At 42.5% G+C, this 144,179-nt stretch overlaps 2 protein-coding genes and 2 long non-coding RNA genes across 5 annotated transcripts; 2 read left to right on the forward strand and 2 right to left on the reverse strand.

Moving 5' to 3' along the window:
• Positions 1-24,537: 24,537 nt before the first annotated feature.
• Positions 24,538-31,123, forward strand: LOC311133715 (cytochrome c1, heme protein, mitochondrial-like). The gene is made up of 7 exons (XM_084167254.1): positions 24,538-24,714; positions 25,808-25,998; positions 27,099-27,225; positions 27,457-27,614; positions 27,859-28,019; positions 28,347-28,447; positions 30,564-31,123. Exons 1-7 carry the CDS (start codon positions 24,634-24,636, stop codon positions 30,666-30,668), a joined length of 924 nt encoding a protein of 307 aa, XP_084023380.1. The 5' UTR covers positions 24,538-24,633; the 3' UTR covers positions 30,669-31,123.
• Positions 31,124-54,733: 23,610 nt separating this feature from the next.
• On the reverse strand, positions 54,734-57,086 carry LOC311133691. Its single transcript, XR_014613619.1, has 3 exons — positions 56,195-57,086; positions 55,609-55,704; positions 54,734-55,468 (listed from the first exon to the last, which is right to left on the reverse strand). It is a non-coding gene; the product is annotated as an uncharacterized lncRNA (long non-coding RNA).
• A 2,049-nt stretch (positions 57,087-59,135) lies between these two features.
• On the reverse strand, positions 59,136-61,048 carry LOC311133718. Its single transcript, XR_014613620.1, has 2 exons — positions 60,853-61,048; positions 59,136-60,279 (listed from the first exon to the last, which is right to left on the reverse strand). It is a non-coding gene; the product is annotated as an uncharacterized lncRNA (long non-coding RNA).
• LOC311133717 (endoplasmic reticulum-Golgi intermediate compartment protein 3-like) lies at positions 61,024-75,818 on the forward strand. Of its 2 annotated transcripts, XM_084167256.1 has the most exons (14): positions 61,320-61,451; positions 61,706-61,776; positions 62,849-62,936; positions 63,343-63,462; positions 63,641-63,734; positions 64,063-64,228; positions 64,587-64,644; positions 65,942-65,956; positions 66,990-67,021; positions 67,109-67,205; positions 71,222-71,286; positions 71,477-71,613; positions 72,936-72,991; positions 73,240-75,818. In XM_084167256.1, exons 1-14 carry the CDS (start codon positions 61,364-61,366, stop codon positions 73,317-73,319), a joined length of 1,167 nt encoding a protein of 388 aa, XP_084023382.1. In that variant the 5' UTR covers positions 61,320-61,363; the 3' UTR covers positions 73,320-75,818. The 2 variants fall into 2 exon arrangements, with proteins under 2 accessions (XP_084023383.1, XP_084023382.1); XM_084167257.1 differs by lacking the exon at positions 65,942-65,956 and having other exon boundaries at positions 61,024-61,451.
• Positions 75,819-144,179: the final 68,361 nt, after the last annotated feature.

The raw sequence follows: 144,179 nt of genomic DNA on the forward strand, positions 1-144,179 counted from the left end.
GGACACACCCAAGAAACACCCACATCAAGCCACACCTAGGGCTGTGGCGGTCATGACATTTTGTCAAATCAAATCAAATTGTATTTGTCACATGCGCCGAATACAACAGGTGTAGACCTTACCGTGAAATGCTTCCTTACAAGCTCTTAACCAACAATGCAGTTCAAGTGTAGTCGCAAAAACCATCAAGCGCAATAATGTAACTGGCTCTCATGAGGACCGCCACAGGAAAGGAAGACCCAGAGTTACCTCTGCTGCAGAGGATAAGTTCATTAGATTTACCAGCCTCAGAAATTGCGAGAGTTCAAGTAACAGACACATCAACATCAACTGTTCAGAGGAGACTGCGTGAATCAGGCCTTCATGGTCGAATTGCTGCAAAGAAAGCACTACTAAAGGACAACAATAATAAGGAGAGACTTGCTTGGGCCAAGAAACACGAGCAATGGACATTAGACCAGTGGGAATCTGTCCTTTGGTCTGATGAGTCCAAACTGGATATTTTTGGTTCCAACCACATTGTCTTTGTGAGACGCAGAGCAGGTGAACGGATGATCTCCGCATGTGTGGTTCCTACCGTGAAGCATGGAGGAGGAGGTGTGATGGTGTGGGGGTGCTTTGCTGGTGACACTGTCATTGATTTATTCAGAATTTAAGGCACACTTAAACATCATGGCTACCACAGCATTCAGCAGCGACACGCCATCCCATCTGGTTTGCGCTTAATCAGACTATAATTTGTTTTTCAACAGGACAATGTCCCAAAACGCACCTCCGGGCTTTGTAAGGGCTATTTGGCCAAGAAGGAGAGTGATGGAGTGCTGCATCAGATGACCTGGCCTCCACAATCACCCGACCTCAACCCAATTGAGATGGTTTGGGATGAGTTGGACCGCAGAGTGAAGGAAAAGCAGCCAACAAGTGCTCAGCATATGTGGGAACTCCTTCAAGACTGTTGGAAAAGCATTCCAGGTGACTACCTCATGAAGCTGGTTGAGAGAATGCCAAGAGTGTGCAAAGCTGTCATCAAGGCAAAGGTTGGCTACTTTGAAGAATCTCAAATATAAAATATATTTGGATTTTTTTAACACTTTTTTGGTTACTAAATGATTCCATATGTGTTATTTCATAGTTTTGATGTCTTCACTATTATTCTACAATGTAAAAAATAGTAAAAACAAAGAATAACCCTTGAATGAGTAGGTGTGTCCAAACTTTTGACTGTACTGTGTGAATTACAATTATACACTTCAACAGTGTTTACCAATCCTGGTCCTGGGACATCAATGGTTACACATTGTAACTATGAAATAGACTAGAAACATGATTTAACTAGTTAAAGGCTTATTTGTAATTCATATAAACAGAAACAGATTTTAAAAAACAGTACACTACACTTCCTATGCATCATGGGCGGCAGGTAGCTTAGTGGTTAAGAGCGTTGTGCCAGTAACCGAAAGGTCGCTGGTTCTAATCCCTGAGCTGACTAGGTGTGTCCTTAAGCAAGGCACTTAACCCTAATTGCTCCTGTAAGTCGCTCTGGATAAGAGCCTCTGCTAAATGACTAAATCATGTAAATACTCTCAAACCGGTTCATCTCAATATCTACTTTCCTTCATCAGCACTGATCTGACACAGGATAGGTGTAGTATTTCATCAAATGAGAGACTTCATTTCAACCAGTAGAGAATGTGAAACGCTTTATTGAAAGAAGTTCATTATCCAAGTGTTATAAATACATAATACATGCATTATAAATATTGTAGTATTATAAATACAAGTTAAATCTGTACTTCAATGCACATCTGGTGTCCATTATAAAAACAGAGGAAGAAATAGAAGGTGGGGAGAGAGATGTGAGAGTGTGAAAGGGAAAGAGGTAAGAACAGAGGAGCTGGGAAGACAGCATATGATTAATGAATTACAGTGCTACTAAACATAATAGTGTCTCTAGCTTTGTCTCCTAACCAGCCTTGGGCCCCCAGTTGGGCCGAATGGTGATGACGGGACTGGGGGTTGGCATCATCTCTCACATCAAAACATACCTGCAGACGAGAGACAGATGGAGAGAGAGATAGCATGATTAAAGCCTTGTGTTCTTAATCATCAGGAGGTGAAATGCAAAACTGACCTTGGATCATTAACTCTGGGACTACTACATCTCTATCTGTATTTCAATGTAAAGCATCTCTTTAATAATACTTCCTGTTGACCCGACCAAGTGACCTCTCACCTCTGATCATGCTGTGCCCTCTATGTAGACAGTTCAGATGCGGGAGGGGTTCACCGACAGGGGAGAGCGATAAAGTGAAGGAGAGAGACTGTTATTGAGAAAATCAGGTAGTTAAAGAGACAGTGTTCAACAGGAATCTGTGTGTGTGGCCTCACCTGGTGTCCACACTAAGTGGCTGCAGAGTAGTTTATACTGAAAAACATGCCCAGACACACGAGGACAAACAATACAGTGTAGTTATATAAATAATGAAGTGTCTTACTATTCTCCATGGTTGGTCCTCATGCCTATTCTTTGAAGGTGGAAGGAGCCACAGTAATACACCTGAGCCTGCTTACTGCACAACACAACCCATCAATCAGATTGATACACAAGTGTGTATGTATGGGTTATAGGGAGTCTAATTGTAAAACATTTTTTCAATATGGGTGACTCTTAAAAGAGCCTGTTTTGTTTTTGTACAGACATCACCCTTACCTGAACAGCCCCCTCCCCTGAGAAGTAGAAATCAAAGGGAGAGAAACTGGGAATTGAATAACTGCAGTTGACATAGCTAAGTAAATGGAAGAATACTCTTATTGCAATGTGGATGGCTCTTAAAAGAGCCTTTGGTTGTTTATAGTGTAGTCTATGGTGTTGCCAGTGAATAGCACCCTCTTCGAAGAAGTAGGAGGTGAAGATCTCCCACACATGGATTGCCTCCTGTGCTGCGTTGTTGGCCCCCATCCTTGAAACATCCTGCAGAGTAGCAGACCTCTCCTCTGGCACACGGCGGCAAGCTGCAGATCCCCTCCTGGTCCTTGTGTCCATCCTCATGAAGTTATGCAGGACACAGGTAGCTTTCACACGCCTGAATTCCCCAATGAGGCAGTCCCAGATGGCCCTGGTCACCCAACTGTGCAGTGCCCTACACGGTAACTGTAGGCAATCGTTTTGAAGGAATCTCCAGTTGCAAGGTATCTGTTGGAATATGGAAGATAATGTCATTATTAGACTTTTACATCACCAGGTCATTGTGGATTACTGAAGTATAATATCTCTTACAACAAATCATGATAACATTGGATAGATAGATGCATGTGCACACACATGTGCATGTGTAGCATGTGACAACAGCAGTATCATATCATGCGAGCCACTCTGGGCGGACGGAGCGGCACGTGGCAATTTACCGCATACTAATGTGTCCAGGGCATGAGTCACAAAGGACTCCAACTGGTCTCGAGCGGAGATGGCAAAGAGCGCTCCAAGATTCAATAATGATGATGATAATGGTTTATTTAGTTTCATGTTAACTATGGCAGCTAAACGCTGAATTACAGTAACACAAAATATATATGTGTTTTCTATGATCCCAGTGGTACTGTGTAACGTTAGCTTCCTGAATTATTTGGATCTAGCTAGTGGTCGACCACAAAACAATAAATAGTTTTGCGAAACTAATCATGGTTCTATATCAATCTATATGGCAACTGCACCGCCCTTAACCACAAGGCTCTCCAGAGGGTGGTGCGGTCTGCACAACGCATTACCGGGGGCAAACTACCCAGGACACCTACAGCACCCGATGTCACAGGAAGGCCAAAAAGATCATCAAGGACGTCAACCACCCGAGCCACTGCCTGTTCACCCCGCTATCATCCAGAAGGCGAGGTCAGTACAGGTGCATCAAAGCTGGGACAGAGAGACTGAAAAACAGCTTCTATCTCAGGGCCATCAGACTGTTAAACAGCCATCACTAGCACATTAGAGCCTGCTGCCTATAGACATAGACTAAAAATCACTGGCCACTTTAAGAAATGGAACACTGGCCACTTCAATAATGATATCTGCATTACTCATCTCATATGTATACACTGTATTCTATACTATTCAACTGTATCTTAGTCCATGCCACTCTAACATCGCTCGTCCATATATGTATATATTCTTAATTCATTCCTTACTTAGATTTGTGTGTATTGGGTATATGTTGTGAAAGAAGCACAAGCATTTCGCTACACCCGCAATAACATCTGCTAAACACATGTATGTGACCAAATAAAATTTTAATTTGATTTGGTTGACCCTATTCAGTCAATGGGTCAATCAGCTGCTGTCTACTTTCATTGAAAAGCAAATCTATAAAAAAAAAGAAAATAAACTCTTAGAATAATGTAAAGAAATTAATCTATAGGTTTAATGATTTGTGTTTCCAGCTGATCCCATTCCTCACTTGAACCCCATGTAAAGCGATGTGCTCTACAATACAGGTCTTCTGGTTGATCTCCCTGCCAGTAGACTCTGTCTCTCCATCATCAGCCTCTCCACCACTGTGCGCCAAATACTCAAACTAGTCACAGCCAGAAACGTATGTGTGACACAACAGTTATCACTCATAATAACGTATTATTTGTTGAACAACAAATCCATCCATTCTGGTTAACAATACATTTTAACTTTCCACTTATGACTGTAAGTATAATGTAAAACAACATTCTATAGGTTAAATTATGAATGTTTCCAGCTGATCCCATTCCTTACTTGAACCCCATGTAAAGCAATGTGCTCTACAACTGCAAACTGCGGATGAGAATCATCTCCCAGTCTACAGAAGAAGAGAGAACAGGTACATTTTACTAACATGGGCCCAGTATCTCAATACCGATAGAACTTAAGCTTTTACAAGTGTTTTACATTTATCGTCATATACTAATGGAATCATCTCTGATTATGTGAATAACTTTTTTTAAATTCTCAGTGACTTCAAACATCTGTAAACTCTGCATTTCTATTCAACTTTGCATGTCTTCCTCCATTAGAGGAGCAAGGAAGTTGAGCTCAAGTGAGGATGAAGAGGCTGATGACAGGAGAGCAAGACGGCAGGGGAAAAGTAGCTTTATAGCCGGCTCCATTTATTAAAGCCAGCTTCTACCTACCTCCAGAGTAGTTCTACCTTTTGCCCTCCTCAATGACCTACCCCGTACAGCAAAGAGAGAGACTGTTACCCAAGACTGAAAGCCACTCTACCCAAGAGACCCCTTACCTCCTACAGTCCTGATAGAGCCTTCGTCCTGCATCCCCCCTACCTCTTACAGTCCAGACATGGTCTCTGCACTGAATCCCCCCGAGAGAGCCCTGGCCCTGCATCCCCCCGAGAGAGCCCCGGCTCTGCATCCCTCCGAGAGAGCCCTGGCCCTGCATCCCCCCGAGAGAGCCCTGGCCCTGCATCCCTCCGAGAGAGCCCTGGCCCTGCATCCCCCTGAGAGAGCCCCGGCTCTGCATCCCTCCGAGAGAGCCCCTACCTCTTATGCTAGAGAAAATCAGGAGCCAGAATGTAATGGTACGTTTTAGAAGTGAGGATAGTACAATTATGTAGAGCAGTGGGGAAAAGACATCAAAATGTAAATCTGAAGGCTGGCACCCTGAGCTTGAGCTGGTGTGGCTGGACAGTAAACTGTTCAAGGGTGTATAGACTTTCACTAGGCACTTTTTACCAATTGATTCTTAAAGAACATAAGTTATAAATGCTTGTTGAGCTTAGTCGATCTGTTCTTCCCCATCAGTGTCACGAGTGTCAGTGTAATGCGGTGGATCGAAGTCAGGCGCAGGACACAGAACTCTATGAAACGTACTTTACTGAATAAGTAAAGAAATCAATACAAGATACCTCCACACAGGGAGGAACAAACCTGCTCACCAACGACACACGAAACGAAAAACAAACACGCACAAAACACATTGGGAGCCACCGGGTTAAATAGGGAAGGAGTAATCACATAATGGGAAACAGGCGTGTAACAATCAGACAACAGGTAGAACATAGAAACATAGAACATAGATCGGCAGTAGCTAGTATTCCGGTGACGACGAACGCCGAAGCCTGCCCGAGCAAGGAGGAGGGGCAGCCTCGGCAGAATCCGTGACAATCAGAACCAAACATAGGCCTGTTTAAATTAAAACAAACACTGCATAGCCTCAAAACATGGTTACAACTATAATTGTTATATAATGGATGGCCAGTCCTTGCGTCCATAGCTCTGTCTATGAATTTGGGAGTTACATTTCTCCAGCCCCATCCCTCAACCTTTTACCATAACTGTGTTGGGTTGCCGCTTTGTTATTATTTGATCTGCAGATTGCCCTTTATGGATGAGTTGTAGGGCGGCAGGTAGCTTAGTGGTTAAGAGCGTTGTGCCAGTAACAGAAAGGTCGCTGGTTCTAATCCCCTGGCCGACTAGGTGAAAAATCTGTCGATGTACCCTTGAGCAAGGTACTTAACCCTAATTGCTCATGTAAGTCGCTCTGGATAAGAGCGTCTGCTAAATGAGTAAAATGTATATTTTTATTTTTTATTTTTATTTAACCTTTATTTAACTAGGCAAGTCAGTTAAGAACAAATTCTTATTTACAATGACGGCCTACCAAAAGGCAAAAGGCCTCCTGCGGGGACGGGGGCTGGGATTAAAAATAAAAATATAGGACAAAACACACATCATGACAAGAGAGACACCACAACACTACATAAAGCGAGACCTAAGACAACAACATAGCATGGCAGCAACACATGACAACACAGCATGGTAGCAACACCACATGACAACAACATGGTAGCAACACAAAATGGCAGCAGCACAACATGGTAGCAGCACAACACATGGTACAAACATTATTGGGCACAGACAACAGCACAAAGGCAAGAAGGTAGAGACAACAATACATCACGTGAAGCAGCCACAACTGTCAGTAAGAGTGTCCATGATTGAGTCTTTGAATGAAGAGATGGAGATAAAACTGTCCAGTTTGAGTGTTTTTTGCAGCTCGTTCCAGTCGCTAGCTGCAGCGAAGTGAAAAGAGGAGCATCCCAGGGATGTGTGTGCTTTGTGGACCTTTAACAGAATGTGACTGGCAGAACGGGTGTTGAATGTGGAGGAGGGCTGCAGTAGGTATCTCAGATAGGGGGAGTGAGGCCTAAGATGGTTTTATAAATAAGCATCAACCAGTGGGTCTTGTGACGAGTATACAGATATGACCAGTTTACAGAGGAGTATAGAGTTCATTGATGTGTCCTATAAGGAGCATTGGTGGCAAATCTGATGGCCGAATGGTAAAGAACATCTAGCTGCTTGAGAGCACCCTTACCTGCCGATCTATAAATTACGTCTCCGTAATCGAGCATGGGTAGAAGGGTCATCTGAATCAGGGTTAGTTTGGCAGCTGGGGTGAAAGATGAGCGATTATGATAGAGGAAACCAAGTCTAGATGTAACCTTAGCCTTCAGCTTTGATATGTGCTGAGAGGGCGACAATGTACCGTCTAGCCATACTCCCAAGTACTTGTATGAGGTGACTGCCTCAAGTTCTAAACCCTCAGAGGTAGTAATCACACCGGTGGGGAGAGGGGCATTCTTCTTACCAAACCACATGACCTTTGTTTTGGAGGTATTCAGAACAAGGTTAAGGGCAGAGAAAGCTTGTTGGATACTAAGAAAGCTTTGTTGTAGAGCATTTAACACAAAATCTGGGGAGTGGCCAGCTGAGTATAAGACTGTATCATCTGCATATAAATGGATGAGAGCTTCCTACTGCCTGAGCTATATTGTTGATGTAAATTGAGAAGAGCGTGGGGCCTAGGATCGAGCCTTGGGGTACTCCCTTGGTGACAGGCAGTGGCTGAGACAGCAGATGTTCTGACTTTATACACTGCACTCTTTGAGAGAGGTGGTTAGCAAACCAGGCCAAAGACCCCATCAGAGACACCAATAGTCCTTAGCCGGGCCACAAGAATGGAATGGTTTACTGTATCAAAAGCTTTGGCCAAGTCAATAAAAATAGCAGCACAACATTGCTTAGAATGAAGGGCAGTGGTGACATCATTTAGGACCTTTAAGGTTGCAGTGACACATCCATAACCTGAGCGGAAACCAAATTGCATACCAGAGAGAATACTATAGACATCAAGAAAGCCAGTCAGTTGATTATTGACAAGTTTTTCCAACACTTTTGATAAACAGGGCAAAATAGAAATTGGCCTATAACAGTTAGGATCACCTTTATCTCCCCCTTTAAATAAAGGACACACTGTGTCTGCCTTCCAAGCAATGGGAACCTCCCCAGAGAGGAGAGACAGGTTAAAAAGGTCAGAGATAGGCTTGGCGGTGATAGGGGATGCAACCTTAAAGAAGAAAGGATCTAAACCATCTGACCCAGATGTTTTTTTGGGGTCAAGTTTAAGGAGCTCCTTTAGCACCTCAGATTCAGTGACTGCCTGAAGGGAGAAACCTTGTAGCCGGGCAGGGGAAAAAGAGGGAGGAGCATCGGGGCTAGTCGCATTAGAAGGGGTGGCAGATGAGGAAATGTTGGACGGAATCCTGACCTAATGTGGTGATTAAAGAGCTCAGCCATGTGCTCCTTGTCAGTAACAACCACATCATCAACATTAAGGAGGAGGGTTTATTCTCCAGGTCTTTAACCGTTTTTCAGAACTTCTTGGGGTTAGACCCACAGAGAGAGAACTGCTCCTTAAAGTAACTAACTTTGGCCTTCCGGATAGCCTGAGTGCACTTATTTCTCATTTGCCTGAACAAGAGCAAGTCAGCCTGAGTATGAGTGTGCTGAGCCTTTCGCTAAATGGAATTCTTGAGGTGGAGTAACTCTGCCAGATCACGGTCGAACCAGGGGCTGAACCTGTTTTTAATCCTCATTTTCTTTATGGGGCCGTGTTTGTTAACAATACCACTGAAAATATATAAAAAGACGGTCCAAGCTTCTTCGACAGAGGAGATCAAGCTGATTCTATACCAACCAGGTCATGAAGGAAGACATGCTCATTAAAGTTTTTTTAGCAAGCGTCTATGACAAATAAGGACAGGTCTTTTCACTGAGCAGCCATTACGAACACAGGCTGTAAAACAGTGATCACTAAGGATTATTTGTGAGGATAACATCAAGGAGAGTAGCCTTTTCTGGGTGTTTGGAGTCATACCTTGTGGGATTGGTAATAATCTAAGATTTAGGGAGTCCATTGCTTTAGGATTTGGTCAGGTGGTTTAAGCATGTCCTAGTTTAGGTCACCTAGCAGGACAAATTCAGACTTAGTGTAAGGGTCCAGGGGAGAGCTTAGGGCAGGTAGGGTACAGGCCGGTGCTGATGATGGACGATAACGCCCAGCAACAGTAAACAAAGAGCTATTTGAAAGTTTAATGCTTAAAACCAGCAAATCAAATTGTTTGGGGAAAGACTTGGTGGAGACTGAAGGTGTTCCTTGGTAAAGATTGCCACTCCACCACCGTTGGAAGATCTGTCTTGCCGAAAAAGGTTATAACCAGAAAGGTTAACATCAGTGTTCAAAACACTCTTTCTTAACCATGTCTCAGTAATGACCAACACATCTGGATTGGAGCTGTGAACCCACACTTTCAATTGATCCATTTTAGGTAATAAGCTTCTAGTGTTAACGAGCAGAAAACCCAGGCTTTTACGAGAGCAGAAATCAGTGAAACAGATATCAGAGCACAAGTCAGAATTGGGGCTAGCAACAGTAGATGGGCCAGGGTGTACATGCACATTTCCAGATATCATCAGCAGTAATACAATCAGGGCACGGCAGAGGACAGGGAGAGCTCTGTAGGGTTGATTTTTTATGACATTTGAATGTGCATCAAATGGCAACAAGATCATATTGTACTGCAATTTCATCAGGTAACATGAACACAAATCCGGCAAGAGGTGGTTAGAATAGGATGGGAGGCCAAGAGTCTGTGTAACCAATATAGAGTTTTTTGCAAATATTTTACAAATAGCATTAGGCCAACATGTATTTACACCCATAATCTTGTGATACACTGTTGTTAACATCTGTACTGTGGGAAATAATGACCCTTCTGATGATCCTGAGAGAACAGAACAAGGACATATTTTCCCAGCTTCAAAACATTAACAGAGCACTGGGGCAGACACTGGGGCAGCAAAGAGTTTTGTGACCCATTAGGCAACCTCTGCATACTGGAGGACCTGGAGGCTGAACTCAGGAAAAATGGAGACCTAAAAAGAAAATGGGTACGTCTTATTGTTTGTAGAAGTTACTGAAACTACTCTATCTGAAAAATGTTATAAACACTGCAGCATGTCTTGAATGGAAGAAGTTGAGATTTACATTTTAGTCATTTAGCAGACACTCTTATCCAGAGCGACTTACAGTTAGTGATTACATTTTTTTTTTTTTTTTTTTTTTTTTATTATTATTTTTTTTTTTTATACTGGCCCCCCATGGGAATTGAACCCACAACCCTGGCGTTGCAAACGCCATGCTCTATCAACTGAGCTACATCCCTGCCAGCCATTCCCTCCCCTACCCTAGACGACGCTGGGCCAATTGTGCGCCGCCCATTAGTCTCCCGGTCGCGGCCGGCTGCGACAGAGCCTGGATTCGAACCAGGATCTCTAGTGGCACAGTTAGCACTGCGATGCAGTGCCTTAGACCACTGCGCCACTCAGGAGTACTATTGGACAGGTACTCCTGAGATTTGATGTAGAAATGACTAGTCTGGTTTCTAAGCCAGATAAGACATCAGAATTAACTTAAAGTGGCAATCAGCCTTTGAAACAATAACAAAGCGTGTATTTTGGGTTCTGATGGGGTACAACAGTTGTACTAAGCTCATGAGTCATGTATAAGTTATATTCTTCAAGAATCAATGGGTACATATCATTAAATGGATGTAGCAACTGCAGATTTCCCCTTTAATGCACGGCAGGTTCTTTATCAATTGTCAACTGCATCCATTCACGAGGTGCTGTGGTACAACACTTCATAAAACACCTTTTGTGTCAACAGATACATTTTCTTGGAATGTCTGGAGGCATTTCTTTAAAAGAAACTGTCTGGAGGGTCATGGGAAACTGCTGTCCAATTCCCTGGCAAAAATTGTCAATTGGACAGGTGCCAAAGGCAAGCAAGCCCTGAAAAGCATGGTGCTGAAAGAAGTCATTTTAGGTAGGTTTTTAATACATATTTACAAGTACATTTAAACGAAAATGTTATCCAATATAATTACAGATTTGAGCAGCAAAGCTGCAAGAAATCCTATTGTATTGTTGCCATTTGTCATGACTCTTCCTGGGTGAGGATCAAAGGCCTCACATCAGCTTGGCAAATGGCCGACAACAACCAGACCCTCTTACTGCCATAAATTAGAGAGGAGGAGAATCTATCTCTGGCACTCTAGTATGGTGAAAGGAATGCCTTTGTTTCAGATAATTTTTCCGCCCAAAAACGTCAACATCCAACAATGAACATTGGGACAATATATTTCAACATCCAAACGTTGGGAATGATGAGCAATGGAATATGGAAAATGAATGTCTATTTTATGATGTCATTAGAAATGGTATAAAGGCATTATAACGAAAACATTGTGACTTGAAGAGCTTTTACACTGTGTATATCAGGCTTACATCCTTCACCTTGTGTAGAAAATATCAAGGAGGAAGACAATGTTTTCGTGAAGATAGGAATGTGATTTTAGCTTTCTAACAAAATCATACGAATTATCAGATCAGACTAGACGGACCTCAAGCTGCAGCTTTTGTCCATATTGATCCCGACCCTGAAAATCAACACGAGGTGAAGACGACAAAGTTGCCTCCACTAACAATCAATGTTACGGCTGAGTAGCTGTACTAAGTACTGTATATAAGAAGGTGAATTTAAGTGGGACCATCCTGTTACTCTCTTCAAGCCATCGTCTACTGCACTGCTCTCATCACCCCACAGGGGATCATCGACACGACTGATTAGCCGTCCTCAGAAGACCACTTCCAGAACGAGTGAAAGTAAACATACAACTAAGAAGAAGGACATTGTGACCTCTTGTGGACAATCTGAGCCTTACATCTAAAAGGCCATCCGAAAGAGAAGGCCCAATCGACCCCTTCACACGAAGGCCTGGGTCCAACAGAGATACAAGACGAAGACCTCCAACACGTAAATAGATGCATTACTTTTCTTCCCAAACGGGCGGAAGTTCGGGGAAAGGTATTAGGATTACTGTGAGCATAGGTCCATGTGTATCCAAGTGTTTTCTCTCTCTCTCTCTCTCTCTCTCTCTCTCTCTCTCTCTCTCTCTCTCTCTCTCTCTCTCTCTCTCTCTCTCTCTCTCTCTCTCTCTCTCTCTCTCTCTCTCTCTCTCTCTTTCTCTCTCTCTCTCTCTCTCTCTCTCTCTCTCTCTCTCTCTCTCTCTCTCTCTTAACTCGCCATCTTTTGTAACAAGTGTCATATTGTGTTAGTCCGCTAGAGACCCGTTTTCATTGTATTACGTTTCTAATCCCTACCTATACCGTGTACGTGTTTGCATCTTGTGTTATCATTTTTAATTAGTTAGTAAATAAATAATTAAATCAATTTGTGTGGTATGGAATGATCAGTAAGACCTGTGTTCGTGCAGACTTACAGAGTGTACGACTTTCAGAATGAGATTGATATGAGGTAAATGATTAATAAATGACTGTTAAACGATAAGAGATATCTAGATATCTTTAGAGTTTATTTGGGAAACAGTAACTCGTTAAACAACTTTTCCCGTGGTGCCCCAAATTCCTAATGAGTTAATTGTTACATGATTAATTTAATCTAGTAACAATTAAACATAGTAGGTAATTATTCGATAAATAATAGTCATCACAATAATGAAAGTCACGACACGTTCATTAGGGGTTCAAGCAGCAAGGCTGCGAGAAACCCTGTTGTATTGTTGCCGTTGGTTATTGTGGGTTCAAGCAGCGAAGCTGGTGAAACCCTATTGTATTTCTTCTGAACCCTAATTGCTCCTTTAAGTCTGCTAAATGACTAAAAAGTTAAAATAACAGGCGATTGAAATTGCAAACTTTGAAAGGTCACGTCCCTCACCCTCTATGACCTAGAGCAGGGATTGGCAACTTTGATGGGGGTGGGGGCCACAAAAAATCTGAACTCATCCGGGCCACAGTTGCATACACACATAGCAAGCAAAACATTTTAGTGCCCCCCCCCCTATTTACAGCAGCGAGAAATGTACATTTTACAGTCAATTTCATGCAATTCTACACATTTTGCCATGGGGTGTAGAGAAAATGTTGCAATTTTATAACTAATTTCCTGCAATTCTACACATTTTGCCATAGGCTGGAGTGAAATGTTTTTAATATGATATTTGAGTGAGACCGACTAACAAAATCAATGGGAGCCCACCGTCCGGTAATTAGACTAGGATAACAAGTTTAGATAGCGGGCCGCTAAACTGATTTAGCAATCAAAAAATGTCGGAACGAGTGTGGGTGTTCGATACCAGCGGTGACGCGAGAGTGTCCTGCCTGCCGCCTCCAGACCCAAAAGAACGCTGACGACATCATGCGGTGAAATGTCCACTCGTGCCACCAGAGTGACACTGGCGCTGTCGTCCTCCGCTCTCTCGGATCGCCGCTCCACCCAGCTCCATCAGCTCGTGTTCCGAGTCGGGCGGGGTTGGAACGGGCAGACCCCCTCCAGGACGTCCTCTGGCCGCCAGCAGATTGTCCAAGCGGATGGCCATGTCCACCAGTTGATTGAAGGACAACATAGTGTCCCGGCAGGCTAGCTCCCTTCGGACGTCCTCCCACAGATGGTACCGGAAGTGGTTGATGAGGGCCCGCTCGTTCCACCCGGACCCAGCTGCTAGTATCCGGAACTCCAGGGCCACGACTCCAGGCATGCGCTCCTCTCCCGCTGACTCCATAGCGGGTGGGTGATTCTGTGATGGGTGATTTGAAGGAGTCAGGCGCAGGAGGATAAATCACAGAATAGAGAGTTTATTCCGGAATACAGAGTTACACAGAATATCCTCTTACAGTCCAGTGCGCAAAACAGACACACTGGAACAAAACAGGCACACGGGGAAAAATATACCACGGAAATATAAATTACACGGAGCTCAACCGAGATACTCTCCTCACATTAAACAATCACCCACAAGGACAAGGGGGCAGAGGGAACACTTATACAAGTACTAATGAGGGGATATGAACCAGGTGTATGTAATAGACAAGACAAAACAAATGGAATGATGAGAAGAGTGGCTAGAAGGCCGGTGACGACAAACACCGAAGCCTGCACGAACAAGGAGAGGAGGCAGCTTCGGAGGAAGTCGTGACATCATCAAACTCATGGTTTCATTATTATGAGCCATCCTCCCCTCAGCAGCCTCCTGTGATGGGTTAAGAGAAGGAAGGTTTATGTATGTTTCGGAGTCTATGTGCTGACAGCAGATTAAAAGCACGGGCTAGCACGGATAGAACCATAGGCCTGATATTTGTACTTATAACAAGTTTTTGACTTATTCCAGTAACTAAATAACACAAGCCTTCATATATCTCAGGCATGTTACTCACATGAACCTGACAACTGAACACCTTTGCAATTAATTGGAAGTAGCCTAATTCAGACTATTTAGCCCGTCAGCAGGACGGTTGCTGCTAGTGTATATCTATCTATATATATATATATATATATATATATATATATATATATATATATATATATAAAGCTCATGGGGGTCCCATGGGTGCTCTGACAGTTCATGGGTACCCCATGGCATCTCATGGGGTGCCATGGTGGTCCCATGAGTTTACATGGGATTCCCATGGTGACTCATGAGTGTCCCATGAACTCCCATTGAAATCCTATGGACATTTATCATAAGGGAATTTTTGAGTCACTTTCATTGTAAATAAGAATTGAATATGTTTCTAAACACGTCTACAATGTGAAATGTCAGAATAATAGTAAAGAGAATGATTTATTTCAGCATTTATTTATTTAATAACATTCCCAGTGGGTCATAAGTTTACATACACTCAATTACTATTTGGTAGCATTGCCTTTAAATTGTTTAACTTGGGTCAAACGTTTCGGGTAGCCTTCCACAAGCTTCCCACAATAAGTTGGGTGAATTTTGGCCCATTCCTCCTGACAGAGCTGGTGTAACTGAGTCAGGTTTGTAGGCCTCCTTGCTCGCATACGTTTTTTCAGTTCTGCCCACAACTTTTCTATAGGATTGAGGTCAGGGGTTTGTGATGGACACTCCAATACCTTGACTTTGTTGTCCTTAAGCCATTTTGCCTTAACGTTGGATGTATGCTTGGGGTCATTGTCCATTTGGAAGACCCATTTGCGACCAAGCTTTAACTTCCTGACTGATGTCTTGAGATGTTGCTTCAATATATCCATATAATTTTCCTTCCTCATGATGCCATCTATTTTGTGACGTGCACCAGTCCCTCCTGCAGCAAAGCAACCCCACAGCATGATGCCGCCACCCCCGTGCTTCACGGTTGGGATGGTGTTCTTCGGCTTGCAAGTTACCCCCTTTTTCCTCCAAACATAACGATGGTCATTATTGCCAAACAATTCTACTTTTGTTTCATCAGACCAGAGGACATTTCTCCAAAAAGTACGATCTTTGTCCCCATGTGCTTTTGCAAACCGTAGTCTGTCTTTTTTATGGCGGTTTTGGAGCAGTGGCTTCTTCCTTGCTGAGTGGCCTTTCAGGTTCTGTCAATATAGGACTCGTTTTACTGTGGATATAGATACTTTTGTACCTGTTTCCTCCAGCATCTTCACAATGTCCTTTGCTGTTATTCTGGGATTGATTTTCACTTTTCGCACCAAAGTATGTTCATCTCTAGGAGACAGAACGCGTCTCCTTCCTGAGCGGTATGATGGCTGCGTGGTCCCATGGTGTTTATACTTGCATACTATTGTTTGTACAGATAAACATGGTACCTTCAGGCATTTGGAAATTGCTCCCGATGAACCAGACTTGTGGAGGTCTACCATTTTTTTTCTGAGGTCTTGGCTGATTTCTTGTGATTTTCCCATGATGTCAAGCAAAGAGGCACTGAGTTTGAAGGTAGGCCTTGAGATACATCCACAGGTACACCTCCAGTTGACTCAAATTATGTCAATTTGCCTATTAGAAGCTTCTAAAGCCATGACATCATTTTCTGGAATTTTCCAAGCTGTTTAAAGGCACAGTCAACTTAGTGTATGTAAACTTCTGACCCACTGGAATTGTGATACAGTGAATTATAAATTAAATAATCTGTCTGTAAACAATTGTTGGAAAGATTATAATAAATAAATAAATTGGTCATTTAGCAGACACTCTTATCCAGAGCGACTTACAGGAGCAATTAGGGTTAAGTGCCTTGCTCAAGGGCACATCGACAGATTTTTCACCTAGTCGGCTTGGGGATTAGAACCAGCGACCTTTCGGTTACTGGTACAACGCTCTTAACCACTAAGCTACCTGCCGCCCTAGATTACTTGTGTCATGCACAAAGTAGATGTCCTAACCGACTTGCCAAAAGTATAGTTTGTTAAGAAGAAATGTGGAGTGGTTGAAAAACAAGTTTTAATGACTCCAACCTAAGTGTATGTAAACTTCCGACTTCAAATTTATATAAGGTCCCACAGTTGACAGTGCATGTCAGAGCAAAAACCAAGCCATTAGGTCGAAGGAATTGTCCGTAGAGCTCTGAGACAGGATTGTGTCGAGGCACAGATCTGGGGAAGGGTACCAAAAAATGTCTGCAGCATTGAAGGTCCCCAAGAACACAATTGCCTTCATCATTCTTAAATGGAAGAAGTTTGGAACCACCAAGACTCTTCCTAGAGCTGGCCGCCTGGCCAAATTGAGCAATTGGGGGAGAAGGGCCTTGGTCAGGTAGGTGACCAAGAACCTGATGATCACTCTGACAGAGCTCCAGACTTTCTCTGTGGAGATGGGAGAACCTTCCAGAAGGACAACCATCTCTGCATCACTCCACCAATCAGATCTTTATGGTAGAGTGGCCAGACGGAAGCCACTCCTGAGTAAAAGGCACATAACAGCCCACTTGGAGTTTGCCAAAAGGCACCTAAATGACTCTCAGGCCATGAGAAACAAGATTCTCTGGTCTGAATGCTTTTCCGAGTCGTAATGGGAGGACCACACAACATATCATCGCATTACTCCAAGTTTACTTCGATGTGATGGTTATTATATCAATATTTGCGCATATTGGCGTTTCCTTCACCATTTCTAGCATCATTTATTTTACAGACACAAAAAGATCACACCGTGTCGAACAAACAAATTGTCTGTCTGCATTTATAAAATTGTACCACCATTTCATGTTTCCATCAGCCCGGTCGTGACTTTTTTCATGCTTCAGGTAATTTATCTGCATGAAATGGTTGGATGGAAGCGTAGTTATAGCTATGAATTTTTGTGACGTTGCCAATTCTTGTTCCCTAGTTTATTTAGATATTTGATCCTCAAACCTGAACTCGAGATATGCCATTTCGAATATGAGGCAATATACATGTCATCACACTCCCTCATCTGATTGGTCGATTAGGCGGGCCTTCTGACTTTGCGGCTGTGGTAACTAGTGACGACCGATCCAGCTAACCAAAAGACAGTACAGTATGAAGATAGTCTAAAAATGCTAAAATTAAAACGTGTCAGTTTGTCACTTTAACGAGGTTGGAGTTATAACATGTTAATCGACTTAAGTAATCGGCTCGAATATAGGTTCTGCATTTTAAATTTTGAGAAAATTAGCAACTAAGGAATAATTTCTCTCATTGACTTCTCAAACCCCAAACCCCGTTCCATACCCACAAAAAGCTAATTTCGCTAAAATTTTGTGCACACATTTGTTTACATCCCTGTTAGTGAGCATTTCTCCTTTGCCAAGATAATCCATCCACCTGACAGGTGTGGCATATCAAGAAGCTGATTAAACAGCAAAATCATTACACAGGTGCACCTTGTGCTGGGGACAATAAAAGGCCACTCTAAAATGTGCAGTTTTGTCACACAACACAATGCCACAGATGTCTCATGTTTTGAGGGAGCGTGCAATTGGCATGCTGACTGCAGGAATGTCCACCAGAGCTGTTGCCAGAGAATTGAATGTTCATTTTTCTACCATAAGCCACCTCCAACATCATTTTAGAGAATTTTGCAGTGCGCCCAAGCGGCCTCACAACCGCAGACCACGTGTATGGCGTCGTGTGGGCGAGCAGTTTGCTGATGTCAACGTGCCCCATGGTGGCGGTGGGGTTATGGTATGGGCAGGCATAAGCTACGGACAACAAACACAATTGCATTTTATCGATGGCAATTTGAATAAACAGAGACATTTACATTTACATTTACGTCATTTAGCAGACGCTCTTATCCAGAGCGACTTACAAATTGGTGCATTCACCTTATAGCCAGTGGGATAACCACTTAAAATATGTATTTTTATTTATTTGTTAATATGTATTTTTATTTTTGGGGGGGGGTGGGGTAAGGGGGGGTAGAAGGATTACTTTATCCTATCCCAGGTATTCCTTAAAGAGTTGGGGTTTCAAGTGTCTCTGCTGTCCTGGCGACGTGAGGGAGCTTGTTCCACCATTGGGGTGCCAGAGCAGCGAACAGTTTTGACTGGGCTGAGCGGGAACTGTGCTTGTTGTAGAGCATGAACCTACAGGATCGGGTCACCGCCTTGATGTTAGCGGAGAATGACACGGTGTTGTCCAGGGTCACGCCAAGGCTCTTCGCACTCTGGGAGGAGGACACAACGGAGTTGTCAACCATGATGGTGAGATCATGGAACAGGCAGTCCTTCCCCAGGAGCAAGAGCAACTCCGTCTTGCCGAGGTTCAGCTTGAGGTGGTGATCCGTCATCCACACTGATATGTCTGCCAGACATGCAGAGATGCGATTCGCCACCAGGTTATCAGAAGGGGGAAAGGAGAAGATTAGTTGTGTGTCGTCTGCGTAGCAATGATAGGAGAGGCCATGTGAGGATATGACAGAGCCAAGTCACTTGGTGTATAGCGAGAATAGGAGAGGGCCTAGAACTGAGCCCTGGGGGACACCAGTGGTGAGAGCACGTGGTGCGGAGACAGATTCTCGCCACGCCACTTGGTAGGAGCGACCGGTCAGGTAGGACGCAATCCAAGAGTGAGCCGCGCCGGAGATGCCCAGCTCGGAGAGGGTGGAGAGGAGGATCTGATGGTTCACAGTATCAAAGGCAGCAGACAGGTCTAGAAGGACAAGAGCAGAGGAGAGAGAGTTGGCTTTAGCAGTGCGGAGAGCCTCCGTGACACAGAGAAGAGCAGTCTCAGTTGAATGACCAGTCTTGAAACCTGACTGGTTTGGATCAAGAAGGTCATTCTGAGAGAGATAGCAAGAGAGTTGGCTAAAGACGGCACACTCAAGAGTTTTGGAGAGAAAAGAAAGAAGGGATACTGGTCTGTAGTTGTTGACATCAGAGGGATCGAGTGTTGGTTTTTTGAGAAGGGGTGCAACTCTCGCTCTCTTGAAGACGGAAGGGACATAGCCAGCGGTCAAGGATGAGTTGATGAGCGAGGTGAGGTAAGGGAGAAGGTCACCGGAGATGGTCTGGAGAAGAGAGGAGGGGATAGGGTCAAGCGGGCAGGTTGTTGGGCGGCCGGCCATCACAAGTCCCAAGAATTTATCTGGAGAGAGAGGGGAGAAAGAAGTCAAAGCATAGGGTAGGGCAGTGTGAGCAGGACCAGCAGTGCCATTAGCTCCTGAGTGGTGCAGTGGTCTAAGGCACTGCATCGCAGTGCTAACTGTGCCACTAGAGATCCTGGTTCGAATCCAGGCTCTGTCGCAGCCGGCCGCGACTGGGAGACTCATGGGCGGCGCACAATTGGTCCAGGGTAGGGGAGGGAATAGCCGGCAGGGATGTAGCTCAGTTGATAGAGCATGGTGTTTGCAACGCCAGGGTTGTGGGTTCGATTCCCACGGGGGGGCAGTATAAAAAATATATATATGTATTCACTAACTGTAAGTCGCTCTGGATAAGAGCGTCTGCCAAATGACTTAAATGTAATTTGACTTAACAAACGAGGATTGGATGTCGTCAACCTTCTTTTCAAAATGGTTGACGAAGTCATCCACAGAGAGAGAGAGAGAGAGGATTCAGCAGGGAGGAGAAGGTGGCAAAGAGCTTCCTAGAGGCAGAGGCTTGAAATTTAGAGTGGTAGAAAGTGGCTTTAGCAGCAGAAACAGATGAAGAAAATGTAGAGAGGAGGGAGTGAAAAGATGCCAGGTCCGCAGGGAGTCTAGTTTTCCTCCATTTCCGCTCGGCTGCCCGGAGCCCTGTTCTGTGAGCTCGCAATGAGTCATCAAGCCACGGAGCAGGAGGGGAGGACCGAGCCGGCCGGGAGGATAGGGGACATAGAGAGTCAAAGGATGCAGAAAGGGAGGAGAGGAGGGTTGAGGAGGCAGAATCAGGAGATTGGAGGGAGAAGGATTGAGCAGAGGGAAGAGATGATAGGATGGAAGAGGAGAGAGTAGCGGGAGAGAGAGAGAGTGAAGGTTGCGACCGCGCATTACCATCTGAGTAGGGGCAGAGTGAGTAGTGTTGGAGGAGAGCGAGAGAGAAAAGGATACAAAGTAGTGGTCGGAGACATGGAGGGGAGTTGCAGTGAGATTAGTAGAAGAACAGCATCTAGTAAAGATGAGGTCAAGCGTATTGCCTGCCTTGTGAGTAGGGGGGGACGGTGAGAGGGTGAGGTCAAAAGAGGAAAGGAGTGGAAAGAAGGAGGCAGAGAGAAATGAGTCAGAGGTAGACGTAGAGAGGTTGAAGTCACCCAGAACTGTGAGGGGTGAGCCATCCTCAGGAAAGGAACTTATCAAGGCGTCAAGCTCATTGATGAACTCTCCAAGGGAATCTGGAGGGCGATAAATGACAAGGATGTTAAGCTTGAATGGGCTAGTGACTGTGACAGCATGGAATTCAAATGAGGAGATAGACAGATGGGTCAGGGGAAAAATAGAGAATGTCCACTTGGGAGAGATGAGGATTCCTGTGCCACCACCCCACTGATCAGATGCTCTCGGGTATGCGAGAACACATGGTCAGACGAGGAGAGAGCAGTAGGAGTAGCAGTGTTTTCAGTGGTAATCCATGTTTCCGTCAGCGCCAAGAAGTCGAGGGACTGGAGGGTAGCATAGGCTGAGATGAACTCTGCCTTGTCGGCAGCAGAACGGCAGTTCCAGAGGCTGCCTGAGACCTGGAACTCCACGTGGGTGGTGCGTGCAGGGACCACCAGGTTAGAGAGGCAGCAGCCACGCGGTGTGAGGCGTTTGTATAGCCTGTGCGGAGAGGAGAGAACAGGGATAGACAGAGGCATAGTTGACAGGCTACAGAAAATGGCTACAATAATGCAAAGGAGATCGGAATGAAATGAACTAAACATCTGGGAAAGGAGAGAGCAGGGCCTCCCTCACTTACATTTCACTGAAACACCCAAATATAACTCTCCCAACTTCCACCTCAGAAACTATAATTGTTGTAAACTACAGCGGTTCAATGTTTTCTAGGAATAGACTAACTTAGTTTATTCAGCTAGCTAACTTGGTACAGTATTCTTCCGTGAAAATCGTCCAGGGCACCTAGTCATATGACGCCACAGCCAACTAGCATGCCGGACTCCAACAACACGGTTTAGCACCAATACTCGGCCACAACAAACCACCAGTGTGTCAACACGCCAAGCAGATCATTCGTGTCCGTGTCTAACGTTGTGGGTTAGTCCCGACAGCTTGAGCGAGTCCGTCGTCAACTTATTCAGCCAGTTAGTTAGCTAGAATAGTTAGCATACTAGCTAGCCATTGCTTTCAGACAACGAAGAAACCCCTCCTCCCACGGCACAAACACACAGAGAGAGCCAAGCTAACGTTAACTAGTCACCCATGTCCCGAATTCCCTTGAACGACTCTGGCTACCAGTATGTAAAAACAAAACACAAATGTAGGTTATAACTTACCCCTAGCAGCTACTGTTAGCTAGCCAAGTGCAAAGCTAGCCACTGAATTGACTCAGCCAGTTTGCGTCTGTTCGCTAGGTCGTTCCAGCTATTGTTTAGTAGCCATCCAGGTAGCAACAAGCTAGCTAAATTTCAAGCACAGTAGCCACTTACTACCTAACGTTAACGCTTCAGACAATGAGGTTAGAAAAACAGCTGAATGGTAGGCATTATTGTATGTAATTATTGTAGGCAGCTAGCTGGCGTAATTACAGGTACTCTCAGGCGTGAAACAACTATCCACAGTTGCTAATAGTTACCAGTAGCTACCCGCTAGCTTGTCCAGGTAGTGGGTTAGCTAGCTTCGTGCTTCACCGGGCTCAGCCGAATACAATACTAACCTACAATAATTACATACAACAACCCACGATAACTACCTACAATACCTAACTACAATCTAAATACATAGTTTAAGCTTTACTGGACAAAGCCCAAACAATGTATATAAGCCATATAAGCCAAGCTTAGACAAAATACAGATGAACAACAACCCTGAGTTGATAGTTCAACAGTTCAACAGGCTGATTGCAGCTCACCCATTGAGCACGTTTGAAATGCTCTGGATCGAAGTGTATGACAGCATGTTCCAGTTCCCGCCAATATCCAGCAACTTCGCACAGCCATTGAAGAGGAGTGGGACAACATTCCACAGGCCACAATCAACAGCCTGATGAAATCTATGTGAAGGAGATGTGTCGCACTGCAAATGGTGCTCACACCAGATACTGACTGGTTTTCTGATCCAAGACGCTACCATTTTTAAAAAGGTATCTGTGACCAAAAGATGCAAATCTGTATTCCCAGTCATGTGAAATCCGTAGATTAGGGCCTAATTTATTTATTTATATTAATTTATTTTCTTATATGAACTGTAACTTAGTAAAGTCTTTGAAGTTGTTGCATGTTGCGTTTATATTTTTGTTCAGTATAGTTATCGTACAAAGAATCATTTAAAGTATTTCTAAAAGATATTATGTGATTTACTTTTTTTTTTTTTTTTATCAAGTCTAAATGGTCAAGAATGGTTTTTGTGTGTGTACTCCTATCATTTATTGCATCATATACACTTTTCTGTACGTTGTGTCGCACTAAAAGGGGGGTTCATTCTACTCAGGAGCACTACTACTTTTGAAATCCACATTGTTTACACCCAGAGGAGTGTTGCTGCTAATTTTGCATCCCTTAAAGAATGGCCATTCAGCTTAAATACAATCAGCTATTTTTTCATATTGGACATACATATTGCACCGTACACCATTTTTTGTACATTGTGTCGCACTAAAAGGGGGGTTCATTCTACTCAGGAGCACTTTTAGTTTCCAAATCCACAGAGTGTCGCTGTTGATTTTGCAGCTGGGTCTGGTCTACTTAGTTCATTGACTTTCATTGAACCATAAATAAATTGGGGGGGGGGGGGGGGGGGGGGGGGGGGGGGGGGGGGGGGGACTGTGAGTGGGGTGTCTTGCTTCCTCTTCCAACTCTGATCCCATATCTCAGTCCCTTTTCATTTGTCCCAACTTTTCTTTCTACAAAAAAAGTCATTTTGTCAGCAGGATGCATAATTTAATTCACACAAGAGTGTAGACCCAATGACAATTGCCGAATGTCATTACATTTTTTGGTGTATTGTAACAGATTTCCATTCAACACATGGCACAAGTGCACTGTTTGGATGCTGGAATTATTTTGGAGTGGATGAACATTTACTATTAGGCCCATAAAGAAAAATGTAGGCCTACATAGGAGGTCCGGTGGAAAAATAGAGAAAAAAAATAGAATGTCATTGTATAATTTGCACTCTGAGTTTCCGACTTGGAATTCCGAGTTGGATGGCCGTTCAAAATATTTTTCCTAGTCGGAGCTTGTTTTTTCCAAGTTCCTAGTTGTCTTGAAAACGCTGAGGTAGGAGATGTCAGAGTTCCCCAAAGGTGGAACAAGCTCCCCCACGACGCCAGGACAGCGGAGTCACTGACCACCTTCAGGAGACACTTGAAACCCTACCTCTTTAAGGAATACCTGGAATAGTATAACAGTAATCCTTCTACCCCCCTCCCCCACCCCCCAATAATAATAAAAAATGGGGGGTGGTTGTCTCACTGGCTATCCTAAATTGAATGCACCAATTTGTAAGTCGCTCTGGATAAGAGCGTCTGCTAAATGACTTAAATGGAAATGGAAATGTCATGAAGACGGCATCAACAGAATCAGGGTTTCCACTCGTTACCATAGCCACAAAGTCAAAATTGGCTATATCGTAAAAATACATAGAAACAAGAATTTGATTTTTGGTCTTAATTTGAGGTTAGGGTTAGGCATAAGGTTAGCAGTGTGATTAAGGTTAGGTTTAAAATCACATGTTAAGAAGATACATTGTAGAAATGGGCGGGGTTTATGACTTTGTGGCTGGGGTAACTAATTACATCCCCGAATCAGGTGCAGGCGGAATCAACACGTTGTCTGACGTAATAGTGGCTAGCTTCATATAGGTCCGCGTTCCGCAAGCTTTCGAGGCAGGGAAGGGCAAGAAAATGGCGGCGCTACGAATGGTCGTGCTATCGGGGACTGGAAAAGCCCTCCTATGCACGCCAAAAACGATCAAGGCACCTCGGGTATGATATGTTTATGATCTCAATGCTGTATTGGGAGTATGTTCGCTTCTGCCTATTTTTTGTAGGAAAGAGAACACTCTCAAAGCCACCCTGACCGCTAGCTAGCTAGGAATGTAGCTATAAGGCAAGGTCACTCGTGTAATGCTAACGTTACCAAATGTGAGCTAGCTTGCTACATTAGGCACTATCCAGCGTGTGGTCCTTGCTATTTTGAAGCGATGGATGGTTGAAAATAGTATTGTGTGTTTGTTAGCCTTGTAATGTATACCGTCGCCAGTTGATTGGGGATAATGCCATGTCAGGTTCCGTTAACAGGGTAACGTTAGCTAGTTAGCTGGATATCTGCTTTTCTTGCCCTGTCTCGTCAGTTTGATAACAACAGTAACGTTAGCCACGTAGGAAGCTTGCTGGAAAGCAAAACCCAGGTAGCCAGCTAACCAGCAATGAGATTGTAACAGAGCCAGAGATGTAGTTTGAATTGACATAGCTAGCTAACTAGACGTAACTTCGCTATTTGGCTAGATTTGTATTTATAAAAACGATTGATTTGAGACTGGCTAGTAGATACACTACTATCTATAGGTGAGGCTCTTAACTGGGAAACGTCCTCCTAATTAACGTTACATGACAACACATGTTTATGTCGAGGTTAATGTGTGGATATCATTAACGTTATTCTTATAAAGGGTATTTGTTGCCAGCCAGTATATCAAATTGATATCGCTCTGACTTCATTCCTAGCATGCACCTGTTCATCAATCACTGCTATCTAGCTAGTTATGCATCTATGTTGCTATTTGCCTAACCTGTCTTGTGATGCTAGAAGTCTCACTCCTTTGGTATCTGTTGTGAAACCCAGGATATAAGGGCAGTTACATAAGCACTTGGCTGTATGCCTTGACATTAGATGCATATTCAGTGATATCATCATGAACCAACAAAGATTGATGACAATATTGAAGTAATTTTGGTCACCGCAAAAGTTATTGTGAAAAATACCTCACATGGATGCTTTGGATGACAAATTATGCAACCCCAGTATGTCGGTAGCTAGCTACATTAGTCATCTCATGTCAACTCTCTTCCTCGACAGGCCAACATGTCATTTGCCAGTCTACCCAGGTCGAAGAAGGTGGCCCTGACAACGTTTGGTGTGTTGACGACCAGTGGGGCCGGACTGGCTCTGATGCTACAGCAGTCTGTTAAGGCCTCAGACCTGGAGCTTCACCCCCCCAACTACCCCTGGACCCACAATGGCATGTTGTCAGCCCTTGACCACGGCAGGTATTAGCTAACTCCTAACCAAGAAAGACACACAATTACTTTCTACCATATCTTGTGTAATTGCATATAACATCATACAGTAATGTCATCACCCAGGCTTTCTCCAGTGCTAGTAATGGAACATTTGATTTGAGACTTTGAGAATTGTTTCTGTTCATTTTAGGGAAATATAATTTTTCTACGGCAATCTTCGGTAACACTTTACTTGACACCCAGTGTCATAACACGTTATGACAGTCATAACCATGTCATAACAGCTGACATAACTTGTCATAACCTTTCATAATATGGTCATAACACTGTCACAAACCATATTTACACCTGTTGTGACATATATTGCGTTATTTTATGGCAGGTTATGACACCTACATAAGTGTCAAAACCCAGTTATTCAAATTCGTTTTTTCTCTGCCAAGAAGTTTCCTTTCGTTTGAAAGTTTGTTGTTGTAATGAATTCTTTACACGTTTTTTCCCATCATATTTTAAATAACTTGTAAAAAAATAAACTTTATTACACTGTCAAGAAGCGTTATGACCATCATAATCATATAAACCAGAAAGGCCTACCACGTACATGCCCTTATATCAGTCATCAGTCAAAAAGAGGGTGTCTTGTCCTGCTCCTGAAATCTGCTCCTGCATTCATCCCAGTCATCAGCAACAGAGCATTGGGTTGGTACATGTCTGACACAATTTGTGCTCAATTACAATGATAATTTAATATGGTCAATTTCTAAAAAGTTATGTAACATAAACATACTGTTGACACGTAGGCTATGGTGTCATGGAATGTTTTGCCTTGTGTGGTAAGTTTTGTGGGTTTTTACACTTATGTTGGTGTCATAACCCGCCAGAAAATAACGCAAAATATGTCACAACAGGTCTAAATATGTGTCATGAGTGTTAGGACTATATTATAACAGGTTATGACAAGTTATGTCAGCTGTTATGACATGGTAATGACCGTGTCATAATGTTATGACACTGGGGTGTCAAGTAAAGTGTTACCGAAGCTTGTTAATATATACTAGATCATATTTGCCTGACAAGGAGGACTGGATGAAATGGATAGTAACTTGTCTGTTTTCTTTATATTGCAGCATCCGTCGTGGATATCAGGTGTACAAGCAAGTGTGTTCAGCGTGTCACAGCATGGAGTATCTGGCCTTCCGTAACTTGGTTGGAGTGTCGCACACAGAGGCCGAAGTGAAGGTTTTGGCTGAGGAGGTAAGGCTTTGTCCTTGGCCATTAGATTAAACAAGGTCATGACCTTATAGATGACTGTATCAATCCCTCTGGCTAGAACTTGCCCTTAGGCACAGTTCCAGGATCAGCTATCCCTTTTCCCTATCCTAAAATGTACCATTATGAGCAGAAATGCAAAGCTGACCTATCAGTTTCTAGCGACATCTTGGTCCTTCTCCAAGTCACTGACCACCGTCTGTGTTCTCCGCTCAGATTGAGGTGGTGGATGGCCCTGATGAGTCGGGAGAGATGTTCACCCGTCCAGGAAAGCTCTCCGACTACTTCCCCAAGCCATACCCCAACCCAGAGGCTGCCCGTGCGGCCAACGGCGGAGCCTTGCCCCCAGATCTCAGCTACATCGTCAATGCCAGGTACTTTGTTGCTAACGCCAGAGTATCTGGTGATGGGGCATATCGACAGTAAACGAAACGTTAGATTTAAGTTAGAATATATTGTAACCTTTTCTTACCCCAAATACGTTTTTACTGTCTATGAAGCAGGATAATACTTTCGTAAATCCACAGCAAGACACTCCTATTAAATCATACAATGATATTGTACCTTAGCTTGCCTTACAAGTGCCTTGTCCTAAGTTGTTTTTCTCCATTGCTCCAGACACGGAGGTGAAGACTATGTGTTCTCCCTACTGACGGGTTACTGTGAGCCCCCTGCTGGAGTGGAGGTGAGGGAGGGCCTCTACTACAACCCTTACTTCCCTGGCCAGGCCATCGGCATGGCTCCCCCGATCTACAATGAGATCCTGGAATTCGAGGACGGTCAGTAGGATTCCCCCTGCTTGGGATCACTAACTTGAAATAATATGATGATAAATCAATTCATAAAGTCGTTTTTAACCATTGTGCTCCTAGGACTCCATTTTAACCCTTGACATGACAGACTGAATGTCTAGGTTCTGGTGTCTATATAGTAATAGACTAATGAATTGATATAGTATAGTGAAAGTGTAGTATTTTCCATTTTGGTCATTTAGCAGACGCTTTCAACAAGAGCAACTTACAGTAAGTGCTTTCAACTAAGGTAGATAAGACAACCACATATCATAAACATTGCAAGTAAAACCTTCCATTCTCATGTGATCACAGGAACCCCAGCCACCATGAGCCAGGTGGCCAAGGACGTGTGCACCTTCCTACGGTGGGCAGCCGAGCCTGAGCACGACCAGCGCAAACGCATGGGCCTGAAGGTAAGCTGGGAGGGGGCGCCACCCTCTGGCGTAATAGAAATAGCATCCCAAATGTATTCTCAACCTGGGGTGTATTCATTAGTGCAAGCCGTAGCAGAACATTTTGCAATGAAAACAAGTCTATTTTCAAATTCAGGTAGTCCCTCTCCATTTCGGTCCGTTTACTTCCATTTGGTTTCTAGTAAATACACCTCTGATTTGAGACATTTCTTTCCGTTGTTTATGACCAAATTACTTAGCAGTCTTGAAAATCGGTAGGCCTATGTGGAGCATTGCTTGGTGTCAAGCAATCCAAGGAGGGGATTTGACTTAGTAGTGCTTCCTTACTTTCCCCAAAAAAATTATACAGTGGCCACCAACCATTTCTGGGTCAATATCAGAAGCAAGCAGAGATCAACCGCTCAGATTTTTGTTTTAAACATGAACAAATGTAAGCCTAAACAACATTAACCTAATAAAAACAGTTCTGTAGGAATGAGGTTTGTGCAGTAGGCCTATTACATTATCACAGCATATTGGGTCTTTGGGTTTTTGTCCCTCCCTTGTACTTCATTGATGCATAAAGGTCACTAATTAGGAAAGATCTCACCTGGTTGTCTAGGTCTTCATTGAAAGGAAATACCAAAAGTCTGCAGACACTAGGCCCTACATGGAATGAGTTTGACACCCCTTTGTGCTGTATTATCTCACCAACCCCCTCGTCACACCTCTGGGTAGCAGAGGTTCTGTTGTCTTTGCATCCTCTAGGTCTGATATCTGATTGGAAGTTCACTTTTACAGTATCCTATTGGTCAACAACTCAGATTTTAAATCCAAACAACTCGGATGCTTATAAAAGGGTCTTAGAATCATTCTCATATTATTTTTATTTATTTTTGTTCCCGATCTGCGCTGGTGAGAGACTCACTTTCTCCACCCATGGGACTCTTGAGGCATGCCTTGTAATTCTTGTTAATGCTTTGTAACTTAAGCTTTATGCCATGTATGTGAATCCCATCATTTTACAAGGTTAGTAAATAATATATGCATTTTGCATTCACTTCTTTTGACCATTTCTTGATCTTAGCCAAACGCATAATACTTGATTACACATGGTTTTACAATAATTTTAAATGGAGTCAGGTTTATCAAATGTAGTTTTGTTAAATATTATTAATGCTTGGCCTGCCAATATTGTTCTTATCAGACCATAATATATTCAAAACTCAAGCTTTGATAACAAAATAGATGTTGCTGTATCACTTGCGAGGCACAGCTGAGCATAAGTCATTCGCTTTTTTTATTTTACTGGACTGATGGTACCTGCATCTGATGGTCCATCTCAGCCGAGGGAGGGAGGGAGCGAGCAGCAGAGGGTCCCTGCTCTCTCCTTTCCTTCGGTGAGACTGACCAGAGAGAGGGGACACCACCTTCCACCTGATGGCGAAACTCGAGCCGCACCGCATTATTTTTGTTTCATGTTATTCCTCTATTCAAATGGACACGACGAGCTGCAAGTAATTAATTGCAGCGCGAGTGGAAGTAGGGAGAAGTACGTTTTTATGTTTAGAAAAAGTGTTGAATAAAAACAATGACCGTGCTGAATAAACTTGAACTCATAAAAACAGCAGCTCTTTGATTTATTCTTTCTGGTCATAGTTTTTAAAGTTATGAAATCTCACGTAGGCTAGTATCAAACTTTGCTCTTGGGTCGTGGAAGCTGTAGGCATGGTGATTTGAGCTATCCGATTTCCCAGTGCCGTAGGCACATTTGATTTAGCCACAGCTCTCCTGGTCTGCCAGGCAGGCGGAGTTTGTCCCTTCAGACAAATTAAATGGTTCAAAATAGGTCTTCTGAATCAAGTACACCTACCGGCAACAGCGCAAGACGAATAAGAAAACTAAATAGGAGTGCAAGCCTTTATCATTGGTTTTTCTACAGAAATGTTTGGTGATTGACTAGGAATGCCGTTAAGATCGACCGGTTGGTGACCACTGTTTTAATACATGACAAGTAGTGCTTTCATATATAAGAAATTAAATGCAATGAATGTATTTAACAGAACTTAATAGAATTTAAAAAGACTTGAGGGATCCAACTCACTCAAACTCTTTCTCCCCACCCCCCCCCCCCCAGCTGCTCATGGGTTCCGCCATCTTGGTCCCCCTGGTCTATTACATGAAGAGGCACAGGTGGTCTGTGCTGAAGAGCAGGAAGATCGCTTACAGGCCCCCCAAGTAAAGACCTGGACAGCTGCGTTCTGCCTGCCCATGTGGCTGCTCAGCTCGAACTCTGACTCCTCTGATTTGCGATTGTCCATCTTTTTGAAAAACGCACATGCATTTAAAATATGGTTGCCCTAATTCATTTGATGGGTGTCTTCTCAAAACAAGTTATTCTCTGCCAACAGGGAAGGATGCAAACACAACCTCTTGTTTTACAAAACAAGGTATTGAAAGAAACGTGTTTCCCAACTCCAGTCCTCAAGTAGCCCCAACGGCACCTATTTTTTTGGGGGGAGGAAACACGGGTATAGTGGTTAACCTGTTCTTTTGAGGGGATTCTCAACTGAAGTCATTGTATGTTCCTGCAACCTTCTTGTGCTGTTGTGAATCTGTCACGTTATAGGTTCTCTACACTTTGTTGTGTAAATATTTAATAAACACAGGTGTACCGAATAAACCATGTTCTAACCCAATACTACCTGTGACAGTGTTATTCTGCAATGCACCTACGCCACACTGTTTCTTTTCTGATGTGGTTCATACACTTTCTACACATTTATATTCTGTAATTTGCATATAAATGTAGGTGTTGGGCCGTAGCACGCTATCTGCTTTAGTTTTCGAGATGATCGGTCTCTGTCGAGGGAGAGGCTGGTTTTTACATGGTGTGTATGTTTCTTCAGAACACATTTCCGTTTGTTGGCAATGTCAATTCCTGTACTAAAAAATATAAAAATACTTATGTTCGCTAACGGGACAGGCAAATGCCACAGAGTACTAAACTGTAAACCAATCAAAACTTGTGTACTGTCTCTGCTGATCATGTTTTCTAATCACGTTATCCATATCTAAAGTAGTAGACAGCTGGTGACATCCGACAAACTGTCAAGAATGTCGCCGGAGGAGATGGCTGCCGTTTTACGGGCTCCTAACAAATTGAGTGCGTGTGTTCGCGTTATAAGTGGGAGAACTTGCACAATCGGTGGCTGACTAAATACTTTTTTTCCTCACTGTAAGCTGTAGACCACACTATTTACCAAGAGAGTTTATCTATATATTTCGTAGTCTATTTACCACCACAAACCGATGCTGGCACTTAGACCGCACTCAACGAGCTGTATAAGGCCATAAGCAAACAAGAAAATGCTCATCCAGAGGCGGCGCTCCTAGTGGCCGGGGACTTTAATAAAGGGAAACTTAAATCTGTTTTACCTCATTTCTACCAGACACTGTGCAACCAGAGAGAAAAAACTCCAGACCACCTTTACTCCACACAGAGACACGTACAAAGCCTCGCCCTCCATTTGGCAAATCTGACCATAACTCTATCCTCTTGATTCCTGCTTACAAGCAAAAACTAAAGCAGGAAGTACCAGTGACTTGCTCAATACGGAAGTGGTCAGATGACGCAGATGCTAAGCCACAGTACTGTGTTGCTAACACAGACTGGAATATTTTCCGGGATTCATCTGATGGCATTGAGGAGTACACCACATCAGTCACTGGATTCATCAATAAGTGCATCGACGACGTCGTCCACACAGTGACCGTATGTACACTACCAGTCAAAAGTTTGGACACACCTTCTCATTCAAGGGTTTTTCCTAATTTTTTAAAATATTTTTTACATTTGTAGAATAATAGTGAAGACATCAAAACTATGAAATAACACATGGAATCATGTAGTAACCAAAAAAGTGTTAAACAAATCAAAATATATTTTATATTTGAGATTCTTCAAATAGCCACCCTTTGCCTTGATGACAGCTTTGCACACTCTTGGCATTCTCTCAACCAGCTTCAAGAGGTAGTCACCTGGAATGCATTTCAATTAACAGGTGTACCTTCTTAAAAGTTAATTTGTGGAATTTCTTTCCTTTTTAATGCATTTGAGCAAATCAGTTGTGTTGTGACAAGGTAGGGAGGGTATACAGAAGATACAGAATCCCTATTTGGTAAAATGGCAAGTACAGCTCAAATAAGCAAAGAGAAACGACAGTCCATCATTACTTTAAAATATGAAGGTCAGTCAATACGAAACATTTCTTTAAGTGCAGTCGCAAAAACCATCAAGCGCTATGATGAAACTGGCTCTCAAGAGGACCGCCACAGGAATGGAAGACCCAGAGTTACATCTGTTGCAGAGGGTAAGTTCATTAGAGTTATCAGCCTCAGCATTTGCAGCCCAAATAAATGCTTCACAGAGTTCAAGTCACAGACACATCTCAACATCAACTGTTCAGAGGGGACTGTGTGAATCAAGCCTTCATGGTCGAATTGCTGCAAAGAAACCACTACTAAAGGACACCAATAAGAAGAATAGCCCTGCTTGGGCCAAGAAACACAAGCAATGGACATTAGACCGGTGAAAATGTGTCCTTTGGTCTGGAGTCCAAATTTCAGATTTTTGGTTCCAACCGCCGTGTCTTTGTGAGATGCGGTGTGGGTGAATTGATGACCTCCGCATGTGTAGTTCCCACCGTAAAGCATGGAAGAGGAGGTGTTATGGTGTGGGGGTGCTTTGCTGGTGACACTGTCTGTGATTTATTTAGAATTCAAGGCACACTTAACCAGCATGGCTACCACAGCATTCTGCAGCGGTACGCCATCCCATCTGGTTTGGGCTTATTGGGACTATCATTTGTTTTTCAACAGGACAATGACCCAACACACCTCCAGGCTGTGTAAGGGCTATTTTACCAAGAAGCAGAGTGCTGGAGTGCTGCTTCAGGTGACCTGGCATCCACAATCCCCCGACCTCAACCCAATTGAGATGGGTTGGGATGAGTCGGATGGCAGAGTGAAGGAAAAGTAGCCAACAAGTGCTCAGCATATGTGGGAACTCCTTCAAGACTGTTGGAAAAGCATTCCAGGTGTAGCTGATATAGAGAATGCCAAGAGTGTGCAAAGCTGTCTTCAAGGCAAAGGGTTGCTATTTGAAGAATCTCAAATATAAAATATATTTTGATTTGTTTACTACTACATGATTCCATATGTGTTATTTCATCGTTTTGATGTCTTCACTATTATTCTACAACGTAGAAAATAGTAAAAATAAATTAAAATCTTTGAATGTGTAAGTGTGTCCAAACTTTTGACATGTACTGTACATAACCTAACCAGAAGCCATGGATTACAGGCAACATCTGCACTGAGCTAAAGGGTAGAGCTGCCACTATCAAGGAGCGGGATTCTAACCCGGACGCTTATAAATAATCCCGCTATGCCCTCCGACGAATCATCAAACAGGCAAAGCGTCAATATAGGACTAATATTGAATCTTACTACACCGGCTCCGATGCTCGTCGGATGTGGCAGGGCTTGCAAACTATTACGGACTACAAAGGGAAGCATAGCTGCGAGCTGCCAGGGACACGAGCCTACCAGAAGTGCTAAATTACTTCTATGCTCGCTTCGAAGGCAAGCAACACTGAAGCATGCATGAGAGCACCAGCTGTTTCGGATGACTGTGTGATCACGCTCTCCTTAGCCAATGTGAGTAAGACCTTTAAACAGGTCAACATTCACAAGGCCGCTGGGCCAGACGGATTACCAGGATGTGTACTCCGAGCATGCGCTGACCAACTGGCAAGTGTCTTCACTGACATTTTCAACCTGTCCCTGACCAAGTCTGTAATACCAACATGTTTCAAGCAGACCACCATAGTCCCTGTGCCCAAGAACACCAAGGTAACCTGCCTAAAACTGCATTGTTGGTTAAGGGCTTGTAAGTAAGCATTTCACTATAAGGTCTACACCTGTTGTATTCGGTGCATGTGTCAAATATTTTTTTTATTGTATTTGATAAATGACTACCAACCCGTAGCACTCACGTCTGTAGCCATGAAGTGCTTTGAAAGGCTGGTCATGGTTCACATCAACACCATTATCCCAGAAACCCTAGACCCACTCCAATTTGCATACCGCCCCAACAGATCCACAGATGACTCGATCTCTATTGCACTCCACACTACCCTTTCCCACCTAGACAAAAGGAACACCTACGTGAGAATGCTATTCATTGACTACAGCTCAGCGTTCAACACCATAGTGCCCTCATAGCTCGTCACTAAGCCAAGGACCCTGGGACTAAACAACTCCCTCTGCAACTGAATCCTGGACTTCCTGACGGGCCGCCCCCAGGTGGTAAGGGTATGTAACAACACATCCTCAACACAGGGGCCCCTCAGGGGTGCGTGCTCAGTCCCCTCCTGTACTCCCTGTTCACCCATGACTGTATGGCCAAGCAATAACAGTCAAGCTGGATAATAACCCCCCAAAAATGATAAGGCTAGAGAAGTTTATTGATAAATGTTACGAATGCAGTCAAGGCCAAAACATGTCAGAGAGGAACCAGGGAAAAAACAATGATTTATGCTCTTCCCCACCTGGTATGGTAAGAGTGAAAACCGACCTGCTAAAATCAAAAAATTATAAATTGGGCGTACTTGAACTTGTCAGTAAAGAAATAAAGGCGATGAAGGCGAGCCTCGAAATGAGTGAAGAAAAAGCTGCGACAATGGGGAAAGAAACAAACAAGCTAAAAGTTACAGTCAAAACTATTGAAACGAACGTTAAAGAACTTAAAAAGGAGAACATGTTTCTGAGAGAAGCCTTACTTGGAATACAGACTAGATATATGTGAGAAAATCTGGTACTTACTGGTATTAAAGAAAATCATGGTGAAGATCCTGAAAGTGTGGTGGAAGAATTCCTTCTTAAAGTGCAACAGATCCCAGGCGATACTGTCGACAAAATCAAACTCGAACATGTACACCGTTTCGGACAGAGAGGTCAGCAATACGAGCGCCCAATCGTTGCCAAAAATAATGGTTAAAAGCCTGGGCAAAAGACTCGCTGGCACGAAAATAGGCATGAATGATCAGTTCCCGAAGGAAATTGCAGAACGGCGCAAAGTTCTGTACCCACTCTTCAACGTGAATAGACTTAAAGGGAAACGTGTAGCTCTCATAGTCGATAAACATTGATAACCAACTGTTCCGAAACACTAAGACTACTCCATGGCTATTCTAAATAATACCAAGTTCCCATAGAGGACGCAAATAATGGAACACCCAATACTATCCATGGTAGGGATTGTAATAAAAACAACACTGGAAAACAATAAAAATGCAACAACTGATGAATAAATAAATTACAAATACACTACACTATTCAAGATAGGGAATGTTGTAAAATAATTACTATTCGACTTTCTATTCATAGTATTTATAAATAGATAAAAGACAGCATTAGAAGAAAGGATAATTATTGAAATAATACATCTTCAAATATAAGGATCTGGAACACAAAAGTACTTAAAAGCCCGAAATTAGGTAGGAATCAACATGGTAGGGATAAAAAAAATCTGCAAACAGAGGACATTGAAAGCACAGTGTGTGGGTATGTGTGGTTGTATTGTGATGGAAGGTGGGGTGTGTGTTTTTGTGTTTTGAAAAGTGTGGAGTTAAGGGAGTGAAAAAGGAAAATGGTTGCAAATGCCAGAGCCCATGTGTGCCCGAGCAGGAGTTTTCTATTTTGTGCATATATGGGATATACATTTTAAAATAAATTATAAATATAGTTTATTTATTGTCTTATCATGATGGAACGGTCCCCAACCCTATACCCTAGACACCCACCTGAGCGACCCACACACTAAGTCGAAGTCCTTATCTGTTTTATAGGCCTACTGCAAGTAGCCTATACGCAGCCAAGGCAGCAAGATAAATGCGGTCAGAGACCCACTAAAGCAGCACTGCCCCCTCAAGAGTCTGAGACTGCCTGGCAGAGTTGGTCCAACAAAGCCAAAGCCCCTGAATGGGTGAGCATAATATACAAGGAATTTCTCAAAGCTGCTAATGAGAACCTTGATGACCAGGTAGTGGCAGTGCTGGCAACACTAGCTGCAGTAACCCATGGGGAGGGGGGTCACACTCGGACAATCAGAGAGGGGGCAAATTATTGTGGCCCTGGTGGCACAAAAGAATCAAACGGTCTGACTGCACAGAGATTCTTGGGGAAATGGTCACAACGGGGATCAGCATGTGTGTTTCAGGGTAGGGGGGTGTATCTGAGCTCCATCAGCTAGGACCTGACATTGGTTAATCAAATCTCCCCATTCTTGCTCAATTTTGCATGCCTTCTCAAACAGCTACAACTGTTTATGCATTTGCACATCAAGTCTTCTCTTGAGTTGGGCTCAGGGATGGAACAACTGTTGAACATCTGAGCTTGTGGTTGTTTGTGGTGGAAGGGTGGGGAGCGTGTGTGTGTGTGTGTGTGTATTTATCCCACATCTGTTGAACTGTGGTAATGATGTTAGGGACAATACAGGATGAATCACAATAATTGTTCGCCAAAATAATAATTGCTTGCCAAAAATGTAATTTTTGCAATGCCAATCCTGGTTATAAGTAACAATCCTTAGTATGAACTGCCTACATTTTTACGCATATTATTAGTTAATTGTGGAAATAAATTAAGATATGCAAGACTTTTTTAAATAACTATACAATACAATCGAGGTGAGGGCATTGGAAATGCTTTTGGCAGTTAATCTGCTTCTGTTCTGTGGGTGGCACTGTGTGCTCTTTTTAAAGGATGGGTCCTAATCTCTCAAAGGCCCTAGAATACAGGTAGACGGGGTGGTCTGCCAGTCACTGGGATGACAATCGAACTTGGGATGGGGGGGAGATTTTAGCGGGTGGAAGAGTGGAGAACAGTTGGAGGTTTATTCAGTAGCAGTGCAAATACCATGGTACAGCTACAGTGCCTTGCAAAAGTATTCATCCCCCTTGGCGTTTTTCCTATTTTGTTGCATTACAACCTGTAATTTAAATGGATTTTTATTTTTATTTCATGTAATTTGACATACACAAAATAGTCCAAATTGGTGAAGTGGAATGAGAAAAAATTGTTTCAAAAAATTCTACAAAATAAATAACGGAAAACTGGTGCGTGCATACGTATTCACCCCCTTTGCTACGAAGCCCCTAAATAAAATCTGGTGCAACCAATTACCTACAGAAGTCACAAAATTAGTTAAATAAAGTCCACCTGTGTGCAATCTAAGTGTCACATGATCTCAGTATATATACACACCTGTTCTGAAATGCCCCAGAGTCTGCAACACCACTAAGCAAGGGGCACCACCAAGCAAGCGGCACCATGAAGACCAAGGAGCTCTCCAAACAGGTCAGGGACAAAGTTGTGGAGAAGTACAGATCAGGGTTGGGTTCTAAAAAAAGATCAGAAACTTTGAACATCCCACGGAGCACCATTAAATCCATTATTAAAAAATGGAAAGAATATGGCACCACAACAAACCTGCCAAGAGAGGGCCGCCCACCAAAACTCACGGACCAGGCAAGGAGGGCATTAATCAGAGGCAACAAAGGGACCAAAGATAACCCTGAAAGAGCTGCAAAGCTCCACAGCGGAGATTGGAGTATCTGTCCATAGGACCACTTTAAGCCGTACACTCCACAGAGCTGGGCTTTATGGAAGAGTGGCCAGAAAAAAACCCATTGCTTAAAGAACAAAATAAGCAAACACGTTTGGTGTTCACCAAAAGGCATGTGGGAGACTCCCCAAACATATGGAAAAATGTACTCTGGTCAGATGAGACTAAAATTGAGCTTTTTGGCCATCAAGAAAAACGGTATGTGTGACGCAAACCCAACACCTCTCATCACCCCAAGAACACCATCCCCATCGGCAGGGACTGGGAAACTGGTCAGAATTGAAGGAATGATGGATGGCGCTAAATACAGGGAAATTCTTGAGGGAAACCTGTTTTGAGACTGGGACGGAGGTTCACCTTCCAGCAGGACAATGACCCTAAGCATACTGCTAAAGCAACACTCGAGTGGTTTAAGGGGAAACATTTAAACGTCTTGGAATGGCATAGTCAAAGCCCAGACCTCAATCCAATTGAGAATCTGTGATATGACTTAACGATTGCTGTAGCGGAACCCATCAAACTTGAATGAGCTGGAGCAGTTTTGCCTTGAAGAATGGGCAAAAATCCCAGTGGCTAGATGTGCCAAGCTTATAGAGACATACCACAAGAGTGTTACGTGGAGTGGAACAGGGGAACCCAAGAGCAGACTCAGATGAGGAGACTGGGATGAAGTAACCAAGATATTTATTGAAACACAGGGAGAAGATGGAGTGCAGGTCAGGGGAAACTGCTGGAAACCAGGTGTGGAGGCTGAGGCTGGAGCAAGTGGGGTTGAGACAGGGTGAGCAGGTCCGGAGGGGAATCCAAGGGAGTAATTGAGTGGGGAATCCAGGACAGAGTAGCAGGATGACGAGACGTGGGACTGGAGACAGGGACCAGAGTCAGAGCAGGCAGAACTGTAGCGGAGAGGAAAACAGCATCAGGCAAGGAAAACAGGCACAACAGGATCTGAATAGTAACAAACAGCTAGAACCGTAGACTGACTGAGCAGAGATTACGATCTGGCAGTGTGGAAGTGGCAGGACTGAGTATTTGTAGAGGTCTTGATTATGGAACAGGTTGCAGCTGGTGGGGATCTGCTCTGACTCCAGCACACCTGTCTCCGCCCACACAATCACACACACACACAGAGAGAGAGGGAGAGGGAGAGAGTACTGGGGGAGTGGCGGCAGGTCAAGGATACATTGGATGAGCAGTAGAGGGCGTTGCAGGAGCAGATGTGACAAAGAGACTTGCAGCTCTAATTGCTGCAAAAGGTACTACAAAGTATTGACTTTGGGGGGGTGAATAGTTATGCACGCTCAAGTTCTGTTTTTTTGTCTTATTTCTTGTTTGTTTCACAAAAAGTGGTAGGCATGTTGTGTAAAACAAATGATACAAACCCCCAGAAAATCCATTTTAATTCCAGTTTGTAAGGCAACAAAATAGGAAAAATGCCAAGGGGGGGTGAATACTTTCACAAGCCACTGTATATGGACACTCAATCATTATGGTACTTTTTACTGGTAAGTTTACAAACATATATTATGATAAATAGAATTGAAACATGTATCTCATTATGGTAAATGGTGAAATAAGTATAGCAAGTTATAATTACATTTACATAATTTTAGTCATTTAGCAGATGCTCTTATCCAGAGCGACTTACAGTTAGTGAGTGCATACATTTTTCATACTGGCCCCCGTGGGAATCGAACCCACAATCCTGGCGTTGCAAGCGCCATGCTCTACCAACTGAGCTACAGGAATTGTAATGGCTTAGCAGATAATAAGAAAAGACGATCAGTATTTACCTTGCTCAAAGATATAATATCTATTGTTTACAGAAATTTTTGATGAAGTAGTGTGGAAAAAGGACTTAGGGGGGCAAAATATACTTCTCCCATGGGCAAAGAAACTCAAAAGATGTGATGATATTAATTAACAATCATTTTGATCCGAATGTGCAAATTGTTTAAACAGATCGGCTAGCAAGGTAGATGGATTCTTTTAAATATGTTATTGGACCGTAAACAGATTTGGCTCATTAATCTATACGGTCCAAATAATGATGATCCACGCTTCTTTGAAAATATATACAGCGCATTCGGAAAGTATTCAGACCCCTTCACTTTTTCCACATTTTGTTACGTTACAGCCTTATTCTGAAATGGATTACATAGTTTTTTCATCTCATCAATCTACACACAAAACCCCATAATGCCAAGGCAAAAACAGGGTTTTAATTTGTTTTGCACATTTATAACAAATAAAAAACTGAAATATTACATTTACATAAGTATTCAGACCCTTTACTCAATACTTTGTTGAAGCACCTTTGGCAGCATTACAGCCTAGAGTCTTCTTGGGTATGATTCTACAAGCTTGGTACAGCTGTATTTGGGGTGTTTCTCCCATTCTTCTCTGCAGATCCTCTCAAGCTCTCTCAGGTTGGATGGGGAGCGTCGCTGCACAGCTATTTTCAGGTCTCTCATGAGATGTTCGATCGGGTTCAAGTCCGGGCTCTGGCTGGGCCACTCAAGGACATTCAGAGACTTGTCCTGAAGCCATTCCTGCATTGTCTTGGCTGTGTGCTTAGTGTCGTTATCCTGTTGGAAGGTGAACCTTCACCCAAGTCTGAGGTCCTGAGCACTCTGGAGCAGGTTTTCATCAAAGATCTCTCTGTACTTTGCTCCATTCATCTTTCCCTCAATCGTGACTAGTCTCCCAGTCCCTGCCGCTGAAAAACATCACCACAGCATGATGCTGCCACCAACATGCTTCACCGTAGGGATGGTGCCAGGTTTCCTCCAGACTTCACGGTTGGCATTCAGGCCAAAGAGTTCAATCTTGGTTTCATCAGACCAGAGATTCTTGTTTCTCATGGTCTGAGAGTCCTTTAGGTGCCTTTTGGCAAATTCCAAGCGGGCTGTCATGTGCCTTTTACTGAGGGGCTTCCGTCTGGCCACTCTACCATAAAGGTCTGATTGGTGGAGTGCTGCAGAGATGGTTGTTCTTCTGGAAGATTCTCCCATCTCCACAGGGGAACTCTGGAGCTCTGTCAGAATGACCATCGGGTTCTTGGTCACCTCCCTGACCAAGGACCTTCTCCCCTGATTGCTCAGTTTGGCCAGCTCTATGGAGAGTCTTGGTGGTTCGAAACTTCTTCCATTTAAGAATGATGGATGTCACTGTGTTCTTGAGGACCTTTAATGCTGCAGAAATTATTTGGTACCCTTCCCCAGATCTGTTCCTCGACAAAATACTGTCTCTGAGCCCTACGGACAATTCCTTCCACCTCATGGCTTGGTTTTTGCTCTGACATGCACTGTCAACTGTGGGACCTTATATAGACAGGTGTGTGTCTTTCCAAATCATGTCCAATCAATTGAATTTACCCCAGGTGGACTCCAATGAAGTTGTAGAAACATCTCAAGGATGATCAATGGAAACAGGACACACCTGAGCTCAATTTCGAGTCTCATAGCAAAGGGTCTGAATATTTCAAAAAAACAGTTTCTGTATTGTCATTATGGGGTATTGTGTGTAGATTGACAAAAATATGTTTAAAAAAACGTAAGAAAATGCGGAAAAAGTCAAAGGGTCTGAATACTTTCCGAATGCACTATATGTCTAATATGGCAACATATTATTTTCCCAAAAGGAATTATTGTTAACTGACATCTCAAAGCCATGCCTGCAAGAAGCCATGACCTGGTGCACACATATTTCTCTGTTGTCAGTTTGATTGAAGGCCTCAATATGTATTTTTGCTTTTAACTGATTGCTTCTACAAAGGGAGAAGGAACAACACATGATCAACATGCGCTAGCTACTAGTTTAAAGCAATGAAATATATAATTGTTACAAAGAATGAATGTATGGGCTACATTTATGAGAATAATACATGCATTTGCTTACCTTATCAAGCTTGAAGACAATACACTCATTTATCACTCAAATAAAGTGTTATGAGTGATTGCACCACAAACATTTTTCCAGGTTGTTGATGCATCCTCCTCCCAATAAAGCCTCTTCCAACACCACAGGTACACTGTAAACCCTTATTAGTTATTACTCAAAAGTTTGGTGGAAACCCGCTGCACTAGTATACTAGAGTACAGTTACTTAGAACGTTAGCACTAGCTTAACTCAAACTGTAAGTGTCCTCAACATAGTTTGCTAAATGAAGTAGATTAGTAGTGTAACACACACTGAAATAATTTTTGTCCACTAATGGTAATTTCAGAGTTAAATAAACATAATAGTTTGAGCTAAATCTACTAAAATATTTGGAGTCTGGGCAAAATGTTTTTTTTGAGTGCAGAATATTTAAAAGATATCTGTCCATTAACTTGCTTTTACTCCCTACAATAACTTTAGTTGTAATGTTCTGTTTGTACTCAAAACATTAAAGCCATGGCAACTTGGACCTTAACTTGGTTCTATCGTGTCACTGTGAATTAAATTGTTTAAGTATCCAAACTGTGTAACCTTTGCGCAACTTACTTACAATTCCAAGTAATATTACTATATTGTATATGTTCATATCATTTGATTAATAACTTAAATCATTCATGTTGTATCTCTGTAATTAATTACTTTAGTTACTCTACTCTTTCGAGTGCATTCAACAAATACCGAATCAACATGTTCAAGTTTGCATACAACTTTTGAGTAAATTAAACATAAAACAGTAAAAAAAAAAAGTATCACATTTTAGTCCTGTGTAACTTGATATTTTTTGTTACGTAACTCAAATAATTTGTAGAAACCAGCTGCACTTCAAAATGTTAAGTCAAAAACTACTCTTAATATCCAAGTTCTTTCTTTCAGTCAACTACTCTAAAGCAAGTCAGCTTTACAACAGTTTTTACTTAAAAAATAAAATGACATTTTCTTTAAAACACTCCGTCTTCAGAACCACAAATCTCTAATTACATGAATGCACAAAACATGATTAATCTATTTTAGGCTCTATCAATAGATTAATGCCAATTATGTACAGCATGACTCATTTGAAATATGCTATAACTTTTAAAAGGCTCAGATAACAAAACCCCAACTTTCAATCAATTCAATACTGTGTAACATTGCAACATTCAGCATCGACAACTTAACTATTAAAACATAAGCACAGTATAATGACCCTTCTCCAATTAACACTTTCAACTGATGTGGTAGCTTCCATTCAATTAAAAGCTGTGCTGAAGGATATAAAATCAAAATATCGAGGTTGTGATGTGCCGACATCCATTTCACAGTCTAACTACTTGACTACGTTTAACTGTACAAGATGAAGATTAACGTTGACAATTTACATTTCTTCCTCCACTAAAAGTTTCACTCCATTATGTTTACAACAAAGTTATACTTGCAGATTATAAAATGTTTCAGTCTTAAACCTTCATTCCTGACTAAGGTGTATGGCCAAATCATTAAACGGACAAATAAATGTTCTAAATGCAAGTAGACAGTGTGTGCGAATGTTGTTTCCCCAACTTTCTTATATGTACTGGTCCACAACACTAGACAGGTATGCAAAAGACCTCTCCTTACAACTCCATGAAGATTCCCTATCCATTTTCATCCTCTGGGAACTCAGCCATTTTTCGCATTATGACGTCAGCAATGTGAGATTTGTGGCCAATGTCTCTAAAGCTTCCTATATACAAGGATTTAGGCTGAGGCCAACAACTTCATCACTGATTTTTTTTTTTTTAAAGTCATTTAGCAGACGCTCTTATCCAGAGCGACTTACAGTTAGTGAGTGCATACATTTTTCCTACTGGCATACTGATTTGTAAGGTAACTTCACAATGCCAATGTTCAGTTTTCCCAAACAGTAACACTTTCAATTGAACTCTACACCAACTGAAGTCAAGATAGTCTTGTATCTCTGTACATGTTAAGACTCAATAGATTAAAGGCCAATAGTATTGCATGACTTTCTCATTTTTGTGACCGGTTTGACTAAAGGCACAGATCAAATCAAATGCAGGCAGACATTTTAGTTGGCATTTGCCTACAAAACATTTAGTCGCCTTCAGTCTTTTCCTTATAGGATAACGTTTTACAATTGTTTAGCGCCATAAATGTTTTTGGTATTTTACAGTTGGTTTTTCAAAGCAAGGACCTTTGGCTTCATTCTGTCTCCATCCAAGTTTAACAACACTTTTTGTATAAACCCAAACTTGTTCTTCATGCAATTCGGGTATCCATGTTGGAGTGAGTACATCAGGCCAGCACCGGAAATCCTTCATAACCACCTTCTCCTCAAGGACCACGTAGACTCTTCCTGGATGGAATGGCATAGCAGCTACATCTCAATCGTCATCAATGACTGAGATGATGGCTGCTGGTCTCTTGATGGCTAAAGGATCTTGGGATGTTTCCTCCTGAGAAAGAACATGAAAATATAATTATCATGTCACAATAAACTCTTATGAAGACACACAAGTAGTTTCTCCCCTCCTTTATTTTGGGTAAAAAAATACTTTAACAACCTTGCACACAAACACAACCCACCGTGCATGTTATGAACACTCCAGAGTCATCCTCTTGGAGTATTGCTGGAAGACATCTGAGGACAACAGTTCGATCGGTGTTCACATCACGTGGTTGCTACAGAGAAACATTAACTATACATCTCTGTAAGGGTATCACTGATCTTAAAATGTAACATTTCAATCAATTAATTTGCTTTACATTTTGCTTACTGATTTAATTTATATACCTGGCTGTACAAATTCAGAATGGCAGCTATCTTTTGTCCATTTCTTCCAGTCTTTCCCTGTTTCTCTCTGGATACGGCTAGCAAGCGTTCTGTGTGTTGTTCCAACATGGAATAAAACAAATCCCGGAGTTGCTGGTTTGTGATGTGATGGTACTCTGCACATACCTAAAACAAAGTTCAAAGGCTTTTGAAAACTGCTTTACGTCACCCCCCACCCACCCACACACACACACGTGTTCCTCAAGGAAAAGTGCTGGCCATCTGTCTTGGATACGCTCTATGGTGGGGCTCAAGGTAACCATCTCAATGCAAATGTCCTACACATGCTGCTGTTGACCAATACAAGTTAATCTTGGATTGGTCCGTTTCCTCCAACTCCTCCACCTCTCCAGACTTTCTTCAGTTTCACCTTGTGGAAACTGTGGGAGAAAGTTTACTTCTGCTCGTTGAGGCCGCTGTAGCGGGTGATTTGGACGGAGTCAGGCACAGGAGGGTAAATCACAGAATAAATGGTTTGTTCGGTAGTACAGTGGTACGCAGCATTGCGTAAAACACTCCAGTGGGGTAAATACGACGCACTACAGAAAACAAGGCACACGGATGAATATCCTGGCGATACACAATACAATATAGCTCCACCAAGCTAAACTAACCTCCACAATAAACAATCACACACAAAGACATGGGAGGCAGAGGGAATACTTATACAGGTATCGATTAGGGGATATGAACCAGGTGTGTGTAATAAACAAGACAAAACAAATGGAATGATGAGATGAGGAGCGGCAGTGGCTAGAAGGCCAGTGACGACGAACGCCGAAGCCTGCCTGAACAAGGAGAGGAGGCAGCTTCGGAGGAAGTCGTGACAGCCTCTTTATCTTTGAATGTGGCGAGTCGCCATCTGGGCTACTTTTACTTCTCTTGCCATTGTTAACTTTCACTTCTGGACACCCTGACTTGCTGAGTTTGCGTCTGAAATTGCCCATTTTGAACACCAAGCTGTCTTTCCATCCATCACAGCCACTTTTGGAGCCAGACTCTTCCAGTCATGGATGTTTCTGAACTAATGCTTCAGCAGTACTTTTATTCTCCTTGCTGCAAGGGTACGCCTTGTATTCAAATATTGCTCCAACCATGCCCTCAAGAATCTTATGTGTTTGCTCTTTGTTTAAAGTAAGGCATTTCCCATGCAGCTCTTTAGTTTCATTGCCTTCCCTGAGAGCAAACTATGTTGTGTGGAAAGTTGGGAACCACAAACACATCTGGCCATGCACTTTCCCTTTGGGGTGTTAGGCAGCCGTCGGTCTCTCCACTGTCACTTGTCCCTGCAGAGTTGGAAGTTAAGCTACAGTCCAAGTCCATTACTCTGATCAATTTGACAGTTCCCATGTTTTGTAGTTCATGAATACTGCTCAGATTGCATAGCTGGCCACCAACATCAGGGTCTTCAAACTGGACAAGGACACTGTATGGAATTTCTAATTTTTCACGCAGTAAAGCAGTCAGTTGAGGGACATAATCTGGACGATGCCTCCGTCTCCTAAGTGGACTCTCAGTCTGAAGAGTTCAGACTTGTCAGCCATATCGCTGTAGGACAGAGGAACAAAGATGGTGTTGTTACAACAAATGACTCTTCTGTTGTCACCTCATAGGAGTGCAGGTGCTCTATATGCCAAGACTGGCAGCTTTTGCATATAAACAGTTTGATTGTTGACGAGTATGATGTTTCCAATTTGTTTGAATTGGGGCAAACCACCATGTAGTCCAGTGCACACAAACAGGCCACTGACAAAATGTGTGTTGTCTACAACAACATGTGAAGTGCTGAACACCGAGGTGCTGTCAGTTATTTCCTGTAAAATAAATCCTGTGCCAGTCAGAAGAGTGTTCCAGAATAGGTTATTTATGGTGAATGTCTCAACGGCAGGCTTAAAAAAGGTTTGCAATGCCAAATGATATGCCATCATTCTCTGTCTTTGCACAAGGGTTTTGTTTAGGTTCTTGAAGTTGTGTGTCATGTACAATCTTTTTTAATACTTTATGCTTTCCTTCAAATCTGATGGTCCAGAAATATACAAGTGGACCAAAACGCCGTATCAATTGTGGATAGTGTTCAATTAAGTGATGCTTTGGACGCAGTTGGAAATTTGGAAATACCTCCTGCAGTAGTTGTCTATGATCGGATATCTTTAAAGTACTGAATCACTTCCTCTGTGAACACATGACACAACACTAGTTCCACAATGTCTTTCAAATCCATCAAAATCTCCCAAGCTCTCTCATCCTCTGGTACCTCGGAGCCAATTATTGCAGGAAGAAGCCTAAGCAATGTGGGATTTTCGTGGCCATTGCCTCCAATCGTTTTTCTTTTTACAAAGCTCTTAGGTATAGGCTGAGGTCGATCAACTTTGTCACTGTTCTCATAAGGAAACTTGACAATAGCAATGCTCAATTGTTCCAACAAGAAACACTTTCTAGGAAATCATGAAGGTTATCTGGAGGAAATCCACTTGTTGTATGAAAGTACTGTAGTTGCTGTGAAAAAACACAAGCACTCTTCACACCATAGTTCTCTGCACTTATACCAGATTCTGTTGTTACATAAATTATCAAGGCTTTCCTTTGTTCTCATCTCGAAAGTCCTTGCCTCGTATGTTTGAATGTCCTCCTTCATTGCCCGACAAAATCTGCAAATGTATTTTCCATTAAAGCTCTCTTTGAACCCTGCAAGTCCATGTGCATCTAAATTATCAGCCACTACACACAACACAGTACCTAGAACACATTCTCCAAAAGTGTCAACATAGACACATTTTGTTTCCAAAATGTTTAAGTCATTCAACAGTGGCTCAAAAACCTTTGCATATCCACAAGTCTTCAAGTCACTGGAATTGCATAGCAATGCTAGCTGTATTGAATGCAACGTTGAGCGATACTTGCTTGGAATATTGGCTAAAGTCCAGTAAACACAGCATATTGTGTGCTTTTTTCTTGATGTACCAAGTGGATTGGCTACTTCAAAATCATCAATATAGAGTTGAACAGCAACCTTAAACTCCTCACTAGAAAGCATTTCATTGTCTTTACAAAATGATCCATCATGATATGATGCATACTGGCCACCTGGTTGTGCAGATGTCTTCATTGCTTGCTCTATAACATCTTTGTTGTTAAGTAGCTCTTGCAAAATTGTGGAATGTTTTGCACCATCTATGGTGTACTCAATTGGCTTCATCACAGGGAATTTCCTATCATAATAAGTATTCCTTCTTTTTGCTGTTGACAAAGGTCCATCTTTTGAAGTACAACTGTGAAGAACGTCATTGTCTACTATGCCATTCACAATTTCATTGATGACATCAGTGCTCACATTACAATTATGTTTCTCTAGAATTTGTGAGACTGTTTATTTCATTAGTGGTTTAGATAGTAAGAGCAGTTGATCCAAGTTCACTAGCATTTCTTGTGTTGCACTTTGTGACACATGAAGAAGTGATTGTAATTTTAAGCTGCTCTTTAAGAGAAGGTGTGCTATCCCGCGCATTTGATTCATCATCCTTGGAGCTACCTGCAACATCTGTAATTTGGCTTTGAGAAAAATCATCTTGGGACTCACTTGCTTGTCTCACAATGCCAACTTTGAAATCAATAGAGCTTAAAGAGGAATGGTTTCTTGACATATGTGAGGTGAAAGTTTGAGAAAACATTTGTTTTGAATGTGCAGACTTTAACTTGACACTGAACCATTTCATGATTCTTCACATGTGCTCTTAAATGTGAAAAAAGCTCTCTCTCATCAAATGGTTGTGTGAAAGCACAAATTGGGCAGTGGAACGCCAAATGTGTCTCGACAGCTGAACATGCATGTATCGGTGCATGGAGTCTTGACAAATGAATTTTTTGCCAATTCAAAGAGCCAAAGGTGCAGATGCAGGTTTCATACAAACATGGCAAAGGACTAATTCTGGAGTGTTGACTATGTATCAAACGGTAGTGTTTGAGAAGATTTCCTTGGGAATGGTAGGAAAAAACGGCAGAGTTTACAATTCCACAGCATGTTTGGTTGATTGATGTCTGCAAAAATGGAAGTGGAAACAATTCATGCACTTTATTATAGAAATTCAAAAAAGCTATTTACAATTTAATTTATATGCACATAACTCAGACGCCTGTTTGGATATATTATTGCATTCAGGGCCTACCAACAAATCTTTACATTATTTTCTGGAGTGTTTTTACCAATTCATCCAAACCATCCACTTTCACAGTGTAATTCAGACATTTCACAAACCTAAAATAGATGGATTTTAAAATAGTTTGAATTAATCAGCAGGGGTGACTGAAAAGCATCTAAAAATTGAAACTACTATAGTACGCCTTTAACTATGAGGTTAGCATGTTTAGACTTTATTTATTGTAGAGCTTAAAGAATGGGGATGTATACTGTTCTATGGCTATTGGATTTTTTGTTAACTACCTCATCATATAAACGTATATTAAGCCTTTTGTTATTGGGCCAAAATTCTCTTGACAACTTACCTTTCTCTACAAGGTCTATGGCAAAGGTGAAATGCTGCACAGTTGTCCCAAGGTCTGCAATAACAGGCAAGGGCATCATTAGCAAGCAAGCAGGCTTAACGTTAACTCTCAAAGGCAATGCATTTGACACATTAGCCAAACAACCATTTACATTGTCCCCATAGCTCTCTGGACAAGTAATGCATTTGACATAAACTAGGGTGACCATACATCCTCTTTTTCCCGGACATGTCCTCTTTTTGACCTAAAAAAATATATTCTAAATCGCCCAAAATATCCGGGATTCGGCTTTTGCTTTCTACAGTCACCATTCATTGTGTGCGTTTTTGGGGTTTTGCATTGCTTTGACCTTTCTCTTTAGGTCCCGCCTTATCACACACCACCATTGGTCGGTCATGTAGGCCTACGCAAACATTGGTCAAACTGCATCTCAATCATTACCCTCACCGTGGCAACAGCCAAGAGACAGAGCAGCAGCTTGCTTGTCAACAGTGGCACATGGCTCCAGAACCGCGTAATAAATTCACAGACGACTTACAGAGAAAATTCCTGTGTTTTCGTCTTGGTCGGGATCCGTGTGAAGCAGAATGCATGACCTGCAAAGCTGGCACGTACGTGTCAGTGTCAAATAAAGGTGCTAGCGAGCTAAAGGAGAGAGTTCGTCAGGTAAATTAAGACTATTTTGTGAGAGCAGGTAAAACAGAAGATGCTGTTACTGCTGCGGAGGGAGTTTTTGCATTCCACACCACGAAGCATCACAATAGCTACAGATCAATGGACTGCACGTCTGCCTTGTTAAAAAAGGCTTTCTCTGATTCCGAGACTGCGCGAAAATTTTCAAGCGCTCGTACTAAGACCGAAGCAATTGTTAACGCTGTGATAGCGCCACATTCTGTCGACATAGCTCTGAAAGCACTAGAAGACATACCCTACTGTGGTGTTTCTACTGATGGGAGCAATCACGGTGCTGTGAAAATATTCCCTCTGCTTATTCAGTATTTTGATTGGAAGAATGGTGGCGCGCAAAGTAAATTAGTCGAAGTTAAAAACACTCCAAATGACACAGCTGATACGATCGCGCAATATATCAAAGAAACACTGGAAATAATGTATTTTTTCCAAAATGTATTGCATTTACAGGTGACAAATGCAATACAATGTTCGGGGGAATCCGGCGTGATGAAGAAGGAAATAATGTTTTCGCAAACTTAAAGAAGTCATTGCAGAACAAGTCTTTAAATCGGTGTGGGCTGCCCAGCACACGTCTTGAACAATTGTGTTAATTACGGGACAGACACACTAGATGTTGATATTGAGAACATCATCTTCAAAATATGTCAATACTTTCACATCTACACTGTGCGCATAGAGAAACTGAAGGAGTACTGTGAATTTGTTGACGTTGAATACAGAAGTCTCCTTTCTCACAGCAAGACGCGATGGCTATCATTATTCCCAGGTATTGAGAGGCTGCTACAGATGTTTCCAGCCTTGAAAGCATTATTTTTGTCACAGGAAAAAACACCCTCCTTGATCAATATATTTTTTGAAGATGAGTTCAGTGAAATTTACCTCTGGCACATGCACTCACTCGTGTGTGTTTCATTCACACATTCAGGAGATGGAAAGGGAGAGCAATTCAATTGTGGAAGTGAAGAACCTTTTGAACAAAGTCCACACCATGCTTCTTGAACACAAGACCAATAACGTCATGTCCCTTAAAGCTATTGGAACAAAAGCACAAGGATGGACTTGGTAAGAATTGTGACCATTTCAGTGCTCAAGTACAGGGTCTGTACAGTTCATGCCTGGAGTATCTGGAGAAATGGATGGCACCCATGGAGGAGTTCTCCTCTTTCATGTGGATGGATCTGAGTGAGACACCTGACTGGAATGACATAGAAGCCTGTATCAAACACCTGAGAGAAAAGGGGGTGCCAATTGATGATGCAAAGTGCTTTGATGCTTTGAAACATGTCTTGCAAAGACTTTCATGCCTACTTGATTGGTAATCAAGGACTGTTGGGAAAGATTAGATCTTTGGGAAAGTATACCAGAGAGCATCAGGAGGACTGACATTATTTTTGACTGAAATAGTGGATTTTTTTATGACAACTGTTTAAAAAAAAAAAGTAACCTATGGCCATGAAAAGAAACAGTGTCATGTAAAAGGTGTTAAAAGCTAAACTATTTTTTGTTTTTGTTTGTTAATATTCTATTGTTGAGGGCCAACAGTTGAATGGAAAGGATGTATTACTTTATGTATTCAAGTTCAATAACATTGTTGCATGGTTGTGAACGTATTTGTATTTACCACCCACTGCGGGTGTCTATCTGCCTCCCGCTCCCACTGTCCTCTTTTTTGAAAACTAAAATATGGTCACCCTAAACTAACGTTAGCTAGGCTAGCTAATTGTTGAGGCGGACTGCCAACCAGTTAAAACATCAAATAAATACGCACGTCACGGCAGATGGATTTTAACATCAAATTGTCAATGTTAACGTTACACATGCATTGATCCGTCAGAGTTGGCTAGTTAGCTACCCGTTAGTCATGTTTGCTAAAGCTAGCCACAGAGTTTTCACAATGTTCCGCAATTAACATTATAACAATCATGTAATATATTACGCTTAGCATAGCTTTCTTTTAAGAAAAATGATTTACCATTCGGGTAATTCTGTATTTAGCTAGGCTATGTCATGCCAGCAGCACTTCTCTTTAAATTAATTGGCTAACATAAACTGCTGAAAAGTGTTAAGTTGCGTCAATTCAAATCTGGTATTAGGAACAAAAGAGGTCAACACGACTTCTAAGATATACTAGTATTTTAATTAATGCAAACCACTTCAATGGTAAATATGATGTTCGTATATACGGGTCCACTGAAATACCACACAGGGCACTCAGAGAACTGATCCATTGTTCTAAGTTCTTCTTCAAATACTCTGACAGAGATAGTTCCCGCTCCCTGCTGGCCAATCAGAGTAGAGACTGAGCGTGGTTTAGCCTTACTCAGCCAATCGTTGGCGCACAGGCTGGTCCCAGCCCCTTGGCGCTTTACTGTTGCACACTGTTGCCAGGCATAAGTTGTTATCATCACACCCTGTCTCGAGTCAGCACCCATAGACACTGTACCCCTGTACTCCTTGTACCTACGTCCTTGGACGGTTCACAGATCACAAAGAGGCAGTGTTCGTGTATGTGAGACACAAGTTCTTATCTCCCCCTACTCCCTAAAACAGCTCCTCACATTAATCACAGCTTGTTAGGTTAAACAATTTATATCAGTACAGTACAAACCTTTTATGTTTAATCATTAATGCATTCTTTCTAAGCTAGGCATCACATCCAGTTACAAGAAAATAGATCCCCACAAAAGTTAACCGACTTCATCTAATGTTAACGTTACCTACGTCGTCAGGCTCCGGACATTTCCTCCCTAAGTTAAATTATGAGACTACATAAGATTTCCGTGCTCACAATTGCTCCCTAATGCAATGTAGTTTTAAATTATATATACTTTATCGTACAAACCTTGGTGAGAAGTCAGCCGCCTGTGTGTGAGGTAGACTACTGCACATGCACTTGGAGAAAGTGCGTTATGACCACAGAGAAGACGATGCCTTTGGCCGATGAGCGGGCTTCAGTTTAAAAGAATACATCCTTCCAGATGCCCGCCCAAAATGTGAAATTAACCATATTTTTTATGACATGCAGTTAACTCTTTAGAGGTTACATCACTTGAACATAAACATTACTCTTAATTCAGGGCTTCATACATCACATTCTCTTTGAGACAGACATCCACAGTGACACTTTACACACAACTAATCTAATAATTACCAATTACCAATTAACACCATGTTTATCACTTTTAGGCCCAGGTGCAAGCTATATTTAATCAACAGTAGACCACTTCCTTGATCAGATGCAAAACAGTTTAAAAACCTAAACCTAAATTGAATTGTACACCAGGAGCTTAAGGACCATGTCCTGGACACATTGAATGTGTAATGTAATTGCACCATAATTTTGGGAATACACAGTGAGGGAAAAAAGTATTTGATCCCCTGCTGATTTTGTATGTTTGCCCACTGACAAAGACATGATCAGTCTATAATTTCAATGGTAGGTTTATTTGAACAGTGAGAGACAGAATAACAACAAAAAAATCCAGAAAAATGCATGTCAAAAATGTTATGAATTGATTTGCATTTTAATGAGGGAAATAAGTATTTGACCCTTCTGCAAAACATGACTTAGTACTTGATGGCAAAACCCTTGTTGGCAATCACAGAGGTCAGACGTTTCTTGTAGTTGGCCACCAGGTTTGCACACATCTCAGGAGGGATTTTGTCCCACTCCTCTTTGCAGATCTTCTCCAAGTCATTAAGGTTTCGAGGCTGACGTTTGGCAACTCGAACCTTCAGCTCCCTCCACAGATTTTCTATGGGATTAAGGTCTGGAGACTGGCTAGGCCACACCAGGACCTTAATGTGCTTCTTCTTGAGCCACTCCTTTGTTGCCTTGGCCGTGTGTTTTGGGTCATTGTCATGCTGGAATACCCATCTACGACCCATTTTCAATGCCCTGGCTTAAAGGCATAAAACATTTACAAAAGAGTAGAAGGCATGAGAAGACCTCACCAACCATTTTCCACACCCTTTCATTTCTTATCCACATGATGTGGCTGGTGTGTGTTGTGGGAGGAGACAATAGGAGACAAGTAAGATGACAAGTCATAAGAGGAGAACGGACGATAAGCAGGAAGAGGGACTGACTTAGACCTCACTAGCCACCCCTTTCCTAACCGTTCCATTTCCCTAGTTTCAAAATTATGTGTATGGTGTGTCTAAGAAGTTGGGCCTACTAACAGTGATGTTCAGATGCACCAGTTAACCCTGCTGTGGAAAACTATTTTATGCTGTGCAACGAACAGGCAGATGCCACCCAATATGCTAAAATCAATTCTCGTTGGAACACTGCTGTTAACACTGCCTGAAGGAGTACCTGGAGACCATGAGCTCCCTCAACACCACAATATAACACAGACAGATGACTGAGTATATTATTGTATAGACTGCTATATGAGTGTGCTCAGTATTAGTACTGTAAGTAGAGGTTATTATGATGGCATGTTCTCTCAAAGCAAACCAGGGAGCAAAGTTCAAAGCCAAGCAAAGCCATTTAGCAGTTCATCATGAGTTGCTTTGTAAACGTCAAGTGAATTAATAAGAGTATTGACGTCTGATAATTCAAATAATGATTGTGAGTATTTGTTGGTTAGGCAATATAACCTAGAACGAACATAATAGCTGAAGTGAGTATTATTGTGTAAAACAAATTTAACCCCTTCAAAGTACACATTCAATGTATTTATTACAAAGTCTTCAAAAGCACAGTCATAGTTTACTTGGCCTACCTCCTTGCTAAGACAACACACAAGCCAATCCCTCCCAGCGTGCTTCTATGTAGATAATTTAGGTTCAGGTGTAAATTTCATGTTGGACTGTACAAATTACTATTATTTATTATTGGAGAATACCACAAAAACATTTCAAACACATGAGATTCACAGTTGTCAGTAAATTTTTGTTCCTCTGGTTACATTTCAAGAGAACACATATGAGAGGAAATAACAAAAAAAAGCATACAATCTGAAATGGTCTTTGTTCCAACAATCACCAAGTTCTCTTTTCTAAGGTTGAAGAAAAACAAAACAAAAAAAATCTGTTGTTGTCTTACCACAGGCACATTTGACCTGAAAACAGGTTATAATTAGGTTTATTATTAGGTTATTTTTCAAGGCCAAAACTTTTGATTTGAGCTTTTCGGAATCAACGTTAAGGAACACTTGCTGAATGAATAGAAATGAGCTGTACATGGGTTTTGGGTAATCCAGATGTAGAGCATAAACCAGGCCAAAAGAGCGGGAAAAGCATCTGGCCAGGATTGGAAGCTGTGTATCACCACTCTATCTTCGAGGATGATGGAGACTTGGTGTGGCTGAAGGGAAACTGCATCTTCATCATCAGAGATGATAGCAAGTATGCAGACTGGACCAATGAGGACACCAGGATGTCTTGACTCACGTTCCTACAGTATGACAACCGGAAGAGTGTGAAATACAGATCAACCAATGTGGAAGATGCGTTGTGATTTCTGGGCAAGGCAAGTCGATATTAAAAAGGAGCAGTCTTAAACTCTGTAATAACTCTGTAAGTATATTAACAAACCTTGCAGATTTTGAACACCTCTGAGTCGCTTTCACAAAGTAGTGCTGGGAGACAATGAAGGGCAGCCGTTCGACTGACATTCACATTCCTTGATTGCTAAAAGGACACAGACAGAACATTCATAAAACAACTTGCAGAGGACAAATGGGAAAAGTATACAGGCAGTGATTTTAAACAAATATGGCTATCCATAGGCTTAATCACTAATCGAGACACAACAACCCTTTTACTACCCTTTCACCCCAAAAAATGTTTATGTACACTGCAGGTGGGGTTTGGAAAATGGTAAAACATTTAATAAAATAATAAATATATTAAATATCCCTCCCGGGATAAAGCCAGCAAGTGTTCAGTGTGATGGTCTAGTGCAGCAAAGAACGATCGCTGCAGGTTCTGATTAGTTATGCGATTAAACTCTGCCTAGTTTCATTCTGTATTTGCCTACTTTAAACTTAAGGCCATTCTTCCATCGCTCCCACCCTTTTGGTGACCTATTGTCAGCAAAGGCATTTATGTCGCTGGACTAAGGCTTCTGCAGCATGTTCAAAGTCACACTCACTTGGATACTCATTCCTCTCATACATACCTTTTGCCACGCCATCCAAAATCTGTTGTCTTTGGTTTCTGGTCAACACCGGTTGTCTTCCAAATTGGTCATATCCTTGATTTCCCTCTCTCAGTAACAATTCAAGATCATGTGAAAAGGTTGTCACTCGGTTGTCCTGGATGCTGTGAAGTTGATAAGTGTGGATTACTCAATTACACGCCAGAGCTAGTCATGGCATCCTTCAATATCAAAAGCTTAATTGTGCCCCTGTTTGGCAGATCATCAATGCAGGTCAGCTTGCAAAACTGTGAATCAGACTGTGAGTTTTGAAATTGAATGTCAATGGTGTAAGGAATGTCAAATTGCTGCCTCAGTAAAATGATAACTTGGTCAACCGAGGCTGGACGTTCTGGTAGTATCATCCTTTCAATTCCACCTTCCTCCAAGATCACTCTAAGTTTGAAGGGAGATGATGCCATATCCATTTCTGCAAAACCAGAGAGAACATAATAACAATTACGTTAAGACGACTGATGTCAAGCCTGTAATTTAATAAGTAGTAATGGAATTAATATGCATATGTTCGAATTAATGGAATTAATATGCATATGCTCGAATTAAGCATATCCATAATATGTGAATGTGAAGCAGTTTTGAGTGATGTCGGTGGCCACACACAACAAAAAGTATGGTGCCACCACATTGGAGGTGGGCACAAACATAACCTTCAATTCCATTAAACAGAATGGCATACATTAAGTATAGGTTACACAAAACACATGCAGTTTTCTTTAACTAGCTAGCTACCTTTACTGTGGGGGCAGAAGGTTAGCTGTAACTTGCTAGCCTGAACCTCGCATATCACATTCGCATATATCAAACATGCAAACATACAGTACAGCAAGTTAGCTTTCTACGTACCATTAGAACAAAAACAGTCCCGTGCGTTGTCGTTTGCTAGCAGTGGCAACATAATCGTAAATGAGCAAGTACAATGGCAGTAATCGCTACGCTGCAGGCGAACCCTGAAAATTCTTAGCAGGAAGCAAGTAATGTTAGCTAATGATCCTCTAGCCGCTGCATGGCATGACATGTCTACAGTGAGGGAAAAAATAATTTGATCCCCTGCTGATTTTGTACGTTTGCCCACTGACAAAGAAATTATCAGTCTATAATTTTAATGGTAGGTTTATTTGAACAGTGAGAGACAGAATAACAATAAAAAAATCCAGAAAAACGCATGTCAAAATTGTTATGAATTGATTTGCATTTTAATGAGGGAAATAAGTATTTGACACCCTCTCAATCAGAAAGATTTCTGGCTCCCAGGTGTCTTTTATACAGGTAACGAGTTGAGATTAGGAGCACACTCTTAAAGGGAGTGCTCCTAATCTCAGTTTGTTACCTGTATAAAAGACACCTGTCCACAGAAGCAATCAATCAATCAGATTCCAAACTCTCCACCATGGCCAAGACCAAAGAGCTTTCCAAGGATGTCAGTGACAAGATTGTAGACCTACACAAGGCTGGAATCGGCTACAAGACCATCGCCAAGCAGCTTGGTGAGAAGGTGACAACAGTTGGTGCGATTATTCGCAAATGGAAGAAACACAAAATAACTGTCAATCTCCCTCGACCTGGGGCTCCATGCAAGATCTCACCTCGTGGAGTTGCAATGATCATGAGAACGGTGAGGAATGAGCCCAGAACTACACGGGAGGATCTTGTCAATGATCTCGTCAATGATCTCAAGGCAGTTGGGACCATAGTCACCAAGAAAACAATTGGTAACGCTCTACGCCGTGAAGGACTGAAATCCTGCAGCACCCGCAAGGTCCCCCTGCTCAAGAAAGCACATATACAGGGCCGTCTGAAGTTTGCCAATGAACAGCTGAATGATTCAGAGGAGAACTGGGTGAAAGTGTTGTGGTCAGATGAGACCAAAATCGAGCTCTTTGGCATCAATTCAACTCGCCGTGTTTGGAGGAGGAATGCTGCCTATGACCCCAAGAACCCCATACCCACCGTCAAACATGGAGGAGGAAACATTATGCTTTGGGGGTGTTTTTCTGCTAAGGGAACAGGACAACTTCACCGCATCAAAGGGACGGTGGATGGGGCCATGTACCGTCAAATCTTGGGTGAGAACCTCCTTCCCTCAGCCAGGGCATTGAAAATGGGTCGTGGATGGGTATTCCAGCATGACAATGACCCAAAACACACGGCCAAGGCAACAAAGGAGTGGCTCAAGAAGAAGCACATCAAGGTCCTGGAGTGGCCTAGCCAGTCTCCAGACCTTAATCCCATAGAAAATCTGTGGAGGGAGCTGAAGGTTCGAGTTGCCAAACGTCAGCCTCGAAACCTTAATGACTTGGAGAAGATCTGCAAAGAGGAGTGGAACAAAATCCCTCCTGAGATGTGAAGAAACGTCTGACCTCTGTGATTGCCAACAAGGGTTTTGCCACCAAGTACTAAGTCATGTTTTGCAGAGTGGTGAAATACTTATTTCCCTCATTAAAATGCAAATCAATTCATAAAATTTTTGACATGCGTTTTTATGGATTTTTGTGTTGTTATTCTGTCTCTCACTGTTCAAATAAACCTACCATTAAAATGATAGACTGATCATGTCTTTGTCAGTGGGCAAACATACAAAATCAGCAGGGGATCAAATACTTTTTTCCCTCACTGAATGTAAACAAAATTCTGAATTTCCAAGTTAAAAAATATTACTTAAATTAGGCTATTTTCTATTGCAAAGTTAGCTAGACAAAAACCTGTAAGTCATATTAGATAAATAAGTTGTAAGTTGAAGACATACAATATTCAAAATTGAAGTCAACACAAAAAAGTTGCTCTAATTTCCACATCATACTTTTTTGTTAAAAGTAATGTAATACTGGAATTTTTATGTTCACCTGAAATGGACTTATAAATCAACAAAGTAGCCTACTTTTATATTTGAGTGCTACATAAGTACTTAAATTAGCAAGGTCATAATACTTTTATTGCGAAGTCAGCTGAACAAATATATATAATTCAAGGTTGACAATTACATTTACATTTTAGTCATTTAGCAGACGCTCTTATCCAGAGCGATTTACAGTTAGTGCATACATTATTATTTTTTTCATACCCCCTGTGGTAATCAAACCCACAACCCTGGCGTTGCAAACGCCATGCTCTATCAACTGAGCTACATCCCTGCCGGCCATTCCCTCCCCTACCCTGGACGACACTGGGCCAATTGCGCACCGCCCCATGGGTCTCCCGGTCGCGGCCGGCTACAACCAGGATCTCTAGTGGCACAGCTAGCACTGCGATGCAGTGCCTTAGACCACTGCGCCACTCGGGAGACTTAAATTAAAATGTAAGTTGTAAACACACAATATGTTTACCTGATTTGAACATAAAATTACAATGTTACAAATGCCAACTAAATATCACATGTAACAAAATAAATATATTTTTTATGTAAATTGCACTAAATAAGTTTGTGTGCAAAATGACTTAAATAACTGTTGTTTGAAAGATAAAAAATGGTATGTGTGAGGAAGTGAAACCATTTGAGTTCAAGTTACTTAAAGCAAAACAAATGTTAAGCTTACTTTTTTGTTATGTTACAATTGCTTTTAAGTTGCATCTACGAGCAAATGAGTGTTCAATGTACAAGCTCTCTTTTGTTATATGCACTTACACAACTAAGCTACTGTCACTTAAAAGTAAAATGTTACAAGTACTTAAAAGTGTGTAATTGTTTAGATCAACTTAAAAATGTAAAGTTCACATAAAAAAAATTACTATAAAATATAGCTAGATCTCTTTGTCTTGCATCTCCTTCATTTCTAAGAAATGAATTTGTTCAAAACTGTGAAAGGTTTAAGGGGGAACTTTTGTCATAATGACAAGGCGAAGGCGCTCTACTCAAATAGCACAACAGAATCGTTCAGATTGACCAAAGCACAGCATATAACAATTATACGAGATGGTTGAGGGATGTCTCCTTTCATATCTGGAAAAGGACAAAGTAGTAGAAGTAGAAATTGATGCTGCTGCAGCATTGCTAATCTTCACAGTGGGAATCCAGTCGACATAGGTGTCTTGATAGAGGTCAGCTGGTGAACCTACAGTAGTACATAAACAAATGAAAAGCACACCTGATGTTAGAATATCACTTCAGGTCACCTATACAATAAGGGCTCTTTTCCTAGGCCTAGATTACATGGTTGCATTCAAGACAAGGTCGTTTTTATTGATATGGTGTCAGTAGAGTAGGCCTAGGCTACCATCGTATTGAAAAAGATTCTGCTAATTTCTCCAGTCATATAAAGTGTATTGCATGAAATGTTTATCATAGGCCACATTTTTCACGTGCAAAGGAAACGTCTCTGATATAGCCTATAAGCCTATGCCACTACGCGCTTATTAATAGCCTAAATTATCACTATCCAATTTACTCATAACATTAGGAATAGTATGCTTACATTTGTTTGCAAATGCGATGATAGAGGCATGCAATCCTTAGTTAATCCTTAGGTGAATTTCTATGGTGAAAAAAAGCTCCCCTAAACCTTTAAACTCACACGACACATGCTAATTGCTAGACTACAAGCTAGCACATTTTGGATAACTTAATGTTGTTGTTAACATCTGGTTAGTTTAACAGCTAAACTCGAAATCGATCAGACTTGACTTACCAGTGATGAAATGATCGTAGCACACCCGTTTCTGACAGCTGTCTGAGTTCAGGTCTTGACGGGCAATAGGTTTCTTTGCTTTTCTGACAGTTCTTGGTGTCACCAATGGTGTTTCATGGTTGCGGGGAAACTGTAAACATATTTTTTTCCCGTTGTCTTTCCTGCCTTGTTAGAGCAGGAAAATACTCTACAGAACATGACCGTGGTGATGAATGAACTAGTTTTAGGTACTGTTACCATGCAGTTTGGGTTAGCCACTCTGCTGTTGTTGTCAGAAGAATGAATGCGGTGGTCTTCCAACATGGCCGCCGGGAGGCGTCGTACGTAAACTCCTCTATTGTTAGAGCCGTCACTCGAGTATCTTATCAATATAATAGGTCGTCTTTGGTGGTAATACCCGCCGCTACGTGGTCGACGCAGATTGGTTCAATACGTATGGCTTGTGTACCGGAAGTGAACGTTGAGGACTGATGTGTATCGGGAATTCTTTCAGGCCGCGGTGTGAAAGAAGATGGACACACTAAATAAACTGAAACAATTTGATGCATATCCGAAAACTCTTGAGGATTTCCGAATTAAAACATGCGGCGGAGCTACGGGTGAGTGTTTTGGGGTAGACTTTTGATAGCTCTTAGCTACTTGCAGAACATATACTGTCCCCAGTTGCTACTATCAGTAGCTAGCTAGTAGGACTAGGAGAACTGTGATTGGGCTAGCATTCTAGATCTGTCAGACTGTTGACTAGGCTTCATGGGTGGGGGTGACTAGGTTGTTTGCTAAAATTCAATGGGATTTGGTGATATGGGATTTGGTGCTATTCTGACATGCATTTATTTTTTTCCCCCTTTTGAAGTCACCATCATAAGTGGTCTCATCATGTTGATCCTGTTCTTCTCAGAGTTGCAGTATTATCTCACTAAGGAGGTGGGTTAATGTACATTTTCTGAAAATAGTCAGGGAACATGCTAAGTCTGCCAGCCAGGTACGTGGGTAAGAAGCTTGCTCTGTATGGACCACACTTGTAAACGGAAGGATATTCTAATGGAGAACTATGACAACAAGGAACTATAACAGCTAGCCAGCCACTCTGTATGTTCAAACTGTGCATGCCACAATTATTGTGGTTTGTATACTCTATAACAGTGGTATTCAAACTTTTTCAGCCGATCCCATTGCAATGTAATTATTTAGTGGTAATATAATGTAAGGTCCAGTTAATTCCAACTCCATTGCCACCTGGGCAACTGTGAATGGTTAACATTCCAATTATGGGCATGGTGCTAAAATACAATGACTAGCCAAAAGGATCCTACTCAAGTTCATTTCTGTCGCTTGAGTCGGAATGGCGCTTTGCCGGAATTTAGACAGCCAGAGCCCATCGCGTTATATGTCTGGGAAAACGTACCTCAATCCAGGGATGGAATATGTCGTTGTACATATTCATCCCGAAATGATGAAAGGTGAATCGAGAAGATTGAAATGCTGCTAGTTTTGAAATGAATTGCCGTTTTTGCCAGCATGCTAGGCTAGCTAATGCTATAACAGCCCATTAGATTCCATGAAAATTGGACACCTAGCGTTGGGATAGTAACTACCGGAAGTGTTGTTGAATCCAATGGGTTGCTTTAGTATTAGCTAGCCTAGCATGCTGGCAAAAACTGCTGTTTAATAAAAAACTAGCACTATTTCAATCTTCTCGATTCACCTCTAATCATTTCGGGACTGAGGTACGTTTTCCCAGCCATATACTGCGCCGGGCTCAGTCTGTCCACATTCCGTCATGGGACCTTTACAACTCAAGAGAGAAATGAACGAGTCGAATCCTTTTGGCTAGCCTATTTGAGGATGATTGGAATGTCACAATCATTTTATGTTGTTCTGTTATAATTATTTAGCCATCTGTCATAACTTTTACTTCATCTATGGAGCCCGGTCCACACTTTAAATACCACTGCTTTATGACTTGCAAAATATTTATATTGTTCTGCCAACACAGGTCCATCCTGAATTGTTTGTGGACACATCACGAGGAGACAAACTGAAAATCAACATTAATGTGATATTTCCTAACATGCCGTGTGCCTGTAAGTAGCTTTAGAAAAAACCTTGACCTTAGCATGCATCATCACGTTTGACAAACTTAAACCTGCACAATTAACCCCTATATGTGCTTGTTAATGTGATATTAATGTGATAGTACTGTGTAGCTCAGTTGGTAGAGCATGGCGCTTGCAACGCCAGGGTTGTGGGTTCGATTCCCACGGGGGGCCTGTATGGAAATGTATGCACTCACTAACTGTAAGTCGCTCTAGATAAGAGCGTCTGCTAAATGACTTAAATGTCAAATGTAAATATTATAAAACAGTAGCATAAATCAACACAATGCCTCAGTAAAGTCTAAGGTAATCTCTTTTGGGGAATATGCATGAAGCAATATGGTGATTGCACAGTTGAAGTATATGACATTTGTAATATCACCTTGTCCTTCAGATCTCAGCATTGATGCCATGGACGTTGCTGGAGAGCAGCAGTTGGATGTGGAACACAACCTGTTCAAGCAAAGGCTTGACAAGGATGGCAATCCTGTCACTACAGAGGCAGAGAAGCATGGTAGCCATCTTGCTAATAGCTTGCTTGTAATTTCATTCTATTACTTGAAGAGCATTCTACACCATGGAGAGCAGCGTAGGTTTTCCCTCATGGGAAAATAAAAGCTATATTAATTGTATTGAATAGTTATTGTTTTCACTGGGTCATGGATATTGTTTTGTTGTCGTCTCTCATGTAGATTTGGGACAAGAGGAAGGTGAATTATTTGACCCCAGTAAACTAGATCCTGAGCGGTGTGAAAGCTGCTATGGAGCAGAGACAGAGGATTTGAAGTGAGTTCCCATGAACGGAATGCCCTCCAGAATGCCTTCCCAGGCTATACAGAACATACTTCCCATGACCAAAGACAGAAAATGATGTTTCCCTGTCAATCTCATAGCTTAAATCCCTTGCCTGTGAAATTGGACTTGTTAGAAAGAATTCATGACGATTAATTTAGAAAACATGACTGACCCCCCCCCCCACACCTTTGACAGCTTGTACTTACTTAATTGAGCCCTAAACTCTTGCAGAACATAGGCCATCAACAAATTAGCTCATCTTTTGTCCAAAATGTGAATGTTAAATTGACATATTGCCTATGCTTTTGCTTTTTTGTAGGTGCTGTAACACCTGCGATGACGTACGAGAGGGTTATCGCAGGCGGGGCTGGGCCTTCAAGAACCCCGACACCATCGAGCAGTGCAAGAGGGAGGGCTTCAGCCAGAAGATGCAGGAGCAGAAGAACGAGGGTTGCCAGATCTACGGCTTTCTGGAGGTCAACAAGGTAACTAGTCTTAGATGGATCATAATGCGAAAGAATAGTCAGTACTCACACACTGATTAACACTTCATAAAAGGAATGCGTTTTTATTTAATGGCTGGCAATGTTTGGACTTTCAATTGCCTGGCTTTCAAATGGTCAGGCAGTGTTGAAAACAACATGATTTGAAATGAAGCATCACTTTTTGGGAACAGAATTCTATCTGTGGTTGTATAAAATTAGGGATGGAAATGTGCTGCCACTGTGAGATTTAATATGTTATGAGGTGCTTTAATGCATTCATATAAATTTTCAATCTGCAAATAATACGTTAATTGTTAGACTTTTTTCTGAACTCTTCAATTTGTCTGTTTTTTGTTAGGTGGCAGGAAATTTCCACTTTGCCCCTGGAAAGAGTTTCCAGCAGTCCCATGTTCATGGTAAGACCTGATATCAATTATCTACCTAAGGAAAATAGAAATTCTGTTTTTATTCCATACCCATGACAGAAAGTCAATCCTCTGAATTGCATAGAGATGAAACAGGTTGACTAATTTGGGTTGGAATTCTAAAATTGCTTACTTGCTAGAAGAAACACTGTGGTTTATTAAACCAGTGTGTCTCAGACCAGATGTAGGTACAGACCCTTTCGTAGTGTAGACTTTTCCCCTAGCACATTCTCAGAAGACAAAAATGTTAACCGGTAAGTTCACTTGCTCTCTTTTTGTTGCAAGTCACAGAGACCAGTAAAGGCATTTCTAGTGCATCCATCACTAGTCTTTCCAGTAAAACACTGTGTAGGAAAACATTTGGAAAATGGTGTATGTCTTTCTCTCTTTCATAATTCCTTTCATTTTCTAGACTTCTTCCCTTCTTTCCTCCTCAGATCAGTTTCAATCTGAGTCATTAATTGTATCTTATTTTTTATTTCATGAAAACCTCTGACCTTTTATATCTTTGTGGCACAGGTGAAAATATTTGTATATCAAACAAAATAGATCTTTCCCACATATAAATGTAACATGTTGACTGTAAATTGATAATTGACTCACTAGCTTTATCATTAATGTGGCCTACTAATAACACTAACATACTAATCAAGTTATATTTGAAAATAAAATGTGAAATGTATTAATTTTTTGGGCAAACTGATTGCAAAAAATGAATTGCAATGAATTTTTAAATTCAATTGGTGTAATCTTGATAGGCTTGACAAAAGTTACTACAAAATGTCACTGATGTAACCTTTGTTACTGTGTGAATACAGGCCTAATTCATTTAAAAGTATGTATTTGTCATTGAAAAAACATTGAGAAGGTACTGTTTTCATTTGATTTACCCTTATCAAGAATTTCTCAAGAATTGCTGATAAAGTAACATGGTACATAACCAGATGAAGCTAAGTACTAGTCTCTCAACTTGCTTGGAGGCATTGAAAGGTGTCCTTTGTCATAATGAACGGCGTGTACCGAAAACTTAGAGCAGAACGCTTCACCAGCTTAATGCTGCTTTTATTTTCTCTTTTTTATTTGCTAGACTAGTACTACTCTCCCTGTCTGCTTAAAGGCAAAAACGAGACAAGAATCTCCTTGTGATAAGAATTTGGCCATATATGAAATACCAGATGTGATGAACCCCATTCAGAGACTGATTGCCTTTGACCAGCCTCTTAGGACTGGCTTTTTCTGTGTAGCCCAACATGCGTCATATAGTGACTCTTCTCTCTTCTTTCTGCAGTGCACGCTGTGGAAAGTAAGTCCATCTTTTTGTAGCTTTTATTTTTGTAGTAAACACCCCCCCCCCCCCCAGCATGGTCCCAGATCGGTTTGTGTTCTTGCCTACTCCAATGCTGTCCTTATCCAGCCAAAGACCAAGTTTGGCATCACCGTGCCTTTTCTCAATTGGATTTGCTCAACTCCTGCGTCCTCTCTCGCCTCCTTTTGAAAAAGGTCAAAGGTAATCGAGGAGAAGGAACGTGGATGAAAATGCGCTTCAGGCAAATTATGTTTACAGGGGTGAAATCTCAAAATAAATGTGTAAAGTGATAAAACATTTAGCTAGTTCTGCAATATATTTCATATGTATAAAAGGATAAGTAGCATATCGTTTTTAAATGTTTGCATGGTTTTCTCCTTCGAGAAAACAACTGCTTCAAAGCAGATATCAAAACTCTTCCGGCGAAGGACTCCGGTAGGATACACATGATTATTCTTGATGAAAGGTGGCTATCGAGGAGGGGTGGATACTCTTCCGTTCGCTTACTAACAAATTGACACTCTCCTCGACCACTTAATGGTTTCCGGGTCACGGAGGAGAGAGGATGGACTTTTGCCCAAATGAGGAAAGGCCAATGAGTGACAAGGAGTTGGCATGATAGAACAAACAGACTGGCACTCAGGCCACATCCCCCCCCCACATCACTCCCTTCTAAATTGTCCAGTCAAATATCAAACTTGGTATTTGAAGAGGTTGTCAGTCAGAATCGACCCGGTTACTTAAACCCTAGCGAAGACAACCAAAGCTGCTTCCAACTGATTTGAAACTGTCCTTTTGAATAACCAGCATGTGATTGTTGGTTTGATCTTTAATGGAGGTGGTACAAGCAGTAATCAAGAACATCGCATTTGAGGGCTGTGGGCTCAACAATAGCTTGTAATGGGAGAGCTGTAGATGTTATGAGAATAGTAAACCCTCATATACTCTTGGTAAACAGAACATGTACAGTAACTGATGGCGTTCTATCAGATCACAGCATTACTGACATATTGTCTCAATTTAATTTCAGTTCATGATCTGCAGAGCTTTGGACTAGACAACGTAAGTCAAATCTTTTACTTGGCTTTCCAAGGCAGTGTTATCCATACCCCTTTTTAAGCGCTTATTTGTATTTCTTGTGTCCAAAAGATCAACATGACTCACTTGATCAAGCATCTATCCTTTGGGAGGGACTACCCTGGTATCGTCAATCCTTTGGATGGCACCGATGTTACGGCACCACAAGGTTAGTAATCATCCCATTTATCAAAAGCGCCACACCAAACATTTGACTTAGACCTACTACCAGCAATTGAAATCACAGCCTTTATTGACATATTTTGTCCAAGAACTATGGAAGAATTGTGACATGGGAATAAGAGGTATTACAAAAGTCCCGTTGTGTAATTATAAGTAAGTGCGGTAGAGGTGGTCTCTGCAGCGGGTGCCCATCCCAATGGACATGAATACACCAAACGTGCCTCCACTCTGCATCATCATCATCATCATCATCATCCCAACTCCTCCCATCAGCTCTCTGCCTCTCATGCCAACCCTGAGGGAAGTAAGAATACAGCATTTGAACAAAATCACATAACACTATGGAGTTCTATTGAACAAACCACAATATGCAGTATGGATGGCTGCATCAAAGTCATATCAAAACTGATATAGTAAAGAAATCAGTGATGCCCAAGTACAGACTATGGCATTCTTATGTCTTTCATTTCAGTGTAGGCCTACTTGTAAGTAGTTAGGACTTTGGATTATCTTAGCTAGTTAACCCTATACAGGAAAAGGTTCCAAACATGACACCAGCTGCCATCCCAACTGCAAAGCCCATCATGAATCCCATTTTAAATGCTGTCAAAGCAGGCTGGCTGTTGCTGGCCATAGGTCCTACTGATTTATGCTTGATCTGGAAGGTGATCCGGAGGCTCCGTACGGAGGGTGTGACACAATTGCGAGGCTTGCGGAGGCCAAATCAAGTTCCGTACCGCATCGCCGTGCGCTTCCCAAATGTTGTAACAATGTGGAGGGCTCCGTATAGCCACAGAGTTTCTAAAGCCAGAGGCACAACATCGAGAGACTTCCGGGAACGTTTACGAAACAGACCAAACAGACCAGGCTTGGGTTTGGGGTTTGACAAGTCAATGGGTGTTTCTCAATATGCATACTACCGTGCTCTACACTCTCATGCTCCGAGTGCATTCTCTGACGATGTTCTCTTGAGTACGTTCTTGTGAGGACGAGAGTGTGGAGAATGCATAAAACAATACATTTGAGAAGCACTGTATTACCTCACGCTTCACCTCCCCATTTACTGAACCTTCTTCCAGCCAGGACAATAGCAACAATAGACGAAAAAAGATCTACGCAAATCAAACGTTTTACTTCATAATTATCAGCTAGATATGTGAATTGTAATAATATAGCTAGCTAGTTAAACAGGCAAAAATTAACTAAAACTAATATTATGCAAGATAGATGTCAATTCTTCTTGGGTAGCTAGCTAACAATTATTCGTGGCTGTCTGGCTAGTTAACAGTACTAGTAGCTAGCCAGTTAGCCCTATTGACTTATTATAGGCTTGCGATATACGGTACATAGGCAGGTGGTCCTCTGTAGCTCAACTGGTAGAGCACGGCGCTTGTAACGCCAAGGTAGTGGGTTCGATCCCCGGGACCACCCATACACAAAAATGTATGCACGCATGACTGTAAGTCGCTTTGGATAAAAGCGTCTGCTAAATGGCATATTATTATTATTATATTAAACATGCCAAAATTAACACAGCATGTATTTATTAACGTATCGAGATAAAATATTGTAGTCAGGCAACACATGAGATGTCAGTGTATTTTCTCTTGCTTCAGCACAAATAATGGCCACCATTGATTTCAAGAAATGTTGCATCATTTTGTATGTGGTTGCGTCATCTCTTAGCATACTTTCCGTTGAAGCTTGCATCGATGTATGCTTCAAAATATGTACAAACGGAGTACGCATTCAAGAAGTGCCCTCTGGTCCGTTTCGCATACTTTGATTTGGACTCAGACCCTCCTGTGCTCCAATTCGCGTGCTCGGAGCACGGTAGTGTGCATTTTGAGAAACACCCAATGAGAAGTTCTTCCTTAGTTGTTAATTTTCTTTAAATCTAAAGGCACAACCTATATTAGAGCCAATGTCTTAAGTAGTTGAACATGTTATGACTCCGACCTCAGTGACAAACTGACACGTTTTCAAAAATATCAAAGTAGTGCCTTTGATTTGACAGCCTGCACATGTGCAGTTTGGCACGAGACGACTGTTATACCTGATGATGTGTTTCTACGCATGAGCTTAGCTAGCCAACGTCGCCATGAAATCGCCTACAAGTGTGATCAGGTATTTCTATTGGAGAAGCAGTTTGAGCCTATCTTCATACTGTACTGTCTTTGGTATAGCTCTGATTGGTTTACGGTAGGTGGGAGCGGTACGTCCTGTATAAACACAAACCCACCTCCTTGACAACAGCTCTGCGAAAGAGAAACGCAAGAAGTGTGAATGCCCTGACTTCTGCTGAGGCCACATTGCAGTAAATGCTGTACGGCCAATGCAGACCCTGGAATGACCATAAATCTGCTTTTAAGGTACACGAGTGGCAAAGTAAGCTAGCGGAGTTAGCTAGCTATCAACGTTATTTGCACAAGCAATATAGACCTTTGCCACTGAAAGCTGATTTTGATATGTAGCTAACTAATGTGTTGTGACGTGCATGGCTGCATGCAGACGTTCAAACTTTGTCCACCTTTTATCTTGAGCTTCTGTTTACCCAGCTGCTAGCTAGCTGCGTTTTGGCTGGATAACTGGTTAGCATGTCACCTAGCTCTGGCCTTGAAAACCTTGACAGGATATTTATGACGCCCGACTAGATATATTTTCTACAGTGTCACTATTATTCGCAGAAGCACTTACCCACAGAGATGTTTTGTTATTTATATTTGTTATTTTATTTGTATTGCAGAAAAAACAGTATACAAACAGACAATGATAACATATGCTAGGGGGTACAACAAATTACAGATTATACAAAGACCTTAAAAGACAGACACGTATTGACTGTTTTAACGGCTTTGTTATTGGAAGAAAGTAGAATGGTCTAAATGTACTGCTCGAACAACTTATAGAAAACATGGAAGAGTTTTTTTTATTAGTGAATTTACATTTATGAATATGACATTTTGCCATTAGCACAATTAGATTTAATAGGTAAAATTGTTATAGTTAAGAAGACCGGGCACCACATTCTCCCATAATAAACTAAAGTCATCAAGAATATTAACAATTATAAAACTATAAATATCTTGCCATAATTTCTTTACATGTAGACATTGAGTTTCTTCAGGTAATGATTCGCAGGGTAATACTTATGGATAATACTGAAAAAGACCTCTTTGACTTTGTTAACAAGCAGCTATTTTTGTGGTAATAACCAGACTTTTTTTGCCCAACAGATATTATTGACAAATGTATTCCAGTAAGTTGTGACATAAGGTATTGATACAAAATCCCTTTGAAATAAAGCACGTATAGATCTGTTGTTCAGAGGGAGCAAGGAGAAACACATTCTTCCTATTGCAGAGTCAACTGGATTAAGCGAGGGTATCTCAAGAAGGTGAGGTCTGGTTACACCTCTAAACAACATGAGAGTTCCAGATGGAATCTCGTCAAAGACTATGGCGAACTCTAGGCGTAACGGATATTGTAACGAGATAAAAATTCCTAATAATTGAGTAACAATCCTAAAAAGTTGACTCACCAGCAGGATATGATTATTAAACCAGTTGTTAAAAAATTAAGACTTGTTTCTATACAAAATATCTTTATTGTTCCAAATGAAATACCTATGCGGGGATTTTTTTTATATATATTAATGACCACGCTAAGAATACTTGATTTATCCACAGAGTTGTACTGTCTTTGCATTGGTTTATGACATAATGTGAGTTATCAGCATATCCTATGTTCTAATTCTATGGTTATCAGTCAACTGAGAAGACAAGCTTTTCTTTTTCGATGATACTTGAAATGCTTTTCTAGCATGCGGCCATTACTTGAGGAAGTCAACAGTTAGCGGAGGGGGTGTGTAGCCAGCTAATTATGTGATGTTAAAAGCTATAGCGCCTCCCTGTGTTCATGCAGAGTGGAATGTTGCATTTGTCCAGATTACATGGGCTTGGTCTCTGCAAATGATAAAACAATCGATTTATTTTATTCCAGCTTCCATGATGTATCAATACTTTGTGAAGATTGTCCCAACCATCTACGTGAAATGGGATGGAGAGGTGAGTATATGTTGGACATGACAGCTGTGAAATGAACTTTGGTGGCTGGCTATTGACCATACCTACAAATTGTAGGTATTTCACTGAGTTAATCTTATAGCTATATCACATAAAATGAAATGACTATTTTTAATTGTTAAGGTACTTGGGCATCAAACAAGGACATCATTGTATTGCTTGTGTCTTACAGGTGGTTAAAACAAACCAATTCTCTGTAACGCGACATGAGAAAGTAGCCAATGGGCTGATCGGAGACCAGGGCCTACCTGGTGTGTTTGTGTTATATGAACTCTCCCCTATGATGGTCAAATTCACAGAGAAACAGCGGTAGGTAGTTTCAAACATACTTTTGTGTATATATAGTGTATGTGGACACCCCTTTAAAATGTGTGGATCCAGCTATTTCAGCCACACCGTTGCTGACTGGTGTATAAAATCGAGCACACAGCCATGCAATCGCCGTAGACAAACATTGGCAGTAGCATGGCCTTACTGAAGAGCTCAGTGACTTTCAACGTGGCACCGTTATAGGATGCCACCTTTCCAACAAGTCAGTTTGTCAAATTTCTGCCCTGCTAGAGCTGCCCCGGTCAACTGTAAGTGCTGTTATTGTGAAGTGGAAACGTGTAGGAGCAACAATGGCTCAGCCGCAAAGTGGTAGGCCAAACAAGCTCACAGAACGGGACTGGCGAAGCGCGTAACAATCGTCTGTCCTCAGTTGCAACACTCACTACTGAGTTCCAAACTGCCTCTGGAAGCAACGTCAGCACAAGAACCATTCATCAGGAGCTTCATGAAATGGGTTTCCATGGCTGAGCAGCCGCACACAAGCCTAAGATCACCATGCGCTATGCCAAGCGTCGGCTGGAGTGGTGTAAAGCTCGCCACCATTGGACTCTGGAGCAGTGGAAACTCGTTCTCAGGAGTGATGAATTGCGCTTCACCATCTGGCAGTCCGACGGATGTATCTGGGATTGGCGGATGCCAGGAGAACGCTACCTGCCCGAATGCATAGTGCCAACTGTAAAGTTTAGTGGAGGAGGAATAATGGTCTGGGGCTGTTTTTCATGTGCTAGGCCCGTTAGTTCCAGTGAAGGGACATTTTTAACGCTACAGCATACAATGAATGACATTCTAGACGATTCTGTGCTTCCAACTTTGTGGCAACAGTTTGGGGAAGGCCCTTTCCTGTTTCAGCATGGCAATGCCCCTGTGTACAAAGCGAGGTCCATACAGAAATGGTTTGTTGAGATCGGTGTGGAAGAACTTGACTGGCCTGCACAGAGGCCTGACCTCAACCCCATCGAACACCTTTGGGATGAATTGGAACACCGACTGCAATCCAGGTCTAATCGCCCAACATCAGTGCCGACCTCACTAATGCTCTTGTAGCTGAATGGAAGCAAGTCCCCGCAGCAATGTTGCAACATCTAGTAGAAAGCCTTCCCAGAAGAGTGGAGGCTGTTATAGCAGCAAAGGGGGGACCAACTCCATATTAATGCCCATGATTTTGGAACGAGATGTTCGACGAGCAGGTGTCCACATACTTTTGGACATGTGGTGTACATCCATATAACCTTGTCATTGTGTAGCCTATATAAATAGTAAGCTGTGGTTAAATCAAACATGTTATTTGCTCTTTTTTCCAGATCATTCACTCATTTTCTTACAGGAGTGTGTGCCATCGTAGGAGGTGTATTTACAGGTGGGCACCTCTGCATTCCCATATTACAAATGCAGTACACATGGCAAACATTTCACTCACTACATCTTTAATATAATTTCATATTGTTTGTAATTAGTGATGGCTTTCTCAGTTTGAAGGTAGTGTATACTATGCAGAACTGGAGGTACAGTTGAGTTTGTTGGAATGAGCCATATGAACTGTGGTGCTACTGTATGTGTGTCAGAGAGTTGTCATTTTAATTTACTTTATCTTGTATATTTTCCCAGTGGCTGGACTAATTGATTCATTGATATACCACTCGGCAAAAGCCATCCAGAAGAAGATTGAACTGGGAAAGGCATCTTAGTGGAGTGTTTGGCACAAGAGCAAACCAGACTGTTCATCAGTCTCCGGAAGGGCCTATCTGTAAATGGGAAGTGACTACAAACTGACGCTAACTAACATGGCAAGAAACATAAGAATCCGAAAAATCTCCCTCATGAAAGGAAATTTGACTGCTGTGTCTCCCATTAGTTTTTAGTTTTTACATCCCTCATCCATACAAAGAATGAAAGACCGAATCACTCGGCCAGAAGAGGGACTTAACATAAGTTTTTGATCGCATTTGATGAATCCCCAGTCCTATCACATTGTACATCTATCTATCAGTTGGTTCCCATATACACGTAACAAAAATGTAAACGCAACATGGAACAATTTCAAAGATTGTACTGAGTTACAGTACATATAAGGTCAATTGAAATAAATTCATTAGGCCCTAATCTATGGATTTCACATAACTGGGAATACTGATATGCATCTGTTGGTCACAGATACCTTTAAAAAAAGGTAGGGGCGTGGATCAGAAAACCAGTTAGTATCTGGTGTGACCACCATTTGCCTCATGCAGCGCGACATCTCCTTTGCATAGAGTTGATCAGCCTGTTGATTGTGGTCTGTGGAACGTTGTCCCACTCCTCTTCAATGGTTGTGCGAAGTTACTGGATATTGGCGGGAACTGGAACACGCTGTCGTACACGTCGATCCAGCGCATCCCAAACATGCACAATGGGTGACATGTCTGGTGAGTATGCAGGCCACGGAAGAACTGGGACATTTTCAGCTTCCAGGAATTGTGTACAGATCCTTGTGACATGGGGGCGTGCATTATCAAGCTGAAACCTGAGATGATGGCGGCGGATGAATGGCACAACAATGGGCCTCAGGATCTTGTCATAGCATTCAAATTGGCATCGATGAGTAGAAAAAAAGAAACCCGCACACTGCTCTTGCTAGTATCACTGCTCTTTATTAAGCTTTACGTATCAGCCTCAAGGCTTTCGTCAGAGCTTTAAAATGCAATTGTGTCCATTGTCTAGCTTATACCCGCCCATACCATAACCCCACCGCCACCATGGGGCACTCAGCAAACCACTCGCCCACATGACGCCATACACGCGGTCTGACATCTGCCCGGTACAGTTGAAATCGGGATTCATCCATGGGGAGCACACTTCTCCAGCGTGCCAGTGGCCATTGAAGGTGAGCATTTGCCCACTGAAGTCAGTTACAATGCAACTGGTTTTCAGGTCAAGACCCTGGTGAGGATGACAAGCACGCAGATGAGCTTCCCTGAGACGGTTTCTGACAGTTTGTGCCGAAATTCTTCGTTTGTGCAAACCCACGGTTTCATCAGCTGTCCGGGTGGCTGGTCTCTGATGAACCCGCTGGTGAAGAAGCCGGATGTGGAGGTCCTGGCTGGCGTGGTTATACGTCGCCTGCGTTTGTGAGGCCGGTTGGATGTACTGCCAAATTCTCTAAAATGACGTTGGCGGCGGCGTATGCTATAGAAATAAACATTTAAATTATTTGGCAACAGCTCTGGTGGACATTCCTGCAGTCAGCATGCCGATTGCACACTCCCTCAACCTGAGACATCTGTGGTATTGTATAATGTAACAACTGCACATTTTAGAGTGGCCTTTCATTTTCCCTAGCACAAGGTGTACCTGTGTAATGATCATGCTATTTAATCAGCTTCTTGATATGCCACACCTGTCAGTTGGATGGATTATCTTGACAAAGGAGAAATGCTCACAAACAGGGATGTATAAAATGTATGCACAAAATTTGAGAGAAATAAGCTTTTTGTGCTTATTTCTGGGATATTGTTTTTCAGCTCATGAAACATGGGACCAACACTTTACATGTTGCGTTTATATTTTTGTTCAGTATATATATGTTTTTGCCATTTTCATCTACCCTAAATGTACTGTGGTGGCCAGTGGACATATTTATCCTTAAGTTTATCCCATCCCTTAATTTCTAAACTCTTTGATCAATCATGGACCTCTATTTTACATTTGTATTGCTTCCCCATCAGAAAAAATAAGTATTTGATACGAGACCCGGGCAGGGTGAATGTGTTTTTTAACGTGTGTTCAAGGGTGTATTCATTAGTGCAAAAAAGTTTTGCTACAGAAAACTTTTTGCAACTGAAACGAAAGTTCTATTGGAAAATTCAGGTAGGTCCCTCCCATTTTTGGCCTGTTTACTTCCGTTTGGTTCCTAGTGAATACACTCCAGATTGATGGAATCTCTGCCCGTCGTTGAGAGGACTACTTAAGGAGGAGACCAGATGATGCAGTTTAATACTGTTTAATGTTATTTTGTTGTGATTGCACATTTTGAGATCCAATTCAGGGGCCTGTGTTGAGTGAAAGAGAGTGTGTGTGCGAGAGCGTGTGTGAGAGTGCATGTGTTGTCTGGTGCTGTGCACAGCCTATTTTGTGTGTGGGAGAGATGTATTTATATTTTGATTGTCCTCAACAGTTTTTAAAATGACAAATAAATGTTGGATACACCAGCCTGTAATGTAGTGATTTGTGACATTTTATGTACAAAATGTGTCCTCTGTCCAATTCCTGTCCTAGGAATAACTACAAGTGAAATATACACTACCAGTCAAAAGTTTGGACACACCTACTCAATCAACTTTTTTCTTTATCTTTACTATTTTTTTTACATTGTAGAATAAAAACTATGAAATAATAATCATGTAGTAACCAAAAAAGTGTTAAACTAATAAAAATATATTTGAGATTCTTCAAATAGCCTTTGCCTTGATGACAGCTTTGCACACTTGGCATTCTCTCAACCAGCTTCATGAGGTAGTCACCTGGAATGCATTTCAATTAACTGGTGTGCCTTCTTAAAAGTAAATTTGTGGAATTTCATTCCTTAATGTGTTTCAGCCAATTAGTTGTGTTGTGACAAGTTAGGGTGGGTATACAGAAGATACAGAAGCCCTATTTGGTAAAATGGAAAGAACAGCTCAAATAAGCAAAGAGAAATGAAAGTCCATCATTACTTTAAGACATGAAGGTCAGTCAATATTTCAAAAACAGCAGAGTTACCTCTGCTGCAGAGGATACGTTCATTAGAGTTAACTGCACCTCAGATTGCAGCCCAAATAAATGCTTCACAGAGTTCAAGTCACAGACGCATCTCAACATCAACTGTTCAGAGGGGACTGTGAATCAGGCCTTCATGGTCGAATTGCTGTAAAGAAACCACTACTAAAGGACACCAATAATAAAAGAGACCTGCTTGGACCAAGAAACACGAGCAATTAACATTAGACCGGTGGAAATGTGTCCTTTGGTCTGATGAGTCCAAATTGGAGATTTTTGGTTCCAACTGCCATGACTTTGTGAGACACAGTGTGAGTGAATGGATGATCTCCACATGTGTGGTTTCCACTGTAAAGCATGGAGGAGGAGGTGTTATGGTGTGGGGGTGCTTTGCTGGTGACACTGTCTGTGATTTATTTAGAATTCAAGGCACACTTAACCAGCATGGCTACCACAGCATTCTGCAGCGCTACACCATCCCATCTGGTTTGGGCTTAGTGGGGCTATCATTTGTTTTCAACAGGACAATGACAAAAACACACCTCCAGGCTGTGTAAGGGCTATTTTACCAAGAAGGAGAGTGATGGAGTGCTGCATCAGATGACCTGGCCTCCACAATCCCCCGACCTCAACCCAATTGAAACGGTTTGGGATGAGTCGGACGGCAGAGTGAAGGAAAAGCAGCCAACAAGTGCTCAGCATATGTGGGAACTCCTTCAAGACTGTTGGAAATGCATTCCAGGTGTAGCTGGTTGAGAGAATACCAAGAGTGTGCAAAGCTGTCATCAAGGAAAAGGGTGGCTATTTGAAGAATCTCAAATATAAAATATATTTTGATTTGTTTAACACTTTTTTGGTTACTACATGATTCCATATGTGTTATTTCATAGTTTTGATGTCTTCACTTATTCTACAATGTAGAAAATAGTTTTTAAAAAATAAAGAAAAACCCTTCAATGAGTAGGTGTGTCCAAACTTTTGACTGGTACTGTAGATCTGAAATATCTAGAACACTTCATTGAGAAATGAATGGTCTTTGCAAAACTTCTTTGTCCTTCATAGAATGAATGATACTGTATATAGCGGAAAGGGACCACTTATTTGGGTTAGGGGTTTCTTATTGAACACACATACTGACTTTGATATCATCCCTCTTCTGGGCCATAACTAATTTACTTATTCTCTAGTGTTGAAGTACTCATCATTACCAGAAAAAGATTAAGACCTTAGTGTTTACTCTGTTGCCAAGGCACTGTACTGATCTCTGGAATGTCAGTGATAAGTATTTTGCACCAGACTTCCTCTCCAAGCACATGCGGAATAGCCTAGGGACGAGGAGGTTACAAACCAAATGATCACTGTACGGGTGACTATAGTGGACTCCTTTCAATTACGTCTTTGTCGAAGTAGGCTACTGCGATATATCCTTTTCAGTTGGTCTGAGGTGTCATGTTTCAGCCACAAGAGGGAGCCCCAAGTCTTTTAATATACTCCACTGAGTACACTAGTAATTGTGGTAATAACAAAAAAATGAATAAAATACCATCCTAGAAAGCCGAATAACATTATTGTGAGTAACTTCCTGTATATGTGTCACCGCCACGTATCTATGAGCCATTTTACTCTTGAAAGTCTGGTTTTTAGACAAGGCCTAATTTTGACCCCCTGAACAAATGCATTATTCCTTAGTTATTACACTCAGACAATACTCATTTCCTGGGGAGTCTACAGCTGGTATTGCTTTTCCGTTGCTCTAACTGCCACATCCTGCCGACTGGATTGTGATGCAATCATCCACACGAGCATGAGGGGCGCTAAGCAAACAGCTTTGAAAAGCTGCGGATGTTTTTTTTTCGAGCTTAGCTGGGAGCCGTATGACCCAAAGTCTGGTGAAAGGAATGGCCATGTCGGTGAATCTGGCTCATGCCCATCATGGCCGGCTTATTTGGACTGTGAGAGAGGATAGGCATGTCTACGGCAGGATTCAGTGAGCACAATTTCAAATGGACACTCAATAGGCAGTGGTTCTCCACATCTTTTGGTACCTGAACCCCCAATCACATTTTATTCTACCCAAAGTACCCCCTCGTGTGCAACTGATCCTTCGACCTTATGAGTCTTCCAAAGTACCCCCTGTGGATAGGCCAGGTACCCCCAGGGGTACTAATATCCCAGGTTGAGAACTACTGCTCTAATGCATGGAGGAAGGAAGGGAAGATATAACCCTTTGAAGTGTTGGGTTTAGCTGACTGTTACAACTTTGACTTCAGTCACATCCCTGTGACAGACACGAGACATCATTTTCACAGCTATGTTACTCTTCAACCTCACACAGAGAAAAATATGACAATTTCTTTGAACAGATGCGCAATGTATGGCCTACACTTCACACTATATTAACATAAGGCTGAATGGGGCCTTGTGAATGAATGAAGCTATAGAGGAGCCTCTATGGGTTAATGTGCCTCTCCAGTTAGTTAGTCATACTCTTTTGTTTTCATTTAGGAAATGTAGAAGAGTGAGCCACAATAAAACCTATGCCATCTGTGTGTTTCCTAAGCCAGAAACCCAGCATCTAACTCCAGTGTTACTGTTAAATAAATCAAGCGTCTCATCCATATGTCATATATTTTGTACTACTTAGTGGACAGATGCGCACTCAGTAGTACAAAGATTATTTACTGCAGGAGCAGTGCAAACGCTAGTACACTGGCCAGTCATTTTATAGTGGAGGTGATTGTGGCCTTTAGACCAACAACAACAAAAGACCTTCCTGGACGAGTGTTGCATATCAAGCACTTACATCATTGGAAATCTATGACAAGGATTTGGATCCATGACAAGCATCGCTATGACAATAGATTTTCCAGGCGAATCAAATTGCATTTAAAGTGCTATTTGACTTTGGGCATCCTTGTAATCTATGAGGCTAATCTTGAATGAATCCCCAGATGGGGGACTACACAAAGTGACCAGACCACAGATTATGCCGTCTTCACCCCCTCTTCAAAACAAAGGGCAGAGGGTTCAGAGAGAGAGAGAAAACAGAGAGGTAGTGGGGGGTAAACATTTAAAAACAGCTTACCTACCCTTAATGCTCAATGCATTCCTCAATGCATTGATTGCAGTGTTGCATTTGGGGTCTTTCAGGGATGCAAGAGGGCATTCAGACCAGCAATGAAACAGTGGATGATACAAAGCTTTATTGATTGGCTAATGATCTTGGGTATGCGCATGAGTGGGGGAGAGAGTGGGGGACAGAGGGGGAGAGAGATGAGTAGTACCCAGGTGTGAATGGGGGGGGGGTCCACTGCAGCAGCATTGAGAGTCATGGGATAATTGTAGGGGATGGTGGTTACTGTGTTTGTGTCCAAAATGGCACCCTATATAGTGCACTGCTTTTGACCAGTTCCCCATAGGGCTCTGTTCAAAAGTAGTGCACTATGTAGGGAATAAGGGTGCCATTTGGGAAGCAAGGAGTGACTCCTACCTCCTATGGCAGTGGATTACAGTCGAGATACAGTCTGCAATCATGTGCAAAAGTAGGAGTTTATGAGAGAGCCTGTTCTGAGAGCGCTTACAGCTTTCCATTTTGCCCCCCATTCTTTTATTTTATTGATTTATTTAACACAACTAACTGCTTTCTATAGACAGAGAAGGGCCTAAGTTGTTCCATTTGACATATGGTTACCATATTAGCCTTCTACATTTAAGAATAACTTTTACATGGATGCAGTTTTTATTTGAGATGGAGGGCATTCGTAAATGGCCTATGCTACTTACAGGAGCCAAGGACTTGATCAAGTATGTCAAGTATTTATGTTGCATAAGAGTAAGCTCAAATGCCAATTAACTTATTGGCATTTGAGCTTACTCTTCTTATGCAACTTAATTGAAATGGAAAGCTATGGCAAAATGCTAAAGAGCATACATTTTTAGCGTCATTTGGAACCACATAGCAAGGCTAGAGTATCCAGCAGTGCTAAACCTGAGTGTCCGGTGGTCCTCCCTTCTCTCTGTGAGAAATAGGCTGTGAAATGCTAGGAGTTCAGTGGGTCATCAGAATTTGAGCTCCCTGGGCCTCCCATTCCTGGAGGAACTCAGGTGAACTCTCACAATAAATCTTCTTACTCTCAGAGGACTTTTTTAAACAGAATTCCATCCAGCTTTCCATGCATTTTATTGTTATTGGACACATTTTATACGTATTCGTGTGAATGATTTATATCCAATCAATTTCTGTCATCAAGTACATCCATCATTTCAGTTTACGTTGCTGCCAATATTTATTTTTTCTTGATAGCCCATAATTAAGTTTCGAAGCTTGTAATAAATGAATTGAGTCTGCAAAGCTCCTATGTGCATACTTCCATTGGCAAACCATATTTCATCGGGCCACTATAGCAGCACACACGCTGTTCAATTGCATGTGACACTCACGGCAGCTGCAGTTTGACATGTAAGACTGGCCTCAGTGTTTCTCAGAACTTCACCCAATGAATGACTGGGGTTGTGAATGTTGCTGGCACACATGGTGTCAGGTTTTGGGTCAAGTGTGGGCACCAACTGACTAGTATGGGCCTTGCCAGTGCTCTGCCCTACATGGCGAGGTCTCGCATAACGCCATGCAGCTATGTGCCACACTGAACATACAGTCATAAGACTCCTGTGGCATCTGGACAGCTCTCCGTTCCCTCTCTTTTTCCCTCCCTCCCTCCCTCCCTCCCTACTCCTCTCTTTCCCCTCATTATTTCTCTCTGTCTCTATCTATGTCAGTGCAGTCCTAAAAATAAATACAATGGTATTGGTCCCGACTGAGTTCTTCCACCACTATTAACCTCTCTCTTTCTGTCTCTCTCTATCTCTCTCTGCTCCCCCATACCCTCGGCTCCCTCTCTCTCTGCTCCCCCCTTTCTCTCACCACAGTTGCAGAGTTCCTAGTAATATTCCCCTTAGGATTCACAGAAGAACCCCTTTACTTGCCAAAACTCCTGTAGCCCTTTTTTTTTCACTTTCTCCCATATCAACACACGTGTGTCATCCATGTGACCTCCCTTGCAGCCCTGTCTGTCTGTCTTGATCCCCTTTTCTCCATCTCTCCCTCAGAAGCACTGTTTCTCTATCACTCTGTGTGTGCATGTGACGGCAGGTAGCTTAGTGGTTAAGAGCGTTGTGCCAGTACCCGAAAGGTCGCTGGTTCTAATCCCTGAGCCGACAAGGTGAAAAATCTGTCGATGTGCCCTTGAGCAAGGCACTTAACCCTAATTGCTCTTGTAAATCGCTCTAGATAAGAACGTCTGCTAAATGACTCAAATGTAAATGCATGTGGTTACTGGGAGCAGTTTGGGAACAGTGTGTGTGTGTACTGGCAGCAGTATGGGGGCAGTATGGGAACAATGGCCTCACCCTAAATGTTCTAGAATCTTTATAACTCAAAAAGGGAATATATGGTGCCTTCAGAAAGTGTTCATACCCCTTGATTTATTCCACATTTTGTTGTGTTATAGCTTGAATTCAAAATTGATTAAATAAATAAAAATCTCACCCATCTACACACAATACCCATAATGTCAAAGTAAAAACATGTTTTTAGAAATATTTACACATTTATTGAATCTGAAAAACAGAAATACACTACATGACCAAAAGTATGTGGACACCTGCTCGTCGAACACCTCATTCCAAAATCATGGGCAATAATATGGAGTTGGACCCCTCTTTGATGCTATAACAGCCTCCACTCTTTTGGTAAGGCTTTCCACTAGATGTTTGAACAATACTGCGGGGACTTGCTTCCATTCAGCCACATGAGCATTAGTGAGGTCGGGCACTGATGTTGGGCGATTAGGCCTGGCTCACAGTCGGTGTTCCAATTCATCCCAAAGGTGTTTGATGGGGTTGAGGTCAGGGCTCTGTGCAGGCCAGTCAAGTCCTTCCACACCGATCTCAACAAACAATTTCTGTATGGACCTCACTTTTTGCACGGGGGCATTGTCATGCTGAAACAAGAAAGGGCCTTCCCCAAACTGTTGCCACAAAGTTGGAAGCACAGAATCGTCTAGAATGTCATTGCATGCTGTAGTGTTAAGATTTCCCTTCACTGGAACTAAGGGGCCTAGGCCGAACCATGAAAACCAGCCCCAGACCATTATTCCTCCTCCACCAAACTTTACAGTTGGCACTATGCATTCAGGCAGGTAGCGTTCTCCTGGCCTCCGCCAAACCCAGATTCATCCGTCGGACATCAAGATGGTGAAGTGTGATTCAACACTCCAGAGAACGTATTTCCACTGCTCCAGAATCCAATGGTGGCGAGTTTTACACCAATCCAGTCGATACTTGGCATTGGGCATTGTGAACTTAGGCTTGTCGGTGTGGCTGCTCGGCCATGGAAACCCATTTCATGTAGCTCCCGACGAACAGTTATTGTGCTGGCGTTGCTTCCAGCGGCAGTTTGGAACTCGGTAGTGTGTGTTGCATCCGAGGACCAGCGATCTTTACGCGCTATGCGCTTCAGCACTCGGTGGTCCCGTTCTGTGAGCTTGTGTGGCCTACCACTTCGCGGCTGAGCCGTTGTTGCTGCTAGATATTTCCACTTCACAATAACAGCACTTACAGTTGACCGGGCAGCTCTAGCAGGGCAGAAATTTGACGAACTGACTTGTTGGAAAGGTGGCATCCTATGACAGTGCAACGTTGAAAGTCACTGAGCTCTTCAGTAAGGCCATTCTACTGCCAATGTTTGTCTATGGACATTGCATGGTTGTTTGCTCGATTTTATACACCGGTCAGCAACGGGTGTGGCTGAAATAGCTAAATCCACTAATTTGAAGATGTGTCCACATACACTATATATACAAAAGTATCTAATTTACTTAAGTATTCACATCCCTGAGTCAATACATGTTAGAATCACCTTTGGCAGTGATTCGATCTGTGAGCTGTTCTGGGTCTCTAAGAGCTTTGCACACCTGGATTGTACAATATTTGCACATTATTCTTTTAAAAATTCTTCAAGCTCTTTCAAGTTGGTTGTTGATCATTACTTGACAGCCATTTTCAAGTCTTGCCATAGATTTTCAAGCCGATTTAAACAAAACTGTAACTAACATTCAGAACATTCGGTGCCTCCAGTGATGCTATCTCCTTTCATTGTTACCCAACGCTTAGGTTTACCTCCACTGTACTCATATCCTTCCATATCCTTGTCTGTATATGTATGGGGGAAAAAATGTATGCACTCACTAACTGTAAGTCGCTCTGGATAAGAGCGTCTGCTAAATGACTAAAATGTAAATGTATACATAATGCCCTGAATCTATTCTACAACACCCGGAAATATGTCCCCTTTATTCTCTGTACCCAACGCACTAGAAGACCAGTTCTTAAAGCCTTTAGCCAAATCCTTATTCTAGTCCTCCTCTGTTCCTCTGGTGATGTAGAGGTTAACCCAGGCCCTGTAGCCCCCAGTATCACTCCTACTCCCCAGGCGCTATCATTTGTTGACTTCTGTAACCGTAAAAGCCTTGGCTTTTTGCATGTTAACATCAGAAGCATCCTTCCTAAGTTTGAGTTATTCACTGCATTAGCACACTCCGCCAACCCTGATGTTCTAGCAGTGTCTGAATCCTGGCTTAGGAAGGCCACCAAAAATTCAGAAATGTCCAACCCAACTACAACATTTTCCGTCTAGATAGAACTGCCAAAGGGGGCGGAGTTGCAATCTACTGTAGAGATAGCCTGCAGAGCTCTATCATACTATCCAGGTCTGTGCCCAAACAGTTTGAGCTCCTACTTCTAAAAATCCACCTTTCCAGAAATAAGTCTCTCACTGTTGCCGCTTGCTACAGACCCCTCTCAGCCCCCAGCTGTGCCCTGGACACCATATGTGAATTGATTGCCCCCCATCTATCCTCAGAGGTCGTACTGCTTGGTGACCTAAACTGGGATACGCTTAACACCCCGGCCATCCTACAATCCAAACTAGATGCCCTCAATCTCACACAAATTATCAAGGAACCTACCAGGTACAACCCTAAATCCGTAAACATGGGCACCCTCATAGATATCATCCTGACTAACTTACCCTCTAAATACACCTCCGCTGTCTTCAACCAGGATCTCAGCGATCACTGCCTTATTGCCTGCGTCCATAACGGGTCCGCGGTCAAACGACCACCCCTCATCACTGTCAAACGCTCCCTAAAACACTTTAGCGAGCAGGCCTTCCTAATTGACCTGGCCCAGGTATCCTGGATGGATATCGATCTCATTCCGTCAGTAGAGATGCCTGGTTGTTCTTTAAAAGTGCTTTCCTCTCAATCTTAAATAAGCATGCCCCATTCAAAAAATTCAGAACTAAGAACAGATATAGCCCCTGGTTCTCCTCAGAATTGACTGCCCTTGACCAGCACAAAAACATCCTGTGGCGTACTGCATTAGCATCGAATAGCCCCCACGATATGCAACTTTTCAGGGAAGTTAGGAACCAATATACACAAGCAGTTAGGAAAGCAAAGGCTAGCTTTTTCAAACAGAAATTTGCATCCTGTAGCATTAACTCCAAAAAGTTTTGGGACACTGTAAAGTCCGTGGAGAATAAGAGCACCTCCTCCCAGCTGCCCACTGCACTGAGGCTAGGAAACACTATCACCACCGATGAATCTACAATAATCGAGAACTTCAACAAGCATTTTGCTACGGCTGGCCATGCTTTCCACCTGGCTACCACTACCCCTGCCACCAGCTCTGCACCCTCCACTGCAACTTGCCCATGCCCCCCCCCCCCCCCCGCCCCCCGCTTCTCCTTCACACAAATTCAGACAGCTGATGTTCTGAAAGTACTGCAAAATCTGGACCCCTACAAATCATCTGGGCTAGACAATCTGGACCCTTTCAGACGAAATTGTCGCAACCCCTATTATTAGCATGTTCAACCTCTCTTTCGTAACGTCTGAGATCCCCAGAGATTGGAAAGATGCCGCGGTCATCCCCCTCTTCAAAGGGGGTGACACTCTAGATCCAAACTGTTACCGACCTGCCCTGCCTTTCGAAAGTTTTTGAAAGCCAAGTTAACAAACAGATCACCAACCATTTCGAATCCCACGTACCTTCTCCGCTATGCAATCCGGTTTCCGAGCTGGTCATGGGTGCACCTCAGCCACGCTCTAGGTCCTAAACGATATTATAACCGCGATCGATAATAGACAGTACTGTGCAGCCGTCTTCATCGACCTGGCCAAGGCTTTCGACTCTGTCAACCACCGCATTCTTATGGCAGACTAAATAGCCTTGGTTTCTCAAATGACTGCCTCGCCTGGTTCACCAACTACTTCTCAGATAGAGTTCAATGTGTCAAATCGGAGGGCCTGTTGTCTGGACCTCTGGCAGTCTCTATGGGGGTGCCACAGGGTTCAATTCTCGGGCTGACTCTTTTCTGGTGTATATCAATGATGTCACTCTTGCTGCTGGTGACTCTCAGATCCACCTCTATGCAGACGACACCATTTTGTATACATCTGGCCCTTCATTGGACACTGTGTTAACAAACCTCCAAACGAGCTTCAATGCCATACAACACACCTTCCGTAGTCTCCAACTGCTCTTAAACACTAGTAAAACTAAATGCATGCTCTTCAATCGAACGCTGCTGGCACCCACATTAAGCATCTCCAATCCAAAGTTGGATCTAGAATCGGCTTCCTATTTTGCAACAAAGCCTCCTTCACTCATGCTGCCAAACATGCCCTCGTTAATCTGACTATCCTACCGATCCTTGACATCGGCGATGTCATTTACAAAATAGCCTCCAACACTCTACTCAGCAAATTGGATGTAGTCTATCACAGTGCCATCCGTTTTGTCACCAAAGCCCCATATACTACCCACCACTGTGACCTGTACGCTCTTGTTGGCTGGTCCTCACTACATATTCATCGCCAAATCCACTGGCTCCAGGTCATCTATAAATCACTGCTAGGCAAATCCCCGCCTTATCTTAGCTCATTGGTCTCCATAGCAACACCCACCCGTAGTATGCGCTCCAGCAGGTATATCTCACTGGTCATCCCCAAAGCCAACACCTCCTTTGGCCGCCATTCCTTCCAGTTCTCTGCTGCCAATGACTGGAACGAACTGCAAAAATCTCTGAAGCTGGAGACTCTTATCTCCCTCACTAACTTTAAGCGTCAGTTGTCAGAGCAGCTTACCGATCACTGCACCTGTACACAGCCTTTCTGAAATTAGCACACCCAACTACCTCATCCCCATATTGTTATTTATTTTGCTCATTTGCACCCCAGTATCTCTATTTGCACATCATCTCTTGCACATCTATCATTCCAGTGTTAATACTAAATTGTAATTATTTTGCACTATGGCCTATTTATTGCCTTACCTTCATAACTTGCTACATTTGCACACACTGTATATATATTTTCTGTTGTATTTTTGACTTTATGTTTTGTTTACCCCATATGTAACTCTGTGTTGTTGTTTTTTATCACACTGCTTTGCTTTATCTTGGCCAGGTCGCAGTTGTAAATGAGAACTTGTTCTCAACTGACTTACCTGGTTTAATAAAGGTGAATTAAAAAATAAATAAAACACATTCAATGTCGTCTTGGTAAGCAACTCCAGTGTATATTTGGCCTTGTGTTTTAGGTTATTGTCCTGCTGAAAGGGGAATTTGTCTCCCAGTGTCTGGTGGAAAGCAAACTGAACCAGGTTTTCCTCTAGGACTTTGCCTGTGCTTAGCTCTATTCCGTTTCTTTTTATTTAAAAAAACACCCTAGTCCTTCCCGATGACAAGCATACCCATAACATGATGCAGCCACCAGCATGCTTGAAAATATGAACAGTGATGCGTTTTGTTGGATTTGCCCCAAATATTACACTTTGTATTCAGGACGTAAAGTTAATTTCTTTGCCATATATTTTGCAGTTTTACTTTAGTGCCTTATTGCAAACAGGATGCATGTTTTGGAATATTTTTATTCTATACAGGCTTCCTTCTTTTCACTCTGTCATTTAGGTTAGTATTGTGTTAAACCGCCCATAAATAATGTTAAACACTATTATTGCACATAGACTGAGTCCATGCAATGTATTATGTGATTGTTAAGCATATTGAATGTATTTAGGCTTGGCATAACAAAGGGGTTGAATAATCATTGACTCAATAATTTTTTTATTAATTTATAAACATTTCTAAAAACATAATTCCACTTTCACCTTAAGGTGTATTGTGTGTAGGCCAGTGACATATAATCTCAATTTAATCAATTTTAAATTCAGGCTGTAACACACCAAAATGTGGAGAAAGTAAATTATTTCTGAAGGCACTGTACCTCAATCAATATGCCTGCCAACTAACACATTTATGAATTAGTTGATTCATCAGTATGTCTTATTTGGACGAGATGGGTCCAATTATGTCTGCCGAAAACCAAAGACTGCATTCCACAGTAAGAACTTCATACCAACAATCAAACATTGTGGTGGTAGTGTGATGGCTTGGGGATGCTTTGCTGCCTTAGGACCTGGATGACTTGCCTTAATAGAAGGAACCATTAATTCTGCTCTGTATCAGAGAATTCTACAGGGGAAAGCCAGGCCATCCGTCTGTGAGTTGAAGCTAAAGCTGAAGCGCAGCTGAGTCATGCAGCAAGATAATGATCCAAAACACACAATCAAGTCTACATGAAAATGGCTAAAAAGCAACACATTTGATGTTTTGGAATGGCCCAGTCAACGTCCAGAAAAAAAAATTGAGATGTTGTGGCAGGACTTGAAACGAGAAGTTCATGGTTGAAAACCCACAAATGTTGCTGCGTTAAAGCAGTTCTGCATGCAAGAGTGGGCCAAAATTCCTCCACAACAATGTGAGAGACTGATCAACAACTACAGGAAGCATTTGGTTGCAGTCATTGCAGCTAAAGGTGGCACAACCAGTTATTGAGTGTAAGTGTGTAATTTTTCACAAAAGGGGAATTGGGTGTTGCATAACTTTTTTAATTAAATAAATAAAATAAGTATACTTTTTTTTGTTATTTGTAAACTCAGGCTCCCTTTATCTAATAGTAGGTTTTGGTTGAAGATTTGATAACATTCAGTATAAAAAAATATGCAAAAATAGAGAAAATCAGAAAGGGGTTAAATACTTTTTCACGGCACTGTATGATACTCTGATATTGTCAATATTACAGTGCCTTCAGAAAGTATTCACACACTCCATGTGCGCAGAAACAGATGTTGTGCTCAGCAACTGTAGGCCCTGTGTGTTTGTGTATGTGTATAAGTATGTATGTGTGTGTGTGTGTGTGTGCTGTAGGGGCCGGCTGACTGTGAATGAGTCAGGAGTCTGTTTCTCATTCCAACACTGTACACCCTCTGTTCCTCTTGCGGTGTCTCTCCATGGTAGAAGGTAGTAGGAGTGGTCACTAACACGGCTTGAAACATGGTGTACGCTGACCTTTCACACAGATGACCGATCTCCTCACTGTTTACAAATGATCATAATAATTCATATATTTTTTTTACAAATGATCATAATAATTCATTTTGAGCTAAGACAGATTTTACACTGTGAAAAAACGACTTTGTTGAATAACAAGTCAACAACAATATCAAGATGCTGCATACCAAAGCGTTTATAAAGACTTGAATCTATAATAATTGTATTTCTTTCAAAGCATTAATAACTGTCCATGTTATTTGCTCTGGATAAGCACCATAAAGCCATACTGTTTAAATGCATGTGACTTACACATTACATCATTTAAAAAATAATTACATGTAACATCTTATGAACCCTAGAAAAACGTGTTAGGCCTATAGATGGTACTTCTTGAGTCTTTTGACACATTTAAAGGTCCTGTTCTTTTAAGATGTAGCCTATGTTAGACAAAAAAAGGAAGCAAAAATGTCAATTGTAACAGTTGAGACCCCTCCTTCCTCTTAACTTAGTCATCAATGATAATTTTTCCTGTCCTGAGCACTTCCCCTATCATAGTAACATTACCACCATAGAGATGAAGTTGAACAAGAGCGTTCATTTTACACATTGGAACAGAATCTTACACACTGCGAGCCAACAAGAATTGTCCAAGCTCATATTGACATTAAAGACCCCCCCCCCCCCCCAAATAAAAGTAAACGGCAGCCACATGGTTTGCTACAAAGCTAAGGGCTGCAGCTTGAGAAATATAACCACTCTCAAATTCATAGATGGCGCAATGGAGGAACTGACAGTCCATGGGGTCAAGATGATAGTTTTCATAAGTGAAATACTTCAAGAAATAATGAATATATTTTATTAATTAAAAAAAATAAAAATCTACATTTTATGTTGCAATTGACATTTCTCTGTCTCCTTTGGAGAAAGCAGATTCCAAAGGACAAATGTGTGGACCTATTTACTCGTGCTTCATTTCTCAAGAAGAATCAGTTGCATGCTGCCGCCAAAGAGATAAGGAAATCCAGTGTGGTAATCTGTAGAGGAATACCCTGGATCACTCCGCAGGGGTATCTGTGCCCCCCACACAGCCCCCTATCACAAAGCCACAGGGGACACAACCCATTTCCGCTGAACCTCTGCCCATAGCAGATCCGTTGAGACCGACGATGTTGAAATGGGAGATGTCTTTGAAAAAACAGAAATGTTAGCTGGTGGTTTTCATCTCAAACCCCTTCCTTGTTGACCCTCTCCTCGTCGCTGTGCCACCATGACAGCAATATCGGGGACGCAGAGGAGACAGTGCAAGGTTGCAAGGGACCCCTCCCTCACCTAATCAGTCCACAAGGCTGGTGGTGAGGAACCGTTCTCCGTTTCTTACGGAAACTGACGTGGCAGAAGGGGCAGAGGGTCAACCTTTCTCAAAAACGGCAGGAATCTGGAGAACACTAAAGTGTGTCAGAGATCAATGCAAAGGGATAGAACATTTGCACATGGCACATCCAATGGCATTGTGCAGGGTGGATATCTAAGTATTCATCAGCAAATTAAAAGTCTATATTTGACCAAATATGATCTAATTTGCTAGCTATAGACAACAAGAAATCCACAGGGGCCAACCAATTGGATCCCGGTCTGCTTAAGTGTGCAGCGCCCATCATTGTTTGCTTAATAACCCACATTTTTTATTTAACATTGTTATCAGGAAATATTCCAAAACTATGGAAATCAGCTCTTGTGCAGTCACTCCATAAGGGCGGTGATAGTAGTGATCTGAGAAATGTATTTTGAGTGTAAACCAATCAGGGTTTAGCCCTGGGCATAGCACTATTACAGCAACCACTTTAGTTGTTAATGATCTTTTCAATGCTTTAGACACTAAAATGAAATGTGCTGCTTTGTTTGTGGACCTGTCAAAAGCTTTTGATACAGTTGATCATGCAATTTTATTGAATAAGTTGTCCTTCGATAGGCCTGAGCTTTGATGCCTGTTCGTGGAGTAATGATTATCTTAGTGACAGAACTAAGGCCATCATGATTGATGGGGTTAAGTCTGAATTTCTTGATGTCCATAAAGGTGTACCAAAGGGGTCGATTTTGGGACCTGTTCTCTTCACTATTTATATAAACACCATTTGTCAATCTGTTAAAAATTGTAAACTTAATCTATATGCAGATGATACTTTTATGTATGCTGTTGCCCCGACTGTTGATCTGGCTGTGTCAAAACTACAGTCAGATTTTATAGTTATGCAGGAATCCCTTGCTGATTCAAAACTTGTGCTTAATACGGGCAAAATGAAATACATGTTGTTTTTAAACTCTCGTAACAATGTTTCAGATGAACTACATGTTCACGCATTAGATGGTTCTCCAATCAAACATGTTCCCGCATATAAATACCTAGGCATTTGGATTTACAGTGCATTCGTAAAGTATTCAGACCCCTTGACATTTTCAATATTTAGTTACGTTACAGCCATATTCTAAAATTGATTAAATCGTTTTTTCCCCTCATCAATCTATACACAATACCCCATAATGACAAAGCAAAAACAGTTTTTAAAAACACCGGAAATATCACATTTACATAAGTACTCAGACCCTTTACTCAGTACTTTGTTGAAGCACCTTTGGCAGCGATTACAGCCTAGAGTCTTCTTGGGTATGATGCTACAAGCTTGGCACACTGATCCAAACCAGTCAGGTTTCAAGACTGGTCATTCAACTGAGACTGCTCTTCTCTGTGTCACGGAGGCTCTCCGCACTGCTAAAGCTAACTCTCTCTCCTTTGCTCTCGTCCTTCTAGACCTATCTGCTGCCTTTGATACTGCGAACCATCAGATCCTCCTCTCCACCCTCTCCGAGTTGGGCATCTCCGGCGCGGCCACATGCTCTCAGTTCTAGGCCCTCTCCTATTCTCGCTATACACCAAGTCACTTGGCTCTGTCATATCCTCAGATGGCCTTTCCTATCATTGCTACGCAGACGACACACAATTAATCTTCTCTTTCCCCCTTCTGATAACCAGGTGGCGAATCGCATCTCTGCATGTCTGGCAGACATATCAGTGTGGATGACGGATCACCACCTCAAGCTGAACCTCGGCAAGACGGAGCTGCTCTTCCTCCCGGGGAAGGACTGCCCGTTCCATGATCTCGCCATCACAGTTGACAACTCTGTTGTGTCCTCCTCCCAGAGTGCAAAGAGCCTTGGCGTGACCCTGGACAACACCCTGTCGTTCTCCGCTAACATCAAGGCGGTGACCCGATACTGTAGGTTCATGCTCTACAACATTCGCAGAGTACGACACTGCCTTACTGTTAGGCCTACTGCTGCTAGGTAGCTCTCTCTCTGCTCTCCCCCTCCCCTCTGTCTGTCCTTGATTGCAGGAGTGAAGTCTGGTGTGCGGGAGTCAGGGTTCCAGCTGCAGCTCATTCACCATAATCACCTCAGCCTTTAAGACCCGGTCAAACTTGCCACTCATCGTCAGATCATAGTCAAGACGACCATGTTAGTCTCGCTGCCGACTCAACCTGTTTGTTTTCGCTCTTTGTGTTTTTGGCCTGTTCTATTTACTTTTCTCCTGTGCCACAGATTATTGGAACCTGACTCCTGCCTCCGCTTCACTCCTGCCACCACCATCTTGCTTTCCACTACCGGACCTCCCTTTTGGACTCACCACGGACACTAGGACATTACGGTACCACACCTGCCCTGACCTGGATCTGTTACCCTCCCTGTAACCTGGACTTGCTCTTCCCCTATTATTGGAAACCTGGACTAATTGAACATTGTAAATAAACCTGTTAAACCTTCTCTGGCTTGGTGTAGTTGTCTGCATTTGGGTTCAAATCCAGTTAAATCATGACAGTATGATCTGACCAACATGAACCCAGCAGACAGTAGCTCGGATACCACCCCAGAGTGCACTCAAATTTGGACTGCCATAGCCAATCAGGGCATTTTACTTGGCCAACATGATACCCTGTTCAAGGCTATTGCTGAGAACAGTCAGGTGCTGCTTAATCAGGTTCAATTACTCACCAATCAAGTGTCTGCCCTTACTACCCAAGTTAATAATGCACCCCTCAGGCATGGCATACAAACTGCTCCTTCTCCTGCTCCACCTGTTTTTCCTACCCCTTCAGCCCAGATCAGAGAGCCTTTTGTTCCTGCTCCAGAGCGCTATGACGGGAACATGGGAACCTGTGGCGATTTTTTGACTCAATGCTCGTTAGTGTTTGAACAACAGCCCCTCACCTACGCCTCAGAAAGAGCCCGTATTGCCTACCTTATCAACTCTACTAGCGGTTCCGCTCGTGCCTGGGGATCCGCGGTCTGGGAGAGTCAGTCGGACATTTGCAACGCTTACGTTGCCTTCACCACTGAGATGAGGAAGGTTTTTGACCACCCCGTACGGGGCAAGGAGGCTGCGAAACGGTTGTTTTCTCTTCGGCAGGGGGCTCGCAGTGTGGCGGAGATGGCAGTGGAGTTTCGGACTTTAGCGGCAGTGAGTGGTTGGAATGACGAGGCATTACAAGGAGTGTTCATCAATTCTTTGTCTGAGACTTTAAAAGATGAATTGGTGTCATATGATGAATCGCCTACGCTGGATAATCTTATTTCACTCACCATCAGGTTGGATAATCGGATTCGGGAGCGCCGCCGGGAGAGGAGTGTTAGTTCCAAGCAACCTGTCTGTCGTCAACAAACTCCTCCCCGCATCTTCCCTACGGAGAAAGCCGTGTCTTCCCGAGTCGATACGAGGAGCACTGAACCCGAAGCCATGGAGGTGGGTCGTGCACGGTTGTCCTCAGAGGAGCGTGCACATCGTATTCAGGCTCGGGTCTGCCTGTATTGTGGAGAAGCTGGTCATTTCGTTCCTTCCTGCCCAGTTCGTCCGGGAAAAGGGCCGGCTCATCATTATTGGGAGAAGTTTTGGTGAGCCGAGCAGCGGATTCTTCCTCTTCTCCCCGCATTCTGCTCCAGTTATCCCTCCAGTGGCAGTCCCAGAATTTCTCTGTTAGTGCGCTGGTTGACTCTGGTGCCGATGAAAGCTTTTTGGATAGAGAGTGGGCTCAACAAATGGATTTGGAGACTGTTCCTATGGACTGTCCGCTGCAGGCTAAGGGTCTAAATGGACAATTGTTGACCCGTATTACTCATCAGACTGTTCCTGTTTGTCTCAGAGTGTCGGGTAATCATCAGGAGAACATTCAATTCCATTTAATCGACTGCCCACAGACCCCCCTGGTCCTTGGTATCCCCTGGCTCATAAGACACAATCCACACATTGATTGGGTGACAGGTAGAATTGTTTCATGGAGCACATTTTGTCATGTGAATTGTTTGTGTTCTGCTCAGACCCCTGCCAGCACTGTGCCTCAACCTCCACTGGAGTCCATGGATCTTTCTGCTGTCCCTGACGTGTATCATGACCTGGCATCCGTTTTCTGCAAACACAGAGCTACTTCTCTTCCTCCTCACCGGCCTTACGACTGCGCCATTGACCTCCAGCCAGGAGCCCCGCTCCCCAGCAGTCGCCTGTACAATCTCTCCCGCCCGGAGACGGAGGCTATGGAGAACTACATTCGGGACTCCTTGGCGGCAGGTATTATTCGTCCTTCCTCGTCACCTGTAGGAGCGGGATTCTTTTTTGTTGCTAAGAAGGATAAGACCTTGTATTGATTTCCGTGGACTTAACAACATCACCATTAAGAACAAATATTCTCTGCCATTAATTAATTCTGCTTTTCCCCTCCTTCATGGTGCAACTATCTTTAACAAACTGGATCTACGAAATGCGTATCACCTGGTGCGCATTCGTAAAGGTGATGAATGGAAGACTGCCTTCAACACACCCTTGGGACATTTTGAGTATCTAGTTATGCCTTTTGGGTTGTCCAATGCCCCTGCTGTTTTTCAGGCACTAGTCAATGATGTCCTTCGGGACATGTTGAATCGGTTTGTTTTTGTCTATCTGGATGATATCTTGATTTTCTCAGAGTCCTCCCAGGAACATGAACTGCATGTGCGCCAGGTGTTGCAAAGGTTGTTGGAGAACAAACTGTTTGTGAAGATGGAGAAATGTGAATTTCATGTGTCTGAGACCTCTTTTTTTGGTTACATCATAGCTCAGGGGGAGTTGCGGATGGACCCAGCTAAGATCTCTGCTGTCACGGACTGGCCAGCCCCCTCCACCCGCAAACAACTTCAACGATTCCTGGGGTTTGCGAACTTCTACAGGAGGTTCATCAAGGACTACAGCCGCATTGCGGCGCCACTCACCGCTCTCACCTCCATCTCACGACCGTTCGCTTGGAATGAAGGGGCCGAATCAGCGTTCGAAGAACTGAAACATCGCTTCGCCTCGGCTCCCATTCTGATGCAGCCGGACCCCGACCGCCAGTTTGTCGTGGAGGTGGATGCATCCGACACTGGGGTAGGTGCGGTGTTGTCACAACGTTCTCCTGAAGATAACAAACTGCATCCCTGTGCTTTTCTTTCAAGGAAACTTTCTCAGGCAGAGAGGAATTATGATGTTGGCAATCGTGAACAGCTCGCCGTTAAGCTGGCTCTCGAGGAGTGGCGACATTGGTTGGAGGGGGCGGAACAACCCTTCATCGTTTGGACGGATCATAAGAATCTGGCTTACATCCAGTCAGCGAAGCAGCTCAACCCCCGTCAAGCCAGGTGGGCACTATTTTTTGGGAGATTCAATTTTTCTCTGTCTTACCGTCCTGGGTCACGCAACGTCAAGCCTGACGCCCTGTCTCGTGTTCATTCGGCTGTTGATACTGGTAGTAACCCTGAACCCATCTTGCCTCCTACCTGCAGTATTGCGGCCATCACATGTGACATCGAAGGGATTGTTAGACAGGCTCAACATCATCAAGCTGACCCTGGGAGGGGTCCTCCTAACCGGTTGTTTGTCCCTGAGTCTGCTCGCTCCCAGGTACTTCAGTGGGCTCACTCGTCTCCCCTTACCTGTCACCCTGGAGTTTCGCGGACCCTTGACTTTGTGCGACGGAAGTTCTGGTGGCCCACGATGGAGGCGGACACTCGAGCCTTCATTGCTGCTTGTACGGTATGTGCACGAAGTAAGAACTCCACCCAGGCCAGCGCTGGTCATCTACGACCTCTACCTATACCCAGCCGGCCCTGGTCGCACATTGCTATGGATTTTGTCACTGGACTTCCCCCCTCGTCTGGAAAGACTGTCGTTCTTACTGTGATTGATCGTTTTTCTAAGTTCGCAAATTTTTTGGCCCTACCTAAACTGCCCACTGCCAGAGAGACGGCTGATATTTTGGTTGAACATGTGTTCCGCTCTCATGGTCTACCCACGGATATTGTCTCTGACAGGGGTCCCCAGTTTGTCTCCCAGGTATGGAAAGCTTTCTGTAAAGCTTTGGGCATCACATCCAGCCTGTCCTCTGGATATCACCCCCAGACCAACGGGCAAGCCGAGAGAGCGAACCAGGAGATGGAGACCGCTCTCCGCTGTGTCACAGGGTCTAACCCTGGGTCATGGAGCTCCATGCTCCCCTGGGTGGAATATGCTCATAACACCTTGACTAACGCTTCCTCTGGTTTGTCTCCCTTTCTGTGTGCTCTGGGTTATCAACCTCCCCTGTTCCCTTCTCAAGAGAGGGAACTGGCGGTACCCTCGGTGCAGTCCCACATGCGCCGCTGCTTCAAGGTCTGGAGGAAGGCCAGGGTAGCTCTGTCCCGAGCTTCGGCGTACATGCAGAGGCAAGCCAACCGTCACCGGTCCCAGGCTCCCGGTTACTCTCCTGGTCAAGAGGTATGGCTTAAGTCACGTGACCTTCCATTGAAAGTGGAGTCTAAGAAGATGGCGCCTCGTTTTATAGGACCGTTCAAGATACTGTCTATTGTTAACCCCTGCGCGGTTAAGCTACAGCTTCCTGCCTCCCTACGGGTTCATTCCACCTTTCATGTTTCCCAGATTAAGCCTGTGTCGGTTAGCCCTCTGTGCCCGCCCTCTCGTCCCCCTCCTCCGCCCAGGATCATGGGTGGGGGTCCGGTCTACACTGTCTGGCAACTTCTGGATGTTCGCCGCCGGGGTCGTGGTTTCCAGTACCTGGTGGATTGGGAGGGTTATGGTCCCGAGGAACGTTCCTGGGTGCCCAGGAGCTTCATTGTGGATCCTGCTCTGGTCCGTGAGTTTCATAGGTTACATCCTGTTAAACCCTGTCGGCCGCCAGGTGGCGTCCGTAGAGGGGGGGTACTGTTAGGCCTACTGCTGCTAGGTAGCTCTCTCTCTGCTCTCCCCCTCCCCTCTGTCTGTCCTTGATTGCAGGAGTGAAGTCTGGTGTGCGGGAGTCAGGGTTCCAGCTGCAGCTCATTCACCATAATCACCTCAGCCTTTAAGACCCGGTCAAACTTGCCACTCATCGTCAGATCATAGTCAAGACGACCATGTTAGTCTCGCTGCCGACTCAACCTGTTTGTTTTCGCTCTTTGTGTTTTTGGCCTGTTCTATTTACTTTTCTCCTGTGCCACAGATTATTGGAACCTGACTCCTGCCTCCGCTTCACTCCTGCCACCACCATCTTGCTTTCCACTACCGGACCTCCCTTTTGGACTCACCACGGACACTAGGACATTATGGTACCACACCTGCCCTGACCTGGATCTGTTACCCTCCCTGTAACCTGGACTTGCTCTTCCCCTATTATTGGAAACCTGGACTAATTGAACATTGTAAACAAACCTGTTAAACCTTCTCTGGCTTGGTGTAGTTGTCTGCATTTGGGTTCAAATCCAGTTAAATCATGACACTTACACAGGAAGCGGCACAGGTCCTAATCCAGGCACTTGTCATCTCCCGTCTGGATTACTGCAACTCGCTGTTGGTTGGGCTCCCTGCCTGTGCCATTAAACCCCTACAACTCATCCAGAACGCCGCAGCCCGTCTGGTGTTCGACATTCCCAAGTTCTCTCACATCACCCCGCTCCTCCGCACACTCCACTGGCTTCCAGTTGAAGCTCGCATCTGCTACAAGACCATGGTGCTTGCCTACAGAGCTGTGAGGGGAATGGCACCTCCGTACCTTCAGGCTCTGATCAGTCCCTACACCCAAACAAGGGCACTACATTCATCCACCTCTGGCCTGCTGGCTCCCCTACCTCTGCGGAAGCACAGTTCCCGCTCAGCCCAGTCAAAACTGTTCACTGCTCTGGCACCCCAATGGTGGAACAAGCTCCCTCACGACGCCAGGACAGCGGAGTCACACACCTTCCGGAGACACTTGAAACCCCACCTCTTTAAGGAATACCTGGGATAGAATAAAGTAATCCCCCCCCCCCTCCCAAAAAAAAATCATCATAAGGTGAATGCACCAATTTGTAAGTCGCTCTGGATAAGAGCGTCTGCTAAATGACGAAAATGTAAATGTAAACGTATTTGGGGAGTTTCTCTCATTCTTCTCTGCAGATCCTCTAAAGCTCTGTCAGGTTGGATCGGAAGCGACGCTGCACAGCTGTTTTCAGGTCTCTCCAGAGATGTCCGATCGGGTTCAAGTCCGGGCTCTGGCTGGGCCACTCAAGGACATTCAGAGACTTGTCCCAAAGCCACTCCTGCATTGTCTTGGCTGTGTGATTAGGGTCGTTGTCCTGTCGGAAGGTGAACCTTCGCCCCCAGTCTGAGGACCTGAGCACTCTGGAACAGGTTTTCATCAAGGATCTCTCTGTACTTTGCTCCGTTCATCTTTCCCTCAATCCTGACTAGTCTCCCTGACCCTGCCGCTGAAAAACATCCCCACAGCATGATGCTGCCACCACCATGCTTCACCATAGGGATGGTGCCAGGTTTCCTTCAGACGTGACACTTGGCATTCAAGCCAAAGAGTTCAATCTTGGTTTCATCAAACCAGAGAATCTTGTTTCTCATGATCTGAGAGTCCTTTAGGTGCCTTTTGGCAAACTCCAAGCGGGCTGTCATGTGCCGTTTGCTGAGGAGTGGCTTCCGTCTGGCCACTACCATAAAGGCCTGATTGGTGGAGTGCATCAGAGATGGTTCTCCAATCTCCACAGAGGAACTCTGGAGCTCTTTCTGAGTGACCATCGGGTTCTTGGTCACCTCCCTGACCAAGGCCCTTCTCCCCCGATTGCTCAGTTTGGCCGGGCGGCCAGCTCTAAGAAGAGTCTTGGTGGATCCAAAATTCTTCCATTTAAAGAAGGGTGGAGGCCACTGTGTTCATGGGAACCTTCAATTCTGCAAAACCTTTTTGGTACCCTTCCCCAGATCTGTGCCTCGACAAAATCCTGTGTCTGAGCTCTACGGACAATTCCTTCGACCTTATGGCTTGGTTTTTGCTCTGACATGCACTGTCAACTGTGGGACCTTACATAGACAGGTGTGTGCCTTTCCAAATCATGTCCAATCAATTTAATTTATGACAGGTGGACTCCAATCAAGTTGTAGAAACATCTCAAGGATGATCAATGGAAACAGGATGCACCTGAGCTCAATTTCGAGTCTCATAGCAAAGGGTCTGAATACTTATGTAAATAAGGCATTTCAGTTTTTTATTTTTCATGAACTAGCAAAAATTTCAAATAAACTGTTTTCGCTTTGTCATTATGGGGTATTGTGTGTAGATTGATGAGGGGGAAAATAATTGTATCCATTTTAGAATAAGGCTGTGACGTAACAATATGTGGAAAAAGGGAAGGGTTCTGAATATTTTCCGAATGCAATGTATTTGGATTTTACATTTAAAAGCCATACAGATGAGCTGGTTAAGAAACTAAGTTTTAAAGTTAGCTTTTTCTACAGAAACAGATCGTGCCTCTCTCTAAGCAGTAGGAAGCAGATTATTCAGTCAACCTTTTTATCTGTTCTTGATTATGGTGATATTATTTATCAAAGTGCAGCTGCTACTGCTCTTAAACCTTTGGATGCCATCTACCATAGTGCCCTTTGTTTTGTTACAGGTGACAGTTTTGATACTCACCACTGCATCCTGTATCAAAATGTTGGCAGACAGGTATATAGCTCTAGATTATTCCCTCTTCATAGGTCCTCAACTGGCAGCTTAATTAAATAGTACCCGCAAAACACCAGTCTCAACATCAACAGTGAAGAGGAGACTCTGGGATGCTGACCTTCTAGGCAGAGTTGCAAAGAAAAAGCCATATCTCAGACTGGCCAATAAAAAGAAAGATTAAGATGGGCAGTCTGAGATATGGCTTTTTCTTTGCAACTCTGCCTATAAGGTCAGTATCCCGGAGTCGCCTCTTCACTGTTGACTTTGAGACTGGTGTTTTGCGGGTACTATTTAATGAAGCTGCCAGTTGAGGACCTGTGAGGCGTCTGTTTCTCAAATGAATTTGTCCTCTTGCTCAGTTGTGCACCGGGGCCTCCCACTCCTCATTGTATTCTGGTTAGAGCCAGTTTGCGCTGTTCTGTGAAGGGAGTAGTACACAGCGTTGTATGAGATCTTCAGTTTCTTGGCAATTTCTCGCATAGAATAGCCTTCATTTCTCAGAACAAGAATAGACTGACAAGTTTGAGAAGAAAGTTATTTGTTTCTGGTCATTTTGAGCCTGTAATCGAACCCACAATTGCTGATGCTCCAGATACTCAACTAGTCTCAAGAAGGCCAGTTTTATTGCTTCTTTAATCAGCACAACAGTTTTCAGCTGTGCTAACATAATTGCAAAAGGGTTTTATAATGATCAATTAGCCTTTTAAAATGATAAACTTGGATTAGCAAACACAACGTGCCATTGGAACACAGGACTGATGGTTGCTGATAATGGGCCTCTGTACGCCTATGTAGATATTCCATTACAAATCAGCCATTTCTAGCTACAATAGCCATTTACAACATTAATAATGTGTACACTGTATTTCTGATCAATTTGATGTTATTTTTATGGACAAAAAAATTGCCTTTCTTTTGAAAACAAGGACATTTCTAAGTGACCCCAAACTTTTGAACGGTAGTGTGTATATTTTTAATGTGTTTATTGTGACAATGTATTCGACCTTTACATCTTTGTAAGTTCAACACATCACTGTCCCACTGCTTATGGATGTGTATTTACATTTTATCTTATCCAGAGCGACTTACAGTTAGTGAGTGAATAATATTTTTTTTCTTCATACTGGCCCCCCGTGGGAAACGAACCCACAACCCTGGCGTTGCAAGCACCTTGCACTACCAACTGAGCTACACAGTACCACAGTACCCACTGAACCAGAGTGCCCAGAGTAGCCTGTAGAAACCAATCAATCAATCAATCAATTTTATTTTATATAGCCCTTCTTACATCAGCTAATATCTCGAAGTGCTGTACAGAAACCCAGCCTAAAACCCCAAACAGCTAGTAATGCAGGTGTAGAAGCACGGTGGCTAGGAAAAACTCCCTAGAAAGGCAAAACCTAGGAAGAAACCTAGAGAGGAACCAGGCTATGAGGGGTGGCCAGTCCTCTTCTGGCTGTGCCGGGTGGAGATTATAACAGAACCATGGCAAGATGTTCAAAAATGTTCATAAGTGACAAGCATGGTCAAATAATAATCAGGAATAAATCTCAGTTGGCTTTTCATAGCCGATCATTAGAGTTTAAAACAGCAGGTCTGGGACAGGTAGGGGTTCCATAACCGCAGGCAGAACAGTTTAAACTGGAATAGCAGCAAGGCCAGGCGGACTGGGGACAGCAAGGAGTCACCACGGCCGGTAGTCCCGACGTATGGTCCTAGGGCTCTGGTCTCTCAGTTGGCTTTTCATAGCCGATCATTTAGAGTTGAAAACAGCAGGTCTGGGACAGGTAGGGGTTTCGTAGCCGCAGGCAGAACAGTTGAAACTGGAATAGCAGCAAGGCCAGGCGGACTGGGGATAGCAAGGTGTCATCATGCCCGGTAGTCCTGACGTATGGTCCTAGGGCTCAGGTTCTCAGAGAGAAAGAGAGAACGAGAGAATTAGAGAGAGCATACTTAAATTCACACAGGACACTGGATAAGACAGGAGAAGTACTCCAGGTATAACCAACTAACCCCAGCCCCCCGACACATAAACTACTGCAGCATAAATACTGGAGGCTGAGACAGGAGCGGTCCGGAGACACTGTGGCCCCATCCGAAGAAACCCCCGGACAGGGCCAAACAGGAAGGATATAACCCCACCCACTCCGCCAAAGCACAGCCCCCGCACCACTAGAGGGATATCCCCAACCACCAACTTACAATCCTGAGACAAGGCCGAGTATAGCCCACAGAGGTCTCCACCACAGCACAAACCAAGGGGGGGGCGCCAACCCAGACAGGAAGATCACGTCAGTAACTCAACCCACTCAAGTGACGCACCCCTCCCAGGGACGGCATGAAAGAGCACCAGCAAGCCAGTGACTCAGCCCCTGCAACAGGGTTAGAGGCAGAGAACCCCAGTGGAGAGGGGAACCGGCCTGGCAGAGACAGCAAGGGCTGTTCGTTGCTCCAGCCTTTCCGTTCACCTTCACACTCCTGGGCCAGACTACACTCAATCATATGACCTACTGAAGAGATAAGTCTTCAGTAAAGACTTAAAGGTTGAGACCGAGTCTGCGTCTCTCACATGGGTAGGCAGACTGTTCCATAAAAATGGAGATCTATAGGAGAAAGCCCTGCCTCCCGCTGTTTGCTTAGAAATTCTAGGGACAATTAGGAGGCCTGCGTCTTGTGACCGTAGCGTACGTATTGGTATGTACGGCAGGACCAACTCGGAAAGATAGGTAGGAGCAAGCCCATGTAACGCTTTATAGGTTAACAGTAAAACCTTGAAATCAGCCCTTGCCTTAACAGGAAGCCAGTGTAGGGAAGCTAGCACTGGAGTAATATGATCAAATTTCTTGGTTCTAGTCAGGATTCTAGCAGCCGTATTTAGCACTAACTGAAGTTTATTTAGTGCTTTATCCGGGTAGCCGGAAAATAGAGCATTGCAGTAGTCTAACCTAGAAGTAACAAATGCATGGATTAATTTTTCTGCATCATTTTTGGACAGAAAATTTCTGATTTTTGCAATGTTACGTAGATGGAAAAAAGCTGTCCTTGAAACAGTCTTGATATGTTCATCAAAAGAGAGATCAGGGTCAAGAGTAACGCCTAGGTCCTTCACAGTTTTATTTGAGATGACTTTACAACCATCAAGATGAATTGTCTGATTTAACAGAAGATCTCTTTGTTTCTTGGGACCTAGAACAAGCATCTCTGTTTTGTCCGAGTTTAAAAGTAAAAAGTTTTCAGCCATCCACTTCCTTATGTCTGAAACACAGGCTTCTAGCGAGGGCAATTTTGGGGCTTCACCATGCTTCATTGAAATGTACAGCTGTGTGTCATCCGCATAGCAGTGAAAGTTAACATTATGTTTTCGAATAACATCCCCAAGAGGTAAAATATATAGTGAAAACAATAGTGGTCCTAAAACGGAACCTTGAGGAACACCGAAATGTACAGTTGATTTGTCGGAGGACAGACCATTCACAGAGACAAACTGATATCTTTCCGACAGGTAGGATCTAAACCAGGCCAGAACTTGTCCGTGTAGACCAATTTGGGTTTCCAGTCTCTCCAAAAGAATGTGGTGATCGATGGTGTCAAAGGCAGCACTAAGGTCTAGTAGCACGAGGACAGATGCAGAGCCTCGGTCTGACGCCATTAAAAGGTCATTTACCACCTTCACAAGTGCAGTCTCAGTGCTATGATGGGGTCTAAAACCAGACTGAAGCATTTCGTATACATTGTTTGTCTTCAGAAAGGCAGTGAGTTGCTGCGCAACAGCTTTTTCTAAAATTTTTGAGAGGAATGGAAGATTCGATATAGGCCGATAGTTTTTTATATTTTCCGGGTCAAGGTTTGGCTTTTTCAAGAGAGGCTTTATCACTGCCACTTTTAGTGAGTTTGGTACACATCCGGTGGATAGAGAGCTGTTTATTATGTTCAACATAGGAGGGCCAAGCACAGGAAGCAGCTCCTTCAGCAGTTTAGTAGGAATAGGATCCAGTATGCAGCTTGAAGGTTTAGAGGCCATGATTATTTTCATCATTGTGTCAAGAGATATAGTACTAAAACACTTAAGTGTCTCTCCCGATCCCAGGCCCTCGCAGAGCTGTGCAGATCCAGGACAGCTAAGCCCTGGAGGAATACGCAGATTCAAAGAGGAGTCCGTAATTTGCTTTCTAATGGTCATGATCTTTTCCTCAAAGAAGTTCATGAATTTATCACTGCTGAAGTGAAAACCATCCTCTCTTGGGGAATGCTGCTTTTTAGTTAGCTTTGCAACAGTATCAAAAAGAAATTTTGGATTGTTCTTATTTTCCTCGATTAATTTGGAAAAGTAGGATGATCGAGCAGCAGTGAGGGCTCTTCGGTACTGCACGGTACTGTCTTTCCAAGCTAGTCGGAAGACTTCCAGTTTGGTGTGGCGCCATTTCCGTTCCAATTTCCTGGAAGCTTGCTTCAAAGCTCGGGTATTTTCTGTATACCAGGGAGCTAGTTTCTTATGACAAATGTTTTTCGTTTTTAGGGGTGCAACTGCATCTAGGGTATTGCGCAAGGTTAAATTGAGTTCCTCAGTTAAGTGGTTAACTGATTTTTGTCCTCTGACGTCCTTGGGTAGGCAGAAGGAGTCTGGAAGGGCATCAATGAATTTTTGTGTTGTCTGAGAATTTATAGCACGACTTTTGATGCTCCTTGGTTGGGGTCTGAGCAGATTATTTGTTGCGATTGCAAACGTAATAAAATGGTGGTCCGATAGTCCAGGATTTTGTGGAAAAACATTAAGATCTACAACATTTATTCCATGGGACAAAACTAGGTCCAGAGTATGACTGTGGCAGTGAGTAGGTCCAGAGACATGTTGGACAAAACCCACTGAGTCGATAATGGCTCCGAAAGACTTTTGGAGTGGGTCTGTGGACTTCTCCATGTGAATATTAAAATCACCAAAAATTAGAATATGATCTGCTATGACTACAAGGTCTGATAGGAATTCAGGAAACTCAGAGAGGAACGCTGTATATGGCCCAGGAGGCCTGTAAACAGTAGCTATAAAAAGTGATTGAGTAGGCTGCATAGATTTCATGACTAGAAGCTCAAAAGATGAAAACGCCATTTTTTTTTTTGTAAATTGAAATTTGCTATCGTAAATGTTAGCAACACCTCCGCCTTTGCGGGATGCACGGGGAATATGGTCACTAGTGTAACCAGGAGGTGAGGCCTCATTTAACACAGCAAATTCATCAGGCTTAAGCCATGTTTCAGTCAGGCCAATCACATCAAGATTATGATCAGTGATTAGTTCATTGACTATGACTGCCTTTGAAGTGAGGGATCTAACATTAAGTAACCCTATTTTGAGATGTGAGGTATCACGATCTCTTTCAATAATGGCAGGAATGGAGGAGGTCTTTATCCTAATAAGATTGCTAGGGTGAACACCGCCATGTTTAGTTTTGCCCAACCTAGGTCGAGGCACAGACACAGTCTCAATGGGTATGGCTGAGCTGACTACACTGACTATGCTATTGGCAGACTCCACTAAGCTGGCAGGTTGGCTAACAGCCTGCTGCCTGGCCTGCACCCTATTTCACTGTGGGGCTAGAGGAGTTAGAGCCCTATCTATGTTGGTAGATAAGAGGAGAGCACCCCTCCGGCTAGGATGGAGTCCGTCACTCCTCAGCAGGTCAGGCTTGGTCCTGTTTGTGGGTGAGTCCCAGAAAGAGGGCCAATTATCCACAAATGTTATCTTTTGGGAGGGGCAGAAAACAGTTTTCAACCAGCGATTGAGTGCTGAGACTCTGCTGTAGAGCTCGTCACTTCCCCTAACTGGGAGGGGGCCAGAGACAATTACTCGATGCCGACACATCTTTCTAGCTGATTTACACACTGAAGCTATGTTGCACTTGGTGACCTCTGACTGTTTCATCCTAACATCGTTGGTGCCGACGTGGATAACAATATCTCTATACTCTCTACACTCGCCAGTTTTAGCTTTAGCCAGCACCATCTTTAGATTAGCCTTAACGTCGGTAGCCCTGCCCCCTGGTAAACAGTGTATGATCGCTGGGTGATTCGTTTTAAGTCTAATACTGCGGGTAATGGAGTCGCCAATGACTAGGGTTTTCAATTTGTCAGAGCTAATGGTGGGAGCCTTCGGAGTCTCAGACCCCGTAACGGGAGGAAACCAATTAACTAACTTTGCTCACATCCTCGGCTCGGATAATATAAGCGCCATAGCACTGCTGCTTTCTCCCTATATACCTACAAACCTCACCATAGGCCCATTTCACATTTAAATTAATTTGAAAAAAAATAATACCACATTTCTCGCTGAAATGTACTAGATGGATTAATTTGACAAACACAACCATTTTATTCTGTTGGCTACTTATACCAAACATTGTCTTTTATCATTGGACAATGGCTTAGATCGCCCATTATAGGCCTATGAGAAAAGTTCAATAACTTTTGTCCATGTATTTTCAATGCGTATGCCTTTGCAATATAAAACACTGAGGATCTTTCCACAAACGCTTGCCAAACAAATTCAGAGTAGAACTTTGCTTTCGGACTCCAACTACCAATTAACGTGACAGGTTTGGACAATGGTTTTGGTTAGATCACTGGAACAAGCCCATCAAAGCCCATAGAGTGTGCTCTTTCCGTTTACCAAAAGTGTATAGACTCTATACTCTATGCAAAATAACATTTGAGTTATTATTATGTTATGAGGGAACAGAGACTACCTGTTCAAGCTGTTCAGAATCATTAGAAGAAGTTATGGGAACATTGAGGGCCAATTATCTATATTATAGGAGGCTTCTCTTAGCTTGAGGTCTGTAACATCCTAACATTTTCAACAAAGAGTTTGGCTACAGTCACAAAGGCCAAAGTAAGTGGAGAAACGTATCCACATTCTTCTGTGGTGTCTGGTGTATACTTGAGGTTTCACTGCAAAGAAATGGTCACATTGACCGTAGTAGAAAGTAGAGCACATCGGCCTATATTCGTCTGGGAGCCCCAGTATGGTAAATGCTGTTACAATGCCCTATCTATGATTATGTCCGCTGCGTTATCCCACCTGTCAGCCATCATAACTTTATCTATTCATGTCTGCAAACAAAGATCAGTAGCCTTTGTCTGCTAAGTCATGTCAACTCCTGCCTACCCCACCCTTGCTACACAGGTACAGTAGATGCACGATCAGCGTTTCACTCTGCAACATTGTCGAGTTCCAGGTATGGGATGTACAGTGAACAAATGTCTGTGTTCATTTTGTGATAAATGGTTTCTGTTAAACCGTTGAAAAAATTATGGAACAATGACAGTCTATGTTTGATTCACATGATCCTGTGCTACTACCCTATAACAAGCTGTGCTATTGTGTCTCCATAGCCTCCTATAGGCATATGGGAGCTATTGCTGGGCTAGCTGCCTGCCAGCAATGCTATCAAGTGGCCTAAGACTTTAATATATTGCCAACAGAGACTGGTTTCTCTGATGTATACCACAAAGCATTATAACCACACATAGCGCCCACCACATAAAAATGGGCCTGAAATGTACACCAAAATTAAATACCCCCACCTCAAAATAGTTTATCCATTGCACAGACAGAAACATTTCTCTACTAGTAAGTCACTGACAAGAAAATGTTAGGATGTTACAGACCTCAAGCTAAGAGAAGCCTCCTATAATATAGATCATTGGCCCTCAATGTTCCCATAACTTCTTCTAAAGATTCTGAACAGCTTGAACAAGTAGTCTCTGTTCTCTCATAACATAATAAGTATAGAGTCTATACACTTTTGGCAAACGGAAAGAGCACACTCTATGGGCTTTGATGGGCTTGTTCCAGTGATCTAACCAAAACCATCGTCCAAACCAGTCACGTTAATTGGTAGTTGGAGTCCGAAAGCAAAGTTCTACTCTGAATTTGTTTGGCAAGCGTTTGTGGAAAGATCCTCAGTGTTTTATATTGCAATGGCATACGCATTGAAAATACATGGACAAAAGTTATTGAACTTTTCTCATAGGCCTATAATGGGCGATCTAAGCCATGGTCCAATGATAAAAGACAATGTTTGGTATAAGTAGCCTACAGAATAAAATTGTTGTGTTTGTCAAATTAATCCATCTAGTACATTTCAGCGAGAATTTTTTTATTTATTTTTTTCCAAATTAATTTAAATGTGAAATGGGCCTATGGTGAGGTTTGTAGGTATCTAGGGAGAAAGCAGCAGTGCTATGGCGCTTACATTATCCGAGCCGAGGATGTGAGCAAAGTTAGTTAATTGGTTTCTACAGGCTACTCTGGGCACTCTGGTTCAGTGGGCCAGTCCGACAGCAGCCTCTAGTTGGCACATTAACCCAGTCTTTCTGCTCACCCATATTGCTGAGCCTGATTGAGCAAGAGCCAGCAAGTCCTCACAAAGAGCTTATTCTCATTGAATAGAGTTGAAGCAGAGGTACTGTGTCGAAATATCACATACTTTTCACATGTACATAAACTTTTCAAATCACATTAGCAACGAGAATGTCACGAGCCGAGGGAGGGTTCGGGTGACATTCTTGCTTCGCAGCTCAAATGTACCATAAATGTTAGCTATTAATAAAATCACCTAGTCAGACCATTATTACAGTTCCAGCTGGCTGATAGGCATTATTAGGTAGGTAATGTTAAGCGTAGCACAGAGAATCTTTGACCAACCTTTCATAGGCAAGATATGTCCTTAATTCAACACATATCTTCTAAACTTGTAGTTGCAGGGGTTCGTTAAAAAATATATATATATCCATGTAGTAATCCAGAGGACGGGGCGAAGTGAGAGGGATAACTCGGTCTTCTCCAGCAGGTGTGGTTTAAAAATAAATCGCTCACCAAGCGATGAGTTTTTGTATGGAGGTCAATGAGAGTGTTGAATATGGTCAACAAAAATGTTTATGGCTTATTTGCTACGTGAGGTTTATTTGATCTAATATAATGTAATGATAAGGTTGTTAGGAATGTACTGATTTAAGTAGGACACGTGACATACCAGGAACTTTGGGAAAAAACACTTTATATCCGAGTTGTCTTTGTTAGTGCTATTTGGGATCCTTGGGACGTCCCGACCCTAAACCCTAACCTAACCAATTTTATATTCAACTTCAATGGGGGTATGGACATCCCAAGGATTCCAGATAGCAAGGACCGTTGTGGTTGTTTACAAGTGTATCTGCCCTCTCATTGGCTAGAATGGTTCCCCTGACCTGGCCTCCTCCTGGCTGCCTTCCATTTTTGAAGATAATTTTTTTCATTGTTAGAGCAGCAATTATGTATCTGGTCAATATAATGGAACATCTGTGAGTAATCCAACAATGTGTACGCCGGCATCTTGTCTATTTAAAATCTCTCATTGGGCAGATTTGATTATGCTGAGCCGGGTGGCACTGGTCTATGACCCATGACGTGAACGGGCAAAAGCGGTGAGGGAGGAGCGCCCTTCTCAAATCGAACAGTAATCTGCGCTGCTCAGTCATGTTGTCAACAAGGCAGCATGCTGCATCGTCCAGAAACATACAACATCTCTTTTCCATAAAATATATGTTTGAATTTTCTTACTAGTTTTCATTGGGAAGGCAGATAAAGTGTTTTTATCAAACGCAATCACTTTTGCATGTGACAACAGAATCCTAGTCATTACTCCATGTGCTTAAGTATGTTCAGTTTTGAGCCGACTTCACCGTGGGCTTTGAACGGGGCACCTGGCTCACGCCGGTGGGCAGCCCGGTTCTAAAACGAATGCAATCAACTTTCACCAGGTGCAAAACCCGGGTGCCCGGGCCAGATTAATCGAATACCTTCAATTTTTGAAACAGGTGGGTGTTCTCCCCAAAGTGCCGCATGTTATGATGACACTCACCTGTCTCGATCAATAAGAAGATTTGAAATAGACAAGGCATTCATATTATACAGAGCTAGGTAGCAAGCTAAACTCTGCATTCTCCTCACATACTAATTTACTAGCTACATTAGCTAGCTAGTTCGCTGAATGCTAACATCAGCCAACATTAGCTAGATTGCTTTTCAGCCTACCTTGGAACAAACCAGATCATGCAAATCATTAGCTGAATGAAAAAAAGCAACTGAAAAAGTTGTTAATTCATTGGGCAGTTGATGCTTGCATTCCTGCTCGCTTTTGCATTGAAATATATTCCGGTGTTCTGAGATTCCCTTAAAGCTAAAGCATTAATTTCAGAGTTACCGGCTTTTACTGCAATTTCAGATAAAAACTAAATAAAACAAGTCTCTAATACAAGGAAAATGCCTATACATTTCAGCTGTTTCAAAAACATTGAAACACAATTACGATTCGTACTGTAGGACTATTGGGCTCAAAAAGAACATTCTGTTTACACTGCCCTGCTTGGAGGGGGATAAATGTTGGGTGAGTGATGTGCAGGACCTCCGGAGGTGGTGGTCGAGACGTGGCAAGTTTACATTTCAGTAAAAGGTATATATTCTCAGGATTTTTTCCCGATACCTCTCGAGAATTTCCTTCAACTCTTGTCAATGTGAAAAGGGCCAAAGACTGAGCTGATCTCATAAAGCCTGCGTTTGAACAGTCAGCCCAATTCTGAAATTTTCTCCACTAATTGGTCTTTTGAACAATCACATCAGATCTTTTTCACAATTGGGCTGCCTGTCTAAATGCAACCATATACAATTGTTCTTGCTATTTGAGGTAGCCTACTGATTGGCACACTGATTACAGCTGAGTAAATATCAGTGAAAGGGTATGAAAGTGGCTCACTAGCTCAGTTTCCATCCGATTTACGACATATTTTCATGCAAATATAATAAAATGTTTAAAAAAAAAATGCATTTCCTCACCAGAGGTGTGTTTCCATCAGATAGGGTGTGTTCGACATTGCAGCAGACTTTGCATCATAAATAACTAAATATTATTTGTAGATCAGTCAGTCAGTCACAAGTGGTGCTCACGAGCCAAAACGGGTCCCCTTTTTTTGTGTACTATGTCATCCAATTGTGTACTACGTCATCCATTTTGTGTGCTATGTTACAAATGTTGTAATTCGTAAGATATCATACGTTTTTTTGCAATTTGTGCGATACGATGACTATGAGATTACATTTGAGGGTATTTTCATCCATATTGGGTGAACCGTTTAGAAATTACAGCACTTTTTGTACATAGTCCCTCCATTTTAGGGGACCAAAAGTATTGGGACAAATATGTGTATTAACGTAGTCAAAATGTTGTATTTGGTCCCATATTCCTAGCATGCAATGAATTGTCAGCAGCATACCACCCTGCATCCCACTCAGGCCCGGCGGCAGGATTAACTCGGCAAGGGGGCATCAGAAATGACTAAGGGGGCACAACTATTTTCGCTTGCTGATAACACAGGATGGATAATTATCGATACTACCGTACAATTACACACACTGTATTTGCAGCCACGCACGGCTGTCTTGCCGCAATAATACAGGCTACTGCACCACTTTACAAACATGGACAATTCATAACCGGCTCCAGAAATTGCAAGTTATGACAACGCTACACAGCTACATGCACAATACCCATCAATTCAATGCAAAACAGTTGCTAATTACCGTAATAACACTTCCTCATGCCAATACAATGCATTTCCAATCGCGGAAAGCAAACAATAAATGTACAATGCACTACCACGACTTATCGGTACAATGCAGCTTGGACGCAGCTACCAAGCTGTCTTCCCACAAGAGTGCCGTACTACGCTAGGTATGATAACAGAGAAATTAGTATTCCATAGCAACGAGTTGTTTATGGCAACACTATAGCTACATCATTACTCAACCATTGGTCAAGGTCTGCCCACCCTCATCAATGTAATGCAAAGCACATCTTCTACATTATAAAACAACATTAAAAACAATACAATTTTATTATAAACCAAACATTTCCAATCACATCACATCACAGAAATCAAGCAGTAGACTTGGCAGCAACGCCAATAAAGAAAATCAAGTCTACGCCTATTTCCGACATTTGCCATTTGCCCTCTCAAATGCCAGTTGAACCAGCTGCGCTTTCCTCCTGTGCAACATGCTCCGTCTGTGCTCACTGAATACGTTTTTCAATGTTGAAAAAGAGTTCTCGCAAGTTGCCGTGGATGCTCCAAATGTTAATCCCAGCTTCAATGCCATCATCACAGTAGACATTGCTGTTAGAGGCCCAGAGTATCTATCCAAAATGCTCTGCACAGTCCATTTTTCTTCTCCAGATCGAGCGATTTCAGTCTGTAGAAACTGGTGTGTGACAGTAAACTCAGTTTCCACAAAATCTCCTGAGATTAAGTCCAGCAGTGGTTTAACTTTTTCCACATCCATAAAGGTTTCATTCTCTGGGTGCAAGGCACACAGGGCCTCAAGAAGTTGACTGTTTCATTCGTTAAATCTTGCTGACATTTCTCCCAGTACAGCATCCAGAGTGCTGAAAAACAGTATTTGGCACTCCCTCTCATTATCCTCTTCTTGCTGGCCCATTGTTGTTTCGACCACATATTCTTTCAGATTACTACTCACTACTCTTTGCCATTTGCTTGGAGCAAGGATGTCCGTGTGCTTGTATTTCTCCCATAACTCATCAAACTGCATCTGCCTTGCAGGAATATTCCAGTCACTCTCTGCCTTTGAACCACGCACTACAAATGCCAGTTTTCTCCCACAGTACAGGCGGGTTGGGTATTTCCGCAGACAAACCTGCGCTGGGTCTTTATCACCGAGGTCATCAGGCACTAACAGAGGCGTCGGTGCTTGTAATATACTGGCGGTACTGCTGCTAGGTTCGGTCTTGGCGGCTGCAGGCCCCTCCTCGGGTTGGTTACCTCCTATGTCACCAGGCTGCAAGACGGTTGCGGAGGTGCCTTTGCTGCAGGGCTCGGAGGCCTTGGCCTCGGTGATTAGCGTCGGCTCAGCGGCCTTGCCTTTGGCCTCTGTGGCAGGCTTCTCCCCCTCCCCGCCGCTTTGATCCGATGCTGCCGTTGTGCCCTGGCGAAGCCACTTTCTAATATCCATCATACTATCAGCTACCTACCTAACGTAGTACGTAACTTTGAAAGTAAACCTAAACGGCCAAATTGACCCCGCCCTTCTACATTTTTTTTTCAACCGGTAAAATGTGTATGACGTATGTATGATGCGTGCGTGTAGTCTTATTTACAATTAAAGTGATTCATTCCCTGTCACGATCGTTGAGAGACGGGTCAGACCAAGGTGCAGCGTGGTATGCGTACATGTTTTTTAATAAGAATAAACAACGAAAACGTGAAGTCCTATGGGCTATACACGAAACAAGCCAAACATGAACACAAACAAGATCCCACAACCCAGGCAGGAAAACTGGCTGCCTAAGTATGATCCCCAATCAGAGACAACGAGCGACAGCTGCCTCTGATTGGGAACCACACCCGGCCAAACATAGATATACAATACATAGAGTTTCACACCCTGACCAAACTACCTAGAGAATAACAGTCTCTCCAGGTCAGGGCGTGACAGTACCCCATTCTTTCCCCTGTAACTATTCCCCAGGTCGTTGCTGTAAATGAGAATGTGTTCTCAGTCAACTTACCTGGTAAAATAAGGGTAAAATAGAAATGACATCAAGCTTGTGACTCTACAAACTTCTTGGTGTCACGCCCTGGCTCTGGGGACTCTTAAAAGTTGAGCCAGGGTGTGTAGTGTCTGTGTTGTGTTTTCTATGTTCATGTTCTAGTTCGTGTATTTCTATTTTGGCCGGGGTGGTTCCCAATCAGAGGTAGCTGTGGCTCGTTGTCTCTGATTGGGGACCATACTTAGGCAGCCTGTTTTGCACAGTTCATTGTGGGATCTTGTTCTGTATAGGTTTGTGTTGGTGAACCTTTTGACTTCACGTGTCGTTTTGTTGTATTGTATTAAGTACTCATTAAAAGATGTACGCCTATCACGCTGCGCCTTGGTCCGCTAATTATAACAATTGTGACACTTGGATGCATTTACTGTTTTGGTTGTGTTTCAGATTATTTTATGCCCAATAGAAATGTAATGTATTGTGTCATTTTGGAGTCACTTTTATTGTAAATAAGAATATAATATATTTCTAAACACTTCTACATTAATGTGGATGCTACCATGATTACGGATAGTCCTGAACGAATCGTGAATAATGATAAATGAGAAAGTTACAGACGCACAAATATCATTCAGGTTTATCCGTAATCATGGTAGCATCCACATTTATGTAGAAGTCTTTAAAAACATTGTATTCTTATTTACAATAAAAGTGACTCCAAAATGTGTATATCCCGGTGTGCATCTTTAAGTTTTCATTTACCGAATAAAAAACATGAGTTTAATTCCACTCTACCAATAGTTTTGTCACACAAACTGTTGCGATAATTGGCAAATTTGCCCAATCTGGTTTTCGCGCTAGCCTCCGACAGCCGCCAGTGGACGCTATTTACCTATCTTTTGACGATTTCACTATCGTCTGGAAGTAATATAACCAGCCAGAAATACACTTGTGTCCCCTGCTGACCAGCTCGTACATAAAACATCCGCCATTCAGGCTGCAAAGGCATCGTTTTCCTCCTTAACTCGATTTAATGGGGGGCTGCAAAATACATTTTTGGAAAAATATGCATACTATCTTAATAAAACAAAACGTTTCACCACCATGCTAGAGTGGCTAATGCTGCTTCCGTTATTTGCTTCCGGAATTCAGCCAATCAGGTTTTTTTTTAGTTGCGCTTACTGAACAAGTAATTTTTTATGACTTATTGGATTTGTATGAACTAATTTACAGAACATTAATCACAGTTTGAATAAGATAGATAAAGCATTTATGAAGTTAAAACAAGATTCAGAATAGAATACATGTACAGTGGGGGAAAAAAGTGTTTAGTCAGCCACCAATGGTGCAAGGTCTCCCACTTAAAAAGATGAGAGAGGCCTGTAATTTTCATCATACAGTGAGGGAAAAAAGTATTTGATCCCCTGCTGATTTTGTACGTTTGCCCACTGACAAAGAAATGATTAGTCTATAATTTTAAATGGTAGGTTTATTTGAACAGTGAGAGACAGAATATCAACAAAAAAATCCAGAAAAACGCATGTCAAAAATGTTATAAATTGATTTGCATTTTAATGAGGGAAATAAGTATTTGACCCCCTCTCAATCAGAAAGATTTCTGGCTCCCAGGTGTCTTTTAAACAGGTTATGAGCTGAGATTAGGAGCACACTCTTAAAGGGAGTGCTCCTAATCTCAGCTTGTTACCTGTATAAAAGACATCTGTCCGCAGAAGCAATCAATCAATCAGATTCCAAACTCTCCACCATGGCCAAGACCAAAGAGCTCTCCAAGGATGTCAGGGACAAGATTGTAGACCTACACAAGGCTGGAATGGGCTACAAGACCATCGCCAAGCAGCTTGGTGGGAAGGTGACAACAGTTGGTGCGATTATTCGCAAATGGAAGAAACACAAAATAACTGTCAATCTCCCTCGGCCTGGGGCTCCATGCAAGATCTCACCTCGTGGAGTTGCAATGATCATGAGAACGGTGAGGAATCAGCCCAGAACTACACGGGAGGATCTCGTCAATGATCTCAAGGCAGCTGGGACCATAGTCACCAAGAAAACTATTGGTAACACACTACGCCGTGAGGGACTGAAATCCTGCAGCGCCCGCAAGGTCCCCCTGCTCAAGAAGCACATATACAGGCCCATCTGAAGTTTGCCAATGAACATCTGAATGATTCAGAGGAGAACAGGGTGAAAGGTGTTGTGGTCAGATGAGACCAAAATCGAGGTCTTTGGCATCAACTCAACTCGCCGTGTTTGGAGGAGGAGGAATGCTGCCTATGACCCCAAGAACACCATCCCCACGTCAAACATGGAGGTGGAAACATTATGCTTTGGGGGTGTTTTTCTGCTAAGGGGACAGGACAACTTCACCGCATCAAAGGGACGATGGACGGGGCCATGTACTGTCAAATCTTGGGTGAGAACCTCCTTCCCTCAGCCAGGGCATTGAAAATGGTTCGTGGATGGGTATTCCAGCGTGACAATGACCCAAAACACACGGCCAAGGCAACAAAGGAGTGGCTCAAGAAGAAGCACATTAAGGTCCTGGAGTGGCCTCCAGACCTTAATCCCATACAAAATCTGTGGAGGGAGCTGAAGGTTCGAGTTGCCAAACGTCAGGCTCGAAACCTTAATGACTTGGAGAAGATCTGCAAAGAGGAGTGGGACAAAATCCCTCCTGAGATGTGTGCAAACCTGGTGGCCAACTACAAGAAACGTCTGACCTCTGTGATTGCCAACACGGGTTTTGCCACCAAGTACTAAGTCATATTTTGCAAAGGGGTCAAATACTTATTTCCCTCATTAAAATGCAAATCAATTTATAACATTTTTGACATGCGTTTTTCTGGATTTTTTGGTTGTTATTCTGTCTCTCACTGTTCAAATAAACCTACCATTAAAATTATAGACTGATCATGTATTTGTCAGTGGGCAAACTTACAAAATCAGCAGGGGATCAAATAATTTTTTCCCTCACTGTAGGTACATGTCAACTATGACAGACAAAATGAGAAAAATTTTTCCAGAAAATCACATTGTAGGATTTTTTATGAATTTATTTGCAAATTATGGTTGAAAATAAGTATTTGGTCAATAACAAAAGTTTCTCAATACTTTGTTATATACCCCTTGTTGGCAATGACACAGGTCAAACGTTTTCTGTAAGTCTTCACAAGGTTTTCACACACTGTTGCTGGTATTTTGGCCCATTCCTCCATGCAGATCTCCTCTAGAGCAGTGATGTTTTGGGGCTGTCGCTGGGCAACACGGACTTTCAACTCCCTCCAAAGATTTTCTATGGGGTTGAGATCTGGAGACTGGCTAGGCCACTCCAGGACCTTGAAATGCTTCTTACGAAGCCACTCCTTCGTTGCCCAGGAGGTGTGTTTGGGATCATTGTCATGCTAAAAGACCCAGCCACGTTTCATCTTCAATGCCCTTGCTGATGGAAGGAGGTTTTCACTCAAAATCTCACGATACATGGCCCCATTCATTCTTTCCTTTACACGGATTAGTCGTCCTGGTCCCTTTGCAGAAAAACAGCCCCAAAGCATGAAGTTTCCACCCCCATGCTTCACAGTAGGTATGGTGTTCTTTGGATGCAACTCAGCATTCTTTGTCCTCCAAACACGATGACTTGAGTTTTTACCAAAAAGTTATATTTTGGTTTCATCTGACCATATGACATTCTCCCAATCCTCTTCTGGATCATCCAAATGCACTCTAGCAAACTTCAGACGGGCCTGGACATGTACTGGCTTAAGCAGGGGGACACGTCTGGCAATGCAGGATTTGAGTCCCTGGCGGCGTAGTGTGTTACTGATGGTAGGCTTTGTTACTTTGGTCCCAGCTCTCTGCAGGTCATTCACTAGGTCCCCCCGTGTGGTTCTGGGATTTTTGCTCACCGTTCTTGTGATCATTTTGACCCCACGGGGTGAGATCTTGCGTGGAGCCCCAGATCGAGGGAGATTATCAGTGGTCTTGTATGTCTTCCATTTCCTAATAATTGCTCCCACAGTTGATTTCTTCAAACCAAGCTGCTTACCTATTGCAGATTCAGTCTTCCCAGCCTGGTGCAGGTCTATAATTTTGTTTCTGGTGTCCTTTGACAGCTCTTTGGTCTTGACCATAGTGGAGTTTGGAGTGTGACTGTTTGAGGTTGTGGACAGGTGTCTTTTATACTGATAACAAGTTCAAACAGGTGCCATTAATACAGGTAACGAGTGGAGGACAGAGGAGCCTCTTAAAGAAGAAGTTACAGGTCTGTGAGAGCCAGAAATCTTGCTTGTTTGTAGGTGACCAAATACTTATTTTCCACCATAATTTGCAAATAAATTCATTAAAAATCCTACAATGTGATTTTCTGGATATTTTTTTCTCAATTTGTCTGTCATAGTTGACGTGTACCTATGATGAAAATGACAGGCCTCTCTCATCTTTTTAAGTGGGAGAACTTGCACAATTGGTGGCTGACTAAATACTTTTTTTCCCCACTGTATTTTTCACTACAGATGCAATATGCAGTTAATGTAATGGTTGTTTTGTTTACAGGTTTATTAAAATGCATGTTCGTAAACTTGTGCAATCTGAAAAGTGTAATTAATAGTCAATAAATAATGAATATCAATACAAAAAATGGCTTATTAACATCTGCTATAGTCTTGAAATGGGCCCAATCTCAGTGCTTTGACTTTGAGATGTGTTGTTTTAACTCTCTCCTCTCTGGTCTGTCCCACTACCAAGGTGCACAGAGCATGACTGGCATTGCCTTGTGCCTGGATTCAGCCCACCGTCTCCAGTTATTGATTCAGTGGAACATGTGACCTGTCTTCTCTTCTGTAAATGTCTCACCCAACCTGCTCTAGGCCTTCTTATCCATAATATGGCACTACCACAGGTTACAGTGCCTTCGGAAAGTATTCAGACCCATTGACCTTTTCCACATTTTGTTATGTTACAGCATTAGCTGTAACCATCAATCTACACACAATACCCCATAATGACAAATCAAAACAGGTTTGTATAAATGTTTGCTAATTTATAAAAAATTAAAAACTGAAATATGACATTTACATAAGTATTCAGACCCTTTACTCAGTACTTTGTTGAAGCACCTTTGGCAGCGATTACAGCCTTGAGTCTTCTTGGGTACACTACAAGCTTGGCACACCTCTACTTCTTCTCTGCAGATCCTCTCAAGCTCTGTCAGGTTGGATGGAGAGCGTCGCTGCACACCTATTTTCAGGTCTCTCCAGAGATGTTAGATCGGGCTCAAGTCTGGGCTCTGGCTGGGCCACTCAAGGACATTCAGAGACTTGTCCCGAAGCCACTCCTGCGTTGTCTTGGCTGCCACACGACAAGAGGTACCAGTGCATCAAGTCTGACACCAACACGCTCTTGAACAGCTTCTATCCCCAAGCAATACGACTGATAAATAGCTAACAAAATAGCTACGTGGACCAAGTTTACTTTGTATCTTTATTGACCTTTTATTTCAATATTTGCACTGTCTCTATGCACACTCACAGGGCCCTACACACTCTCACACACACTCCACGTCACTCCAACACACACACAAACACGCACTCCATCATTTTTCTCACTCACACATAATATGCACATACATTTATACACACCTGCACACCCACTCACATGCAAGCTGCTGCTACTATTTATCTTATATCCCCTTACCCCTATACATATATACCTCCATCACTCCAGTATCCCTGCACATGTAAATATGGTATTGGAACTTACTTTTTAAATATTTCCTGTATATATATAAATATTTCATATTTCTTATTCTTATTTCTCGTGTGTTTTTTTCTTTCTAGCAATACATAGTTATTGATTATTGCATTGTTGGGTTTTGAGTTTGCAAGAAAGGAATTTCAATTTTTACTTTAAAACTTGAAACGGTGTCCTTCGCTCCTGCTTTATATTTGCATTATTCAAATGCACAACACATTCTGAACTGCCCTAGCGGCACCAAAACATCCAGCTTTAGAGATTTCTTGAGATCGTTCCACAACTAAGGTGCAAAAAAACTAAACGCAGATCTACAGTACCTAACTCAGTGAAGACCGAAGGGATCTCCAGAGTTAGCCATCCCTGTAATCGGGTCTGGTGACTTGTATGTCTGTAATTTAACAATTAAGTAAGATATGGCGGAAGTATGCACAAGAGGGCTTTATAAACAAAACAAAGCAGTGCATTGATCTACGAGATTTGAGAAGGCCAGCCTACTTTCTGATACAGAATGCAATGATGTGTTCTGAACTTATCGCCTGTAATAAAGCGTAGTAAGTTATGATAAACTGCGTCCACTGGCTTTAATACAGTGGCAGTTGTTTACAGTTTTATAAGTCAGTAAATTGTTCCTCTTTCACTACGGTGAACATCACAGGTGTCACATTTTATGGCTTTACTGTCCATCTCTGGATCCGACTCCAAATTAGAGGAGTCCGACATGCTTATACTCAGGTCAGAAACAGCGGCCCTGGGTACAAGAGCCAACCGCGACGTGAGACAAGCTTTTCCGGTGACAGCAAGGTAACCTAGCTAGTCTGAGCTAGCCGGGGCTAGCCTGCTAACGTTAGCTCCAGGACACTGTAAAATCCAGCCAAATGTAGTGTGTTAAGAACAGCACTAACACTGTGGTCCTGAAATAAAACACTTTAAACCAAAATGTTAAAAGGTATAAAATGTATAAGTGTCTTAGAAATATAAAATGTATTGCTAAGTGTTTTAAAAAGTATAAAACACAGAAGCGCTGTATCACCACTCCAAACTTTCTGATTCCTACTTCCTGGTGACTTATCTTCTGCTTGGATAGTTCCATCTGTGCCACTGACTTAGTCTGGCTTTAATTCCAGTTTGTCTACAAATTAATAATTGCCAAGCACTACTGTCCCGTAACGGCATGGGAAGTAGCTACCCACTGGGCACAAACTGGTTTAAATCAACGTTGTTTCAACGTAATTTGTGAAGTTATTGTGACGTGGAAAATACATTGGATTTGCAAAAAGTAATCAACCACCAACATAGACAAACATTGTATAAAATATGTTGGATTTGTACCTTTGAAACAACGTCAGATCTTCAACTTAATATCCACTATCAGAAAAAAACTATAGGCTGGGCAGCACCTGCTACTGGAGAGTTGATCTATCTACAGCTACCCCTTGGTCTCCCATCCAGCGTTTTAACCAAGCCCTGCTTAGCGTTGATATTTGTCACTGACTACTACCAATGTGCTATCATGAGAATGATTATTGAGAGATCTCTTATTAACTAAATAGGTTCACTGTTGCTATCGAAGTCATTCCAAATGGTAGGTTTAACAGAGCAAATGAAATGTAAACATTCTTATAAATCATATCATCAATGATACTATTTAGGCCTATATAGCATTTGCGAAGTCATCAACAGTTCAATTCAACCCAGGGTTCAACAACAAATAGACAATACATAGGGTTTCAGGCTTTGATTGATTTCAAATGTAATCTACAAGTTAATAACTATATGTTGGATTTACTGCTCCATCGAATAGGACTAAATCAAATCAAACTTAATTTAAAGTGTTTTTTTTGTGACCAATCACAAGTGGGGCACCACCCCTAACGTCCTATTTGGTGGGAAGATAAGTCTCCTTCAAATGTTGATATTTCGTTGTGTTGACAACAAAACAAAATGTAATATTTAATAATTGATAAGTTGGATTCACGTCTTCATCTTAACCAAAAAGCTAAATGAAAGAATAGGACTAATCAAATCAAACTTTAAATGCACTTTAAATAAAGTTTGATTTGATTTAGTCCTATTCTTTAACGTGAGCCGGCTACTCATTCTAAATAGGTCAGAGACATGGCCGTGTGGTGCCATGATAATATTGGAGATTTGTAGTTAACTACTCTGTCTCACTTAAGGGCAGACAACATAACAAACCACATATATGAATTATGTATGTTGTAGAATGAAACGCTTATATGCCCTACATGCCTGTGGATTAAGAACCAATTAAAGGGTTAAAACAGAGCCATGATTAAATGGCTCTATAGGTATTTTTTCCATTACATATATTATAACATGCTTAACAATAGTAGAGACATTTCTTTAGTGCAAATGCTGTGCTTCTGAGAAAAGGTGGTTCCCTCTAGCTCCCTGCAGCTGGTCTGGGTGTGTAGTCAAGGACATGGGATGGAGATAAACTTCAGAAACAGATAGACCTGTATTGTTTCCATTTCTCGTTGCTTCTGATTAACCTGGTCACACGGTCAAGACAAAGAGCCTCAGAATGACCACAATTTTTTCAGTTCATCCTAGACAAAGAGCCTCAGAGTGACCACAGTTTTTCAGTTCATCCTGTCTTTTACTATCTTCCAAGGGCGCAGCTGTATGGAGATATGAGTAGTAACGGAACTAACGTTATCACTTGTTTGTGCGCTATGACCCGATACACATAGTCACAAGAAAAAAACCACAGTGGCTCCAGGTCAAGGGAGGGTGGCTGTTTGGATAAAGAGGGGGTATGATATGAAAAGGAGACCAAGCAGACATGGGGATAGACAAGAAAGAAGCTAGACAAAGAAACCATAGTGGCTCAGATATGATATGAAAAGATGAAGCTGTATAAAAAGAGAGCTCCATGTCTGGGACGGGAGTTGCTCTGCAGACCAGCTCGGCTCTATTGCTTTTGTAATAAAGTCTATCTTGATTCTACAAAAACTCAGAAAGTACTTTGTTTGTTTGATAAATTTCTACAACATAATTGCCGACCACAAAGAAAAAAAGACCATAGGGGTGCTGCGCCATCTGGACGAATCACACAAACAGTAGCCACTGTAACAGAGATAAGCAACGTTCTTACTTTTATCATAGAAATTGTGTCGTTTGCTCAGCTGATTCTGAAAGGTCAGGTACCGGGGGTCTCTCCAGTATTAAGGACTACATTTAGGAAAAGTACAGAGTTTTTGTTGAAATGAGAAATAAGCATGCATGTAATATTGTTGATTGTGTAATATAAGTCTAGAAGCCTATGAATACCGGTTTGGAGAGCTAAGGTTAGAGCTCCAGAGGACTGCCCGGATAGGTTGCCGATGGATACTGCCCTAACGTGTTGAGGAAGTGCATCGTTAGAGGGCTGCTCGGGTAGGCTGTGCATAAGTTTAAAAAACATGCAGAAAAAGCCGCAAGGGATGCAATACATAGAGAAAAGTTAGGTAGGGTAGTTCTGATCATCCTGAGTAGGTTATGTAATAATTAGAGTAGCGCTGCTCATCCTGTGTAGGTGAACAGAAGTGAAATAGAAAAGTTAGGTAGGGTAGTTCTGGTCATCCTGAGTAAGTGATGTAATAATGAAAGTAGCGTTGCTCATCCTGAGTAGGTGAGCAGAAGCAAAATAGCCGCAAGGGCTGCAATACATAGAGAAAGCGCTAGGTAGAGTAGGTCTGCTCAGCCTGTGCGGGTGGACAGTTTGCTTGGGCGGCTGTGGTTCATTCAGTTTGGTTAAGTTGGATGTTTCATCTGTCTCATTCAGGTTTCTCATTTGATCAGCTTGATCAATCTGTTTGATTCGATTGTTTTGGCTGACTCGTTTTGTACAAAACTGGTTTTCTTCGACCCGTGCGAGTTTGTGAAAGCAATCCATTCATCTTTGTCAACTGGTCTGTCTCAATTTGTACATTCAATTCATTGAGGTCACTCAGTTGTTCATCTGGTGTATTTGTTCAATTCGTCTGATTCATTTGTTCGTCCTGCTGGCCATTCTGTTCGATTCATTTTGGCGCAAGTGGCTGCTCATCTGTGTGGGTGATCAGAAAAGAAAAGGAAATCCTGCTAATAATAGCCTTTCTGTGCTGAGGAGGTGAATCAAGAAAGGGACTAGATTTGAGGTCGCTTGAAGCTTCTGTCTCTGGTGGGGAGAGGGCGTGCCCAATCTCGCATTAGGAGGAGAAGAATAAACGGTGCGTGAATGTTCGTTGACAAACTGAGTGTTGAAAAATGTATGTTACCAGGAGGATTACAATTAAGAGTAAGGTGGGCACAAATAAGAAGAATAAAAGTAAGGTGGGCACAAATAAAATTACCCCAACACAAAATTCAAAGGTGGGGGTGTAGACTGGGAAAGAAGACAACATTTAAACCACAATTAATGAAACAGTGGTGTGCACAGGAAATAGTAATAATATAAATCTGGCTAGGAGAATTTGAGATATGGACTAGCCATCCAGGTATAAACAAGTATATAAAGAAGTAAAAGAGAAAACAAAAAAGGAAAGTTAGGGAATAGATGCCAAGACGAAGAATAGAACGAGAACCAGCGGTATTCAGATATAGGATAAAGGGATGTACATTAGTAGAATATACAGTGGCAAACATAAAAATAATAACATATACTGAAAAACAGGAAAAGCAGATATAGGAATTTAGAATTTAGATACAAAAGACTTAGATTACAAAAACAGGGTAGGAATATTTGAGAAAAATAGTAACGTGAATTTTATGTGTGTGTAATCGATTACTAGAGATTTGATAAAGTAATAATTGGAATAATATTAATATACTAACTTGCACACCCAAACGTAGACGTACGTCAGGGGTGGGAAACAATAAATTAAGGTTTTCTGAGTTGGTGCCGTTTATGGATCATTTGATAGAGATAAGGTTAAGCATTATATGACTGTCTACAATCTGGGCAGTAGTCTCAGAAACTGACTGGCGTGTGTCAATTTTTAGAAAAATATGGGGATTTTACTTACCCTAACGATGTAACTATAAAGGCTTATGGGATTTTCTCCGTCCGAGTACAACATGTAAGGACAAACTGCCCATAAGGCCTGGAAATTATCGACGTAACTTATAACATAGTACAAAGCCAATTTAGGGTTTCCATCAAACTAATTATCATTGCGGAGCTAATGTGACGTTGTAAAGGAATTTCATTATGTCGCAAGGGAAAACATAATCCGTTTGATTAAACTCGCCAGATCTGTTTCCAAATCAATGAATGTGGATTTGACTCGTTGACTGCAAATGTATTCCCTTTGTGCATGTGAGATCTTTGCAAAGAAACACTTGGACGACCTTTAAGGCTATTTTCTGGTAATTGTGTTATGTGCAAGATGTTAAGACTACAAACCATTGTAATTGGGATATTTGCGGCATTTACTTGTCATTTCAATAGGCATAGGTTCTGTGTTACTGACTAAAATCTGGGTTTCTGATTATAATTCAACTATGGCCATGGGTTGCTTAGATTGATATAGCAGCCAGTGTTTATTTTAAGATGTAAACTGAACGATTTAGCAGCTTGCTAAGTTCAAATTGAGAGGCTAAGTTATTGAACATGAATAGCGGAACGATTTCGAGGTAATGCAGTTTTTTGTGTGGCCTAATGGTTTGCTGGAGGAACCTACTGAGAATGGGGTTGTAAATTAAAACATTGAATTGAATATGGATATTAATTGAATATATGCTTGTCAACTACAGCAAGTGTTTGTTTTGTTACCTGTAGCCGAATCAGAAAGGACAGTTACCTAAATCTACTGACTTCTAATAATAGCGGATTGGCAATTGCGATAGAGCTGTGGCCATGATCTTAATTGAGAACAAAGGAAAGTAAGTTAATAGGGAAGTGAGAAATTACGGTTACAAATGACGGAGTCACCCATGATTCACCAAATGATATTTTGAAGGAGGAAACAAAGTACTTTAAGCATATGTTTTCGTTTCAGTCCCTTCCATCTCCTCTAACTGAAGCTACAGTGGGGGAAAAAAAGTATTTAGTCAGCCACCAATTGTGCAAGTTCTCCCACTTAAAAAGATGAGAGAGGCCTGTCATTTTCATCATAGGTACACGTCAACTATGACAGACAAATTGAGAAGAAAAAAATCCAGAAAATCACATTGTAGGATTTTTAATGAATTTATTTGCAAATTATGGTGGAAAATAAGTATTTGGTCAATAACAAAAGTTTGGTGTTCTCCAAAAGACATGTGGGAGACTCCCCAAACATATGGAAGAAGGTACTCTGGTCATAATTGCATTTGCGGTCACTTTTGATTATGGTGTTTTCCGCTAATGGACATTCACGCTTATAGCCTACTACCATGTGCGTATTGCTGCGCTTATAATGTGAAAAATTGCCTAATAGCTTATCAACATTTTAAGCTAAAAGTTCTGATCTGTTGCGTCAGCCACATTGCATAAAAATGTTTTTTTGATGCTAGTGGTTGTATTAATTTGGGATCTATCCATCCCACAACTGTCCCAGACTATGTTTGGAATATTTATTTCTCGCACAGAATAGAATAGGTTCACTTTTGTACTATAGGGGAGAGTAGATTGACATAGGCTAGTGTTTCTGCTGTTCGTTAGGCCTACTCATCTTGTTGGCTGACGAAAAGTAAATGTGGAGAGTTCTTCGAATATCTTCAATATGCACCTCGGAATTGGATAAGGACCTGCGCAGTTGTGTCCCCGATGTGTCTGTCTTCACTTGTAGCCTTGTGAGAAAGACCCGATCATGTGATGGAGAGCAATGTGATTGAGAGGTGATTCGGAGTGTGCAGCACTCAGGGAGAAGGGTACAACGGCCACTGGCCGCAAAAGGCATGGATTTTTTTAGGGTTTATTACGGCCACACAAAGGGGATCCCGCCGTGAAATTCTTGGCATTATCAACTGCTTGTCAAATTGTGAATGAGTGACTGATGTAGTGTGTATAGCCTGTTCAAAAAACTAAGCAGAGCTCATGCCTTTCAAGCGACTTTTTTCAAATCATCATTAGAGTCGCATCATGCAGCCTTACAATGTATTAAAAATCTAAAATATAGCCCAACGTTTGTAGAACAACTAAAATTAAATTAATAACTAAATTAAGCATATAGGAATACCTATTTATTTGTTAAACGCTCAACACAGAATATCTGCATGTGTGCACTCCCTCAAATCGTTTGGAGAAAATATATTTTCTATTTTATTCAGCTTTGTTCAATTGTATTCTTCATACTATAAAATAATGCCACGGAATTCTAAGCAAATCTTGTCTGCTAAATGAATTAGTGTAGCCCACAGCCCTTTGGCATAGCCAGATCAGGACCTAACATAAGGACAACTCAGAGTATGCTATTCTGTTCTTCAGAAATAGACTACATTTTCTACATATCATGCTTCTTTAGACCTGTCTAAAATAAATAATGGATTTATTGTGACGGTGTAGGCTATTTTACATGGATTTATTAGACTTTTAAAAATGTAGATATTCCAAAGGTCTGCATCAGTGGCTTGTAGGCTATGTGTGGAAGCCAGAAGATGCTAAATGTGTTTATGTTAATTAACGGTCAATTACCGTGAGACCGACAGTTATTTGCTTGACAATCACCGGCTGACTAAATTTCGTGACTGCCAGAGCCCTAGTTCAGACAACGTAGACTTTTCTATCGTTACATCCTATGCACCATATGTATCTTCAAGGGTTCTCTTGCTGCTACTTCCTATACATGTAAAACACCCCGTGTTCAATAACACCTTGTGCTAGTAGTCCCAGACTACGATGGGCGGTGGTAGACGGAACCCCTAGATAACAGAACCGTAGATAACATTCTAGATTGAAAAAGTCAGCTCACACAGAACTGGAAAACTCAGCTCAAATTCACACTGGAGCTAGTCCCCTGACAGCTCTCATTCACTCAGTACGTTATAGCTAAATTTCAATCTCTTTTTATCCAAATTTCAATCAGCTCAGTATCCAAATTTCAATCAATTCTCTTATTATCCACATTTCAATCAGCTTAATATCCAAATTTCAATCAATCATCTTATTATCCAAATTTCAATCAGCTTAATATGTCATATCTCACAATCACACAACTTTCACGTCCACATTCACTTAGTACTATTCCCAAACTCGGTAATCTCCCTTATTACCCATCTTCAACGATTCTCTTGTCGTTGCTTCCTATGCACCATATCAATCTCCTATACAGTACCTTGCAAAAGTATTCATCCCCCTTGGCAGTTTTCCTATTTTGTTGCATTACAACCTGTAATTTAAATTGATTTTTATTTGGATTTCATGTAATGGACATACACAAAATATTCCAAATTGGTGAAGTGAAATTAAAAAAATTACTTATTTCAACAAATCCAAAAAAATTAATAACAGAAAAGTGGTGCGTGCATATGTATTCACCCCCTTTGCTATGAAGCCCCTAAATAAGATCTGGTGCAACCAATTACCTTCAGAAGTCATATAATTAGTTAAATAAAGTCCACCTGTGTGCAATCTAAGTGTCACATGATCTCAGTATATACAGTGGGGAAAAAAAGTATTTAGTCAGCCACCAATTGTGCAAGTTCTCCCACTTAAAAAGATGAGAGAGGCCTGTAATTTTCATCATAGGTCAACTATGACAGAGAAAATGAGAAGAAAAAAAATCCAGAAAATCACATTGTAGGATTTTTTATGAATTTATTTGCAAATTATGGTGGAAAATAAGTATTTGGTCAATAACAAAAGTTACTCAATACTTTGTTATATACCCTTTGTTGGCAATGACACAGGTCAAACGTTTTCTGTAAGTCTTCACAAGGTTTTCACACACTGTTGCTGGTATTTTGGCCCATTCCTCCATGCAGATCTCCTCTAGAGCAGTGATGTTCTGGGGCTGTCGCTGGGCAACACGGACTTTCAACTCCCTCCAAAGATTTTCTATGGGGTTGAGATCTGGAGACTGGCTAGGCCACTCCAGGACCTTGAAATGCTTCTTACGAAGGCACTCCTTCGTTGCCCGGGCGGTGTGTTTGCGATCATTGTCATGCTGAAAGACCCAGCCACGTTTCATCTTCAATGCCCTTGCTGATGGAAGGAGGTTTTCACTCAAAATCTCACGATACATGGCCCCATTCATTCTTTCCTTTACACGGATCAGTCGTCCTGGTCCCTTTGCAGAAAAACAGCCCCAAAGCATGATGTTTCCACCCCCATGCTTCACACAGTAGGTATGGTGTTCTTTGGATGCAACTCAGCATTCTTTGTCCTCCAAACACGACGAGTTGAGTTTTTACCAAAAAGTTATATTTTGGTTTCATCTGACCATATGACATTCTCCCAATCCTCTTCTGGATCATCAAAATGCACTCTAGCAAACTTCAGACGGGCCTGGACATGTACTGGCTTAAGCAGGGGGAAACGTCTGGCACTGCAGGATTTGAGTCCCTGGCGGAGTAGTGTGTTACTGATGGTAGGCTTTGTTACTTTGGTCCCAGCTCTCTGCAGGTCATTCACCAGGTCCCCCCGTGTGGTTCTGGGATTTTTGCTCACCGTTCTTGTGATCATTTTGACCCCACGGGGTGAGATCTTGCGTGGAGCCCCAGATCGAGGGAGATTATCAGTGGTCTTGTATGTCTTCCATTTCCTAATAATTGCTCCCACAGTTGATTTCTTCAAACCAAGCTGCTTACCTATTGCAGATTCAGTCTTCCCAGCCTGGTGCAGGTCTACAATTTTGTTTCTGGTGTCCTTTGACAGCTCTTTGGTCTTGGCCATAGTGGAGTTTGGAGTGTGACTGTTTGAGGTTGTGGACAGGTGTCTTTTATTCACATTTACATGTTATACTGATAACAAGTTCAAACAGGTGCCATTAATACAGGTAACGAGTAGAGGACAGAGGAGCCTCTTAAAGAAGAAGTTACAGGTCTGTGAGAGCCAGAAATCTTGCTTGTTTGTAGGTGACCAAATACTTATTTTCCACCATAATTTGCAAATAAATTCATTAAAAATCCTACAATGTGATTTTCTGGATTTTTTTTCTCAATTTGTCTGTCATAGTTGACGTGTACCTAGAATGAAAATTACAGGCCTCTCTCATCTTTTTAAGTGGGAGAACTTGCACAATTGGTGGCTGACTAAATACTTTTTCCCCCCACTGTATACAGTTGAAGTCTACATTTTAGTCATTTAGTAGACCTCCACAAGTCTGGTTCATCCTTGAGAGCAATTTCCAATTGCCTGAATGTACCACATTCATCTGTACAAACAACTGCACATGGGAATGAAGATCATACTTGTTGGAGAAATGTCCTCTGTTCTGATGAAACAAAAATAGAACTGCTTGGCCATAATGACCATCGTTATGTTTGGAGGAAAAAGGGGGTTGCTTGCAAGCCGAAAAACACCATCCCAACCGTGAAGCACGGGGGTGGCAGCATCATGCTGTGGGGGTGCTTTGCTGCAGGAGGGACTGGTGCACTTAACAAAATAGATGGCATCATGAGGAAGGAAAATTATGTGGATATATTGAAGCAACATCTCAAGACATCAGTCAGGAAGTTAAAGCTTGGTCGCAAATGGGTCTTCCAAATGGACAATGACCCCAAGCATACTTCCAAAGTTGTGGCAAAATGGCTTAAGGACAACAAAGTCAAGGTATTGGAGTGGCCATCACAAAGCCCTGACCTCAATCCTATAGAATATTTGTGGGCAGAACTGAAAAGCATGTGCTAGCAAGGAGGCCAACAAACCTGACTCAGTTACACCAGCTCTGTCAGGAGGAATGGGCCAAAATTCACCCAACTTATTGTGGGAAGCTTGTGGAAGGCTACCCGAAACATTTGACCCAAGTTAAACAATTTAAAGGCAATGCTACCAAATACTAATTGAGTGTATGTAAACTTCTGACCCACTGGGAATGTCATTCTGACATTTCACATTCTTAAAATAAAGTGGTGATCCTAACTGACCTAAGACAGGGAATCTTTACTAGGATTAAATGTCAGGAATGGTGAAAATGTAGTTGGCTAAGGTGTATGTAAACTTCCGACTTCAACTGTACACCTGTTCTGAAAGGCCCCAGAGTCTGCAATACCACTAAGCAAGGGGCACCACCAAGCAAGCAGCACCATGAAGACCAAGGAGCTCTCCAAACAGGTCAGGGACAAAGTTGTGGTGAAGTACAGATAGGGTTGGGTTATAAAAAAATATCCGAAACTTTGAACATCCCACGGAGCACCATTTAAATCCATTATTTAAAAATGGAAAGAATATGGCATCACAACAAACCTGCCAAGAGAGGGCCGCCCACCAAAACAGAGAGGTAACAAAGAGACCAAAGATAACCCTGAAGGAGCTGCAAAGCTCCACAGCGGAGATTGGAGCATCTGTCCATAAGACCACTTTAAGCAATACACTCCACAGAGCTGGGGTTTACGGAAGAGTGGCCAGAAAAAAAGCCATTGCTTAAAGAAAAAAATAAGCAAACACGTTTGGTGTTCTCCAAAAGACATGTGGGAGACTCCCCAAACATATGGAAGAAGGTACTCTGGTCAGATTATACAAAAATTGAGCTTTTTGGCCATCAAGGAAAATGCTATGTCTGGTGCAAGCCCAACACCTCTCATCACCCTGAGAACAATATCCCCACAGTGAAGCAAGGTGGTGGCAGCATCATGCTGTGGGGATGTTTTTCATCGGCAGGGACTGGGAAACTGGTCAGAATTGAAGGAATGATGGATGGCGCTAAATACAGGGAAACATTTTTGGGAAACCTGAAGCAACACTCGAGTGGTTTAAGGGCAAACATTTAAATATCTTGGAATGGCCTAGTCAAAGCACAGACCTCAATCCAATTGAGAATCTGTGGTATGACTTAAAGATTGCTGTACACCAGCAGAACCCATCCAACTTGAAGGAGCTGGAGCAGTTTTGCCTTGAAGAATGGGCAAAAATCCCAGTGGCTAGATGTGCCAAGCTTTTAGAGACATACCCCAAGAGATTTGCAGCTGTAATTGCTGCAAAAGGTGTAATGCACGCTCAAGTTCTGTTTTTTTGTCTTATTTCTTGTTTGTTTCACAATTGAAAATATTTTGCATCTTCAAAGTGGTAGGCATGTTGTGTAAATCAAATAATACAAACCCCCAAAAATCAATTTTAATTCCTGGTTGTAAGGCAACAAAATAGGAAAAATGCCAAGGGGGGTGAATACTTTCGCAATAACACCATGTGTTATTGTTAGTGGCTGCAGACTACGTAGATACTTCTCTTATAAATGCCTACAGACAGCTGTCAGCGGGGCTTTCCATGGTTCCTTTACTCACCCTAACTCTAGTTTTCTCACCATAAGACTAGTGAATAGCCTTCTCTCTATAAGACTTTGGGTACCTTTTTATGCGTTACTCGCCTTAATTTGATTGGTTTGATCATTTTTACAAATTCATTTAAATTGACTTGCTGAAATCAGTTGCCGTCCCTCAATTGTTCGCGGATAATGTGTCTCCACCTGGGCAGCTCACAGTAAGGGTCTGGTCTATGCGGGTCTCATCGTTCTATGGTCAGACAGGAATTTTCCTCACGCTTCATAAAATGTGCCACCGCTATTCCTTGCAGATCCCCACTGGAAAGCTCCGCCGGCAGATTCAATCAAAGTTCATGACGCCAAATTGTCGTGGAAATTCTACACAGGAACACTCAAAGTCAATCTTAAATTAATCATTCTTTATTATCAGCGCTCTGGAGAGGTTCCAACCAACTCAGTACACATGTCGATCAGGAGTTCTCTCGGGGCAGTCGCGTTAGTTCTCTTATATACTATAGACAAGTTATATTTACATGATTTAGCTTATTCATCATTCATAATTAATTCATCATTAACGTTTGCTTCATTCATGTGACCGACCAATACTGGGTCATGCATGTGACAGACTAATACCTCACGAGGCTTCTTCTCTCTAAGCTGAGACCTTGAAACTGAGATATCTTTCGTTCTCAAAACAAGGGTTTGGGCGTACTGCCAAATTGCAGATGCTGATAGTGAGGATTCGTTCAATCGGTCACTTCATTAACACAGAAATTGGTTATTAGAAAATCACAAACATACAAAATTCCATCACAAGGACTATGGCTGCGTTTACACAGGCAGCCATATTCTGATCTTTTTGACCAATCAGATCAGTTCTGAAAATACCAATTTGTGTGAAAAACATCAGAATTGGGCTGCCTGTGTAAGCGCAGCCAGTGTGGCTCAGCATAAAACCATATAGAACCCCCATCAAATAAATATGGATATTTCTTATCAATCTTCAAATGTTGTCTGCCTTTATGGATTCACAGAAGATATTGATATAAGCTGTACAGGGCTCTGTAGCATCAAATAGGTGTCAGACATTCAAATACAGGGGAGTGTACACTATTTAAACTCCAAAATACAATTGGGTATTCCCGTCTGTGGCGCAGCAGTCTAAGGCACTGCATTTCAGTGCTAGAGGCATCACTACAGATCCTGGTTCGATTCCAGGCTGTATCACAACCCAGCCATGATTGGGAGTCCAATAGGGTGGTGCGGGTTGTCCCGGGTTTGGCTGTGGTAGGCCGTCATTGTAAGTAAGAATTTGTTCTTAACTGACTTGCCTTGTTAAATAAAAATTCAACAAGAATCATGTTGTTATATGATTTTAAAAAATACATTATGAACAGTGTAGTGTAGTAAAGTGCAGGGAACTGTAGTGACAGATAGTTACACCAGAAAATGTGATTTAACCAGACCTGCCTTCCTTCCGGACAATTATTTGTGAAGTACATCTCACTGACCTAGAAATGCCTCTGACATGATGACAACAAGCCCAGATTCCCCCAGGGTGAAATTGCCTTTTAAGTTTAATTTTTGGTGTCTTTTACATTCAGTGTTGTACACCCGCTTCAAACAGATGAAAATACAATATTTGTAGTTATTGAAAAGATCTTTCACAGTTTGGATGGTACAATGATTCTCTACAATATACATGCATGTTTTTTGTCACATACAGTGCCTTCAGAAAGTATTCGCACCCTTTGACTTATTCCACATTTTGTTGTATTACAGCATGAATTCAAAATGGATTAAATAAATAAAAATTCACCCATCTACACACAATACCCCGTAATGACAAAGTGAAAACATGTTTTTAGACATTTTAGCAAATTTTTTGAAAATTAAATACAGAGATATATTTTACATAAGTATTCACACCCCTGAGTCAATACTTTGTAGAAGCACCGTTGGTATCAATTACAGCTGTGAGTCTTTCTGAGTAAGTCTCTAAGAGCTTTCCAGACCTGGATTGTGCAACATTTGCCCATTATTATTTTCAAAATTCTTAAAGCTCTGTCAAATTGGTTGTTAATCATTGCTAGAGAACCCATTTCAGGACATGCCATAGATTCTCAAGTAGATTTAAGTCAAAACTGTAACATGGCCACTCAGGAACATTCACTGTTTCTTGGTAAACCACTCCAGTGTAGATTTGACCTTGTGTTTTAGGTTATTGTCCTGCTGAAAGGTGAATTCATCTCCCAGTGTCTGGTGGAAAGCAGACTGAACCAGGTTTTCCTCTAGGATTTTGCTTGTGCTTAGCTCCATTCTGTTTCTTTTTTTTCACCTGGAAAACTCCCTAATCCTTAAAGAATACAAGCATACACATGACATGATGCAGCCAACACTATGCATGAAAATATGGAGAGTGGTACTCAGTAATGTGTTGTATTGGATTTGCTCCAAACATAACACTTTGTATTCAGGACAAAACGTTTTTGCAGTATTACTTTAGTGCATTGTTTCAAACAGGATGCATGTTTTAGAAATGTTTTATTCTGTACAGATTTCCTTCTTTTCACTGTCAATTAGGTTAGTGTTGTGGAGAAACTAAAAGGTTGCTGATCCATCCTCAGTTTTCTCCTATCACAGCCATTAAACTCTAACTGTTTTAAAGTGAGCATTGGCTTCATGGTGAAATCACTGAACGGTTTCCTTCCTCTCCGGCAAATGGGTTAGGAAGGATGCCTGCATCTTTGTAGTGACCGGGTGTATTGATACACCATTCAAAGTGTCATTAATAACTTCACCATGCTCAAAGGGATATGCAATGTCTGCTTTTTTTTTTTTACCCATCTGCCAATAGGTGCCCTTCTTCGTGAAGCATTGGAAAACCTCCCTGGTTTTGAATCTGTGTTTGAAATTCACTGCTCGACTGAGGGACCTTACAGATAATTGTATGTGTGGGATACAGAGATGAGGTAGTCATTAAAAAATCATGTTAAACACTATTATCGCACACCGAGTCCATGCAACTTATGTGACTTGTTAAGCACATTTTTACTACTGAACTTATTTAGGCTTGTCATAACAAAGGGGTTTCAGCTCTTCATTTCTTAATTTCTAAAAACATAATTCAACTTTGACATTATGGGCTATTGTGTGTAGGCCACTGACATAAACCTCAATTTAATCCATTTTAAATTCAAGTTGTAACACAACAAAATGTAGAAAACCTCAAGGAGTGTGAATACTTTCCGAAGGCACTGCAAACTGAAATTGGGTGAACTATTAGAATTTTTGCAACCAGGAAATGGCGGAGTGATTTCTGCATATTGCACCTTGAAGTCGCGTTATAGTTCTCTTACAAAAAAACAACCAAGAACATGTCTGACAACGAAAGAGTTATGAGTGAGGAGGAAGATGTTGTCAAACCTTATTTACTTGAGCCAGAGTAGCCTATTCTGATGAAGAATTGAGGCTAATTGAACTTTAATTTATTGAATGATCGCTTATCATAAACCTCTATAAGCGGGACCATTAGTGGGTTTATGTTTTCACATTAGCCCAAACCACTAGGGTGGCTTGGGGTTAAATTCCCCCCTCCTGTAATTCTCACAGAAACCACTTTATGTCCCCAATTATTATTTTTTACACTGGATGCCACAAAAAAATGCATCTTTCTCGTCTCAACTTTTTAAGTCACTCCAACAAAACGATTTTGAGGTACATTGATCTAATATTTTGTCATTTAGAAAAAGTTATATAATCTAAATTAAGTTAGATCTATAAAACTTTTTATATATACCAGTAAGGAAGCCTAAATATAAATGATCTACTTGGTTAGAGAGAAAAATTTAAATCCGTTTTTAATAAGGTAGTACAATTTAAAGTGAGTATGCTTGGCCTCCATTATTCTTAAATGGAATAAGTTTGGAACCACCAAGACTCTTCATAGAGCTGGCCGCCCGGCCAAACTGAGCAATCGGGGGAGAAGGGCCTTGGTCAAGGAGATGACAAACAACCCAATGGTCACTCTGACAGTGCTCCAGAGTTCCTCTGTGGAGATGGGAGAACCTTCCAGAAGGACAACCATCTCTGCAGCTCTCCACCAATCAGGCCTTTATGGTAGAGTGGCCAGATGGAAGCCACTCCTCAATAAAAGGCACAACAGCCTGCTTGGAGTTGGCCAAAAGGCACCTAAAGGACACTCAGACCATGAGAAACAAGATTCTCTGGTCTGATGAAACCAATATTGAACTCTGTCCTGAAAGCCAAGCATCACGTCTGGAGGAAACCTGGCACCATCCCTAAGGTGAAGCATGGTGGTGGCATCATCATGCTGTGGTGGTGTTTTTCAGCGGCAGGGACTGGGCGACTAGTCAGGATCGAGAGAAAGATGAACGGAGCAAAGTTCAGAGAGATCCTTGTTGAAAACCTGCTCCAGAGCGCTCAGGACCTCAGACTGCAGCGAAGGTCCACCTTCCATCAGGACAACAACCCTAAGCACACAGCCAAGACAGCGCAGGAGTGGCTTCGGGACAAGTCTCTGAATGTCCTTGAATGGCCCAGCCAGACTCCGGACTTGAACCTGATCAAACATCTCTGGAGAGACTCAGTTTAGCTCAACGCTGATTGGCTATTATTTTATTTTAAAAATTATCAAGGGAGGCCAAATGCTCGCTGGCTTCCCTTGCATTCAATGCTATGGGCGGCAACAATGTTATACTCTTTTGGACCAGAAAGCATCAGATAGATGGCCTACACATAGAGACAGAGGGGCGCTGTTTCACTCGCTCGGATGCTTTCTCCGGTGAGATACATTCAGCCTATTGCGAATTGAAGGAACATTATGAAACACAGAGAGACTAAATATATATTATTTTATATTTTTATTTATTTTTATTGTCTTGATCAATCTTTTGGGGAAGCCTTGCTTCCCTTGGCATTTTCTGTCTCAGAAGAAGTGGACCGAGTTTTGAACTCAATGGAAATCCCGGTAGAAGAAGAGTATGAAATTCTGAAGTTTGATTGCAAATGTGGAGAGAGTCAAGAAGAGAAGTCACAAGGGTCTTGTATAAAACAACTCTCACTGGATTACATCTACAAGCAAAGGGCAAACATGGCATCCATGACAGAGAAGCAAAGATGCGATGATTCTTGGAAAATTGAACACTGTCAGTGTGAACTGGAGTGACATGACACAACATCCTAAGAAAGCTGAGCAGACGAAATGCAAACGATAGAGGACCTTCTAATTAACACTAGACATGCTTGGCATTTTCATTAGTTTATCTAACTGTATACAGTACCAGTCAAAAGTTTGGACACACCTACTCATTCAAGGGTTTTTCTTTATTTTTACTATTTTCTACATTGTAGAATAATATTGAAGACATCAAAACTATGAAATAACACATATGGAATCATGTAGTAACCAAAAAAGTGTTAAATAAATCAAAATATATTTTATATTTGAGATTCTTCAAAGTAGCCACCCTTTGCCATGATGACAGCTTTGCACACTCTTGGCATTCTCTCAACCAGCTTCATGAGGTAGTCACCTGGAATGCATTTCAATTAACAGGTGTGCCTTGTTAAAAGTTCATTTGTGGAATTTCTTTCCTTCTTAATGCGTTTGAGCCAATCAGTTGTGTTGTGACAAAGTAGGGTTGGTATACAGAAGATAGCCCTATTTGGTAAAAGACCAAGTCCATATTATGGCAAGAACAGCTCAAATAAGCAAAGAGAAATGACAGTCCATCATTACTTTAAGACATGAAGGTCAGTCAAGACGGAAATTTCAAGAACTTTCAAGAAGTTTCTTCAAGTGCAGTCGCAACAACCATCAAGCACTATGATGAAACTGGCTCTCATGAGGATCGCCACAGGAAAGGAAGCCAGAGTTACCTCTGATGCAGAGGACAAGTTCATTAGAGTCAACTGCACCTCAGATTGCAGCCCAAATAAATTCTTCACAGAGTTCAAGTACCAGACACATCTCAACATCAACTGTTCAGAGGAGACTGCATTAATCAGGCCTTCTTGGTCGAATTGCTGCAAAGAAACCACTACTAAAGGACACCAATAAGAAGAAGAGACTTGCTTGGGCCAAGAAACATGAGCAATGGACATTAGACCGGTGAAGTGAGTCCAGATTTGAGATTTTTGGTCCCAACCGCCGTGTCTTTGTGAGACAAAGAGTAGGTGAACGGATGATCTCTGCATGTGTGGTTCCCACCATGAAGCATGTAGGAGGAGGCGTGATGGTGTGGGGATGCTTTGCTGGTGACACTGTCAGTGATTTATTTAGAATTCAAGGCACACTTAACCAGCATGGCTACCACAGCATTCTGCAGCGATACGCCATCCCATCTGGTTTGCGCTTAGTGGGACTATCATTTGTTTTTCAACAGGACAATGACCCAAAACACACCTCCAGGCTGTATTACATTTACATTTACGTCATTTAGCAGACGCTCTTATCCAGAGCGACTTACAAATTGGTGCATTCACCTTATAGCCAGTGGGATAACCACTTTACAATGTTTTCTTTTCTTCTTTTTTTCTTTTTTTTTTTGGGGGGGGGGGTGGGGTGGGGTAAGGGGGGGGGGGGGGGGGGGTAGAATGATTACTTTATCCTATCCCAGGTATTCCTTAAAGAGGTGGGGTTTCAAATGTCTCCAGAAGGTGGTGAGTGACTCCGCTGTCCTGGCGTCGTGAGGGAGCTTGTTCCACCATTGGGGTGCCAGAGCAGAGAACAGTTTTGACTGGGCTGAGCGGGAACTGTGCTTCCGCAGAGGTAGGGGAGCCAGCAGGCCAGAGGTGGATGAACGCAATGCCCTCGTTTGGGTGTAGGGACTGATCAGAGCCTGAAGGTACGGAGGTGCCGTTCCCCTCACAGCTCCGTAGGCAAGCACCATGGTCTTGTAGCAGCTGCGAGCTTCAACTGGAAGCCAGTGGAGTGTGCGGAGGAGCGGGGTGACATGAGAGAACTTGGGAAGGTTGAACACCAGACGGGCTGCGGCATTCTGGATGAGTTGTAGGGGTTTAATGGCACAGGCAGGGAGCCCAGCCAACAGTGAGTTGCAGTAATCCAGACGGGAGATGACAAGTGCCTGGATTAGGACCTGTGCCGCTTCCTGTGTAAGGCAGGGTCGTACTCTCCGAATGTTGTAGAGCATGAACCTACAGGATCGGGTCACCGCCTTGATGTTAGCGGAGAACGACAGGGTGTTGTCCAGGGTCACGCCAAGACTCTTCGCACTCTGGGAGGAGGACACAACGGAGTTGTCAACGGTGATGGCGAGATCATGGAACGGGCAGTCCTTCCCCGGGAGGAAGAGCAGCTCCGTCTTGCCAAGGTTCAGCTTGAGGTGGTGATCCGTCATCCATACTGATATGTCTGCCAGACATGCAGAGATGCCATTCGCCACCTGGTTATCAGAAGGGGGAAAGGAGAAGATTAGTTGTGTGTCATCTGCGTAGCAATGATAGGAGAGGCCATGTGAGGATATGACAGAGCCAAGTGACATGGTGTATAGCGAGAATAGGAGAGGGCCTAGAACTGAGCCCTGGGGGACACCAGTGGTGAGAGCACGTGGTGCGGAGACAGCTTCTCGCCACGCCACTTGGTAGGAGCGACCGGTCAGGTAGGACGCAATCCAAGAGTGAGCAGCGCCGGAGATTCCCAGCTCGGAGAAGGTGGAGAGGAGGATCTGATGGTTCACAGTATCAAAGGCAGCAGACAGGTCTAGAAGGACAAGAGCAGAGGAGTGAGAGTTAGCTTTAGCAGTGCGGAGAGCCTCCGTGACACAGAGAAGAGCAGTCTCAGTTGAATGACCAGTCTTGAAACCTGACTGGTTTGGATCAAGAAGGTCATTCTGAGAGAGATAGCAAGAGAGTTGGCTAAAGACGGAACGCTCAATAGTTTTGGAGAGAAAAGAAAGAAGGGATACTGGTCTGTAGTTGTTGACATCAGAGGGATCGAGTGTTGGTTTTTTGAGAAGGGGTGCAACTCTCGCTCTCTTGAAGACGGAAGGGACATAGCCAGCGGTCAAGGATGAGTTGATCAGCGAGGTGAGGTAAGGGAGAAGGTCACCGGAGATGGTCTGGAGAAGAGAGGAGGGGATAGGGTCAAGCGGGCAGGTTGTTGGGCGGCCGGCCGTCACAAGTCGCAAGATTTTATAATAATAATAATAATAATAATAAGCCATTTAGCAGATCTGGAGAGAGAGGGGAGAAAGTAGTCAAAGCATAGGGTAGGGCAGTGTGAGCAGGACCAGCAGTGTCATTTGACTTAACAAACGAGGATCGGATGTCGTCAACCTTCTTTTCAAAATGGTTGACGAAGTCATCCACAGAGAGGGAGGAGGGGGGGAGGGGCAGGAGGATTCAGCAGGGAGGAGAAGGTGGCAAAGAGCTTCCTAGGGTTAGAGGCAGATGCTTGGAATGTAGAGTGGTAGAAAGTGGCCTTAGCAGCAGAAACAGATGCCAGGTCCGCAGGGAGTCTAGTTTTCCTCCATTTCCGCTCGGCTGCCCGGAGCCCTGTTCTGTGAGCACGCAATGAGCCATCAAACCACGGAGCTGGAGTGGAGGACCGATCCGGCCGGGAGGAGAGGGGACTTAGAGAGTCAAAGGATGCAGAAAGGTAGGAGAGGAGTGTTGAGGAGGCAGAATCAGGAGATTGGAGGGAGAAGGATTGAGCAGAGGGAAGAGATGATAGGATGGAAGAGGAGAGAGTAGCGGGAGAGAGAGCGCGAAGGTTGTGACCGCGCATTACCATCTGAGTAGGGGCAGAGTGAGTAGTGTTGGAGGAGAGCGAGAGAGAAAAGGATACAAAGTAGTGGTCGGAGACATGGAGGGGAGTTGCAGTGAGATTAGTAGAAGAACAGCATCTAGTAAAGATGAGGTCAAGCGTATTGCCTGCCTTGTGAGTAGGGGGGACGGTGAGAGGGTGAGGTCAAAAGAGGAGAGGAGTGGAAAGAAGGAGGCAGAGAGAAATGAGTCAAAGGTAGACGTAGGGAGGTTGAAGTCCCCCAGAACTGTGAGGGGTGAGCCATCCTCAGGAAAGGAACGTATCAAGGCGTCAAGCTCATTGATGCACTCTCCAAGGGAACCTGGAGGGCGATAAATGACAAGGATATTAAGCTGAAATGGGCTAGTGACTGTGACAGCATGTAATTCAAATGAGGAGATAGACAGATGGGTCAGGGGAAAAATAGAGAATGTCCACTTGGGAGAGATGAGGATTCCTGTGCCACCACCCCGCTGACCAGATGCTCTCGGGGTATGCGAGAACACATGGTCAGACGAGGAGAGAGCAGTAGGAGTAGCAGTGTTTTCAGTGGTAATCCATGTTTCCGTCAGCGCCAAGAAGTAGAGGGACTGGAGGGTAGCATAGGCTGAGATGAACTCTGCCTTGTTGGCAGCAGAACGGCAGTTCCAGAGGCTGCCTGAGACCTTGAACTCCACGTGGGTGGTGCGTGCAGGGACCACCAGGTTAGAGAGGCAGCAGCCATGCGGTGTGAGCCGTTTGTATAGCCTGGGCGGAGAGGAGAGAACAGGGATAGACAGAGGCATAGTTGACAGGCTGCAGAAAATGGCTACAATAATGCAAAGGAGATCGGAATGAAATTAACTAAACATCTGGGAAAGGAGAGAGCGGGGCCTCCCTCACCACAACACCCAAATATAACTCTCCCAACTTCCACCTCAGAAACTATAATTGTTGTAAACTACAGCGGTTCAATATTTTCTAGGAATAGACTAACTTTGTTTATTCAGCTAGCTAAATTGGTACAGTATTCTTCCGTGAAAATTGTCCAGGGCACCTAGTCATAAGACGCCACAGCCAGCTAGCATGCCGGACTCCAACAACACGGTTTAGCACCAATACTCGGCCACAACAAACCACCAGTGTGTCAACACGCCAAGCAGATCGTTCGTGTCCGTGTCTAACGTTGTGGGTTAGTTCCGACAGCTTGAGCGAGTCCGTCGTCAACTTATTCAGCCAGTTAGTTAGCTAGAATAGTTAGCATACTAGCTAGCCATTGTTTTCAGACAAAGAAGAAACCCCTCCTTTCACGGCACGAACACACAGAGAGAGCCAAGCTAACGTTAACTAGTCACCCATGTCCCGAATTCCTTGAATGACTTTGGCTACCAATTTGTAAAAACAAAACACAAATGTAGGTTATGACTTACCCCTAGCAGCTACTGTTAGCTAGCCAAGTGCAAAGCTAGCCACTGAATTGACTCAGCCAGTTCGCGTCTGTTCGCTAGGTCGTTCCAGCTATTGTTTACTAGTAGCTATCCAGGTAGCAACAAGCTAGCTAAATTTCAAGCACAGTAGCCACTTACTACCTAACGTATAAGAGCTATTTGACCAAGGAGAGTGATGGAGTGCTGCATCAGATGACCTGGCCTCCACAATCACCCGACCTCAACCCAATTGAGATGGTTTGGGATGAGTTGGACCGCAGAGTGAAGGAAAAGCAGCCAACAACATTTACATTACATTTTAGTCATTTAGCAGACGCTCTTATCCAGAGCGACTTACAGGAGCAATTAGGGTTAAGTGCCTTGCTCAAGGGCACATTTACGTCATTTAGCAGACGCTCTTATCCAGAGCGACTCACAAATTGGTGCATTCACCCTATAGCCAGTGGGATAACCACTTTACAAATTTTTTTTTTGGGGGGGTAGAAGGAAAACAAGTGCTCAGCATATGTGGGAACTCCTTCAAGACTGTTGGAAAAGCATTCCTCATGAAGCTGGTTGAAAGAATGCCAAGAGTGTGCAAAGCTGTCATCAAGACAAAGGGTGGCTACTTTGAAGAATCTCAAATATAACATATATTTTGTTTTGTTTAAGACTTTTTTGGTTACTACATGATTCCATATGTGTTATTTCATAGTTTTGATGTCTTCACTATTATTTTACAATGTAGAAAATAGTTAAAATAAAGAAAAACCCTTGAATGAGTAGGTGTGTCCAAACTTTTGACTGGTACTGTATGTAAAAACAATAAACCATTAAAAACACAAAAGTTCAAGTGTTCAATAAATGTTATTTGTGGAGTGCCTTTGTTACAACTATTAAACAGAAAGCATATGTGTTGGAACACGGTACACAGCTTATTTTTATAACAACAAAATAAAAGAAATACCCCAACCATCAAGATGCTCATCAACTCATCCATTCTCCCCCATCATACTTTACTTAATTTATTCCATCTGTTGTTATATGTGTGAAATTAATGTAGGTATTGTTTAGGTTCAGATTCGATGCAATTATTTGGGTGATTATCAGCTGGGCACTGCACATTCAACTGTCAGGAGAAGGAGGCGATTAGGCCCTACTGTCAGGAGAAGGAGGGGCAACGGGTGAAAACCATTCAAAAAATAACATGCCCTCCTAAAAATGGTTAAAACTCCAGTTCTGTTTGTGATATTAAGATTCTAACAACAATAGTGTGTTATACAGACTGTTTTAGGAAAAGTCGACGGAGGGGGACATGATTTAAAACATTTCCGAGTAATACAAATATTAAATGAATGAGCAGTCAAAATGACTGCTTTAGCGTTTCTAGTGTTAGTCAAAGGAGTTCCAGTCTGCTATGAAGCATTCATCCATGTATATGGGTAAAAGCCTAACATTAGCTTCATGTACAGATATTATTAATATCTAATTTTATTATAAAGTCATTTGCATTGCTAGTTGAAGCCTACTGTTAGCTGACTGGCTAGCTAACATTAGCTAGCCAACATTAAACCTACAGTGAGGGAAAAAAGTATTTGATCCCCTGCTGATTTTGTACGTTTGCCCACTGACAAAGAAATGATCAGTCTATAATTTTAATGGTAGGTTTATTTGAACAGTGAGAGACAGAATAACAACAAAAAAATCCAGAAAAACGCATGTCAAAAATGTTATAAATTGATTTGCATTTTAATGAGGGAAAAAAGTATTTGACCCCCTCTCAATCAGAAAGATTTCTGGCTCCCAGGTGGCTTTTATACAGTTAACGAGCTGAGATTAGGAGAACACTCTTAAAGGGAGTGCTCCTAATCTCATCTTGTTACCTGTATAAAATACACCTGTCCACAGAGGCAAGCAATCAATCCGATTCTAAACTCTCCACCATGGCCAAGACCAAAGAGCTCTCCAAGGATGTCAGGGACAAGATTGTAGACCTACACAAGGCTGGAATGGGCTACAAGAACATCGCCAAGCAGCTTGGTGAGAAGGTGACAACAGTTGGTGCGATTATTCGCAAATGTTAGAAACACAAAAGAACTGTCAATCTCACTCGGCCTGGGGCTCCATGCAACATCTCACCTCGTGGAGTTGCAATGATCATGAGAACGGTGAGGAATCAGCCCAGAACTACACGGGATAATCTTGTCAATGATCTCAAGGCAGCTGGGACCATAGTCACCAAGAAAACAATTGGTAACACACTACGCCATGAAGGATTGATATCCTGCAGCGCCCGCAAGGTCCCCCTGCTCAAGAAAGCACATATACAGGCCCGTCTGAAGTTTGCCAATGAACATCTGAATGATTCAGAGGAGAACTGGGTGAAAGTGTTGTGGTCAGATGAGACCAAAATGGAGCTCTTTGGCATCAACTCAACTCGCCGTGTTTGGAGGAGGAGGAATGCTGC

This window comes from Coregonus lavaretus (genome assembly GCF_964263955.1).
Source record: "Coregonus lavaretus genome assembly, chromosome: 8".
Classification (NCBI taxonomy): Eukaryota; Metazoa; Chordata; class Actinopteri; order Salmoniformes; family Salmonidae; genus Coregonus; species Coregonus lavaretus.

What these genes read in the sequence shown, in the direction of transcription:
- LOC311133717 (XM_084167256.1), top strand. Translation starts at nt 61,364, where the DNA reads ATGGACACACTAAATAAACTGAAACAATTTGATGCATATCCGAAAACT. An exon ending in TCCTAACATGCCGTGTGCCT is followed by an intron (nt 62,937 to 63,342) that starts GTAAGTAGCTTT and finishes CTTGTCCTTCAG; the next exon opens with ATCTCAGCATTGATGCCATG. An exon ending in CGTAGGAGGTGTATTTACAG is followed by an intron (nt 72,992 to 73,239) that starts GTGGGCACCTCT and finishes ATATTTTCCCAG; the next exon opens with TGGCTGGACTAATTGATTCA.
- LOC311133715 (XM_084167254.1), top strand. Translation starts at nt 24,634, where the DNA reads ATGGCGGCGCTACGAATGGTCGTGCTATCGGGGACTGGAAAAGCCCTC. An exon ending in AAACGATCAAGGCACCTCGG is followed by an intron (nt 24,715 to 25,807) that starts GTATGATATGTT and finishes CTTCCTCGACAG; the next exon opens with GCCAACATGTCATTTGCCAG. An exon ending in GATCCTGGAATTCGAGGACG is followed by an intron (nt 28,020 to 28,346) that starts GTCAGTAGGATT and finishes ATGTGATCACAG; the next exon opens with GAACCCCAGCCACCATGAGC.